Below are 144,179 nucleotides of genomic sequence, written 5' to 3'. Positions count from 1 at the left end.
AAGTGACCAAAAAAAAAAAAGAAAAGAAAATCAGGTGACCAAGAGAAGGGGGAATGAGGAAGCAACCACAATGGCCACTATACCCTGAACTTTGCTTTTCAGAGCTCCCTTGGCTCCACGTTCTGAAATCCATATTCAAGCCTCTCCCATACAACTTCAGAGTCTGACCCCAGATCGGAGGGGGGCTTTAGAATAAATAATATCTTGGAAATAAATTTATTTCATGACCTTATTTCTCCTTATTTCACTACATATATCTATAATGTACTATATTTATCATCACTGAGGTGAAATAACTTCAAATACTTAATTCAGTACTCAAATAATTTATCTTCTCTGTGTCTCATTTTCCTCATTTGTAAAATGGGAATAATAATTGTACTTATTTATGGAATTTCAGAAGAAAGTAAGCTTAAAGTATTAATACACATAAAACATTGAAACACGCCTGAATGTAGGAAACATTCAGTAAATGTTCACTACTTATTTGTTATTTTTATATTATTATTTTTTAGTAGCAGTAATACTGTTAGTATTGATATTTGAATATGTGACAATATACAGGTCCATTCATGATGTGACTCAATTAGAGACAATTATTCTTCCTATATTTATCCCTTAGGCATATCATCCTTTTATTATCTCAAAGCATATATATACATAATACTATCCCAAAGCAAATATAGCCATGCCAACTTTGTTTCCCTAGAAATTTATAAGTTAAAATAAATTATGTTGACATGGACAATACCTAAAAGGGCCTTTTTGGTTAAACAAAATTGTGAAAACATTTAACAAAGGTTTGATAATACAAATGACCTATAATAGTTACTGAAAGTTAATTTTAATGTTATATAAAATAAATAATAAAATATATAAGTGGCACATTCCAAACAAGCCATGATAATGGGAAATCCCCAACTCGTTTCTAGTATTTGAAAAGGTAAGGATTCCTAAGAAGGTGGGTTTCAAAAAACCTGAGACGATGTTAAGGAGGCAGCTTGTTAAATAAAGAGGCACTCAGATGAGCCAAATTTGGACAAAGATGGTAAGCCCAGGGGGGGAAAAAAAATTTAATTTTTTAAAAGGAAGGGGGAAAGGTAGAAAGGGAGAGAAGGGAAAAGGGAAGGAAGGCAATAGAAAACATCTAGGGGAAAAAAATCTGGATTTGTTTCCTGAATCTGCCACCTACTAGCTATGTACTCTTGGGCAAATAACTTAACCTTTCTGATTCAATTTATGCCCTCTTAAAATAAAAATAATAGTACCTACATAATATCGTGTTGTATCAGTTCTAACAACTTAACATCTCTGAAATGAGAAAATGCATGTCTTATAATCTATGGAATCTTAGATTCAATAAAATGTGGTAGTACTATGATGAGCATTGACTAAGATACTGTATGTAAAGCACTTAGCACAGTGTCAGGGCAATCTTCTTATTTAACTTCTCTGCCTACACTTGTAATTTCTTAAATTAGAAAACCAAAGTTATTTCTCTTAAATTAAGCAGCTTGCCCAGGGTACAAAACAAAATTTGGAAAGAAGAATATCAAAATGTCTACTAATCATTAATAAAATTAAATCAACAAGAATTAGGAAAGCAAGCCCTAAAACTGACTGCAAGGAGAAATAAGAATATAACTCCATTTGAAATAAATAATATGACCTCAAAAAAAAAAAAAAAAAGAAAAGAAAAGAAGAAAGAATGCAAGGAACTGGGACTATATGTCCTCAGCCTAAGAAAAATGTATTAAAAAAGAAAAAAAAATCTAAGTAACTTTAGAATCCAAGTACCTATGCTCACTGACCAAATCCAGATCACTGCCTGCTTTTTGCACATAAAGTTTTATTGGAACACATCCAAGGTTTTTTGTTACATATTGTCTATGGCTGATTTCTGTAATGGCAGAGTTGAGTAGTAGCAGCAGAGGTCATGTGGTCCACAATGCCTAAAATAATTATCTGGCCCTTTACAGAAAAAGTTTTCTGACCCCTGCTTTAGAACATAATTGTGATAGCTAATTTTGTATGTCAAGTTGACTGACCACAACATTGTCAACTTGAGGTACCCAGACATTATTTCTGGGTGTGTCTGAGAGTGTTTCAGAATGAGATTAGCATTTGAATCAATGGACTCAGTAAAGTAAACTACCCTCCTCTATGTGGTGGGCATCATCCAATCCCTTGAGGGCCTTAATAGAACAAAAGGCAGAGGAAGGAAGAATTAGTAGTCCCTTTTTTCTTGTTTCACTGTTTAGCTAGGGCATCTCATCTCATCTTCCCTGGCCCTTGCAGTGGAACAATTTGAGCAGAAAAAATAATAATGTAGTATTGAATTATAACCCAAAGAATAAAATAAATATGCATGAGTCAATACCAATATAAACAAATGACTTAATAAATAAATAAATGGGAACAAATTGAAGGGACAAATATACCTTAGAGACGATAAAATATTTCAAATAATATATGTAGATATTCCCTCCTTCAAGAAGTGGAGCTTAATTTAAATCCACTTGAGTGTGGGCTTCTTTCCAAAGAAAAGTGTCTAGCTTCCAAAGAATAGAGAAAGGAAAGGGGAAAATAGAAGACTTCAGTAGAGAAATCTAGCAAACACTGCCTTAAGCAAGTGATCAAAGTTAATGTCATCAGTGATGAATCAGGTTAATATCATGCACCACCTAAATATAAGGCAATGAAAAAAGCACCTTACCTCTGTGGTATCCTTCCCCCAAACCCATAACCCCAGTCTAATAATGAGAAAATATCGGACAAATCCAAAGTGAAGGACTATCTACAAAATACCAGACCAGTAATCTTCAAAACTGTCAAGGTCATGAAAACAAGGAAAGACTGAGAAACCACTACAGATCAGAGGAAACTAAGGAACTATATTGTCTAACTGAATTGTGGTATCCTGTATTGGATCCTAGAAAAACTTGTGAAAGGCAAATAAAGTCTCTAATTTAGTTAACAGCAATGTTCCAACATTAGTGTCTTAGTTCTGACAATTATATTAATGTAAGATGCTAACATTAGGGGAAACTGGGTGAGGAGTATACAGGAACTCTCTCTACTATCTTTGCAATTTTTCTGTATATCTAAATTATTCCAAAGTTAAAAGTTTATTTTAACAAAGACTGACAATAACAAAGAACTATAATACATTTAAGAAAACAGGAATGCAAGAGTACATACTGATAGTAAACATAAATGAATGAATGAATGAATGAATGAATAAGAAGGAAAAGCTCATTCTAACTGCAGAATGTCATAAATTATGCAGATAAATGTTAAAGGAATGATAGAGCTAGAAAATTCCATTTTACAACTATCACAGAAATAATTCAAGCAATAATCAGAAAAAGATGTTATAACTATTGGGTGTTACTTTAAGGAGAAAAGGATACTCACACAGTGTCAGAGAATCTTCCCACATATTACTAATTTCCAAGGGAAAATGGTTAATGTTGCCAATAATGGGACAATTGACATCACATACCCTCTAATATGATGCACTGAGAAGGACACAACATCACTTATATAATTTTCCTATCAAAAATTCCTAGCCTGGATTTACTCATAAGGAAACAGGCAAACCCAACTGAGAGACATTCTGTAAAACAACTGGCAGATATTTTCCAAAAGTATCTATGGCACGAAAGAAAAAAAAAAGATCAAGGAACTACTACAAGTTAAAGGAGACTACAGAAGCATAACTACTAAGTGCAATGCATAATCGTGGATTGAATACTGGTTTGGAAAGAAAAAATATTATATTACCATTGGTTCACGCTAATAAACCATTCAATCCACATCCATTTGTAACTGAATGAGTTCTGCCATACATGATGCAGAAAACAGAGCCAGACAATCATGTTCAAGAATTCTAGGAATTAACACTGAAGAAATAATTAAAGATAGTCCAAAGAGTTAACAGTGTGAGGATATTCATTGTAACTATTTATAATAGCCAAAATTTCAAAAGTAACCTAAATGCCTATATTTAGGGTTCTTTAGGTTGCAAGTGACCAAGAACTCAATTTATAAGGGTTTAAACAAAAAGAAAATGTGTTGGCTCTTGTAACTAAAAAAAAAAAAAAGGCAAAAAAACAAAACCAAGAGAGCCAGGCTTTAAGGCTGTATTCAGGTTCCAACAATGTCACCGGAATGAATCTTCTGAGTCTGCTTATTCTGAGGATCATCTTCATCTTCTAACTGGTCCACTTAATGGTCATCATTTGAACACCACCAAATCCAGAGCATGAAAATCTTCTTTTTCCCAGAAGTTCTGTCAAATGTGTTCTTGCATCATGCTAGCTCTAACTTGGTTATGTATCCACCCTGATCCTGATCATACAGGTTTGCTAAAGCAATCTCACCCAAAACATACGGCTAAAATTTGGGTAGTAGGAATTTACAAAAGAAATGTGGGATACAATAACCACTAACAGAATTGACACTACGCAAAAGACAGGGATTTACTATGATGTCTAGTGATAAGCCAATGCTTAAATATATTACAATACATCCATTAAAATGATGTTGAAGAAGAATATTTTTCCATGGAAACATTGCCACAATGTATTAAGACAGACAACAAGCACTAACTAAAAGAACGGAAAACATTTACAACAAAATATTAATAGTGGTTATCTCTGAGTAGTGGGAGTTCATAAATCATCTGAACTCAAATGCAAAATTTTGTGTGTAAAAGCCATTTAGTATGGATAGGCTTCATAGGATTCATCTGGTTCTCAAAGAGTTATATAGTTCCCCAAAAAAGGATAAGAATAAATGATTAGGGCACCCTTGCAATTTTGAAGATGAGAAAACTGGGGTTCAGAGAGATTAAATGCCCTCCTCAAGGTCACAACAGTCTGCTAAATGATGGACCAAGGTAAGAGTCCCAGTCTTCAAATCCCTGAACAGATGCTCTTTCCATTTTGCCATGATGCCTTAACTTAGCTCACTGGGCAATGTGGCCCAGGTTGCAACTCCTTGCAAATTAAAATTCTACCTAAAGTTGTGAACTAGATAAACTATTCTATTTTTAAATGTATTGCAAAAGTTAGGAAGTTCATAGTGCAAAAGAAAGAAACTAAAGAGAGCAAGCTTTCTCAAATTTGGATCCATGGATCTCTTATAGCTACTTTATTTATTTATTTTATTTATTTATTTATTTATTTTTTTGGCTGTGTTGGGTCTTCGGTTCGTGCGAGGGCTTTCTCCAGTTACGGCAAGTGGGGGCCACTCTTCATCGCGGTGCGGGGACCGCTCTTCATCGCGTTGCGCGGGCCTTTCACCATCGCGGCCCCTCCCGTTGCGGGGCACAGGCTCCAGACGCGCAGGCTCAGCAGTTGTGGCTCACGGGCCCAGCCGCTCCGCGGCATGTGGGATCTTCCCAGACCAGGGCTCGAACCCGTGTCCCCTGCATTAGCAGGCAGATTCTCAACCACTGCGCCACCAGGGAAGCCCCTCCATGGATCTCTTAGAATGTGCCATGGACTTATTCCCAAGGGTCAACAAATTCCTTATAGGAATATTTTTATTTCTATTTTCATTTTATAATAATCTAAAATTAATATTCTAAATCATCTGATGATTCCTAGTAGAATATAAGCTCTGTAAGGGCAGAGCCTTTTTCATTTTTAATCACTGCTGTATCCACAGTGCCTAGAACAGGGCCTGGGACATAGAAGTATCTGGTATATGAATTACTAATGAACAAATAAATAACTAATTTCTGCCACATAACTTCAGTGCTCATGTCTGTGTTACATTTACACTGGCACTAAATTGTACTGCTTTAATTATTAAAAGCTAAAAAGGAAAGGGAAAGATAGATTAAGTAAGTAAATGATATGGCTGCACTTAGTCGAGGCCAGATAACATCCCAGTTTACTGTGCAAATAAATAAAGGAAACTGGTTAAACAGTTGAGTCATGACATGGCACTATTAATTAAGTGTGCCAAAGTCAAAGAAACCCATTGCATAAGACAGGATCAAGTAATAGATGATTAGGTTTCAGTAAAACAACATCTTCCAGCTTATTAAGTTAAATTAAATTTTTAGGTCTTTTATGTTTAATTTATTGATGTCCTTCTATTTTGCAGAAACTACAAGCATAAGACATGTATGCTTAATTTTATGTTCTTAAATATTTACATAATTCACAATAAATAATTTGACCACATCAGGAGTCTAAAATATCTTTTCCTCTAAAAGTTGTCTTTGTATTATTCAAGCTTTTTTAAAAACATTTATTTATTTATTTATTTTGACTGCACCGGGTCTTAGTTGTGGCACACGGGATCTTCTCTGGGACATGCAGCATCTTAGCTGCAGCATGCAGACACTTAGTTGCAGCATGCATGCGGGATCTAGTTCCCCAGCCAGGGATTGAAGCCAGGCCCCCAGCATTGGGAGCATGGAGTCTTACTCACTGGACCACCAGGGAAGTCCCTGTATTATTCAAGTTTTAAAACCAATAAAGTAGTGTTAGCGTGAATCAAGAATTAGGAATTCAGGGCTTTCCTGGTGGCGCAGTGGTTGAGAATCTGCCTGCCAATGCAGGGGACACGGGTTCGAACCCTGGTCTGGGAAGATCCCACATGCCGCGGAGCAACTAGGCCCGTGAGCCACAACTACTGAAGCCCATGAGCCTAGAGCCCGTGCTCCGCAACAGGAGAAGCCACCGTAATGAGAGGCCTGCGCACCGCAACAAAGAGCCCCTGCTTGCTGCAACTAGAGAAAGCCCGTGTGCAGCAACGAAGACTCAATGCAGCCAAAAATAAAATAAATAAATAAATAAATTTATAAAAAGAATTAGGAATTCAAATCAGTTTTATAACACTTACTGTATAACCCAGAGTTTCAATACCACTGTGGTTCCATTTTTATTCATAAAAGTGGGATTAACTTGAAAAGTATTCAGCAGAGTAGTTTTATTAACCATAGTTAAGAATCTGAAATAACCTGGAAAAACATCAAATCCAACTTGTCATTTTACAAATGAGAAAGCTCAGAGGCATTAGGGTGACTTGCCCAAGGTCACCAAATAAGCCATGGTAGGAGTGGGCTGAGAACATAGATCTAATCATTGCATCCACTGAAAAATGCCAAGCATTGTAAAAATACCTCTTAATGATAATGATACTTTAACTCAACAGCCTATTGTTCTTAAATTGATTCCTGGGCACTGTTCTTGTTACATTCTTTAACTACAAAGAAAAGCAGCGTACTGTTCTGGATTTACACAATCAGATTTGAGGGCTGACATTATTGTAATTGCTTGGTCCTTGAGTCAACTGGCAATGCATCAACGATTAAAATCAAAAGCATGTAAGGAAGCAGGAAGATCTTGGCAATGCATAAATGCACTTAGGAAGAAAAGTCAAATTTGAACCTATCAACCTTGGCAGTTTTCCTTTAAGAGAACACAGAAAAGCCACGGTGGCCATGGAAATTAAAACCGTGTTCTAAATGAATGAGAGATGCTGCAAAAATGAGGAGCTGAGGAAAGAATAATAAGCAGCTGAAGCCTCTATATACCAATCAGGGTTTTTAAGATACATTTGGGATTCCATGTAATAGATGAAGCATTGGAGTGAATAATAAGACCAAACTATAAGAATAGTTCTCTTCTCCTTATCTTAGACCAATCAGTGTGATAGTGCACAATTTATATTTAAATGTAAATTTCAAAACTAATTATGATTTCCAAATAGCAGATGGTAATTCAGTTAGAAACACAGTCAAAAGAAAGATTCATTTAGTTTGCTTAAAATGTTTTAGCAAACAGGTTGAAAAACAAAGTTCATACTGGTCATGGGTTTCAAAAAGTACACTGGAAGCTGTGGGCTTCCCATGGATATTCTAATCAATTCAATTTAATTAAGGTCCCAATTGAACCAGAATCTTCTGGTTTCTTGCTGAAGTTACTCTGAAGACTTACAGAATACCCATGTCCACCCATTCCCATAGGAGTTCCTCTCCAGAAACAGTTCAGCCAGTAGACGATACAATGGCTTTCTTTGCCAAGCATCTTAGGCCTGTCTTTATAGGTACCGTACACTATATCGTATACCCTAGATGTGCTGGAATGGTCTCAATCTCAGTTTTTCTATCTCATTATCAGAATCATGAGTCCCAATATTTTGGCTAGGGAAACATGATCTCTACGACATGGCACAAAAGTGAACCAACAAGGCCCCCTTAGGGGGCTCCCAAATATTTGAAGCAAGCCTAGAATTTGGCATTAAAGATGAGTTTCTGGTTAACATCATGTAGAAGCCAGTTTCATAGAAAGAGGACCAATGGGCAGTGAGGTAGCATGTTACTACTAATTTAGCAACCAGCAACTGGTGAGTCATGAGTACACTCCCATTCTGAAGACATTGCACTTAGCTAGCTTTACCATAACTATATGTATCTGCTACCAATGTCTGCAATATTTGTGTTCAAAGAACATTCTCTAACTGAGGCACTATGTGCAACCAACAACACCATCTAAAATGAAATTATGATATTTATAGAACAATTTCATTTCTCCCTGTAAAATAACTATGGCATTCTGGATTTCTCATTGCTAACAGCACCTATATTTAGGGAGAGAGAAAATATATCTATAAACTTTTACTTTTGTTATCACTTCTTTGCCTTTAAAGGGAACTAACAATTAGTTGGAAATATTCAGCTGATTGCTTCCATATGACAAATTTTGTTTTCACTAACAGAAAAGCAAAACCAAGGAGAGCTCTGCTATACAACTGTCACTCAGCCAGCTAGGGATGGCCTTGACACTCATAATTCAGGTATTTTCTTTGGGAAGCTGATTTTGAATTTTTCTTTCTTTTTTATTTTTAAACTTTACATCCCTGCCTAGGAGGAATAAGCACAGCTCTCCTAGATCTCAGTTATGTCATGAGACTAAAAAGATGCTGTTCTGGGCTGAATTGTGTCCCCCCAAATTCATACGTTATAGTCCTAACCCCCAAATTGACTGCATTTGGAGACAGGGCCTTTAAAGAGGTAAGTAAGGATAAATGAGGTCATAAGGGTGGGGTCCTAATCCAATATGACTGGTGTCCTTATAAGAAGAGGAAGAAACACCAGGGGTCTGCTATGCATGAACAGAGAAAAGGCCATATGAGGATACAGCAAGAAGGTGTCCATTTGCAATCCAAGGAGCGAGGCCTCAGGAGAAGTCAAACATGCCAACATCCTGCTCTTGGACTTCCAGACTTCAGAACTATGAGAAATAAATTTCTGTTGTTTAAGCCACCCATTCTGTGGTATTTTGTTATGGTAGATCTAGAATATTTATATAGATGCCAAATACTGAATCCCACATGCCACGGAGGAACTAAGCCCGTTTGCCACAACTACTGAGTCTGCACTATAGAGCCCGCAAGCCACAACTAGTGAGCCCACGTGCCACATCTACTGAAGCCCGTGCTCCTAGAGCCTGTGCTCTGCAACAAGAGAAGCCACCGCAATGAGAAGCCCGTGCACCGCAAGGAAGAGTAGCCCCCGCTCACCACAACTAGAGAAAGCCTGTGCACAGCAACGAAGACCCAACGCAGCCAAAAATAAATAAATTAAATTAAATTAAAAAATATATATATATATAGTCCCTGGTGGAACAACTGCCTCCCAACAACTCCACATTATAGAAGGGAAAATACTCCTTTCTCGTAGACTCTGCCATTCCTTCATTCCCCACTTATGCCTAAACTCCCAAGGAAGAATGGAACTTATCGTCCATTCCAGGAACTGTATTATATTCTTCTCATACGTTATCTCACTTAATCTTTCCAAAAGCTCTGTGAATTATTATCCTGACTTATCAGAAAAAGAAGTTGAGACTCCAAGGTAGGAAATGAGTAGCCCAATGTGATGTAGTTGGTAAATGATAGAACATGAATTTAAATCTAGTAGTCTGATTCCAAAGCACATTCTCTGTCCACTGAACCAAGGGAGGATTCATATTACCAAGGATTTGCCTATTTCTTCAAAAGAATCTGAGTTTTAGCTGCACTGATGGTTTATATTATTGTATTGGACTAATCTTTAAAATATATTGAACAGTTTTTTCCTCTTGATTAGTGGGTGAGAGTCTAGGGAAGATATGTGAATTACTTATGGACAAAATAAGTTAAATGAGTTAATCTTTTGCTCTCTCCCTCCCTTTGTCCCTGTCTCTCTCTTTCATTTCTATGTGTCAGCTTTAGTCACTTCTACTAAAGAATGGCTTCCTCATATGATTCCATTTATATAAAATGTCTAGAATGGGCTAAATCATAGAGATAGAAAGAGTGGTATACAGGGGCTGGAGGAACTGGAAGGGACTGCTAATGAGTACAAGATTTCATTTTGGGGTGATAGAAATATTCTAGAATTAGTGGTAATGGATGTATAACTCTGAATATACTAAAAATCACTGAATTGTGGACTTTAAAATTGTGAAATTTATGATATGTGAATTATATCTCAATAAAGCTGTTATTAGAAAACAAGCAAAAAAAAGAATGAAATCTTGCAATTTGTGCCAACATGGATGGAGCTCAAGTGCATCATGCTAAATGAAACAGACAGAGAAAGGCAAATACTGTATGATCCCTCTTACACATGGAATCCATAAATTAATTAATTCAAGCTCATAGATACCGAGAACAGATTGGTGGTTACCAGAGGCGGGAGTTTGGGGGTGAGAGAAATGAGTGAAGGAGTCAAAAGGTAAAAAATATTTTTAAAACATAATGGAATCCAGAGTCTTGACAACATATTTTTCACAATGTCCAGGATATAATCCAAAGTTAGTTAACATATGAAGAAAGAGAAATCTGTTTTCTCAAGAGAAAAGACAGTAAATGAAGTGTGACCTCAGGATGACCCAGATGTTGGAATTAGTTGACAATGATTTTAAAGGAGTTATAAAACTATACTTAAGGATATAAAGGAAAATATGTTTGTAATAAATGCAAATATATATCACAGTACAGAAATAAAACCTACACAAAAGAAACAAATGGAAAACATTGAGCTGAAAACTAAAATATCTGGATAGATATTACATGTTCACAAATAGGAAAATTCAATATGAATAAGGTGTTAACTCTTCCAAATTTGATCTATAACTCCAATGTTATCACAATCAAACTACCTGCTACTATCACTACAAACTTCTGCTCTGTGAAAGACACTGTTAAGAGAGTGAAAAGACAAGCCCCAGACTCAGAGAAAATATTAGCAAAACACATATCTAAGACTTTTATCCAATGTATACAAAGAACTCTTAAAACTCAACAATAAGAAAACAAACATCTGATTAAAAATGGGCAAACTATCTGAACACTTTACCAAAGAAGATATACAGATGTCAACTAAGCATATGAAAAGATGGTTTACATAATAAGTCATCAGGGAAATGCAAATTAAAATAACAATGAGATACCACTACACACCTATTAGAATGGCTAAAATCCAGAATACTGACAAGACCAAATACTGGCTAGGATGTGGAGCAACAGGAACTCACTAATTGCTGATGGAAATGTAAGAGACACTTTGGAAGACAATTTGGAAGCCAGTTTGGCAGTTTCTTACAGAACTAAACATACTCTTATCAAATGATCAAAAAAGCATGCTTCTTGGTATTTACCCAGATGAATAAAAAACTTCTGTCCACACAAAAACCTGCACACAGATGTTCATAGCAACTTTTTTATAGCTGCCAAAACTTGGAAGCAACCAAGATGTCCTTCAGTGAGTGAATGGATTAGTAAACATCCAAACAATGGAATATTATTCAGTCCTTAAAAGAAACGGACTATCAAGACATGAAAAGACATTGAGGAACCTTAAATGCATATTACTAAGTGAAAGAATTCAATATGAAAAGGCTACACACTGTGCCATTCCAATATTTGACATTCTGGAGAAGGAAAACTATGGAGACAGTAAAAAGGGCAGTGGTTGCCAGAGGTCGGTGGGGTTGGCAGAATGGGATTAATACATGGAGCGCAGAGAATTTTTTAGAGCAGTAAAAAATACTCTGTATGATACCATAATGATGGACACATATCACTAAACATTTGACCAAACCCATACAATGTATAACACCAAGAGTGAGCCATTATATAAATTATGGACTTTGGGTGATTATGATGTGTCATTTGTAGGTTCAGCAATTGTAAAAAATGTACCACTCTGGTTGGGGATGTTAATAATAGGGGAGGCTATGCATGTGTGGGGACACAGGGTATATGGAAAATCTCTTGGCTATTGTAAATAATGCTATAATAAACATGGGCATTCAGATACCTATTCAAGATCTTGATTTCATTTCCTTTGGATGTATACCCAGAAGTGGAATTACTGGATCACATGATAGTTCAATTTTTAATTTTTTGAGGAACTTTCAAACTGTTTTTCATAATGCTTATTCCAATTTACATTCCCACCAACATGGTACAGGGGTTCCCTTTTCTCCACATTCTCACCAACATTTGTTATCTCTTTTCTTTTTAATAATAGACAACCTAACAGGTGTGAAGTGATATCTCATTGTGATTTTAATTTTCATTTCCCTGATGATTAGTGATGTTAAGCACTTTTTCATATACCTGTTAGACATCTGTATGTCTTCTTTGGAAAAATGTCTTTTCAGATCCTTTGCACTTTTTAAAAAAGTTTTATTTAATTAATTAATTTTTTTGGCCACACTGCATGACATGTGGGATATCAGTTCCCTGACTAGGGATCAAACCTGCACCCCCTGCATTGGAAGCTCAGAGTCTTAACCACCGGACCACCAGGGAAGTCCCCCTTTGCACACTTTAAACAGGATTATTTGTTCCTTGTTTTTGTTTTTGCTACTGAGTTGTATGAGTTCTTTATATATTTCAGGTATTAATCCCTTATCAGATATACAGATTAAAAATATCTTCTCCCACAGGTTGCCTTTTCATTTCTTGACTGTTTCCTTTGCTGTGCAGAAGCTTTTTATGGTCTCAGGTCTTATATTGAAGCTTTTAATCCATTTCAAGTTAATTTTGTAAGTGGTGTAAGATAGGGGTCCAATTTCATTCCAATTTTCCCAACACCATTTATTGAAGAGACTCCCCTCAATGTGTGTTCTTGGCACCTTTGTCAAAGATTAGTTGGCAGTATATATGCAGCTTTATTTCTGGGCTCTCTATTTTCTTCCAGTGATACATGTGCCTGTTTTTAATGTCAGTGCCATACTGTTTTGATTACTATAGCCTTGTAATACAGCTTGAAATCAGCTTGTTCTTCTTCCTCAAGATTGCCTTAGCTATCTGGGGTCTTTTGTGGTTCCATATGAATTTTAGGATTGTTTTTTCTGTTTCTGTGAAAAATAACATTGGAATTTTGATAAAGATTGTGCTGAATTGGTAGATTGCTTTGGATAATATGGACATTTTAACAATATTAATTCTTCTCATCCATGAACACAAGGTATCTTTTCATTTATTTGTGTCTTCTTCAATTTCTTTTATCAATATCTTACAGTTTTCAGTGTACAGATCTTTCACCTCTTTGGTTAAATTTTCTTTTCTTAAAGTGTCCTAGTCTGGCTTTGGTATGTTAACCTCATCATGAGTTTGGGAGTGTTCCCACCTCTTCAATTTTCTATAAGAGTTTCAGAAGAATTGGCATTAATTCTTCTTTAAATGTTCAGAAGAATTCATTAGTGAAGCCATCTGGTCCTGGGCATTTCTTTGCTGGGAGATTTGTGATTACTGATTCAATCTCCTTCCTAATTATACATCTATTCAGATATTTTATTTCTTCATGATTCAGTCTTGGTACACTGTATGTTTCTAGGAATTATCCATTTTTTCTAGGTTATCCAATTTGTTGGTATATAATTGTTTATAGTAATCTCCTATGATCTTTTGAATTTCCATGCTATCAGTTGTAATATCTCATCTTTCATTTCTGATTTTATTTGTCTTCTCTCTTTTTTCATAGCCTAGTTAAAGTTTTGTCAATTTTGTTTAGTTTTTCAAATAATAGTTCTAAATTTTATTGATTTTTCTATTGTTTTTCTAGTCTCTATTTCATTTCTCTCTGCTCTGATCTTTATTATTTCCTTCCTTCTACTAACTTTGGGCTTGTTTGTTCTTCTTTTTCTAGTTCCTTGAGGTGTAAAGCAAGATTTTTTTACTTGAGATCTTTCATTTTTCCTAATGTAAGTGTTTATTACCAAGAATTTCCCTCTTAGAACTGCTTTTGCTGTATCCCATAAGTTTTGGTATATTTCATTTTCATTTGTCTCAAGATTTTTTTTTTTTATGGCTGTGTTGGGTCTTCATTGCTGCACGCGGGCTTTCTCTAGTTGCGGCGAGTGGGGCTACTTTTCATTTCAGTGCGCGGGCTTCTCATTGTGGTGGCTTCTCTTGTTGCGGAGCCCGGGCTCTAGGCGCAGGCTTCAGTAGTTGTGGCACACGGGCTTAGTTGCTCCGCAGCATGTGGGATCTTCCCGGACCAGGGCTTGAACCCATGTCCCCTGCATTGGCAGGAGGATTCTTAACCACTGTGCCACCAGGGAAGTCCCGCTCAAGATACTTTAAAATTTCCTTTTTGATTTCTTCTTTGACTCATTAATTGTTCAGGAGGGTGTTGTTTAATTTTCACATATTTGTGAATTTTCCAGCTTTCCTCCTGTTATTGATTTCTAGTTGCATATCCTCATGGTTTGGAATGATACTTGATATGATTTCAATCTTCTTAAATTTCTTTAGACTTGTGACCAAAAATATACCAATCCTGGAGAATGTTATGTGTGCATTTGAGAAAAATGTATATTCTCACATTTTTCTACTGTTGGATGGATGTTCTGTATATGTCTGTTATGTCTATTGGGTCTAAAGTATAGTTCAAGTCCTATCTTCCCCTATTGATTTTCTATCTGGATGATCTATCCATTGTTGAAAGTGGGTTACTGAAGTCCCTTAGTATTATTGCATTGTTACCTATTTCTGCCTTCAGATCTGGTAATATTTGCTTAATATATTTAGGTGCTCTGATGTTGGGTGTATATATATTTACAATTGTTTTATCCTCTTGATTAATTGACTCTTTTATCATTATATAATGACCTTTTTGTCTCTTGTTACAGATTTTTACTAAATGTCTATTTTGTCTGTTATGCACATAGCTACCCTTGGTCTATTTTGGGTTCCATTTTCATGGACTATCTTTTTCCATCCCTTTACTTTCAACCTATGTATATGTCTTTAAAGCTGAAGTGAGGCTCTTGCAGGCAGCATATATACACACCTTGATTTTTGTCCATTCAGCTACTCTGTCTTTTCAATGGAGAATTTAATCCATGTACACTTAAAGTAATTATTAATAGGTATGGACTTACTATTAGCATTTTTTAAATTGTTTTCTGGCTGTTTTGTAGTTCCTTTGTTCCTGTCTTCCTCTTTTGCTGTCTTCTTCTGTGATTTGATGATTTTCCATATTGACAGTCTTTGATTCCTCTCTCTTTATGTTTTGCGTATCTACTATATGCTTTTGCTTTGTGGTTACCATGAGGCTTACAAAAAAAAAACTTATAACAGCCTATTTTAAGCTGATAACAACTTAACTTTAGTCACATACAAAAACTCTACCCTTTTACTCCCCCCCCTTTATGATTTTGATATCACATTTTACACTTTTTTAAATTATGTATCCATTAAAAAATTATTTTAGCTACATTTTTCATTTTTTGATCTTTGTACTAGAGTTAAGTGACTTACACACCATCAATATAATATTAAAGTATTGTGAATTTGACAATACACTTACCTTTACCAATGTGTTTTATACTTTAATATATTTTCATGTTACTAATTAGTGTCCTTTCATTTCAACTTGAAGAACTCCCTAAAGGAGTATTTCTTCTAAGTCAAAACAGTCTGCTGATTCAGGAAGTGTGAGGTGGGGCCCAGGAACCTGTATGTTTTCTCCCCAGGTGCTGATGATCAACCAGTTAAAGGAAATACAATGGTGTACAATGGTGAAACTCTCAGAGCCTTCTGAGCAATATAGAACTGTATTTCTTCTACATCTTAGGCTTGGACAGTTTGCACATCTGATTATGAGCCATAGTGAATCTACAACCATTTTTAAGAGATCCAGAGTAATTCCAAATTATTCACTAAAGAAGAACCCGTAAGTCACCAGCCTGTGCATACCATCAGAAATGACTTTGTTATTACTCAAGTTATTATGATATGATCCCCACTGGCCTACTACCTGGAAGTTAAAAGTGTTTCTCTTCGTCCTGTCACCCCCCCGAATAATTTCTGGGAGTTCCCTAGTGAGTTGCCACAAGCATGCTCCCGAATAATTTCCTCTGTATCTTCTGCTATGCCCTCTCATCTCATCACTATAGTACACGGCCTCTTCCAGGACTGCTCCTTTGGAGACTGCTGCTCTGCTGAGGATAATTTCACTAGAAAGCCTGTTGATGTCCCCGCCCTAACCTTGGAGAGGAAAAGATGCTTCCCCTAAATTCCACAGTAGAGTAACACTTTTAAAAGACTTTATGGAAGACCTGAAGATAGGAAGTTCAACACAGAATGTGGCTTATACTAGAATAGCTCTTAGAGGTCTTAAGGTACCATCTGACTTTGAATCCATGCTTGGCTCCTGCAAGAACAGCTTGTGAAGCAAAAGCCATTCAACTCACATCAGTGGAATCTCCATGTAACCCTGTACCTCTGACTTTGTGTTTAATACCCCTTTACTCCTAATAAAAGGAGAAAAGGAAAATAGGAAAAAAATTGTCCTTTCTCCCCTTCAAGTGGAAAAAGTCTATTTCCTTCAGGAAAATCCCATTTACTCCACCATATCATTTCCATAGGTCACGTACTTTTTTAGCTAGTGCCCAGGTCTCCTACTTCCATCCCAATACTCTTTCCACTGCTGTGTTGAATGTGTATCATTCAAACACTAGCCCAGAGAATTGTGATTTTTTTTCAAACACAATACACACAAACACACAGATTGGCCTAACTGACCAATTAGGAAGCTACCCTAATAATCCACCCAAGAGTTGATGAGAGTCTAAACTAAGGCAGTACCAGCAAAGAAGAAGAAAAGGGAAGAGAATTCAAACCTACAGTTAGCAAAATGTAGCGACCAATTCAATGTGAGAACTGAGGGCAAAGATAACAAGACAGAGAAGACCAGGAGCTGAGTAGCACTGAGACTCTGTTTAGACCAGAGAGACTAGGTATCAAAAAATTAACACCATAAAGTCAAAATAGGGATGAGGTAAAAGTACCATGTGTTCAAATGAGAATATGAAGTTCAAAACTCATGGTAGGTAGATAGGAGGGGGCACAGTTCTCATTAAACCACCTACTCATAGATGTGTTCTTCTGGCAGAGCTGACAATAGAAGCTCTTAGAAAAAAGAAGATGAACCTAGGATGCTTCTTTATTAACACATTAAATAAGAAGAGTTATTTCAAAATACTCTAATTTGAAGTACAGTAAATATAAATGATATCTTAAGATTTATTATAAATTGAATGTGCTATAAAAATATCTGATTTCTATTGATGACAAAGTTACAGGTACTACTAATATCATGATGTTTTGTTGCCTACATTCATAATTGAAGGAAATGATAAATTTCAATTAGAAGTTAGTGAACATTAAAATGGAAGTTTTGGGGCTTCCCTGGTGGCACAGTGGCTGCGGGTCTGCCTGCCAGTGCAGGGGACACGGGTTCGAGCCCTGGTCTGGGAAGATCCCACATGCCGCGGAGCAACTGGGCCCGTGGGCCACAATTACTGAGCCTGCGCGTCTGGAGCCTGTGCTCCTCAATGAAGGGCCGTGATAGTGAGAGGCCCGCGCACCGCGATGAAGAGTGGCCCCCGTTTGCTGCAACTAGAGAAAGCCCTCGCACAGAGACGGAGACCCAACACAGCCAAAAATATAATAAATTAATTAATTAATTTAAAAAAAAATGGAAGTTTTAATTCCCTTTTCTCCACATCCTCACCAACACTTGTTATTTCTTGTCCTTTAGATAATATCATTGACAGGTGTGAGGTGGTACCTCATTGTAGTTTTGATTTTCATTTCCATAATGATAAGTGATGTTGAACATCTTTTCATGTGCTTACTGGCCATCCATATGTCTTCTTTGGAAGAATGTCTATTCAGCTCCTCTGCTCATTTTTAAATCGCATTGTTTGGTTTCTTGGGTTGAGTTGTATGAGTTCTTTATATATTTTGGATATTAACCCCTTATCAGATGTATTATTTGCAAATTTCTTCTTCCATTTGGTAGGTTGTCTTTTCGTATTGTTTCGATGGTTTCCTTTACTGTGCAGAAGCTTTTTAATTTGATGTAGTCCCATTTGTTTATCTTTGCTTTTGTTTCCCTTGCCTGAGGAGACATATCTATAAAATATTGCTAAGAACAATATCAAAGAGCATGTTGCCTATGTTTTCTTCTAGGAGTCTTATGGTTTCAGGTCTTACATGCATGTCTTTAATCCATTTCAGTTGATTTTTGGGTTTGGTATCATATAGTGGTGATCCATTTCTTTTCTTTTCCTTTTTTCTTTTTTTGCTTGTGGCTCTCCAGTTTTCCCAATATCATTTATTGAAGAGACTATCCTTTCTCCACTGTATGTTCTTTACTCCTCTGTTGTTTATTAACTGTCCATATATGGGTGGGTTAATTTCTGGGCTCTCAATTCTATTTCATTGATCCATGTATCTGTTTTTCTGCCAATACCATGCTGTTTTTATTACTATGGCTCTGCAGAATTCTTTGAAATCAGGAAGTGTTATACCTCCAGCTTTGTTTTTTTTTTCTTAGATCTTGCTAGTTTTTTTTTTATTGCTATAAAGAAGAGAGAGACTTTGGATTTCAGTCATCATTGATTAAGTAATTCAGATCATCCTACCAACAAAGGATGGATAACATATATAAAACATTGACCTGAATGGGTTGGAGAGCTAACAAGTTTAAAGAATAACTTGTCTAAGATACTGGAGAAGTCAGAAATCCAGAAAGGTTAGCTGAACATTGGCCTCTTCTGCCCTAATGGCATTTGTCAATTTTGGGTGAAGTGACTGAGATACTAAAGAACACTTTTTTGACAGGCTTATGTAGCAAAAATAACAAAATTGAGTCCAGACCTCCTAATGATAAGGGCTCTAGTTAGTCCTCCATCTTTGCATTGGCACTCCCAAAGGGCTGTACCTTATGAGTTGGGAGATCCAGAATGAAATCTCAGCTTCAAGTCATCTGAACAGTCCAGAAAATATCAGTCTCTAAGTTGGATTAATGTGATGCCAAAGGTTAGTGCTTGCAGGCACTTGAAGGAAGAGAAAAAAATCCACTCTGGAAGAAGGTAATGTCTTGCAAGTTCCCAAATAATTTCTACAAATAGTTTTTCAAATAAAGTATCCACAGAAGATCAACTAGAAGACATAAGAGAAGGCAAGACAATATAAAGCAGAATAAGTATAAACAACAGGAGAAACAGAGCCATAAAAGCTCCAGATATTAAATTGATCAGATATGCACTTAAAATAGCTATGCTTCTTTTTTTCATTGAAAAGATTGAAATTTTCATCAGCTAGAAACTATATACAGTGACTGGAAAATTTATAAAGAGCCAAACAGAAATTCTAGAATTGAAAAAGATAAGAGCCAAAATTAAGAACTCAATCAATGTGTTTAATAACATTAAACTCAGCTTAAAAAGACAATCTGTAAAATGAAAGGAAGAAAAAAATATTTTAAGAATAAAGTACAAAAATAGAAAAGGATGGACAAAACAGAATTCAAAATGTGGTTGTTTTAAAATATATCCAAAAATTATCTAACATTTGTCTTCTCAAAAGGTAGAACCTAATTACTCTCCCGTTGCATGAGCTGGACTTACTAACTCACTTCGAGCAAACAGAATATGGCAGAAGTAACAGTGTATGACTAACAAGACTAGGTCACAGAAGGCAATGCAGTCTCTTCCTTGCATTCTCTCTCATTTCACTTAATCTTGGGAAAGCCAGATGTCATGTCATGAGACACTCAAGCAGCCTTTTTGAGCAATCCATGTGCTGAGGAAATAAGGCCTCCTTTCAACAGCCATGTGAGTGAACCGTCTTGAAAGAGTTCACTTCGGCCCCTTCAAACCTTTAGATGACTACAGCTCTGGCCAACATCTCGACTGCAACCTCATGAGAGAGCTTAAGGCAGAATGATGGTTGCTCCTTAATTCCTGATCTAGAGAAACTGTGAGATAACTAATGTTTGTTTTATGCCATAAATTTTGGGGTAATTTGTTACTCAGTCACAGTCAACTAATTCACAGAGTAAAATAAAGCAGATACAGTAAGAATTTTTCACATGCATCTAATAGAGGTTTCAGAAAGAGAGAAAAGAGAAAATGGGGTAAAAATAATACTGAGAATTTGTCAAAATGAAAAAAATCCATAGGTTTATGAAGAAAAACAGTCCCCAAGAAGTGTAAATTTTTAAAAATCCACATGTAGGTACCTTATATTAAAATTACTGAAAAATAAAGATAAAGATAAAAAAACTTAAAAGCACCCAAAGAAAAATGATAAAGGTGAAAAATTAGACTGAGATCTTACTTCTCACCAGAATACAGTGGGAGCCAGAGACAATGAAATGATCTATCTAATGTGGTGAAAGAAATTAGCTATTAATCTACAATTGTATATATAGTGAATATATCCTTTAAAAAACAAAATAAAATAAAGATATTTCCAAGCAAACAAAAACTGCAGGTCACTAACAGACTCACAATTAAGGAAATACTAAAAGTATTTCTTCAGGTGGAGGGAATATGATCACAGACAGAGGCATGGAAATGAAGAAAAGGAAAAAGAAGAATAAATAGCAATAGGAAGGTAAATATCTGAGTAAATCTCAATGAATATTGACTGCATAAAATAAAAATAAAGTTTCTGGTATTTAAAATGCATGTATAATTGAAATGCATAACAACAAAAACACAAAAGGCAGAAAAGGGAAAAGTCTTTTAGGAAATAGCAAAAGTATTAATTTATATTAGATTTTAATAAGTCAAAGGTTCATGCTGCACTATCAGAGTTGACACTAGAAGAATTGTAAAAGAGTGTGTAACCAACAAGTAATGGAGGAGCAGAAATGGAATTTTAAAAACAAAACACTGACTAATATAAAAGAAGACAAGAAAAGAGGATGATAATATAGAATAGGAGGGTCAAGTAGAAAACAAATGATATACCATTAATTATATTAAATATAAATAGGCTAAATAGACAAATTAAAAGACTAAAATTATCAGATTGGAATTTTTTAAATCTTCAATTATATGCTGCTTACAAGACTACATTAAAGAAATAGGGATGACAGAAATAGGCGAGGGAGATTAAGAGGTATAAACTTCCAGTTAATAAGTTACGAGTATGAAATGTACAGTGTGGGGAATTTAGTCAATAATAATGTAATATCTTTGTATGGTGACATGGTAAGTAGACCTATTGTGGTGATCATTTTGTAATGTACAGACATATCAAATCACTATGTTGTGCACCAGGAACTAACATAGTGTTGCATATCAATTATACTTCAAAAACAAACAAACAAACAAATTCATAGAAAAAGAGATCAGATTTGAGATTCCTGAGGTGGAGCTGGGGAGATGGGGAATTGGATGAAGGCAGTCAAAAGGTACAAACTTCCAGTTATAAGATAAATAAGTACTAGGGATATGTTATACAACATGATAAATATAATGAACACTGCTGTACGTTATATATGAAAGCTGTTAAGAGAGTAAATCCTAAGAGTTCTCATCACAATGAAAAAAAAAAATTTTGCCTTTCTTTTATTTTTTATCTATATGAGATGATGGATGCTCACTAAACTTATTGTGGTAATCATTTCATGATGTACATAAATCAAATCATTACACTGTATACCTTAAACTTATACAGTGCTGTATGTCAATTATATCTCAATAAAACTGGAAGAAAGAAAAAATAGGGTTGCAAGTGAAATTATATGAAAAGATACAGCATGCAAAGGGTAACCAAAAGAAAATTGGTATAGCCACACTAAAATTAGAAAATAAAACTTTAAAGCAAGAAATATTACTGGAGATAAAAAATATATTTCATAAGGATAAAAGGTCAATCCAACAGGAAGATATAATAATTCTGAATTTCTATGCATGCTAACATAGCCTCCAAACACATAAAGCAAAAATCAAAAAAACTAAAAGCTGAAATGGAAAAATCCCTAACTACAGTAGAATATTTTAATCTACCTCTTTCAGAATGTGCTAGAACAAACAGACAAATAATAAATAAGATATAGAAGATTTGAACATTATTAGCAAACAAATTAATGATATATATTGAACAATGGCAGAATATATATCTCTTTCAAATACACATGAAATATTTATTAAAAGTGACCATATCCTGGTCCATAAAGCAGGAAAGTCTCAGGAAATTTCAAACAAATCAACAATATAGAATATTTTCTGACCCACTGCAATTAAGCAAGAAGTAAAATTTTAAAGTAACTTAAAGAACCCATAAATTTGAAAATGAATAAATCCACTTCTATACAACCAATGGATCAAAGAAGACAAAATCTCAATAGAAATTAGGAAGATTTGGAATTGAATGATAATAAAAATACTACATATCAAAATTTGTGGGATATAGCTAAAGCACTGTTTAGAGGGGAATTTATAGTCTTAAATGCATGCATTAGAAAAGAGGAAAGGCTGAAAAGTAATAATTTAAGCAAACATCACAAGAAGTTAGAATATGAAGAGCAAAATAAACTCAAATAAAAGAAAGGAAATACCAAAAATATGAGCAGAAATTAATAAAATCAAAACCAAAAATATAATAGTGAAGATAAAGCCAAATTTGGGTTCTCTACAAAACTATTTAAATTGATAAATGTCTAACAAGACTGATCAAGAAATAAGAAAGACGGCATAGCTATCCCAAGAAGACATCATTATGGATAATTCAGATACTGTAAGAGAATATTTTAAATAACTTTATGCCATAAAATTTGGAAATTTAGATTAAAGGGGAAAATTCCTAAAAAATACATAACTTACCAAGGAGAAACAGAAAATGTCAACATTTCTATAACTATAAAAGGAATTAAATCTATAATTAAAACCTTCCCAAAAAGAAAACCTCAATTCAGAAGTATTTACTGGTGACTTCTACCAAACATTTTAGGAAGAAATTATATCAATTTTTCACATTCTTCTAGAGAATTTTAAAATATAATAAATAAAGAACCCTGCATATATTAGTTTCCTATGGCTGCTGTAACAGATTACCACAAACTGGCCTGAAACAACAGAAATTTATTCTCTCACAGTTCTGGAGGCCAGAATTTTAACATCAGTTTCACTGGATCAAGGTGTCAGCAGGGTCACACTCCCTCTGGAGCTTCTAGGAGAGAATTCCTTCTTTGGCTATTCCAGCTTCTGGAGGCTGTTGATATTCCTTGGCTTGTCCAATCTCTGTCTCCATCTTACACTGCCTTCTCCTCCTCGGTGTGTAATCTCCCTCTGCCTCTCTCTTGTGGGGATAATCTCTTCACAAGATCCTTAACTTTATCATATCTGCAAAGACTCTTTTTCCAAATAAGGTATTAATAGATTCCAGGGATTAGGTCATGAATGTCATTTGGGGGGTCATTTTTCTAGCCTACCACCCATCCCAATTCATTTTATGAGGCCAGCTGAACTTTGACATCAATACCTGAAATGACATTACAAGAAAGGCAAATTACAGGCCAATATCTTGAGTAAACGTATGTGCAAACCTTAAATAAAATATTAGCAAACCCAATCCAGCAATACATAAAAAGAATAAATATACCATGATCCAGCTGAGGAATGCAAAACTGTCTTAACTTTAAGAAATCAATTTAATTCTCCGCATGAACACTGACCAAAAAAAAGGGAGAAAAAATAGGGAGAAACACAGCTCTTTACATCCTCAACCAGAAAAAGGAGTTGTTATATGTCACTTTAATCTACAATGAACAAACTGAATGAAAGGAGCCATAATGCCTTCACCACTTCCACCAGCACCTCTCTCAAATAGGAGACCATTGGGTCTGTGGATGCTTGCAGGTATCCCCCCTACCAGCTACCTATAATTACCAAGAGAGCCATAACAACTTTCCTGGAAGCCCAGAACTGATTTGATGATTGAAGAATACCTTCTTGAGGTAGGGAGCAGGAGAAAGGCAGATTATATCTAGGTAATGTCTAGCACTTTGTTTTATCATGAAGATGGGGCATGTGAAAATTTTCTCACTGGTCTCTGACTTTGATAACTTAAAATTGCCAGCTCACTGAAATCAAATAAAGTCAATGTATGATCTAGTCCAGAGATGGGTAGCAGACCCAGTTTTAGCAGTCCCTAAAATATTATAGTGCAATAGTTTTCAACCCAAAGCATATCCCAGCCACCAGGGGACTTTGACAAACTACACAAGCCTTAGCTCCACCCTTGGAGATTTACAGGTATAGGGAGCCACTATTGTGATGGAAAGGTATCACATTCTTCAGGTGTATTGTTTGTGTATTATAGTGGGGAAAACAGAGTAGAACCACTGGAATAATGATGTAACAAACATAAAAATAGAAATGTATGAAACATAAATACACTCCTTTCCCTTTCCCCTGATATTTTTGGACTTTATCACACAAACCAAATTAATGTACATGTATTCATTTTCTATTGTTGTATAATAAATTACCACAAATGTATTGGCTTACAATAACATTTATTATCTCACTAGGTCAGAAGTCTAGGCACATTGTATCTAAATTCTCTGCTCAGGGTCTTACGAGGCTGAAATCAAGGCGCCAGCTGGGGCTGCCATTTCATCTGAGGGTTGGAGGTGTCTTCCAAGCTCACTGAAATTGTTGGCAGAATTCAGTTCTTGCAGTCATAGCTGTTACTGCTAACAGCTCGTAGAGGTTGATCTCAGCTCCTAGAGGCCACCTTCAGGTCCTGCCCATAAGACCTTTTAAAACATGATAGCTTACTTCCTCAAAGCAAGCAGGAGAATCTCACTCCAGTCTGCTACAATGGTCTCACATAAAGTGAAATTACAGAAGTGAACTATCACATCACCTTTGCCACTTTGATGTAATCAATCAAGGGGGCCATGTTCCCACCATATTCACAGGTCCAGCCCACACCCAAGGGTACAGGATCATACAGGGGGTGTACACCAGTGGCTGGGAATCCTGGCGGCTATCTTAGCTTCTGACCTTCCACAGTGTGCACTGCAGAAAGGGAAAGAATATAAAAGAATGGGAAAACCTTGGATGGGCAGAGAGTAACTGGAGAAGAGAATCAGATTGATTGAGGAGTGGTGGCAAGAGGAGAAAGAGCTGGGCAAACAGCCTTGGGGGAGAATCGGGAGAGTTAAGAGTTTTGTCTGGCAATGGACTTTACATGAGGCAGACAGAAAGGAGGACTTTAAGGAAATTCTTCTGACTACTAAGAACTTACTCCTTTTTTGATATTTTCTTTAGAGACTGCCATAAAATATCTTAATTTCTTTCAGCTAATTGTATGTGTAGTTGTTTATCTTTCTTATTTTTATTTTTTGCTTCACTGTCATTCATTTCAGTGCAAATCTGTGCTCAGAATGAAACTCAATGTGATCCAACAATATTTTGATTACATTGTAAAGATGAGGCTTAGGATTCAAACAGACCTTAAATCAAATCTCCACACCTTCATTTACTAAGTCCGTTATTTTTTTAAACCTCCACCAATTATTAAGCACAATATGCCTATTCTAAATGATGTTGCTTAATTTAGCTTGTGATCAAGATATAGCCTCCAGTTGATTGATTTATCTCCTGTTATCTGGTTAAGTGACAGCTGTGATCACCAGTTTATCCAGATTGACAACAAAGTAAATAAATGCAATGAATTGCTTCATTAAATTCCTTAAGTGGTGGTATATATTAAAAAGAATATCGGGCTTCCCTGGTGGCGCAGTGGTTGAGAGTCTGCCTGCTAATGCAGGGAACACGGGTTCGAGCCCTGGTCTGGGAAGATCCCACATGCCGCGGAGCAACTAGGCCCGTGAGCCACAACTACTGAGCCTGCGCGTCTGGAGCCTGTGCTCCGCAACGAGAGGCCGCGACAGTGAGAGGCCCGCGCACCGCGATGAAGAGTGGCCCCCGCTCGCCACAACTAGAGAAAGCCCTCGCACAGAAACGAAGACCCAACACAGCCAAAAATAAATTAATTAATTAATTTTTTTTAAAAAAGAAAACAAAACAAAAAAAGAATATCTATAACTATCTAAGGTGTGCAATAGATGTCAGCTTCTACTATTATAGTTTTATTATTTCCTGCACCCTGGCAAACCAACTGGCAAAATGTATTATTATTATGTAAATGACATGAAAAACTAGGAAAGTGAAATTGAGACATATCAGGAGGAGAGCTAATATTAAGCTCATGCTTCTCAGCCTAGACTGTAAAGCACCACAGCAGCTGAAGTTTCTGTCTATCCATTGATGTTTTCTCAGAGATTTGCATGTAATAAGTGTTGAATGAATACAACATTTAATAAATGAAAACAATATTCTGTGTCTAATTACCAGTTCCATTTATGGTGCTCATAGCCTTATTAAGGGGTCCAGGATCAGGATAGAGGTGGAAGACCTACCTATCAGAAAATTAAGGGCTTGGAAGAGTTGGGAAATAAATTATGTTCTTGCTGGAAGATATTATAAGTAATTTATGCATTCATTTAAAAATATCCTTTGAGCACCTTCTGTGTTCAGATACCATAATAGATGTTGTAGGGGTTAAATAAAGTATACAAGATTTAATTTCTACTCTCAAAGATCTTCAGTCCAATAGAGAAAATACTTGTATACCAATAATTTATATACAAGGCTAGATGTGATAAGCGGCACGTATAACACAAACAAAATTGTATAGGACTTCAGAGAAAGAAGAGATCACCTTAGACCATGGATTGGCTAACTATGGTCCATGAGCCAAATTCACTGTGGCCTGTTTTTGAATGGACCATGAGCTAAGGATAGTCTTTACATTTTGAGAAAACAAAGAAGAATATAGAGGCTGCATGTGGCAAAGCCTAAAATTTTACTGTTACTTTACATAAAAAGTTTGTGGACACCTGTTCCAGACAAATGAACAAAGAAGACTTCATAGAAGGCAAATTTGATCTAGGCCTTCAACTGATGGACGGAGCTGGGGTTGGGGAAGGGCACTTGGAATGAAGGGAATTACTTTTACTCAAGCCCAGGGGCAGTGGACTTCAGGACATATCTGAGAATAATGGTGACAAATCCCATTTGGCATGACTAGGAGTTTTATGAAGGGAGAAGTGGAGGAGTCTGAAAGGGTTGTCTGTGGTAGGTGGGCTAAGGAAATGGACTATGCAGTAACTGAGGACATCACAGTTGCCAGAAAGAATTTCATGCAGTTTTTGCAATGGCCTCTCTTCAAGGATTCTAATGATGAGAATGAAGATGATTTTTCATAGCGAAGGACTATAGTAATGTAATTTTATGACAATTAGCCAGAGATGAATCCCATGCTTCACTCCAGCCACCAAAACACTCATGACAGCAATGCATATTCTCTTAACTTCAGCCTAGGTCAGACTGAAACTCCCAACCAGCTGCTTAAAGACACCTTGCTTTATTATTTCCCATCTCCTCCACCAGCTAGCTCCCTGAAAATGTGACTGAAAATGGGATTTCAGACAGACTCTCTAGTGTAGCTTTGTTTCACATGACACTATGTTATTAATGCATGACACTATATTATTAATAATATTCACCAACAAGTCTCAGACCCACTATTTCACCCTCATTTAGTGGCAATCTCCAGCAATCAAATAATTGCACTTGTCTGTCTAGCCCAGCCACAAGACACACTTACACAGACTGTTCTGTTGGTCAGTTCCATTTGCTGACAGCTCAGCAGGGAAGGATTGATTTATTCAATGCATAAAGCTGCTGCATACAAGTGGAACTCGGGCTAGGGAAGGGGGGAAAAGACTGAGAAAGGCAATGGAAAAAGACATGCAATGCGGAATGAAATGGCGGGTTGGTTGGGAAATCTCCATTTGGGAAAAAACACATCTAGTCCACCCCAATTTCCAACTTTCCGCTGAAATCCTGAACGCCTCAGTTTTCCTCCCTCACAGGCTGAGAAGATAGCAGAGCCTTTATCCAGAAATACATGCCTTCTGGGTGCTGTCACTCTGGTCAGACACATTGCAATTCTCTGACTGGCCCTCCACTCACATGCTCTGGACTTTGATAAGGACAACAGTTCTTGTAATTAGAAAGGAAAGTAGGAAGTCAGACTAAAACAGACGCAGCAAGGAAAAAATAAAACAAGTTGAAGAAAAAGGAAAGAAAATCACAGGAGAAATGGTTATAAATTATTTTACAATAGCCACAAGGCAGGGTGGGATCGCCTGACTTGGATGCAGATAAGGCCGACAGGAGGAAAGGGTGGCTGAACCTCAGCCTTCCCTTCTGACTTTCCAACATCCCCTCCGCTTCTCCACTGCCCTAGGCCCTCACATTCCTACCCAGGCCTGTCCTCCATCCCACTTGCTCTAAATATCTCCTTTCTTCCTTCCATTCTGCACCAGAATTAGAGCATTCCTTTTACAAGCTATAATAGCGAAAGGATCTCTTAAAACACTTCTTGAAGGAGTCTGTTGATCATAGCTCAGTATGATAATTTACTAAGAATATTCACTTCCAAACAGGGAACAATAGGATGAATTCCCATTGGTAGATTGTCAGGTCATGGTAGGATCACTGAAGGTAAGGAGGAAAAGAAGAAGATTAAAAGGGGTGGAATGAAGGAGAAGGAAAGGGAACTAAATATGTACTGAGTGACATTTAGTTTTACATATAGCATTGTGAGCAGCTGCCTACAAGAGATTCTATGGGCTAAATGGCTGCTAGTCAGGAACTTAGACTCCATTGACCCAGATGTGAGCAAATTCCTTAAGGGTGGTAAGGAAATATAGAGAAAGGCAGTTCTATGACCCTCTCATGACCCAAACATTATATACATCTGGAAAGTGGACAATAAGGGTGAGCAATTACTGGACTCTGTCAGGGCTTTAGAAAAGTCAGCCAACCATTTTGAGGCTCAGTTTCCTCACTTACAAAACAAAGCTGTTGAGGTGGAAAGGGTCTCTACATTTCCTTCTCATTCTTAAATTATATAATTCAATGAATGTTGTCTAATTTTTCCCTCTGTAAGTTCATTCCTGTAGCAGATAAACATGCTTTTATTTCTTCTATCTTAAAAAAAAAAAACAAAAGCAAAAAACCTCTCCTTATACTGCTTCTCTGTCTGATTTCTCTAATTTATTTCTCTAATTCCCTTTTCAGCAAAATTCCTTGAAAGAGATGTCTTATAATCCATATCTCCACTCTTTCTCTTCCCATCCTCTCTTGAATCCACTCCAGTCAGACTTTTGTCCCCATTGTGTTGCAGAAACTTTTCTCATAAATATCACCAAAGATCTCTAGTAGCCAATTCTCAGTTGTTCTTTTATTTTGACTATTAGCAGTATTTTATACAATTCCTCCACTGAATACTTTCTTCATTTGGCTTCTAGGACACCACATTCACCTAGTTTCTGGTCACACATTTTCAGTCTAATTTCCTGGCTTTTCATCATTTCCCCAAATTCCAAATATGAACAATACAAAAACACAGCCCTTATTCCTCTTCTTCTCTCTCCACTCATACAATGGATGATTTCATCTGTTCCATGGCCTTAGAAGACTATCTATGGGCTGATGACTCTCAGACCTCTCTCCTGACACCAGACTTGAATATCCAAATGCCTATTTGAAACTCCTTAGATATCTAGTTGCTATTTCAAACTTAACACAACAAAAGCTCCCACCGCCAGCTTGCTCTTCCTGAAGTCTCTCCAGTCCCATTAAGTGGCAACTCCAGCCTTCCAGCTAATCAAGCCTACTGCTTGGGAGTCACTCTTGAATACTTTCTCTCTCTCACACATACTATATCTCATCCATCAACAAATTCTATCAGCTCTTCCTTCAAAATATAAGCAAGAGTCCAGCCACTTCTTTCCACTTCCACCGCTACCATCATCTCCTACTTGATTGCAGTAGCCTCTTATAACAGTCACCATCCACGTTGGAAACAGATGGCATCCCCCAATAGAGTAACTGAAGAAATTTTAATTAAGGACCCTTTATGAAGGTATGGACAGGATTAAGGGAAATTAGCAAATGATGGTCAAGTGCCCAGTGTCTAGCATGGCTTTGGACGCCAATGGAGTCATTACTATCCTTAGACATACATGAAAAAGAAAAGGAGTGAGAGTAATTACCTGAAGACACACAACAGGAACTGCATTCTGCAGTGGAAAAACTCAGCCAGCCTTTGGCAACCATCAGAGAGGAAAATGGAGAAATGAAGACCATGAACTCACTGTCCTCCTGCCTTCCGATCTTCTGATCACAGACATAACTGAAACCCAAGCCAGAAGACAAGGGAGCCCATTGATGCAGTCCATTAAGTTCAGCCTCCTAGCCTCCTGTGCTCCTCTGGGACACAGAGCAGAATGGAAAACAGTAGAGAAGGGATCTGGAGGGGAAAACAAATGTATTTGGCAAAATATCCTCATCTGCAAAACAGAAATAAATATTACTGTCATGGAGTGAAGTGAAATAATCAACATAAAGCATTTAGCACAATGCCTGGCACATAGTTTTTAGGGGAAAAAAAACAACTTTTATATGCCTGGCATCATATTTTCAAAGGTGGATTTTTATGGAGTGATGTTTTCCAAACTTCAGATCACGACCAATTAGTGGGCTGTGAACTTAATGGGTTTCCTGGCATTTTTTTTAAGAAATAGAAAAGACCAGCACGCATCTCATGAAGCAAGTACAAGTATTGTCTCAAAAACATTAATTTCCTTTAAATTCACATTAAATTCAATGCATGTGTGTGTGTGTGTGTGTGTGTGTGTGTGTGTGTATGTGCGCACACGCATTCAACTGTGTATTTGTTTCCTAGGGTTAGAAGGTAAAATATATTGGGTTGGCCAAAAAGTTCCTTCCGTTTTTAAGTAAAAATAAAAGACATATTTTTCATTTTCAACAAGAACTTTATTGAACTACGTATTCACCCTTTTGTTCTACTACCTTCTGCCATTTTTCAGGCAACTTCATAATTTCATCTTCCCAAAACTTTTTATCTTTTTGAGCAAAGGACTGTTCCAGGTGCCTTTTACAGTCTTCCAGGGAATTGAAATTTTTTCCATTAGGAGAATTTTGTAAAGACCGAAATAAACGGAAATCCGAAGCTGCAATGTCTGGTGAATACGGTGGATGAATAAGAACTTCCCAGCCAAGCTGTAACAGTTTTTGCCTAGTCATCAAAGAAACATGCGGTTTTGAGTTATCCTGATGGAAGATTATGCGTTTTCTGTTGACTAATTCTGGACGCTTTTCATCGAGTGTTGCTTTCCGTTGGTCTAATTGGAGCAGTACTTGTTGGAATTAATCATTTGGTTTTCCGGAAGGAGCTCATAATAGAGGACTCCCTTCCAATCCCACCATATACACAACATCACCTTCTTTGGTTGAAGACTGGCCTTTGGTGTGGTTGGTGGTGGTTCATTTCGCTTGCCCACAATCTCTTCTGTTCCATGTTATTGTACAGTATCCACTTTTCATCGCCCGTCACAATTTGTTTTAAAAACGGAACATTTTCGTTACATTTAAGTAGAGAATCACATGCGGAAATACAGTCAAGAAGGTCCCCCTCCCCCGCCCCCGGCTTAACTTATGTGGAACCCAAACATCAAAGCAATTAACATAACCAAGCTGGTGTAAATGATTTTCAACGCTTGATTTGGATATTTTGAGTATGTTGGCTATCTCCCCCATGGTATAACATTCATTACTCTCAATTAATGTTTCGATTTGATCGCTATCAACTTCAACTGGTCTACCCAAACGTGGAGCATCGTCCAGCGAGAAATCTCCTGCACAAAACGTCGCAAACCACTTTTGACACGTTCGATCAGTCACAGCACCTTCTCCATACACTACACAAATCCTTTTTTGTGTTTCAGTTGTGTTTTTACCTTTCTTGAAATAATAAAGCATAATATGCCAAAAATGTTGCTTTTTTTTTCCAACTTCAATATTAAAATGGCTACACAAAAATTCACCAATTTTGATAAGTTTTTTGTTTACAATGCATGCTGATATGACAGCTGTCACAATACAGTCTAAAAAAATTGTTTCAAATGAAGCTAAAGACAACTAAGCAGGGCCTCCTCAGTGGAGCAGTGGTTAAGAATCCGTCTGCCAAAGCAGGGCACACGGGTTTGAGCCCTGGTGCAGGAAGATCCCACGTGCCGCGGAGCAACTAAGCCTGTGCGCTACAACTACTGAGCCTGTGCTCTAGAGCCCACGAGCCACAACTGCTGAGCCTGCGTGCCACAACTACTGAGCCCATGTGCCTAGAGCCTGTGCTCCACAACAAAAGAAGCCACCGCAAGGAGAAGCCCACACACCGCAACGAGGGGTAGCCCCCACTCGCCACAACTAGAGAAAGCCCAAGCGCAACAACGAAGACCCAATGCAGCCAAAAATAAATAAATAAATAATTTTTTTTAAAAAAAAGAAAGACAACTAAGCACTACTAGAGCCATCTTACAGAAAAAAAACAAACGAACCTTTTGGCCAACCCAGTATTTCTTACTAAGAATTATGGTCAGAAAGTGTTTCAAAGCCATAATTCAAGAGTACTTCTAGCTACTCCCTCTCATCTCTCACTTATTCCTCCCTAAGTGATTTGCCTGGTTGACAAATGTGGAAGAAGAAATTGAGCATATGTGCTTGAGTCTTTTCTCATTCTCTTGTCCCTGCTAGTCCCCTCTTCTGTCTTCTCTTATTCTCTATGGTAGATGAAATAATAGCCCCCAAAGATACCAAGTCCTAAAACCTGGAACCCATGAATATTACCTTATATGACAAAGTCTTTGCAGCTATGATTAAGTTAAGGATCTTGAAATGGGGATATTATCCTGGATTATAGGGGTCTAAATGGAATTATATGTATCCTTTAAGAGGGAGGCAGTGGAGATTCTACACACAGAGGAGAAAGGCAACGCGAAAACAGAGTAGAAAGGGATTTCAAGACACTGGCCCTCCTTGAAGATTGAAGTTATGCTGTCACAAGTCAAGGTATGCTAGCAGACACCATAAGCTAGAAGAAACAAGGAGTGATTACTTATCCATTCATCAGCCAGTAGACATTTTTTTTTAAAGACTTTAATTTTTTACTTATTTTTGGCTGCATTGGGTCTTTTTTGCTGCACGCAGGCTTTTTCTAGTTGTGGCGAGCGGGGGCTACTCTTCGTTGCGGTGCACGGGCTTCTTCTTGCAGTGGCTTCTCTTGTTGTGGAGCACAGGCTCTAGGTGTGCGGGCTTCAGTAGTTGTGACGCACAGGCTTAGTTGCTCTGCAGCATGTCGGATCTTCCCGGACCGGGGATCAAACCCGTGTCCCCTGCATTGACAGGTGGATTCTTATCCACTGTGCCGCCAGGGAAGTCCCAGTCAATAGATATTTTTTAAAATTGCTTTTAAGGGTTCTTTCCATGCCCTTAGTGGGTAGGGAAGGGATTACCAGGCTGGCAACCATGAGTGAAGTGTCATGAGAATTGGGAAGGCCTTTGCACACCAATTTGCACTCTGACTTCCCTCATAATAATAACAGCTACACTGAGTGATACTTATGTATAGAACACACAATGTACATCTCTATCCTTACAAAAATTTAGCAAGGTAGCCATCATTACCCTTGTTTTACAAATGAGAAAACTCAGAGTCAGGAATAGTTATTCCTTTTGGACAAGTTTGTCCAAATTCACACAACTAGTAAGTGACAGAGACAGGTTGTGCATCTAGTTTGATTTGCTTCCCAAAACAGAGTCATCTCCACTTCAAATGTCTCCCTGTGTTGTCCACCACTGGTTTCCTGAGGCTAGGTTTGTGTTCCTCAAGCAAGCTGCATATCATAGTTTGTATATATCAAAACTATACATAACAGGAAATTTTGAACATAGCAGTCTAGTTTTTTCTGGCCATTTTGGTCCCAAGGTCTTATGTCCCACTTATTTCTTTTGTAGTTGTTGGGTTAAAAACTAGATAAAAGGGGGCAAAAGAGGAAGATGCACACTTAACACTAGGGTCTTAGTGTTGGATCGTTTGCTGACAATAAATTTCATTACAAAAATCTCATGGCTATCTTGGAGATCCAAATGCAGAATCTTTTTATAGATGAGGAAAAGAAAGCCAACAAATTCACATATTTGTCTAATAACCAATGACCTCATCAAAGCAGAATTTCATTGCAATGTAAACAGACTCCTAATACTTTGTAAGTTCGAAGTGCGAATTAACTCCAAATTTATTTTGATCATCCAAACATCACATTGTAAATTTTCCATTACTGTCTCCATTATTTTTCTCTTCTCCTTTTATGTAGGTATATATGAAACATACTCTGTAAGGGCAAACCCAAACCCTACTTTTTACTTTGAGAAGGGGAGAAATTTTAAATAGCATTTTTCAGTTGTGGTGATTTTGAGATCCCATGATCAGAATATTAACTGTCCTTGAAGTAGTAATTCCATTCCACAAAACCAAACCCCAAACATTCACACAAGTTCCTGTCAAGTCACATATTTAAACAAATTATTCTAAATAAATGAATGCTACAGAACCCCCGAAACAATGTGGTTTGCTCCTTTGATTTCCTGGAACATCTTTTTGCTATACTGTGCCGCTATATACTTATTTGCCTTCATGGTGGACTTGTTACGGCATGTTTAAGAATATTCATTACTCTTGGCAGTTATAAACAAAATAAATGCCAAATGGAGATGCTAATATGCAGGCAAAAAAAAAAAAGTTCAGAGTGCAGCTACACCGTAGCTACGCTCACGCCCTTGTATACCAATACCCTTCCCCGAAAGAATTTCTAAATACTCTAGGCCCAGGCGCAAAGGACAAAACAAGGAGAAGCCCCACCTTTGAGCCCAGTAAGGAGGTGATCCGCCCACCCACCAACCAATCCGAAGTCGTGTTCTCCACCTGCCCACGGCTTGAGCGACCATTTCCTTCCCTTCCGCTGTCCCCTTTTACGACAGTTTTCCGGCCTAGTTTACGGCCGCCCCTGCCGTATTTCCTAGGGCGCCCGTGTCTGGGCGGTTTGTACGTGCTGGTGGTGGCCGCCTCGCTTTGTGGTAGAGGCGTAGAGTTGGTGGGGTGGGATGAACCGCGCTCCCGGTGGAAGCAGAGGAGCCGAGCGGGAACCATGGTGAGTTCCGCCTTCCGGCCTCTTGGGCGATCTCAGGCCGAGGCCTTAACCTCTGCTCAAGGTCTGGGAGGAGAGGAGCCGCAGATGTCTCCCTAATGCGACTCAGAGCTGGGGGTGTAGCGCCCCGGAGAGTCACCCTCTAGGACACAGAGCTGTTGCCTCACCCCTCTCGGGCCTTTGTGCCTGCCGTCCGTGGGGCTCGGAGGTTAGTGGAAACGCATTTGATTATACCTGCTGTTCCCCTAACACATCCTCGCAGTCCTTTCTCTACATTGCTCTTTCCCCTTTTCTCTTGCTGACACACCTCTTCTCGATTCCTGAACGTATTTGGCCGAAGGTGCTATGAGAAGCTAGTCTCTTAGTTAAGCCTACGTTTAACGGTGAATCAGAATTTACAGGAAACCTCTGTAAACAGTTCTCCCTTCTCTGGCAGAAACTTTATTTCCGTTGCTCTTGACTGAATTTTAATGTGACTTCACTTGCCCGGAGGTGAAAGAGAAGTTTTCAAGGGGAGGGGAATTATCCTTTTCACTGTTGTATAAGTAAATAAGCAAATCGACTTGCCTTTTTTTTTTCCTGAGTGAAAAATCCCATACCTTTTCAATGCATTGGATATAAAATTTGCAGGATCATTGGGCAGAATATTTTCATCCTAAAAGTTATTTCTCCCGTTGAAATAAAACTTGTAATAAGTTGGAATGGGAGAATGGGCATGATAGGGAAGGGTGAGAATGAGAGAAATGAATATTTACTCTGCTTCCCTTTACCAGGCCAGTACAGTGGTAGCAGTTGGACTCACCATTGCTGCTGCAGGATTTGCAGGTTTGTTTATGGTTTGGGGGTGGAACTGAAGTAGAGGAGGTTGCGGACTTTTTAATTATTTTATTGCTTTTGTTTTTAGGCCGTTACGCTTTGCAAGCCATGAAGAATATGGAGCCTCAAGTAAAACAAGTTTTTCAAAGTCTACCAAAATCTGTAAGGCTTCTTATTCAACATGTTTGGCCAATTCTTTGCTGTCTGTGTATGAAGCCTAGAGCCAGACATCCATGAAGTTCTAAGTGATTGCTTTGGACCCCTTCTCTTGCTTCCCACAAAGAAGGTTTAGAAGTTCTGAGCTCTGTAATGGTGCTACCCTAAAGAATCAAATGTTACATGTGACAGATTTGGGGAAGAGGTGTTAAGAGTTTTAGTATCATGAAAGTTAATATCACTTTATTGCTCATACACCATTACCTTCAGCATCATCTGCTCTGCATCACAAACACAGAGGGATCTAGGGGTCTGAAGTGATCCATTTTTACTGTGTGGCTCTGGCACTCCCTAACAGAGATTACTTGGGTAACACTTCAGTTAATTGGGCTCTAGAGTATGACTGAATGTGATGATCATACCTTCTGTGGTCTAAATTCAGAATGAATATGATTTTGACAGCCTGTAGAGTATTGCTTTTTATTGTTATGATTGAATGTGACAGAGTAGGGTAATGGTAGGTTTTACCAATATAATTTCTGATATACCAAGGTCAGTGGATCTAATAGCCTGATTTTCTCAATATATATCTTAAAGTCTTGTTTTAGTAGTTGCCTTGAACCTCAAAATGTCCTTGAACCACTTGTCTCAAAAGATCTCTGAATCCTCTAAAGCACTTGTTCTAAAACATGTAGTCATATTCTGAGATCAAATTTTTATCTAGAACATGGCTAGCTTGGAATAATCTTCCCTTCACTCCCAGAAGAACTGGCTTTGAGGCACTGTTATTTTGTCTTGTATCTTCAAGACAGTTTAGATTGTCCGGGGGGGGAGAAATATGGATGTTTAATGATCATTAAAATATTTGTTGCTATTTATAAAGTTAAAATACCATAGGAACTGCACTTAGTTTTCTGAAGTGTCTTAGTTTTTCTGCTGGTTCTGTGAACATTTATAGACATTTTTTAGCAGCTTTCAGTTTATTTTGATAATCTTTTCTTACAAATGTATTTCCGCTTTCAGGCCTTCAGTGGTGGCTATTACAGAGGTGGGTTTGAACCCAAAATGACAAAACGGGAAGCAGCATTAATACTAGGTGTAAGGTAAAATAATTCCTCACATTTTTAATATTTTTCTTCCAAATTTAGAGCTATAAGCAAGTGTCAGAAAGACCTTCTCTCTTTTATTAGGAGAGAGTTATTCTATTATGTACATTTTTATTTAATTTTTATTATTTTTTTTTGGCTACACTGTGCGGCATGCGGGATCTTAGGTCCCTGACCAGGGATCTAATCCACACCCCCTGCAGTAGAAGCATGGAGTTTTAACCACTGGACTGCCAGGGAAGTTCCATCTATTACATTTTTAAGATCTAAAGATTCCCTACAAAAGTCCAATGAGAAGGTCTAATGATGCATGAGTACTTTTTAACTCATTGAAGGTAGATTTTTCAACAGATAATCACAGTGCTCAATATTGTTCTCTGTAACGGGGTAACAAATTTTTTTGTGATGAAATTCTGCCTTCATTTCCAAATACTTAAACATATTTAAACATACTTTTCAATAAAAGGATTGTTGTAATGAATAGTTCAAAGTTCAACTAAATTTTTAAGAATGCCTTATTTTTCTAAGGAGCTCTGTTTAGTTTTGTGATTCAGAATATTAATCTTCCTAGTGTGTTAGAGAAGAGGTTCCCAAATAGCTTTTCATACTGTTGTGTTGACTTACTTGTTTCACAATTTTTTTTCATTTTCACAATTTTTAATTGACCTTTATATAGTTTTTTAATGTGACTCAGAACTACTCTGAAGTATACAATACCTTTTCCTTTTTAAATTAGCCCTACTGCCAATAAGGGAAAAATAAGAGATGCTCATCGACGAATTATGCTTTTAAATCACCCAGACAAGGGTAAGTATCATTAAACTATTGTTAACACATTTTGTTGGAGTAACTAATTGTTATTAATAGGATAATTTTGTATCTAATTCTTGGCTATTATAAGGGAAATGCCTAGATCTGTTTGTGAGCAATGTCTCCCAGGCTGGATCCATTTGTTGTTTAGGTATCTTAAAAGAGTAAGTTCTGAGTGAAAAATTTATAGACTAATCAGCAGATCTAGTAACTACTATAATTTGGAAGTATTGATAAGCATTAACCGTGTTTTGAGATCTGCAGTTGTGATGTGACTTACAATAGTGAGTCTCAAATACTGCTACTACTACTGTTCGGGTTGGGGGGGTGTCTACATTCTTACCTAAGGAAAATGTTGAATTTCAGTTAATGAAACTAATAAAACTTTTAATTTTTTTCCTATCCATTTAGACCTTTTAACTAGTGGTTACCTACTTAGAAACCTATAGGATGTACTTATTAGTTTCTGATACACTTCTAAGCAGCCTAGGCTGTGTTGAAAGATCAAATGGAATACCAAAATGTAGACCACAAAATCCATGTTCCAGTGTTTAAGTCCTTTTACTTTACAGGAGAAGCCTCTCATTAAGAAAGAGGGTTTTGAGCTTAAACAGGGTTGTAATTGGTTGGTATCTGACTGCATAACCTTTTACAAAACTTAGCTTATACTAACTGGAAGGCTCTTGATTGTGTAGGTCTAGGGTGGAGCCCATAAATTTGCATCCTAACTAAGCTTTTTACTGATTGCTGGTGCTTGCTGGTCTGAGGCCCACACTTTTTTGAGAATCACTCAAATCACTGCTGCAGTTTAGTAGGAAAGCAGATGTAGGTGACATCGTGAAGGGACTGTTGATAACAGGAAAAGGATATAAAGCAAAGTGGGGTCTTCCCAACTAAGCTCAGCACCTCTGAAAATTTCATGGTTTTAAAATAACACAGTACAATAAATCGGTGTTTATGACTTGTGATCATCATGAAAAGTTAACTTACACTATTTCAAAGTCACATAAGTATGAGAATTTTTTTTAATCTTATTTCTATCAATTTAAGCTTTTTCAAAAGGTGCCATTTTTTGTGGAAATCTCCCTCCCATTGGTCAAATATATTAACCATGTTTTTGGTCATCCAGTTCCAGTGCCACAGTTATTTAAAAAAGTCAAAATTTCATTTCTGCTCATTTCACCTCTTAGATAAGCATAGGAATTCTTGAAGCAAGAGAATAGCTTTTCATGAAGCAGAAATTGGAGAGTCCATATTATAACTATTCCTTTTTTTTCTTCCTGTAGGAGGATCTCCTTATATAGCAGCCAAAATCAATGAAGCTAAAGATTTACTAGAAGGTCAAGCTAAAAAATGAAGTAAATGTATGATGAATTTTAAGTTCTTACTCATTTATGTATATGAGTACCAGCTTTTTATAATAAAATGCCTCAAAGCTACACATTTTAAAAATTAGCATAAGCTAAATGAAAGCCTTGGTATAAATTTGAGGATTTCAAATCGGATTATAGAATATTTGTAGGTTAATACTCAATAATTATGGATAAATGCATGCCATTTGAAGTGTTCATTACTCATTTGTCAAATAATTTGGTACCTATTTCAAGACAAGGTGAACAAGATAGTCTCTCCCTGAAGGAATCCCCAGTCTGATGGGAGACTGATAAACTGATAATTAAAATACAATGTGAAAATAATTAAAATACAGTGTAATAAATATGATGGAATTAGCACAGGTTGTTATAGTAGGGGCTCATATCATTAAGACAGGCGGCTGTTCAAGGTACAGAGGACTCCCCCAACCACTTAGAACCTTGAACTTAAAAGTGAATTTAGCCACAACTTAACCTAAGAAATTGATCTAGGTATGTATTTATCACTTTGTCAGTGATAAATCTGAATTGTTTCAGATTTCATACATTAAAATCTGTAACAGTATGATAAAGATTTGAGAATACAAGTCTCGTTTTTAATCGAGAAAGTATGTACATTTTATTTAGCTAACCCCTTAAAAGAGACTGACCATTTATAAACTAATTGGTTATTTTTTTACGTAATCAAGTTTCACATTTGTTAAAACACAATTAGTGAAACTGAAAAGCTCTCCGTTATCAAAATATAACTAAGGACTCGAGAATTCATACACTGATATATTTAAATGACATTTCAGGGTAAAGGGCTATTGGTCTAACAAAAAATATGTAAGGATCATAACCAGAGGACCTACCTAAAACACCTGAGGTTAAAATAGCTATTTTGTGGTCAGCCAGAATACTTAATTTTCAGTTCTAAGATGATAAGTACTACTACCTACAATCTAAACTTTCTTAAATCATCCTAAAGTTCTTATTAATGGGGAACACAAAGATTTTCAAGGTCAAAATAATGGAGGTGGTCATATTTAGCACTGGAATGTGTTTAGGGACATGTCAAAATGGAGGTATATCTGCTTTTATTTTCCATCCCATTTCCTCATTCAAAATCTGATCAAGTTCATTTGTCATATTTAGAGTATGACGAAGCACTTGGCTGTTTCCAGGGGCAAGGGGGTATGAAGGTACAGTTGATTCTTGTTGTTCAAAGTAGTTGTGTTCTATAAAGTCACTGAGAATACTAAATTAGTGAATCCTGAACCACGGTTCCTAGGGGTTTCCTGTGAGCCTCTGGTCACAACACTTTTGTCAACCAGTGAATATATAACCTTGTTTACAAGTGTTTCTGTTTAAAGACATCTTATTTAATATATGTTGATTCATTAACATTAAATTCACAGCCAATAACATTGTAACTCATGCCAATCCATCACAGCCTTCTTGCATTTAGGAACCCTAGGCAGCAGCACTTCACTATGCTTGGGGGCCATCTTAAACAGTGAAATCACCAATAAAAAGGACAAAAATGCAAAAAACTTGGCATTAAATGGACCACGAAAAGGATGCTTATTTACAGTAGGAAAACTGAAACAAGGCAGAGCATTACTTTGTAGGTACCGGGTGACTCATTTTCACACTTTGCATGTCCACAACCGACCAGGAAATCACCGTGATTGTTGACTTTGGAGGTACGAACTTGAAAATAAGGAATCCGCTAATAATGAGGATCAACTGTATTCTGGCATACTAGCCTTTTATTTCAGTCCTTTGGACTAGTCAAAAAAAATGTTTATGAACAAGAGCTTTAATTAAGGAGAAGAGATATTATCAACTAAAAAGCAAATTTTTCAAATAGAAAATATGCCCAAAGGCATTCAAGCATTAACTTTAAAAAGGAAAACTTCATGTTGAAGGTGTACTTTTGAGTGTTTAATGCAAAAAACAGCATACGTGTTTCTAAGATAAGTATTGAGACAATGGAAACCACTTTAAAATAATACTAAGGAGCACAGCAGACCACATTTTTCTTTCATAGTAATGTTTTATTTTCTCTAGGCTTACCTTTTTCAAGTAGAAGAATCCATATTTCATTGAAAGCTGTTAGGCAAACCTACCATTTTTCTTGGGTAAAAAAGTCATCTTTTTTATGAGGGCTATAGATCACGGTCATTGATGCAAGTATGATGATCTATAAGAGAGCCTTCATCTTTTAATGGTATTTTCTTACAAAATGCTTGTGTATTAACATTTATTGACTATTTACAATGTGCTAGCGTTGTGCTAAGCATTTCCCCCTTACCCAGTAGTAGTTACTATTACATTTTACAAGTAATGAAATTGAAGTTCAGTGAGGTCAAGATACTTGCCCAAAGCAACATGCTGGCTGAGAAAACGGATCTTTCTCAAACCCAAAGTTCTACGCTGTTAACCTCTACACTGTGGTACCTTTCACAAATCTGATAACCCAGGGATGTTTTCCTTGATGGTACTGAGATGTGTGTCTGGTACTTGTCATTACACTTCTACCTTGGGCCCTTTTTATCCACTGGTCCTTTCAGATATAGACTTCTTTAAAAGGGAGGAAGATAATGGTTGAATATAGGACTAGGGAATAGGAGGTACAGGTTTCAAGTGAAACTTCTGCTATAATAGCCAGGCAACTTTGAGCAAGGTATCTATGCACTTAGGGCTCTACTTCCTCATCTGTTAAGGGGGGGGGGGGGGGGGAAATAACAGCCAACTTAAATTGTGAAGATTTCTCCACATTTTATGGATAGGAAATTGAAAAACTAGAGCAAATGCTTTCTGAAGTTGCACAGCTACTGAAACTATAAGCCCTGAATATCTTCTCCAATTTACTAGGTTCATTTATAATTTGGTTCTCTATGTATTAGTCCTTAATACATGCCTATTCACAGCCTTAATGTTTAGAACTGGCATACCAGAGCTTTAGTTTCCTTACTTAGCCTCTTCCCTTTTGCCTTCACTGGGCCTCTAGGTTGACAATAGATGAGTCCTATGCTACTTAGTAAACTTTATAAACCTGCTTTGCTGGTGATGAAAGTAGGCTGTAATGGGTGGTCCTGAAGTTGAATCTTTTCCCACCCTTATTTTTAAGCAAATTCTCTTGCCTTCAGCTGTTTTACAAATGATGGGAATATCTATAGAAGCATTTAACAAGTCATACAGACCCAAACCATTCAAGAAATAATTGAGAACATGTATGAAAATAGATGGAACACAAGCCCATTTTCTGATTCTAGAAGCTTGGTTATATAGTTTTCTCTGCTATCCTTAATTTCCTGTGCTCTAAATCACAACAAACAGAAGCAAGAAGGGTAAAAGGCAGCTAGATGTAAAATGAGAAGTGGAAGAAACTGGATGACTAGTATCTTAACACAGGGTAAAAACCTAAACATGTTAGACCATGCCACACTAAAAAGCTATGTAGTATTCGGCACACTGAAAATTTATGTTCTACCTTAAAGAAAACCTTGTATCAGAAGTAATTTAAATTAACCCAGGCAGAATGCTTCATTTAAGAGTTAACCGAGCTTAAGTTTAAACACTTCAGGCTAAAATACTGAGTTCTACTGTTTCAGTGAGAAGTTATAAGGCATCTTTGTTGTTAACAACCTATAAAAGTTGTTTTGCATTTCAGAAGTGTGTGATGGGGTCATATTTTGTTCAGCATAAATGATCTCCCAAACATGTTAATTACAATGAAAATTTAGAAACTGGCTCCAAAACTTAAAAGGACAGAATATGGTAGAAAGAAATCTATAAATCTGAGGTAAAGTAAAAAGCACTTACTTAGAATGCTAGAATAGGTTTTTGGTTAAAGAACCCTGGACTGAGAGTAACCTTGAGTACCAGGAAACTTAAATGACTTAAGCTCTGCTTTTTGTTGCTGGCACTGTCGTTCAGTGTTGTGTATCTGCTTAGAGCCAACTGTTGCTTTAGCAATGGGATATAGAAAGAGCTTCTATCCAGTGTTAACCTATTATTCCTGACCCAATGACAAGGTTGTAGTCCAGTGTTAGGGTATAATCTGGAACAAGTTAACACTTGCTGTGACCTTAGTGCTGTTTCAGTTAATGGAATTTCAAGTGAAGTATTTACGTGACATTTTCCTTCACAACCTGAAAACAGCAAGGTGAAAAATGAAGTTCAAAGAGGTTGAGGTATGAGCTCCAGGGAACAATTAAGCACAGATTAGTTCATCTAGAAAAACTATGGGAAAATTTCTGTAATGCAAACAGTCTCTAACCTAGAAAATGAGTAGCTACATTTGACAATCCATCAAGTAAAAAGGGTACGAAACATTCAGAAAATATTCCTGTGGTTTCACCCTAATTTGAGAAACTGCTAACTAGTATACTTAATAGTGGGGCTTTGAAATTGAGAATGTTAGTGAAAAATAATTCTGCCCTTTTTTTATCTTTAGATTGCATACAATATAGCTGGAAATGTCTGGGACAGATATAAATAGAAAACACACACCATTTTAATTCAGCATACTCCTTGAGAGTACATAAGACTATGGTTAAGTATCACACAGTGTCTAACATATGATTACACTCAAGTTATATTATATTGAAAGGCCTTTATGGGATCACCTAATCTAGGCCTCTCTGGTTAGATGAAACGGAATATAGAAAAAGTTTGTACAACAAAGATAGTAACTCCCTTCTGTGCTTCAGTACCCTGAAATAGTAATATAGAAGATAGATGAATCTGAATCTAAAGTGACCCACTGATAAACCATTTTAAAAAACAAAATTAATATTTTCCTTATAGAGTATGCACCTCCCTCATCCAATAATTAGGGGTTTTCTGGATGATTAGACCCTTGCTTGGATTTCTGGAGTAAATGATTATACCTTAAAATGTATTATTAGGTTGAACCATAAGAAATTGTCTCTTCTGTGGGTCAAAACTGGTCAGCTCCCAGCAATTTCCTATGGTTCAACATAACTGACGTTTTCAACCAGCAGTTGAGTGCAGTTTCAAATTACCACCACTTGCCAAAAGTTTTACTATAGCAGACTGCAATTATTGCTTTATTGCAACAGTTCCCTGAAATAAAACCCAAATGCTGTCATAGGTTAATCATGGGTTATAAGTGAATATTATCCATTCAAGCATCCTAGTAAAAAACTAAAATTTTAAAATAAGCAATCAGCAAATTCACTATATCAGATATCCTTATAAAGGGTACAGGGGATCCAAATTGTATATAGCAAAGATAGGGAGACTGAGACTTTACAATGAACACCCTACTTGTTGCCTTTTGGAATTCTGCTAAACCCACAGATCCAGTTCAAACCCAAGTTCCTTGAAGCCTTAGAAAATCTAAGTATGAAAGTAATTTTCCTTTATTCATTTCCAATAACTGCCAATCATCTGCTTACGGCACAAGCTCACTGTAGGCACAGCCTATGAGAATATTAACTAGTTGGTTTCAATCTGAAAAAAGTCAATCTGTTTGCAGAGGACACAAATGGTAGGTACTATTTCCCAATCTACCAGCAATATTCAGCTAACATACCAACTCTGCAGAGACCCTTCTGAGGTTAAACACGACTCATAGCAAACAGTAGCTACAAAAATACTTCCAAAGGTGATGGATCCCAGCCACAAAAGAACGGCTGACATGAATGGAGATTCAGAACAAATAGTAAAACACCAGCTTAGTGTTTTCCTGTTCTTTGGTTATTTTGCTTGTCTGTATATACCTGGACTTGCTTTTTAAAGAATATTTACTTAAGCTACTACCTCCCTCAGCCTTGTCCTAAGCAACGTCTCAGTTTTCATGAACTCACTGGTTTGATATGCTGTTACCTCCACATTAAAATAGTTACTTAAAATTAAGACTTTTATGTATCCCTATTATAATTTTAACAGTGGTGACTGACCTGTCAACAGAAACCCATACCATTTTGCGGAAGTTTTAGGCCCGTGGAAGGCTTAAAAGAGTGATGCCAAACCCAAGAATCCTAGGCTTCCCAAGGCTTCAGGAAAAGACCATTTTTACCCCCATGTAATCTCAGCTCTTAATTCATGATTTAGTTCAGGTATCATACACGATTTCATATATGTATGCTGAAACAATATTTAAGCTGCACAAAACCTTTTGGGGGGGGTGGGTCTGGGGTACTGGCAAGCTTTCCCATAGCAACATTCCATGTAACTAGTAGCCAAAAAAGATGCTCCCCTCTCAAACTAAGTTTGGAAGGCTACCTCTATCAAAAATATTTACCTTTGGGGAGTGGGCTTTTCACTTCTGAATCTGAGCATGTGCTATTAAAAAAAAAAAAATAGATAAAAGGCCTATCATGATTCTGCAGTACATATTTTTAAAGGACATTGGGATTAGTCATTTGTAAATAATGAAATCTTAATACTTATTTCTTAGAATCTGGTTATTCTAAAAAAACTCACTGGGCTAAACCCACTTAAGATGATTTTGTGTTTCTTCCGTTCCCATTGAAACAGTCTTTACAGGAGGATTTTAGTGAATATTCTACCTGGAAGAACATAAAAAATCATATTTTCTTTATGCCATATTTACTGATTTGGGGATTAATGAAAATTCTTCTCATACCTTATAGTTAATTTGTAACTCTACTATTGAAGAGAAGAATAAAAAGGCCAACAATTTTACGTGTTTCTGACTTTGGTGGATTAAAAAAAAGACATTTGTGGGTAATTTTATTAGGATATGAAATTACTTGATATTATTATTCAATGTTCAAGGACTGCACTATTCACACTACACCTTAAAATTTTCAGTTATCAGGGTTTTAGGAAAAAGCATGTAATACCACATCTTTAACCTCAACAGTAATAAATTTCAGGACTAGGGTTTTATATACACTGACCTGGCAAATATTTTTAACTATAACCTGAATTGTCCTTCAGCCATAAATTAAAATCACTTAGCTTTTTTATGCACATAACAAATTAACACAAATTATGCACATAAAAAATACTTTTCAGATGCCAAGTGAAAGAGCTGTCTTTCTTCTTGCTCAGTAGTTTTTATATAATATTGTAGAGCAACTCCCATAAACCCACAATTACTTGATATCACCTTGCAACACACTTCGTGTAAGTTTGTATCTTCCTAATTAAGACATCTGGCTAAAATATTTACAAAAAATCCATTCATTAGTATGAGAACCTTTAAAATTATTTCCTTGAGAACCAAAAATCAAATTAGTGACATTCCTTATTTAAAAACTGCTCATTGTACTTCTTTAAAAAAATAACTTTAATAAAGAATCAAAGGCAAAAGTAAAATTCTGGATTTTACCCCAATGCCTTCCAAAAGTTGCCTATGATTAGAATTTTGTTACAAAGACTTTCCTAATATCAAATCTCTGATCAATACCCTAAACCATTCTATTCTAACACACTAAATTTTTTTAAGTACTAAGATTTCAGAGGATTCATTACAAAATGATAAACTGACCAGCTAATATTTTACTACTACTTATGAGCAAGTATAAATGCATCTTAAAAAGCAATCAGAATACTAGTCTAGGCCTTTAAGTAGGTCCAACTACTTTTCAACAGTTGGTATAAAAAGTAGAAAGTTAAAAATCAGCAAATGGAAGATCAAAGTTTATTTACTACCTGCATACAAAAACATATTGCACATCAAACAACCAAAATCCAAAAAAAAAAAAAAAGGGAAAAAAAGAAAGAAAAAAGGGGGAAAAAAGAAAAGGAAAAGATACTCTACTGAAGACTAACATGTAGTTTATACAGAATAAACCTTCTGGAAATTGATCTTTTCAGTAGTTCAGGTTATGTCTGAATGGACATGACTAATTCAGCTTAGTGTTTTAACTAAAGCTATGTTTGATTTTTTAAATACTGTACACTTTAATAAATAAACCAAACAAAGCCTCAATGTAGAACAGTCACTGCCAATATCACCCAGTATCCCTGCAGATGAGAATTTAACAAATGTATTCCAGTGGCCTGCAGATTTTCCTCTACATACAGCATTTTAAAAACACATTAAAACAGACCAGTTTCCAGACTAAACTAATGAAGAAATTACAATTCAGTGCAAAATATCGTAGACTGCATTTCACTCTAGTTTTCCTCAGGTGAAGAAGTGGTTGCATATTATTAAAAATGTAACAAAAGCAGCTAATGCTTTCATAAAGAATATTCCCTTAGGGATCCCACCCCCCACCCACCTCCCCCCATCTCTGCCATATTTTGAAAACAAAATAACATTTCCTATAGCCAGCAACTTTTTTTAATGTTACATATACTATTCTCAAGGCACATCTGATGATATATTTTATAACACAGTAGGTGTCAAAGTATGTTTAACATATGATTTCTTCAGGATCCCTCCCCTTTCTGAATTCCAAATGGAGGAACTGAAAGTGCGATGTAAAGACTGGCGATCCATGTTCTATCTTTGGCAAGCTTGTACAAGCACTATTGTAAAATGTAATGTAAAAGAACTGTAAACTAGGAACTTCTTCAGTTTATGAAACACCATTCAGGACTGCTGCTTCTTGAGTATTTTCTTCTTTTAAGGTATTAATCTTTTCTTCTCCTGGAGTACGCTGTAGCTTAGAAATTTCATCGCCAGAAGCACTAGTTGGGCCATTTATTGCCTTTTCTGAAGGACCATGCTCTTCAATCACATCTTTTGCCTGCCAAAGGGAGACAACTTTTTCAACTTCTTTATAAATGAAATCTATAGCTGAGGAGGAAAATAGCTACATAAACATTAATTAGCTAATAAATAATTTTAGTTTCACATACCACAATGGATCAAAGAATTAAAACATTCTTAAAATTCAAAACAAATACCAATGTACTCCACCTCTCTGGGGTTTTCAACTCTTTATCTCTAGTATCTAGCGGTGCATAAACCACAGGAAGAATCTGTACCTGTTTACTGAAAACTTGCACCTAATTTCATTTTAACCACTGGAAAGCTCACCATATAAAAGATATAAACATTAATACCCTAAGTAATGCAAATAACCACCTACTTACTCACCTTTTCTTTGGAACTCACATTTACATATCAAATCCCATAAAATATTTAAAAGAATTGAAACTTAAAGGTCTTTATCCACCACTGAGAAGAGGTATATTCAGCCTATTGCTCCCCAAATTAAGGCAACAGTCTCTATGCCCAGTACCTTTGGGCAGACTGAATTTTACAAATGCTATTTAGAGTTCTAAATGAAAAGTATCTCAGGCTCAAGCATGCATATTTTCAGTTACCTGGGGCCAAAAACAAAATCAAGAGTAGTATTTAACTAAAATATTACTGGTCTAACTGGGGAAACAAGTGATCATACAAGTAAGTTAAGAAGTGAAAATAAAACTAAACCATACCAAAAACAAAAATAAAAACACCAAAACCTACAGGTTAAATTCTCCTTACCATTTCTTTCTTGTTTTTAGCCAAAGTTTCCCTTGGGAGGTTTCTTTGTCTGCTCTGAGACTCAGCTCTAGAAATATAATCTGCAACTGTGACTGTTGAAGATGAGAAAAAAATTACAGGTGTTGAAAAAGTACTTCTAAAGTTTATTTATGGATAAAGAGTAATTTTACTTTTAAAATAAATTAATGGTGGGTTACCCAATTTCAAAATTTTCTTAAGCTGGGTACCACCTCCAACCAAAAACTAACCCTGAAAAATGTGCCTGTGGTTTAGTGCTGACTACAGAAGATTTCAAGCTGGAGAGCGAGGAAGCCTAGATTAAAGTCCTCTTCAACAAGAGTCCAGCCATTTGCTTCTGGTTAGTCTACAGTTGTGGGGTAAGTCTGACATAGAAATCCACAACCAAGAATAGGGAATGCAGCATTCTAAGCCCAGACAGTGTTTGCACTTATCAGTGGGGGAAAAAATGGGGCAAACTGGGTCAAATCGTGGTGTAGCATGCTTCAATTTGAAATTTTCATCAAAGATGTAAAAGATTTACTCAGAAATTAGTTGTTCTGGTTTTGTTTTTTTTTTAACATTTTTTTTTAAAGCACAGTAAGATATCCAAGTGTATTTTATGGTTCCTTTTTCACGTTTCACACTAGAAACCATTCTGAGTAATCTAAAAAAACTGCAAGCAAACTAAAGATGACAGAACACCAACCTAAAAATGTGGCCATTGATCATGGTGGGAAAAGGTCCACCATTAATTCAGTAACCACTCCCTTTCCCCATCTTGCCAATCTTTCAAGGGACTGACTGAAAAGGTATTTGTGTTTGCAATGGCAGTAGGGATACGGGGAAAAGACTAACCCAAAGGGGAAAAGACTAACCCAAACTAACACCCTACTGCCAACCCAATTGCAACAAACTACCTCTGGTCTGCTAGTACACTGGACTGGCCTCACTTTATACTGCAGAACTTTCTCTTCAAGGACTTACAACTTAGAATTCACTGATTTGAAGAAATATCAAAATAATCAGCCTCTTCCTTTCAAAGCATTTACTTTCCCTCAGAAACTGGTGAAGAAAAATCCCTGATTATGTGGAATATGGTGTACTTTAAATTATGGGAGCAAGTAAATTACGAAAAGAATTAAAACTCGGGTAAATTTAAAATTTAAAGTCACTACGTACGGGAAGAACTAGTCCATCAGGTTCAAATTATATGAAAATAAATCATTTTAATATAATAAAAAGCTGGACTGTATTTACAATTCATTTTTCTTAATCATGAATTAACATGCTGACACCTTTCTTTATAAGATCCAAGAACTTTCTAGAACTGTTAAAATGAATTTTTTTAAATCTCAAGGAAACAACTTAATTCAGAATACACATCTTTAGAAACACCGCTAACTAAAGATGTTTCATGTCTAAAACTGTCTCTTTTCCTCCAAATTATAAGAAACTCAGTGTGCTCATTTTGGAGCTTTATAAATGGTCATTTAAATTCACTGTAAATGAATTTATAAATACATTTAATAATAGTTTCCAAAATTGGGGAGAGGGATACTATCAAATCCACTTCATCATTATATCTACATACACAGAAGCAAAAGCATCCTAGGAAGTATTCTAGTTTGGAGAGCACCTTAATGAATTCATTCTGTTTCCATGGTCGAGCCCTCAGTGACACCTGGAAGAACTCAGCTACTTGGAAACCCTGATGCATAGACACACATACTACTAAATTTGAACACGTGACAATTCTTAGAACTCTTCATCCACTATGTACAGAGAATAGTATACTTTGATACAGTTTATCAATTAATTAATAGGCACTTAGCTGGAAAGGTAAAAATTTATCAGTGCCCCTCCCCTACCAAAGGGAGGTAAAACTAAAAATAACCTCAGTTAATTCAAAGAAAAACCTGTTTATAGCCAGTCTTTATAATACAAGACACTTAAAAGTTCAAAACAGATTAATAAGTATTTACAATATCTAGAAAAAAATTAAGGCAATTTGTGCAGCATAATTTGGACTCTAGAATTTAAGGGCTCCAAAGTTAATCCACTGGACACCAGTATACTGTCATACTTTTCTTAGTAAAGAATACTCACTGCTTAATTTATACCAAGGGCAACAAGAAATTCTGAGCAAATAAGAACAAATTAAATAATTGTTTATTTCAGAGAATGTTGACATTAACTTTGGATAGAAGCTGCCTTCGTAGAACTCCTTCCAGGGGCAAAGGAGAAAATGATGTGCTTTTTCCACCTATCCTATCTTGTGGGGGTGGGGGTGTGTGTGTGTGTGTGTGTGTTGGTTTGGGGGGCAGAGGGCACGCTGAGAAAGGCAATGAGTTCTAAAGAGGAAATCAGTACTTCCAAAGAACAGAGTAAAACAGGAATAAATGCAGTAAAGAACACAAATCATTGCGAAATTATTTAAAACTCTAAATTACTCAAGTTTCGATTAATACCATGCAGAAATCGCTTCCTCTTCTTTATCAAAGGCTTTTACGTTATTCCCTTTATGTCCTTTGACTTAGTAATGAACCACCATCCACCTAGTTAATAAATTATGTTGTAATTTATTCTATCTCAAGCCCATACTACTAATAGCTTAAATTTCCTTATTTATAAAGTACAGCCAAAAACGGTATGCACTGCTATGCCAGCTTCAAAAAACAAAATAAATACAATCTCTTCATCTAAAAGATATTTCTAACACTAAAGAGAGAGAAAAGAAGAGAAAACTAACATTTCCTGGAACCTTCTATTTTGACAATATTTAATTCCTTTTAAATTTACAACTATCTTTAGAACATGAACTTTCTTTTTCCCAAGAATGGAAATAATACCCTTAACCAGTTTTCCCAAATGTCTCTACAACCACTAAACTTAAAATTCTAAATAAAGATACTGGAATTTACATTCTTTATTTGGGGAAAACACAAGAATTTGCTTTGGAAAGAATGCAAAATTGATTAGTTTAAAAGGGGTTTATTTCTGGTGCACACAGTTTCTTCATTGTAAATATACATGTGATTCTCCGTACAAAGGAAATGGAATTATGTTCAAGATAGTATAGACACAGCAAACAAGTTTCTTTGAAGTTACTAAAAATTATATCTACTTAAATTAACATTCTAAAACTAAGTAAGTACTATTAATTTGAATAGTTAGTAGGTGTAAGGGAAAAGGCATCACACTACAATAAACAAAAACATAACATGCATTCCTCTTACTAGGAAAAAGACACTTTCAAGTATTTTTTTCATTTATACTTTTTTTTTAAACTGTGGGTATGAGAAACCCCACAAAAATGAGGTGCTGAACCCAGATATAGTAAGCAGGCACCATGCAAAAGCTGCCCAGTTTTGCCAATCAACCTCAATCACAATCTACAACATAGTTCCTGGGATGGCAGGCCCCAACTCAAGAATGCAGAATCTGCCAAGTGGACAAAATAGCGGTCTTCTCAACAGTATTTCCATGTAAAAAAATTGAGACACAACATTAGTTCAATTAGACGGGTTTACTACACATTTACGGTGTGAAGGAAGAATGCATTTTCTTAAGAGTAGTAGTCGTATTAGTTGAGTAAACAATTTATGCAATGCACATCTTGAATGTATATGCACAGGTGTACATGTAAGTATAATATATTTAGAAAGCAGACACATGACATTTTTTTTTCATGCTTGTAACCTGGTGTTGTCAACAGGTCCACGCAAGTTACCTGGCTGTCTATCTTCTGCCTGACCCCTGAAACGACGCCTGCGGCTACGATTGCGTCGCTGGGGTTTTTTTTCACTATCATCTGTAATTGCAAAGTTCACCATGAACTATTCTGACAAAAACAAAGCAAAAAACAAAGCAAAAAAAATAAAAAAACAAAAAACTTCTTTCCTTCAAAGATTTAAAGAAGGGGAAAGAACCTTTTAATTAAACAGGAAAGATAAAACAATACACATTACTCACAGGAAAAATACTTTTGTAGTTTGAAACATTCCTACTACATAAAAAATGGAATTATCATCCAGAAATTAAGAGGGTTTTAACTCTTGATTAAACTCTAAGACTTAATTTAAATTATCATCATTCAGGAATAAAGTTTTCCTTTTTTTACCAAAGTTAATGACATTTTAGCCCTCTGGAAATCAATGCCTACTCAGTATACACACCTTCATTAGTGTCATTTATAATAACATTTAAAGAGGCAAACTGAAAGCCCAAGTTTGGTTTAGAACAGTAAGAGTATTAAGTGCCTTGCAGTTTGAATATTTGTATTGTTTTAATGGCATCAAAGGGTACTTTAACAAACCCTCCCAGTTTCAAATTATTTGGCTATACAACTCTGAGAACTAGACATTTAAGACAGACACAAAGCCATCTACCTCGTCTGAAGTAAACACTAGGAAAAATTCAATTTGTGAATTGCATATGTTTGGGATTTTTTTTTTTTTAAAAAGCTTCATACATTAACAATATTATACAATAATATATACCTTTTCCCTAAGTGCTTACATACCTAGCCCATTTTCATTAACTGAAGCTGTATCAGATTCAGTCATCCCATCCATCAGAACAGCATCTTCATCAGTCCTTCGTCTACGAGACCGCCTACGACGGTTAGTACTGTGATGAGATTCGCTGGCATCAGTGTCTGCAGTCTGATCTGATTCTGTATTATCAAGTAAGCTGTATGGATTGCTGTCTGGATCTTTGAGCACTATATGCATGTCAGAGGCAAGAAATATTTGTTTAAGAGAGCTGCAGTTATTAGGAATATTCTGACCTATATTGAACTATATCAATTAATGATAAGAAACTTCAATTTCCCCCCGATAAAAATATACCCTCTCTGTCTTCAGATAAAATGTTTTCTGTATCACTATTTTACCTGAAAAACAACAAATATAAAAACCTTTAAATGGCAATGAAAAATTAAAACAGAAGATGGGCAGACAACTTGGCTTTCTACCATTTCTCTTTGACTTGTTTTGAAAACGTATTAGGAACTAGTATATTATTACATGCTACTTTTTACATTCACATTCCTAGCTAATCCTGCCCAGAGGCTAGAGAAATAAAAATGAAAACAAATATTCAGCTAATATGAATCAATTCCACAAAACAGCTTTTTGTCTCCATAACTGAGTTCAACGTGGTTGCTGCTTCTTTGTGCCAATGTTAATGAACTATTTCCAAATAATACTCAACACCTGCACTCCATGACATAATAGAACTCTCTTACTATGAACTGAAGCAAGCAAAACAAGTCTACACAAAAAAGCATACTAAAAAATTTGAAATTCTAACTGGTTATAGGAAAATGTGGAAATGAATGTTGACTAGTACTCCCATCTCCAGAAAGAAAGAGGGAAGGTGGAGTAAGGTGGGGTGAGGGTGGGAAAGGAAAGGTTTTAAGATATAATTTATAAGAAAAAAAAAATACCCATCTTACCTATGTGCATTTATTGCTTCCACCAATCAAATTATAGAAGAAATTCACCTAATCACGATTTTTCCTTTCTAAGTTTCCTTTGGTAACAGCTAGCAAGCTAGCATCTTTGCAAAAGACACTAAGTTTATCCATTAATCATAAACACTAGGTAAAGTACATTTACTTTGTAATTCAGCATACTATAATTTTACAAACCTTGGTAATAGTGAACAATGTACTAAAATATAAAAAACTATTTCCCTGGAAGTCTGTAAACTGAACTTAGGACTTGAAGAATATCACTAGAACTAGAGAGTACTTTAAAGTCCCGTAAAAAGTATGATTTGATCCAGCCTTTTTTTAAAATTTATTAAGAGTGGTTTTATTAAAAGTTGCCATACAATAATATGTTATGGTTGTATCCCTGATATAATCTAGTCCATGGATCCCTGACAATTCTCAATTCTCCCCCCAGCCCATTATACTAAGCAAGAACATTCTGAATATTCTAGCTAAACTTTCACTGAGAAACTCTATAGTGCTTTTCCTTATGTTGCTATGTGTATGTGTGTATATATATATATATATATTCTACTATTTTCCTCAGACAGTTAAAAGAGAAACTTCCAAAAATGAGTGGCTCTGGTAAATGAATTAACGTATATGAAATTATACTGTTTACCAAGAAAGGATTCTGACATAGTATATAAAAGACTACCAGAACTGATGGAAGATTTGCCACCACGTGGTCCACCACGACCTCGACCCCCTGAAACACTTCTGCCTCTTCCTCCTGGGCGTCTCCTGCTGTCACGCTGATGCCGGCTCTCTCGGTCATCTTCTCCCGCCAATGACCAATCACTCAGCTCGTCTTTACGCTCAGATTCAGTTTCAGATGGGTTAGACAGCTCAGAGTTTGTACCTTAGGAAAGAAGAAAACGTAAGCCAACTATATTTCTATTAAAGAAAAAAGTGAAATTTTTCAACATTTCCTGCTTATCATCGTTTAAATAACCCTACTGATTGGCTGCTCCAAAGAAAGAGAAATAAAAATGTTAATGAATTTGAAATTTATTAAGAAATAATTAAATGTTAATATTGTATACCAGTAATAAAGTATTTACCTAGTCAGATAGATTAAAAATTGAACTGTTTGGATGCGCAGAAACATAGCCAACAGAATTTTGCAGAAAACATACAAAACATTACACATATACAATATGAAAATGCACTTAATATAGGGAAATAATATTTTTTAAATTTTGCCCATTTTTAGGTTTTTAACAAATTGTTAGTATTGGGTTGGCCAAACAGTTCATTTGGTTTTAAGTAAAAATAAAAGACATTTTTCATTTTCACCAAGAATTTTATTGCACAGTGTATTCACTCACCAAGCGAACTGTTTGGCCAACCCAATATAATAAGAAATAACCACTATCCAATATTTAAAAGCAAATTTAATCATATTTAGAAGAATGAGTATTTTAACTGCATACTGTATTCTACCATTATTTCACTGATTCTAGGTGGCACCTTTTTTTCACATTTAACATCTCTGAAATAAGAATATTTCTTATAATTGATGGTCTCATGAACTGGGAGTGTATTTTTAGTAGCCCTACATAAAATTATGTTTTTCACACAATAATGTCTTAAGTTAGAAGAATACAGCGTTTGAAATCACTGAACAAATTTTAGGTTACTCTGAGAAAAGACAGCTTCAACCTGACAATCAATGGAGTTGAAGCCATTATCAGTGAGACAAAAACTTCAGCATGACTTTAAAAGTTTACAGACTTTTTCTAACATCCCAATGACCAAATTCAATAGTGACCTTTTAAAAATGCAAACACTGCAAAGATTCTATGAAAGCCTACAATATCATTATTATTATAACACAATTAATGGGTCAGATTTATATGACCCAATCACTATCATACTCATTCCCACTTCTATTCTTTGCTAGTTCTGGGATGGCATTTTTTCATCCTTTCCTCTTAGCACAGAGGTATCCTATGCTTTTCAAAAGTTCATTTTACACCTTTTTTTTTTTTTCCTGGCTGCATTAGGTCTTTGTTGCTGTGCGCGGGCTTTCTCTGGTTGCAGCGAGCGGGGACTACTCTTCATTGTAGTGCGCGGACTTCTCATTACAGTGGCTTCTCTTGTTGCGGAGCACAGGCTCTAGGCACGAGGGCTTCAGTAGTTGTGGCACGCGAGCTTCATTGCTCCACGGCACGTGGGATCTCTCCGGGCCAGGGCTCAAACCCATGTCCCCTGCATTGGCAGGCGGATTCTTAACCACTGCGCCACCAGGGAAGCCCATTTTACATCATTTTGCTTTTACAAAAGACCTACACAAATACCTGTTTTCGCTAGCCAAAAGAAATCAAAGAGGATTTCTGCTTTAGGGAAAAAAAAGGCACGAAGAGAAAATAGCCTTCAGCATTTGCTTTGCAGCAAGCCGTTACAGAGGCAGCAAGCACCCCAAACAGTGACAGCAGCACCCCCCAGCTCCTTCCTCAGGAACTAAACTCAGCATCAAGCCAACATAGTTTTGAACTGTGTCAGTGAGCATCTGTGCTTTATCTCACGTTATTTTGTGCATCTATTAGCAAGATGTGTCCTAAGGTAATTGCTTCTTCACTTTATGCCCTTTCAGCTTACAAAAGGTTTCACAGGAAAACTCTACTTTCTGATAGTGTGGGAAACCTATACATGCAAATCTATCTCCTTAAGAGCCCAGTTCAAGTAGCTTCCAACCAATTTAACTAAAAACTAAAAACAGACCTCTCCCCTTATTTCCTTAAAATTAATGTGTATCTATCATGAAGTATTGTCATGTATTGTTTTCTATTTTCTCCAATGTGGATATACTTCCCACTTGGTCTACAATATAATAAAGGGGAGAGCTCTGTCTTACACCTCTAAATGCCCCCAGAAGCCTAGCAACATGCATATCAATTTTCTCTTGAGATGTGAATTTGCTGCATGATTTTGAAGTTCTTATGCTGAACTCCCAAATAAGAAAGATAAACTAAAAATACACTATATTAACTCCATAGTCATTTAATGATAAAAGCAAAACACAAGAGCTCTTCAGATGCACAAAATGCTAAGTACTAAAGTACAGGGATTAAAACGTAAAGTTTAAAAACAAGCTTACCAACTTCCTTTCTCCTTTAAAAATAAGTCATCTATCCATCTTTTTTTCTCCATATGCCATTAAATATAGATGTAGCTAGTCATTATATAAGAATGGGTAAATCAGACATACATTTTAAGAAAAATATAGCAAGCTTCTAGTACTGACATTCGAATCTTTGTTAAGAAATGAGTCTCATAGTAGAGAATGAATCAAAACACTTATTTTTCCAAATGACAAAAAAGAACTTTGTTAACTGATGTCATGGTCTGGTGGAATAAGGGTAGTTTACCATTTCATGAGTAGCTAAAAAACAAAACAAAACAATCAAAAAAAACCTTGGAATGTATCAGAACTTTGGGATTTATTTACAAAGCTATATACCCTGCCTGAAAACATTACCAAGATTTGAAGTTAGATGAGTATCTCATTTTTTAACAGAAGTTCCTTTCGAATTATCTTTAGAAATACAGTGTAGTATTTAACTCAGTATCATAAGCAAAACAATTTTCTTAAGTTTAACCTAAATCTAATACTCAAGATAAGATACTCAAAGAGGGTGTCTAAATCATAGATAGATTTCAGTAGATAAAGACAGCTATTAAGGTCAAGAACAAAAAAAGCTAATGAACTGGCTAGTGTTCCACTTCCTTCATATTAAACATCTCTGAGATGGCATAAGAAACTCTGCAGATGTAATTAAGGTTAAGGATATTGAGGTGGGAGGATTATCCTAGATTATCCAGGTAAGGCCAAATTAATCACATGGATCTTTAAAAAGTAGAGAACCATTCTCAACTACAGAGAACCAGAGATGGCAGCATAAGGACTCTCTGTAATTACTGGCTTTATAAGACGGAGGAAGCGGGCAATAGGCCAAGGAACAGAGATTGTCTCTAGAAGCTGGAAGTGTCAAAGGAACAAATTTTTCCCTATAGCCTCCAAAAGGAAATACAGACATGCCAACACTTAGATTTTAGCCCAGTGACACTCATGTCAGATTTCTGACCTACAGAACTGTAAGATAATAGTATTGTAAAAGCCTCTGAAATTATGATTTGTTGCATAATCAACAGAAAACAAATACTCTGTTAAAATCATTGCAATCATTCCAATCTCAATATTGTAAAATATAAGTTCATGAATCCAAAAAGTCAGGGTGGGGGAAGGCTTTATAAATGATCCATGAAACCGATTCAATTTGTAATGGCTCCAACAAATAAAAAGACCTGTTTTTAACAGAATTTTAACTCAGATTTTCCCCTAAAACTTCTAAAATCACCTTATGAAGATGGTTCACATCCTTTTAAATGAACACGTATGCTGAACTTAATATTAACAAAGCCCCACATTTTATCAAATCCAACATTAGGTCATATTTTGTGTGCCATTTAAAGAAAATGCTGCCAATTAAAGTTGTAAGACACCATCCATTACAATGGATGTATATAACTTCAGAGACGTTAAATTCTTATACAGCTTATATATATATATATATTCACCACCTAAGAAACCTGCTATTAAGCGGACAAGAACATCTACAACCAAATTCAAATAATTTTTATTTCTCTGGAGCCCACTTTTAAGTTCAACAGCTATTTCAAGAAACACAATGTTACTAGTTTGCAAAGATTCAGAGGTAAGAGTGCCATCTACTGAACAATTTGCATAGCTTTCTTCAATCCAAATGATATTCCTCTACCATTCTCATTTAAATTTATTTCTACTGTCAACAAAAGCATTTTGCTGAAGAGTGACCTCTCGTTAATAAGTGGACTTCCCAGAGGCTTATAAAATTGTTCAATGAATTCGTCAACCAAAAAACCAAATCTGATTATTTGTACTAGTAATCTGTACCTCTAAAATCATTCAGTATGTACTTCATTTCTATTTAACTACTGATTGTCTTTTGTATTAAATGTGCTTTCAGGATTGTAATAGTTCTCAATTCTCAGTCCTTCACATACTGAACACAGTAACTGGAATTTTTCTTTTCAGGCTTCAATACAGGGTTAACTTTAAAGTAATGAAAAAAGGGAAGGAAAACTTGACCATCCAACTCTACAACAAATGAAAGACAGTACAAATCTAATATAACTCTGGCATCATTAGATGATCCTTTGGTCAAACATGAAATGTGGAAGTGGAATCTGCACACTGTAAAGCTTTCATGTATTTGTTTTCCCTAAATGCCTTCTACTCTGGAAAAGGCTTATGAAATTTTTTCCCAAAGCAGTTAGGATAAGCATAGTGGAGTAGAGAAGAGAGAAGAGAAGAGAGAAGGAAAGATAGAAGGGAAGAAAAAAATCAGGTCACTGCTAAGATCCAAGTCCAAATGCAGAAAAATGGAACAACTCCAAAGCTGAAGACAAACTGAGAAATTCAGGATTAGAGAATTGTTGACAATCACCATCCACTGGTCCCTTCCTACATAGGTTAAGCCCCATCCTCTCAGTGAAACACATTTTAGAAAAATGTTCATTTATAAAATGTTAACTAGGTTCTAACTTTTAAAGCCCTCATATTATTGAAATGCTGTATTTCACAAAATAATTCCAGATGTGAGATATTAATATTCAAAACTGCCAAATGAACCAATATAGTATATTTTAAAAACCAGTACAGATTTGCTATATGTAATCGTGGCACAGTGATTAGTGTATTTTTTCATTTTTACTTTTCCTAGAGGGTAGGCAAAAGATAAATCCTAGTAGTATCACCACCATCACTAGGTTTTTATTGGAAAATGTATACAATTGTACAAGGAAAATACCGGAGAAAACAAGTTGCATATATATTTATTCTAAATATTTAGAACAAACATGATCATGAGCTATAAACTTAACAAAAACATGTTTCATTTCATTACACACAAACCTTTTACTTGAACACTACAAACCTTTTACTGTCATTAATATAAAGCATGCTGTCACTATTAAAACATGTACCTCAGAACTATCTCCTGCCCTCAAAGCCAAGATAAAGTGATGAACTAAACAATAATTAGCAGGACTTCCCTGGTGGCACAGTGGTTAAGAATCCGCCTGCCAATGCAGGGACACGGGTACAAGCCCTGGTCCGGGAAGATCCCACATGCCGCGGAGCATCTAACCCCGCGCACCAAAACTACTGAGCCTGCGCTCTAGGGCCCGCGAGCCACAAGTAATGAGCCCATGTGCCACAACTACTGAAGCCCACACGCCTAGAGCCCATGCTCCGCAACAAGAAAAGCCACCGCAACGAGAAGCCCGCGCACCACAACAAAGAGCAGCCCCCGCTCGCTGCAACTAGAAAAAAGCCCACGCACAGCAATGAAGACCCAACACAGCCATTAATTAATTAATTAATTAATTTAATAAAAAATAAATCCTAAAAAAACCCAAAAACAATAATAAGCAAAATGTATTGGAGCACCAAAATTACTACCAAAAAAAAAAAAAAAATTTTTTTTTTACCATAACCGGAGGTGTAATTAGGGCCCCGACGACCTCTGCCTCTTCCACTATAAGACCTAGAACCTTGTACAGAAGAGACGGTACTTTCATCAGTGGCATATCCTTTCTCTTTTTCAGGCCCTCTGGTGGAAGAAGGTCTGAAACCCATACCAATCTGTCGTAGCTGTTCATCAATCTGCAGGCGTTCCATTCTTAGCTGTTCTACTTCCTATAACCAAAACAAAAAAGGATAAATCTTACATGTACTTTTTTGTCTTCTTAAAGGCCAAAGCTTGAGCTATACTCCAGTCCTACGAATGAAAAAAGCTGTGATCTTGGGCAGTTATTCAGCAAAGTATAACTGTATTCCTAATGAACACAATTTACAAGGTCATTTGCTAATTCAATTCACCAAGCATTTACTAAATGCCTTAGCATCATGTGCCAACCATGCTAAGTGCTACAGGTATTCAAAATAAAAAGACAATGACTCTTCTCCTTCAAGGGAATGTTTACACACAAGCATTAGAATAACCTAGGGGATGTTCAACAGACAAGTGCTGAAATAACCTATTTAAACAGCTAATAATTACACAAAATTACCAGATCTAGCCTTCAAGGAGTAAAAACTCTGCTAAATGAGGTAAGGTACCATTTATGACAGGTACTATTAATAACCTACTTTCCTATCAAAATAATGACACTTGAGTTCTGACCTAGATGAACTGGCAGACTTGGTCATTCAGAGAATGAGGCCATTACAGGATGTGAAGGTAAGGTGTCTAGAGAAAGCTGTTGGCTAAAAGGCAGTAGAGTATTGGAAAGATGAGTTTTAAAAAAAAGAATGACATTATCAGGGGTGCTTTCAAAATATTAAAACAGCAGCCAATGATATGAGTGACTAAAAGGAAAACATAACTAGAGACAGAGCAGTTGAGATACTATAAACAAGAAAAAAACAGCAGGAATAAGAAGAGTAGAAAATGACAATCCAACTTATAGGGAATTTCTTTTCTAAAACCTTTTCCCTTTATTCATCAACCCAGACAGACTATATTAAAAACAATGGTTAAGAATTATCAACTGATATCTATGGGGGTAGTACATGTGATTCAGAGAATATCAGTTACCAAGAAAGCCCACCTTCATTCCTGGTTCTGTGTCCTATCTGCATCAAACACAACAGTGACCATGTCTTAAACAGTATGGAAAGAAATGTAAAAGTACAGAGGGAAAGAGAAAAAATGTACATGAGGCCAATCATTTTACTACAGCAAAAAACTTTTAATATTCTCACGCAGAAAGAAAGGGCAAATATGAAGCTGAATTAACAAAAATATTTAAAGACTTAAAATTTACTACAAATATAAAATTAAAGTTTAATGTGTAGAGCAACATGATATGAACACTATACAAACCTTTAGATAAGCAATATGATACTCTAAAAGAACTTGCACATTTCCAATGCTTTCTTTAGTGCCAACAAATACAAATGGAACCATCCCCTGTAAGAAAACACAACATCCTCAGTATTTAATATTTATGTTTTCTAATTTCTAATTCAATCTAATCTTTTAAGTATATAAACCAACTTTTAAAGAAATTTTCCATCAAACTGGCATGAATTTTCAGACTAGATATATCACTTCAGTAGTGCTTTCCTTAAAAACATAATAAAACCCATTAGCCAGGTTATCCCTATAATATGTGCTCAGATAGCAAAACTTTCAACATGTGTGTAATGGAAGGAGTACTTCGTGACCATTAATAGAATTACCATCTACAGACTCTCAATATTCACGCAATGTAAAGAAATTACTGATATGGGCAAGTAGTCACCAGTTATTAAAGCAAATGAAAGGATTAACCCAGATCTGGTTTACTTAGCTGAATTTCAAAAGAGGAAGGTTTAAAAAAGTGAGGAGGAGGAGAATATGATGATGATTTTTTTTTCCTTTAAAGAAGTAAACTTACAGCTTCCTACTGGCTAAGGGCAATGAACAGATCCTAAGTAAACTCACCCAATCACAGTGTCTTTCCTCATTTTCTTGATTTTACAGAATAGTTCCTAACAGTTATCTAAACAAACTGGCTTAACTTTGGATTCTAAATATGGAATTAAGTGTGGCTTAACTTTTTATTCTACGTAAGAAACTACTATGTGACTTATTTTCAAAATAATTTTTTTAAAATTTAATTGAATTTTAGTATGGGAGATCAAAAAGAAGAAATGCACCAGGACAGTTGCTAAGGCTACAGTACAGAGCACAGCTATCATGGAGCTTAAAGCTATAGTGACTATAAGGAAGTAATTACAACTAGGAAGGCATGAAACAAGGGACTCTAACTTAAGCTTATTAGGAAGTGAGAAAGTCTTGACAGTGTCCTCAAAAATTCACATGCAGAAAACAGAGGATACAAAGTGAATAAAATACAGGGGAGGGGAAGAAAAGAGATCTAAAAAGTTTTAATCACATACTGTATTTCTGGGACTATATTATTTACGTTCATTATTTAATGTTCATTAAAAATTCACTTTAAGAAATATCCCAATTCTACAGCTGAGAAAACAATTTGCTCACCAGCCAATTTCATATCCAGTTACTTAATTCCAAATAACATCCACTTGTTAACTGCCAGAATCTATGCTAAGGAATAGGATAAAGTCCCTGTTCTAAAGGTAATCATAATCTCAGAAAAGATAATAAACCTTCCGATAATCATCTCATTGTACAGCATTAGTGACATGAATTTAAAAAGCACAGGAATATTAGGTAGAATGTGAATTATGCCATCCCAGATGTGGAAATTTAGGGGAATTCATAAGAATATTATTGTCATTTAAAGTCAATATTAAAAATAAATAAGACTTTTACAAAGTAGATAAAAAAGGTAAAGTCTTTCCAAACAGCTGATCTGCAAGGATTAAGAGAAACAGAATGCCTTGACCCCCAACTGGAGATAGTAACCAATAGTTACCTCCAAAGAAAAGGAGCAGTAAAAAGGCATCCTTAACTGCACGTATTTTACAGACTATTTTAATAGGTATTATAAACCATTAAAAAAAAAAAAAACTGGAGTAAAGAGTAAATGATTATTACTGAATATATGAGTTTACATCTAAGTTATTTCAGTGAAATTTCTAGATTTAAAAATATTTTTTAAACTGATTATTTACAGTTAATAGGTGACATTGAGACAAACTAGCACTCAGAAGAAAATAAAGCTGATCCTGCTCCTGATAACATTACACCCCAAAAAAAAAACAAAAAAAAAACTGGAGGGAAAAAACTAGAAATGCACTTCTGAACAATCTATGACCTGCCAAACATGACACAAAATTGCAGAAGTCAGGAGGCAAAAATATTTGCCACATACATAAAAAGACTACCTTACTCAAAATGTAAAAGCTTACACACTTCAGGAATAAAAAATGACAAAAAATATGCAAAGGACAATCTGTTTATAGAAAATGTCTTTCAAGCAAAGGGAAAGATAACATGTACATCTTCTGGAATGGCACTAATTAAACTGTGATAAAACTCAGTCTTGGCAAATATGTGGAAAACAGACATTTTCTATACTGGTGGAGGAATGTGTGGGAAAACTAACAAGAGCTAAAAATTTAAATGCCATATACCCTTTGATCTAACAAATGCACTTCCAGGAATTTACCATTCAGTCACAAGGGATCTTTGTTGCAACATTATTTTTAAGAGCAGAAGACACAAAAAGGCAACCTGACAAGTCTAAAATCTATGAGACATGATGGAAGAGAAAGACATGGACAGGACATAAATATAATTTATTTTTTACACCATACCTTTCTGTGCTATTCTAACCTTTACATAAACCGTGTTTCTTTTACAAGTAAAAACTCAAATCTAATCTTAAAAAACCTTAATTAACTGACTTCAAATATTTACCAGGTGCCTACTCTATACAGTTCATTATGCTAGGGAAGAAGGGAGAATATGAGAATTTGATTTCTTGACTTCAAGGAGCTCCGTAACCTGGTTTGGAGACATAAGATAAACCAGAAAACAAAATTTAAGACTTAAAGAAAATCATTAAATACACAATTATATAGACAATAAAAGCTACGGTATACAGGTGGAAAGGTCGTATCGGGCTAGAGATGAGTCACCAAAGACTTCAGAGTAAACAAGTTATAAACTGAGTCTCCAGGGGATTTAGACAGCTTTTTTTTTCCTTTCTTTTTGGCCATGACACACAGCTTGCGAGATCTTAGTTCCCCAACCAGGGATTGAACCCAGGCCCACAGCAGTGAAGGTGCAGAGTCCTAAACACTGGACCGCCAGGGAATGCCCCTAGACAGCTTAAATTGTGAAATGGTGGCCCCAAATAAGCCAATATCAACCTTCAGATTTGTTTCCACATGCAATGTTTTGAAAATTGAAAAATTTTGTGTACTGTTTAGGTTTCCAGCTTTTCTTTAAAATATGGGAAGAAACAGCAACACATAATACATGCATTCCTACACAGCAACCAGATTAAACGTGAGAAGCACATTTCTTTCCTCCCTTTCCTATCTTGTATATCCCAACTTGCTTCGTAATTTACATAATGTGCTTGGTATCTTTTAGCATTTAAATTTCTTAACTCTGGCACAGAAATGGAGGTAACAATGACCAAAACTACAAACAAAGGAAAGTACAATAACTTCTTAATTTATGAAGGAGGGCCTAGAAGAATTAGCTTGCAACAAGATGGTAAATACTGGAAAGCAACTGGGAATAAGTCAAGCTAAGGGAAGACTTAGATATTAATATCAAGCTAAGAAATTTATAATTGAGTCATTAATGACCTTGCCCAGTAAACACCTTGATCTTCAGATCAATTTTAGGCAGTGGTTGTATGCCAAATGGATCACCATTATTTTATATATTAAGTATAAATGGGGACAGTGCCAATTATTAACAGTGTGACACCCTCGATTTTAATCCTCATCTTAAATTCAAGAAAAAATGGGATTCCCCCCCCCCATTTGGGGCATGGTGCTTGCTTAAGAATAAGTTAAAATTACTTGAGGTTCACAGTAGTTTTTGAAGTAGTGTAGGATGAAATCAATCCACAAGTACTCATTTGTATAATAGTAAATCATTTCTTTTCTCTCATTTGTTTTTAAGTGTGTATTTACCTCCACATTCTAACTAATTAAAAGGAATAAAGGAAATGGTATCTTTCATAGGCATCTTTACAACATCGAATACCAGCTGTGAGGCTATTTATGAGCCAAAGTCTACAATTTTCTCTGTGTCTCTCTCTTTTTTTTTTTTTTGAAAAAAACTTACTCTGTCCGATAGGCAAACAAACTCTCTAGTTAGCTATCATGCAAAACTGAGGAAGCTGTGAATGTACTGCTTTCTGGGAGATAATTTGGGGGAAAATCCTTGCCTTATGTTCAGACATGCAACTTATACAGAGTTGACCACTGGAGCCACAAAGATGAGAGATGCTTACAGTGGTGGATGAGAAGGAAAAAAACAGCACTGTGGACAAGACATCAACATGTAAGAAAAAGACTGAAAAAGAAATTTCAGAAAGTTGGCATCAGAATTACTAGCAACATAAAGCTTAAAGACTTCAATTAAAAAATGGTTAGGGCTTACAAATTCTAAAAAAAAAAGGTCAAGAAGTGTTACTTATCAAGAATTCCTTCACAGCTGACTGTTTTGTTTAGAATATCAAATTCTTTACACTCTAAGTACAAAAAAAAGAACTGTTAGGATTATCAGTCTTTTTTTTTTTTTTTTTTTCCCCAAAAATTGGCTTTTTTACTGACATACTGAGAAACCAACCAAGAGCCCAAGGCCAACAACTGAAAGATGACTTGTTTTCTAAGTGTGTTAAGCAACATTATAAGGAACAGAACTTTTTAAAAAAGAAAAATCTGCTGCAAAGCATAAGCAGTTCACCGGATATAACTTTCCTAAAACAATTTTCAAAATATAAAAAATAGTACTGTAAGTCAACCAGAAAACGAATGGGGGGCGGGGGGGAGGGAGACACACAACACAGGCAAATTATGTTTTAAATACTTACATCTTCTCTAGGTAGTTTATTTTCATTGTCTCCTTCAATTCTCACCCGAACCACACCAGATTTGTCTACTATTTCTTGAATAACTTTGCCATTCTTCCCAATTACTTTTCCTTTAATAAGAGAAAACATATATAATGGTAAGTTAAAAACCAACACTGCTTATCATTTCAACACCAGCCCAAATAATTTGACTTACTATCAAATTATAAAAACCAAGCAAAACTTCATCTTCTTACTCTCAATTAACTCACCCTAAAGACCACTGAGGAACTTTATCCTTGGTATGAAACCTCCTTCTCTTCGGTACGCCTAAGGCAACTACTATTAACTGAGATTGACAGTGCCACTCACATGTAAGCCATTTTCAATGTCTAAATATTTTTTAATATGTTCTATATCATTTTTCTATTTTTAAAATATCAAGTCCAACCCATTTATTTCAAAAACTTAGATATATAAATGAAGGCAAAAAGAAAACTTTTATTTTGGCATTAAACACATCAATTTGTTTACATTTATGACATATTACATATATTATTATTCAAACAACTAACAAAGTCATCAATCTGGCTTTTATTTTCAAGTTCCTATTTGTTCAAAAGACACCTGTGACTTCAAGATTCTTTTAAAATGAATATTCTCTTCACCAAAATAAAATGTTGACATTTAACAAGTATTACATTTTACACCTGTAAGTTTTTAAAGTACTGCAGAACTGTACAACTACACACAACATGTATATAGTCTGCTGTCTTCCTAGATATGAAATACTGTAAAATGACATAAAATTCAAATTATTTACCTTCTCCACACTTAACTTGTAAGTCTGTCACATAGCAGTTATTGAGTATCCAATAATTAGAGGAGAAACTAAAAGGAGGACACGAAGATGCTCTTCCCCTTAGGAACTCACTTGTTATAAAGCTAACATACACCCATAAAGTAACAAAGCAATACTGGGTAGTGTTACCTGGTAACAGAAGTAAATGTTCAAGTAACTATCAGTAGATGGAATAGATGTATCCTAAGTTAACAGCAACATCTTATTTGTTAAGTCCAAATCCTCAATTAATTAAAATTTCATACTATATCAGCAATCTATTTCCACAATAAATTAATTTTGGTTGTAAGAGGTTAAAATGTAAGTTTCTCCTATTGCATGCTTGAGAGAACAGTTCCCAATAAAGAATAAATAAGGGGGGAAGGAGATAAATAAGGAAACAATGGCAACAATAAGCCGGTCAATACAGCAGACACTATTATAGGATTTTCAAACCTCCTTGCCCAATACCCCTAAGTTTAAAAGCAGCAGCAATTGAACAGGTAAAAAGAAAAAACAAAGGAGTAGGACAGGGAAGTCACATGATGTATGTCTTCTCTGAGCAGCCCTAGCAGCAGCATATAAAAGCAACCTTCATGTTAACACAGTGAAGCTCAAGCAGCAACTCCATCCTTGACCCTGCTAAAAATAAGCAAATATCTTTTCGAAAAAACAGATTGATACATCATACCCCCTCCCCCAAATCTTTACCCCTTCCTTCTTGTGAACTATACCAGTGCTGAGTGAATATCCATCACCCTTCTGGGGTCTGTGGCAAGGACCTACCTGCAAGTTTTATTTAGTCCCACCAGAGACCGTCAGTATTTTAACTGATCATTTCCACAGTTTAAATTCCAAAGCATATTGACAAACTGAAGCAGACCTGTAGCATAATGAGCACTGAGCATAAATGCTGAAGGGACAGAGTAGAGAAGTGATTAAGGAAGGCTTCCAAGAGGTGAAAAGTTTCAATTAATTTTCAAATCAATGTTCATGTAATACTTTTGATTTGGGAAGGATGGGAATGGTCAACAAGTCTAGAACCCTTGGAACCTGAACATGTGCGGGAATCCTCTCTGAAACTTACCTACCAAGTAGTCCTCATTCCCATTTACGTCTCAGTCCTCTTTTTTTTCTTTCACTTGGACTAAGAATGTACTATTTTTCAAAACACTGCTTCACCCAGAAAACATTTTGGAGGAAGATGTAGTACTACTATTATACACACCAACCAACTGAAGTCTTTACTTCTGAGTATTTCACCAATGCATAATAGTTGCTAATATTTATTTTCTAAACAGTAAACAAATAACCCAAATCACCAAAGCCAACCAAGCCAGGGTGGAGGAAAAAAAGAGACATGACAGGTACTCACATCACTGCACAGATAAACAAATAAAGAGAAAAATCTGAGAGCTACAAATACATCCAATTTCCTTATTTCTGAAATATCAGGAATTTTTACTTAAAATTAACACTACCACGAATTCTACAAGACCAAGGCTATCTTCTATAGAATTGTTGGGCTGGAAAGAACCCTGACTCCCTTGGACACACTCACCTCCAAATCATTTTTACAAGTGAAGAAATCTTAAGTTAAATTATGTTCTGTAAAAGCAGCAACCAAAATGTTAGTACTGATAGCTGTCAATAATAGAGTATTATATAAACAACAAAGGGGATCATTTTCAAAAGCAGCTTTCTTGTCAAAGGCAATTTCATTAGGCAACAATAAACATTTGGTAACTTTTTGTATCTTAACATTTATTAAAATTATGTACAATTCCTGAGACTTACATTTAATTTTAACCTCTCAACTCATAATCTCCAGCAATTCAGTGTACAGTGAACAGTGGTTTCTAAGAACAGATTAAGTGGAGCTTACTTAACGGGTAGTATATCATACCCATCCAAACGTTTGGGCAGAAGTGAAAAGATTTTTATACAGTTGAACACCATGAAACTGTCCAAATTCTTGTGTTGTACACTATTATCCCAAGTGCACTACTTGTTACTGGCCAAAACAAACATCTTTTTTAATAGTGGAAGTGTTTTTTTTTTTTAATTTTCATCTACTAATGTTTTACAGAATTTGACAAGTAAAACATGTATAGAATCTTCCTATAGGCGTAACGATATATAAATGGAGCCCAAGGGGCTCTAACTATTTCATTAAGGTCAAAAAACTAATGAGATTCAATAGATGACAAAAAAAAATCATAAAAAACCATTCCCCTAGTAAATTTTGCTACATCATGTTGATGCTTTATTTATGCTGAACTTTTAGGATAATCACTAAGTATTTAACATGTGACCAAAGCTTCTCCCATATGTCTCAAACAGCATTTTAAAGGACAGACAGCACAGATGTAGAGGATATTAATAACAAAGCTGTTAAACAACTAATCCCAAACTATAATGCTGATTTAACTGCACCTTCAAATTCAAAAATTGTCACTTAACTTATAACCCATGGGCGCAGCAGTTTTCACTGAGTGTCAAAAACTTAATAGTGAAACCTCCCCTCATATCATCATCACCATCCTTCTCTCCTGCCTATGACTTCTTAAACTTTAGTCTATGCCTTTGCAACAACTATTACTTAACTTGAGGCCTACTGTGTAGAAGTTTATTACCCTATTGTTAGTCCACTCTTACTTTTTCTTCTACATTAAACAAAAAAAAATTACCACAAATACCTTCTCAAAAAGTACTATGACAATTTTGATGGATATATGAATGATAAAGACATCAAGCAAATGAAAATATTAAGAGGCCAAAGGATGAAAAGGCTTAAGAAAAACTATGACAAACTGTTATAAAAAAAATACTCTACATAACTTTAAGATATCAGAAAATGCTAATTTTCAATTAAGTCACTGTATGTAATTCAATAACATTTAACTTATTTAACATTTAGTAGAAGTACTTACCAACAAGATTCCTAGGAACCTGAATAAAATCCTCCACAAATTCCAAAAAACCTCTAGCCTTTTTTACAGCATCAGCACTCTGGTTGGGAGAAAGGGGAAACAAACATGAAATTCAACCTTGAAGAAACCCACAATCTACAAAAAAAATAAAATAAGAAAAACTGAATTATTATGCTCTAGTACAAGATTCTGCTCAGACCACCAGAGTGACATTTCAAGTCAAGTAATGCATGAAGTACTTTTCCAAAAAAAGTCACAGTAATCATTAAACAGCTAGGAAAGAGTCTTTTACAACCAAAATGTTAGACATCTCTAAGGTCCCTTTTAAGCTCCTGAGAAAATTAACAAGAGAGTTTAACTTACTTACATTAGCCAAATTTTAACCCAATCCTAAATACATCTGGCCCACACTCCTATGCTGAATTCTCCAGGTGAGTGTTAAAAAAAAAAATTGTTCATGTTGTCTGTACTATCTGCATTGTTTTTTCATTCTCAACATAAGAAATGATTTAAAAGGCTGTTTCTGCAGATGCATTTAAAAAAAATTACCTACTGATAACATCATTAAAATTCCTAATCGCTAATGGTTATGATTTTAAAAGACTAGAAGATGGGGGGGGGGGGTGTCTTCTCCAAAAGGAATTCATAGTTCTAGTAACAGTTAACTTCCACTTCTAATGTTTGTCCTCTAATAACCATAGGTCAAGTATATTGTGTGCTCACTGTATTATACACAGCAAAAATTTTAAAACCGTATTTAATCCTCATAAACTGTAAGGTAAGCACTATTATTATTCTCATTTTACAATTCGGAAGATTATGCAGGGAAGCTGAGTAACTTTCTCCAAGCCCTCTCAAAGTGGTAGATACAGAATTCCAATTCAGGCAGTATGGCTCCAAAGCCTTTCATCTTAATTACTTTGTTATATGGCCCACTTCTAACAGTTTCGGAAGTAAAAATCAGGCCTCTAATAAGATTTACTATATGACTCAAATGAAAAGTCAAGACTTGAAATTATCACCCCCAAAAAACTCATTTACTCTAATGTGAAGGATGGTCTCAATGAAGAAAAGTCTGATTTATTTTTCAGATTATTTTCCTGTCCACACAGATGTCACAATTAACCAGTGACAAAATATTATTCAAATTCAAGTTCTACAAAAGCTATTCTAGGGCTTCCCTGGTGGCGCAGTGGTTGAGAATCTGCCTGCCAATGCAGGGGACACGGGTTCGAGCCCTGGTCTGGGAGGATCCCACATGCCGCAGAGCAGCTGGGCCCGTGAGCCACAACTACTGAGCCTGCACGTCTGGAGCCTGTGCTCCGCAACAAGAGAGGCCGCGGTAGTGAGAGGCCCGCGCACCGCGATGAAGAGTGGCCCCCGCTTGCCGCAACTAGAGAAAGCCCTCGCACAGAAACGAAGACCCAACACAGCCAAAAATAAAATAAATAAATAAATAAGTAAATTTACAAAAAAAAAAGAATAATCCTCATTTTAAAAAAAAAGCTATTCTATTATATGCTATTTATAACTGCCAGTGCCCGACAGTAAGCACTCAAAAAATATTTAAATAAATTATCTGTAATGCACATAAAACAGAGTAAAATTGAGAAGCAGTTGATTAAGGAACTCTTGAGAAGAGTACACATTAAACACAACCTTTAATCCCCCTATATACATGTAACGATTGCCAGGCTGATTACTTTAAAGCGTTACATCCTTCGGAAACTGAAATTCCAGACAATAGTTAACATGTTATAGGAAAGTTACCCAAGGTGGGGGACAAACAGCTTACCTCGCCGTAGATTCTAAATGTTCCAGTATCTTCATCTAGCTCAATAGCTGTAACTCCAGGAACCTTTCTAGCTTGCTGTATGTTACTACCATGTGTTCCTATTGCCAGGCCCATCAAATCTTCTCTCACAACAAATTCCTCATGAAAAGCTGCTGCAAGTTGTTTTGTGCACTAGTAAAAGAGGCAAATTAGAATTTATTATAAAAGATCAAAAAAAATTTTTGTACGCCTATGTTCATAGTATTATTCACAACAGTCAAGAGGAGAAAGCAACCCACATGTCCACTGAATGGAAAAACAAAATGTGATATGTGAGTACCACCAGAATTATTCAGCCTTAAAAAGGAAATTCTGATACATGCTATGACATGGACAAACATTGAGGACATTACGCTTAGTGAAATAAGCCACTCACAAAAAGACAAATACTACATGATTCCACTTACGAAAGGTATCTAGAGTACTCAAATTTATAGAAACAAAGTAGAATGGTGGTGACCTGGGGCTGGGAGGAAGGGGAAATGTGAAGTTGTTTAATGGACACAGAGTTTCACTTTTGCAAGATGAAAAGGTTCTGAAGGTTGATCAAATGTGAATACACTTCTCAACACTATCAACTGCACACTTAAAAATGGTTAGGATGGTAAATCTTATGTTTATTTCACTATAATTTTTTTTAAAAAAGAAAAAGAACTAAGAAAAAAAGGAATAAAGGAAATTCATTTGGGGTCATATAATGGAAGGGGAAAAAAGGTTGACCTGTCTATCTAATCATGGTCACAGAAAACAGTAATTCTAAAACAGTTTTCCAGAATTACTGATACAGGAAGCTCTCCAATTCAGATGATTCATGTTTCAAAACTCATTCACATATCCCTTGTTTGGAACTTTTAAATTAATAAGGGCATTAGTGTACTTATCCTAAAGATAAATGTACCCTAATTTCTCTAAGACAGTGTGTGTGTGCACAAGTGCGTGTGGGAGGGGGTGGGGGGAACACATCTCCTAATAGTGTGGCAGCGAAGAAGAGGAGAAAACAGGAATACCTTAGGATGGAGAGAAGCAATGATAGGCTCATTTTTAAAACTACAAGCCATGTAGCCTCTCTTCTTACCCAGGAGTCGTTACAGTGAACCAGTTACTAAGGAAGTGCATTGTGACTGATACAGGACAGTAAAAACCAGCAATAAAGTTCTACTGGAAATCCCTAGTGAGTTTTTAAGCTCTTTGGCACCTGTCATCCAAGTCCTAACAAATAACAGGCATTTAGCTGGCAAAAGGCTATGTTTGATAAAAGTAATAGAAAAAAGTAATTCTTCTAAGGACACAATGACTCCAGTTATTAGCCATAAAACAGGTCCCAAGTTGCCTTACCTAACAGTCAAGTAGTTTCAGCCGTGGAACTTGAACAACATACTCATGAAACTAAATGGAACACGCAAAAAACCTTTTACAAGTAAACCCACTTACTTCTAAATGCTTAGTGGCCTCTTCATTTCTGGACATAAGCATCAACTTCGTACGAATACTTCGCAAATGCATGTCACTCAAAATATTTACTCTCTTCACAGTTGCTTCACTGGCAGACTATAAACACACAAGTTAATCACTCAAAAACTTAAATCCTTTTTCAAGGTAATACAAACACAACCTTCCACATAAGGCCTTCCTTGATTTTCATCTACTATACTTCTCTCCTCACCTAACATGCACCACCCCCCGCCACAAGTTAATCTTACTTTGCTTTCTTAATTTCCATATTACTTAGATCTACTCTTCAAATTATGATTGGGGGGCGCGGGTAGAATCCAGGATCCCATACATTAAGGATTTTATGATGTAAAGAATATTATATTGATTTTTCCTCCTTACTCCAGGAGAAATTTACAAATTAACAATTTTATAACTGCAAAAAAATTTCTCCCACACTGTATTTTAATAAAGTCACTATAAAACAAGTTAGCTTTTATCTTTTGAAATATTTAATTATAAAATCTGTACAATATTCATTATCTACCTTAAAATATGGAGTTACCTTACCAGTATCATTAGCTGTGTGGTTTCTGGATGGTAAAAAATTCTGCATGCTCCTACTGCTTTCTTAAAATCTTTATGTGCATTTTCATTAGCACACCTAGGGAGAAAGTAATTCATGAGTAAGACCTAAATAATAGGTTAAATTTAGAGGGCAATTATAATGAAAACTCAGTATTTCATTTTGACACCACCCATTAAAACTTTTGTTTGTTAAAAAGATTTTCTATCAAAGTTTTTGACTGGGCGTCTGGGGAAAAAAGTTTTTTGTAGCACTGAAAAATCCTCTTGATTCACAAATCAATTCAACAGTAAACAAAATTACTCACGCCTCTCTCAAATCCTCAGGAACATCCACTGTGCATTTAAAGAAGGTATTTTTTTTGACAGTTTTATTTTGATTGACAGGCCGAAGTCGTTCAAATGTGACTATTTCATTGTAAGTGGCATCACAAGCAGCATATTCAATGACATAAAACTAAAAGACATCAAAATATTTTAAAAATCCCATCTGAACAAAAATAATGAGCTTTAAATGAAGTTCTAATTACCTTGCTCAGTTTAACCAGTAGACCCTCCCCCTTGTGGCACAAATACTAAGCACAGCTTAGTTACATCAATCTGATTTGCCTAAACCAGATTATACATTCTTACAAGCATGAACTATGGTGGTCCTCACATGCCTGCGTTATTTATACCTCTGGAGAGCAGTTTTGGTGTTTGCAAATCCAGAACACAAATATAAGTTACTGGTCTCATGACTTTTTGAAAGGCATGATTAACTATTTCTGAAGTAGGCTTTTAACAACTAAGAGTTGGAGTAACATTTACAGAACCAAGAGTGGAGGTGTTTCCTTGGAAATCAGTCACAAAGCAAGTTTCAACATCACTTACTTCTCCTTTCATCATTCGAACTTTAGCCAACCACCATCCACATGGTTCTTGATCATTTGCTCTTGAATACACCTGGCAAGAAAAAAAATGCCCTTATTCCTTCATCCAAAAAGATTTCAACACTATAGACAATGACTTATTATAAGCGCAAACTTCCATTAAATTCAAGAATCAAAAATTTTATTGTTAAGAGTAATACAAAGAACAGCCCCTGCTCACCGCAACTAGAGAAAGCCCGTGCACAGCAACAAAGACCCAACACAGCCAAAAATAAATTAAAAAAAAATACTGTGAACAAAATGAAATTGGTGTACTAAACATGATTTAATAAAAGTTATATACGCTTCAATTTTACTACTGAAAAATAAAACTGAACCCTCTTTGGGCAATTTGGCTCCTTGGAAATCGAATTCCAAATTCAAGAGGGTTTACTAAACATAAATATTTTTTTTTTTAAAGAGATTTATTTATTTATTTTCATTTTTATTTTTTTGGCTGCATTGGGTCTTCGTTGCCGCACAGGCTTTCTGCAGTTGTGGCGAGCAGGAGCTACTCTTCATTGCGGTACGCAGGTTTCTCACTGCAGTGGCTTCTCTTGCTGCGGAGCATGGCTCTAGGCGCGCAGGCTTGGTAGTTGTGACTCGCGGGCTCTAGAGCGCAGGCTCAGTAGTTGTGGCACACGGGCTTAGTTGCTCCGTAGCATGTGGGATCTTCCTGGACCAGGGCTCGAACTCGTGTCCCCTGCATTGGCAGGCAGATTCTTAACCACTGTGCCACCAGGGAAGTCCCAATAAGTATTACTTTAAAGAAATGCTTCTTACAAGACAGTTTTACATAGTGTAAAACATAGGTCTTTCAGTTTCTGTCAACACTGCTCATCTTCGAGCATGGCATTCTGATGATTCAAGTTATCAGAAGTAAGGATAAGCTAGAACCTTAATAAGATGTATTTTAAATCTGTTATCAGTATTTATAAAATGTTGAAATTAAGAACTGTTTTTAGGAAGTTTTTAAAATTTCTTCCTATTTTAAAATTCCTTCAAGGTATGACATTTAAATCCCTTGCTGAGGAACTTAAATGTACTAAAAGTCTTTGAACAAAAAAAATTATACACACATTTAGTACATCTAGCAGAGTACATACCTTACAAAACCTCCTATGCAAAAAAAACCCTGTATCTTATGTATTCTATAATTATCAGGTATTTTAAAATATAATACATTAGAAAAGTTTCCATTGAGAATTAGACTTATTTCTTATGACACAGCAGTTTGTTTGATATATTTTCAATACATGAGAAGGGGGGGGGAGGCTGGGAAGAGATGACTAAGAAACACTCACAAAAATCTTGATTAAACTAAGGTTGCCCCTACACAGGTGGGCAGAGAAATCTACCAATCAATACATGTTAACAGCCATTTGTGAAATAATGCAAACAACTACTGATAGGCAAACAGTTTTGGAAAGCCTGAAGCTTCTATCAAGATGATGATGAGAGTAATCTTCGAAGTGGTGGAATACTGGAACTAAAAATAAATAAGCCAAAACTTCATGATCAACTTTACTGCACACCATGATTAGAGAAAAGCTATGAGGGAAAAAAAAGCCTATATACCAATGAAGCTCCAGTGAACTCAATTTTAGCTTCTGCATTTCTTATATGAGTAAATCTAACTATTTCTTGACTCTATCCTTTCTTACAGATCTTCCAAAAAATAAGAAATTCTTACTTTTAGAGTAGAATAAAACTCATTGTCTTGCAACTGTTATTAAGCATCCAATGAACCCTTACATAAATCTAAGACAGAATCCAGGAACCTTATTTTTCCTACATCCTAAAATACTCTGCCATCTTCTTTGACTAGAAAGAAACAGACGACGAAGAAATGCACATTAGTCAATCCAATTGGTTAAATATGAGTGATGTAATTATAGGGCAAAGATGGTAATATTCTATTCGATAAAATTAGAAGCCGTCAAAAGTTCCAAAATACAATCGACCCTTGAACAACAAAGGGATTAGGGGAGTCAACCCTCCATGCAGTTGAAAGCTGAGTGTTACACAGACGGCCTTCTGTATATGCAGTTCCACATCTGTGAACTCAACCAACCACTGATCATGCAGTACTGTAGTATTTTCTATCGAAAATAATCTGAGTGGGAATTCCCTGGCGGTCCAGTGATCAAGACTCTACACTGTCACTGCCGAGGGCCCAGGTTCAATCTCTGGTCAGCGAACTAAGACTTCCACAAGCCGCATGGGGGGGCATCCGAGTATACATGGACCCATGCAGTTCAAACCCATGTTGGTCAAGGGTCAACTGTATTCTTAAACCACTGCATTCTGATAATTCAAGTGTGTAAGATGAAAGAGAAGAAATGATAAACTAGAGCTTATCAGAGATGGACTTTAAATCTGATATCAGTATTTACAAGATGGCTATGTTCTGGACTTATGCATGATAGCTGATGAGCAATAGGTTAATATTCAGAAAACTTTGCTCATTTTAGGTATATGTATTGTCAAAAACCAGGAAAACATGAAATAAAAACTTGGATTTCTTTGTTTAAATGCTTATTAAAATATCTAATAATGTTTATCTTCACCATCCTTTTATTCTTACTTCTGTAAATTTATATGTAAAATGACTTAAAAATATAAAAAACAATAAAAATGGCCCATTAGACTCAAATGGTAAATGTTGACTATTTTCCCTAGTATACTGAGAATTAAAAACCAAAAAGAAAATCCTGAGAACAAGGAAAGTGCCCTTTCCAAGCACTATCTTAGAAAGGCAGTTCAGCTAAACAGACTGGTATATCTCTTGTTGACCTACAGTGGATGGGTGCCTCAAGCTTGAATGCTGAAAAATGGGTCTTAAAATAAACTACCTGTTCTATTTCACCAAAGAATAATCGTCTAGGAATCTGGTTTTCTATGTAAGTTTACCTACAAAAAAGAATAAAACATTGTGGACTGTCTTGCAGCTTTAGTTCTCATTGAACACTAAAATGCTGGATTCCATTTTATACTTACATCCATCTCTGTAAACTTCATTAATAACGGATCCCTGAAAGACAAAGCCTCTCTCATAAAGCCAAATTAATCTAAGTTCCTGGCTCAAATCAAAATGCTATGAATTTGCCTCCACTTTTGTGTTGTGGGTCAAATAACATCCTTTACAAAATGAACAGTGTACTCAACACAATAAAAAGTCATTTTAATAACCCAGTGTTAAAACCACGCCCTAGTGTACTATGTCCGAGATGTAGATTACTGAATTTATTTATGACTACGTCATTGGAGTAAAAAGCACCTCACAGAAATTCCCTTCAGATTTCAATTCACTTAAATCCCCAAACTATTCCAAGAAAGCAATTCACACTCTAAGGCAATGGCCCTCATTTCTCTAACATTCTAAGTTTCTTCAAATCCAAGAAAGAGCTTAAAAAAAGACTAAGGAGTGCCCATGAGAGACCTAAAAACACAACAGTACCCAGATTGAAGAAGGCTACAGTTTCATGGAAGAATCAAATTCCAAAAGCCTATTTCAGTATTCTTTCTACCAAATGAACCCAAGTCAAACCTTACTGGCCTCCAAATTCTAGCACACAACCAAATTATGACTTAAATGGAATTCCAGTCTGGATCCTAATGTTATCAGCTTTTCATTCAAGTTAATAATGTTCAACGATGCCTTTCAAAGTTATAACCAAATAGAAATAATGTGAACACCAGCAGACAATTTCTACCAGTTTTTACCTAATTCTAAATAATGTTAAGCATTAAACTGAATGCTTAATCATAATAACCTGTCTTACAACTACATGAAAGACGTTTATTGAGTACTATTCATATCTATTTCATCTCATTACAATCTATGAAGAAATAGAAAATGTACATTAGGAAAGCAAGCTTAACATCTAGAAAACACTAATGTGATTTATCTACTTACACAACAGTATTATCTCATTAGTATCTGTGGCTGATACTTTAACAAATGGGTTTCATAAGTCTTGGAAACTGGCCAATGCCCAAAAGAAAAAGATACAAGTAATAAAGAATATGTTCACCTATTCTTTAATGTATGAGCATTCCCAAGCACTAAGACTAACAATGCTAACTTCATATTATGAGAAAGACTGACTAACTACAGACAGCTAGAATTTTCAGACTGGTTGCAAGAATCAAACTGAAACATTTTAAAAGGTAAGATGTAAATTATACATGTATATTGTATTTGTCATATAAGTAAAATACTAAATTAAAAAAATTGTAAGGTAAGAGGGCTTCCCTGGCAGTCCAGTGGTTTAAGACCCTGCACTTCCACTGCAGGGGGGCTCGAGTTTGATCCCTGGTCAGGGAACTAAGATCCCGCATGCCATGCGGCATGGCCAAATTTAAAAAAAAAAAAAAAAATTGTAAGGTAAGGGAGTGTTCTACATCAAATTATTCTTAATCCCTTTATCAAATTTCTCTCAAGGGACCTATCCCAGGATTATAACTAAATTATAAAGATGCAGAACCATAATGTCTGACTATCTGCCATAAAAGATGGAAGAAAAGGCATACATCACAAGAACAAAAACTTGCCAATCTGTATTTCAACCAGAAAACTTCACAATTCAAAAAAAAAGTTTTTATATATCAAATATGTTAAACCCAAGAGGAAAAACTTAAGAAGTCTTATAAAATTATCTATTAGCTTGAGATGTCAGGTTTCCTATGTAACACGTTTGTGTGCGTTATTAACTTGCTGAATAAGGTAGGCATCTTATAATAAAAAATAAGGCCCCTCACATGTGAAATCACTGGGGAAAAACTCTTTCTACTGCCCTTCCAATATCCCAGAACATTATACTATATATCCAGCTTAAGAGAATCTAAAGAACTCTTCATTTTCCCATCATCTCCAACTTTACAAGCTGAGCATTATTTTCTTAGCAATCTTTTTTTTTGGCCATGCCACGCGGCTTGTGGGATCTTATTTCCCTGACCAGAGATCGAACCCAGGCTCTCAGCAGTGAAAGCAGAGTCTTAACCACTGGACCACCAGGAAATTACCAATTTTCTTAGCAATCTTTTGTTAACAAAATCAACTACTAAGCAGACACTTGTCAAAAAAAATTAATTATATTAAATACTTTAAAGATTTAAAAATATATGCCACTTTTTAAGATATCAAACACAAAGCCACCAATTAGGTTTAAAAATAAACCTTTGAATCTTAGACTTTTCAAAACCAACTTTCTATTATAAGCCATATAGTGTCCTCTTGAGGCCACTACCAGACACTAATTTATGTTTTATAATTTCATCTAAGTCTCATAAATTGGCTGGAAAGGGCAAGCCTGAAGTAGCCAAACATGTTTGTAAAGTAATAAAATTTTAGAGTAAGCCATGTGAAATCGCCAATATTTAACCATACCTGACCTACAAGAATGGAAAGTTCATATGGCTGAATTTTTTAATTATTATTTTTTAATAGAAGCATAGTTGATTTACAATATTGGGTTAGTTTCAGGTGTACAGCAAAGTGATTCAGTTTTGTATATATATATGTGTATATCTATGTATATATATATATATACGTGTATATATATTCTTTTTCAGATTCTTTTCCATTATAGGCTATTACAAAACATTGACTATAGTTCTCTGTGCTATACAGTAAGTCTTTGTTGTTTATTTTATATACAGTAGTGTGTATCTGTTAATCCCAAATTCCTAATTTATCCCCCACCCCTTCCCCTTTGGTAACCCAACTTTGCTTTGTATGTCTGTGAGTCTGTTTAGTAAATAAGTTCACTTATGTCATATGTTAGATTCCACATATAAGTGAGATCATACGGGGACTTCCTGGCAGTCCAGTGGTTAAGACTCCGCACTTCCAATTCAGAGGGCATGGGTTCAATACCTGGTCGGGGAACTAAGATCCCACATGCTGCGTGGCACAGCCAAAATATTTAAAAAATTAAAATTTAAAAAAAATAAGTCATCATAAAGTATTTGTCTTTGGCTTACTTCACTCAGTATGATAATCTCTAGCTCCATCCATGTTGCTGCAAATAGCATTCTTTCATTCTTTTTTATGGCTGAGCAGTATCCCATTGTGTGTGTATATATACGTACGTACGTGCGTGCGTGTGTGTGTGTGTGTGTGTGTGTGTGTCTGTGTGTGTATACACACCATATCTTCTTTATCCACTCATCTGCCAATGGACATTTAGGTTGCTTCCACATCTTGGCTATTGTAAATAGTGCTGCTGTGAACACTGGGGTACCTATATCTTTTCAAATCAGTTTTCTCCAGATATATGCCCAGGAGTGGGATTGTTGGATCATATGGTAATTCTACTTTTAGTTTTTAAAGGAGTCTCTATACTGTTTTCCATAGTGGCTGCACCAATTTACATTCCCACCAATAGTGCAGGAGGGTTCCTTTTCTCCACATCCTCTCTAGCATTTATTATTTGTAGACTTTTTGATGATGGCCATTCTGACTGGTGTGAGGTGATATCTCATTGTAGTCTTGATTTGCATTTCTCTAATAATTAGCCATGTTGAACATCTGTATGTTGGCAATCTGTATGTCTTCTGGAAAAATGTCTATTTAGGTCTTCTGTTGTATGGCTGAACTTTAGATAAATGCCTGGACAGCTTAATGAAAAGCTCCCTTCTGGATCATTTCTGTTCTAAATCAATTACTAATGGCCAAATCATAGTCACCTTTCCATTCTTCAAAGAGGAAGGGTTCCTAGAGCTGCAAAAGAACAAGAGTTGGGAATGTGGCACAAAATTGACAACACCCTGTAATACAGCATGACATATTAGAAAGAATTAACATTCAGGACAAAAACTTACACTGGTTATTCAACTTTCTAACCTTCAGGCTACATTAACCTTGGAAAGGCTAATTAAAGTATTCATAGAGTTTAGAAGAGGCCCTCAAGAGACTATTATGTCAAACTGATAGAATGTGTTTAAAAAGCCAGTTAGTTATATATATATTATATGGGTTAGTGTCAGCTGTTATCACTGCTATTATAGTATTTACGACTAGCAGCACAAAGAGAACAGTAGCCAATGACTTAATTAAAAAAAAAAAAAATCAATATACTATGCAATAAATTACCCTAAAAAGAATCAAGTTATATTAAAAACCTAAATACTCTTTAAAAAAAAAAACGGGGGGGGGTGCATCTCTGTAGAAGTACTAAAATGGGTTATCTTGGAGGCCACACTGGGAAAACTGATAGATCTGAATCTGGGAAAATTGGCAGATCTGAATAAGTAAAAATATAAACTCTTAATGGCAAAAGCACTAAAGTACAGCTTTTTAAAGAATGCCTGGGAGAAAACACAATATATAACAGAAACTTACCCATAAAATGTACACATTTCCAACATCGAAAACTACATGGGCAAAAAATAAAATAGATAATAAACAGAACAAGGGGCTAACAGCCAATAAACTAATTTAAAAGACATTCCATATCACTAGTAATCAAGGTTCAGAAGATAAAGACAAAAGCTTCCTTCTATCACGTTTATGAAAACTTACAGATGAGATTAATAATAATCCAGCCAGTCCATCTATGAGGAAACAAACACCTTAATGTATTAGCAAAATTATGAAGTGGTCATTCAAAAAGCATTTTTGGAGGACAAAATGGTATAGTTTGGTATTATCAAAATTTTCAATATACATGCCTTTGATTCAGCAATTGAACCACCAAGATTTATACTAACAGAAAATGATTTACATAAGGACATTAACTCTTGCTTTTTATTGGAGGGGATAAAAGCAAAAAACAACTGTCAATAATTTCAACGACTTCTAATTATGATACACCTATACTAAGGAATATCATGGGGTGGTGAGAAAAAATGAGGTTAAATCTGTATGTGCAGACTTGAAAATGTCTACAGAATCTTAATTAACTGACTATAAAAATCACAAATAGAATGTATTCCCAATTTTTGTAACTTAAAATAGCACACATATTCTTTATAAATTCAAAGAAAAAAAATCTAAAGAGACATCTCTTAAGTAAGATTTAAGCTGGGGTGGGCAGATAAGCACACCTACATACCTACACTAAGAGGAAAGGTTCACTTTTTACTTTATGTAACTCTGTATCATTTCACTTTTTATATTAAGTTTTGTTACTTTGAATTTAGGGGGGGGGGCTTACATAAAGTTATTTGACACAAAATATAAAGTACTAACAACCATAATTCCTAAGCATTCATTCTATGTCATAAGAATAAATTCCTAACGCTGGCAAAAAAACAAAACAAAAAAGAACAATAAATCCACAGGTGGCAAGATTAATAATTTTAAACTTCTTCCCTATATGAATTTTTCAAAAATTTCAAAAGCACAAAAAATTTACAAAGTAACAGTAATATCTTAATTCCAGACCATGATTCTCATTAATTTTAAGGAACAAATTTCACCAAGACTGAACCATAAAACAGAAAGTGAAATAAAACACTCTGTAATCATCAATTTCCAAATCATTCAATAAAGTTTTGTATACAACTGGGGAGGCAAGCCATAAAGATGGTCCAGGAACTGGACAGGATCTTCCCAGATTGAGACTGAGGAAAGCACACTGTAACAACACCCTCAGCACACCACCAAGTTTTTCCTTTAAACTGAGCCTTTACATTAACAATAACTGTCTGAACAACAATTTTTTTTTTTTTTAACAATTTTTAAAATATGAAAAGCACTACTCACAGAAATGACTGCCACACATGTGGCATCCTGACACAATTAAGTTATAACATGCTTTGATTTAGCAAAAGCAGAAGGATGCTTGCTCTAATTACCTAGAGCAAGAATTAAAATCTAGGCAGAATTTTAGAATGTGAGTTCAAGCTGTTAGGGGTTAAAGCCCTACAATTTGACTTTCTAGCCTAACATCTACAATTAACTCAAAAGAAAATTTACCATTAAAAAAATTATGAAGAATAAAAGTGGCAAGTAACTGAGTTCATCTGCAAAGCACTCAGAACAGTGTATGGCATGAAGTACGTACTGTTAAGTGTTTATAAAAACATTTATTTAGATAGCTGTTTCATCACTAAAGATCGACCCGTGTTCCCAGTTCTCCTACCCCAGCCTACATAAATTAGGTACAAATGAGATTTGAAAATCTTTCAACACTATCAAGGCAACTCCTTGTGAGAAATACATTTAGCATATTTGAGCTCCTTGGAGGTATCAATTTCTTAAAAATCGAAAATCAAATTTTCTATCTCCAACAAACTCATTATGCTTCTATTTGACAATTATTTCCAAGTTTCTTTTTACATAACAGCAGGCATGTTAATCAAAAATAAATATAAAGACAGACATTCAAGATCTACTAAGTGACATTCAAGATCTACTAAGTGTGAAAAAAAACAAGATACAAAGAAGCAGCACAATTTTTATTTTTTAAAAGAGAAAAAAGGAAGAGCCTGGGAATATGCAAACCATGAAATGTGGTTTTTATCTCTGGGCAGTGATTTTGTTTTCTTCCTTGTAAATTTTTCTGAATATTTCTAGAACATTCAAAAAGGCAGTATGCTAATTATATTTCATATTGTTACATAGGAACTATATTAATGATCACTACAATAAAGGACAGCTACTAATACTGTACAAAGATACTGAGGAAAAAGCACAAGACAAAATGGCAAAAAAAAAAGGAAATAATGACCAACGTTCTCTCCGCCAGATTCTGTGCAAAACAACTCAAATGCACTATCATCGTTAATTCTCAAATTATTTTCACTTTAGTCATTAAAAACAAAAAAACTTGACCAAGGCTACAAACCTAAAAATGGTAGCATTGAGACATTAATCCCAGTTCTGGCTCCAAAACTCAAGCACTGCTACATTACACAGCCATTACCAATAGAAAGAATGGAGAAAAGGAATTAGATTTATTCTCTATCAGCTAAACAGATTTTCCAACAAGAATATTTATTTAAAACAAAAAAATAAACACAAGAAAATAAACTTATAAATACATACCTCTACTTCATCTCCTTCACTAATTTCTTTTTTTATATCAGGTGGTGGTGGTAATCTAACTTCATTAAATGGAACCTGGCGTTCCGGTTGCCAACTGAAGGATTAGAAAAGGAATTAACAACTTTAAAATATATTATTCTAATAGCCCCTAATACAGAAGCTACGTAGTCTATGCTTAGTGCTGTATACTTTTCAAATCAATCATTTAGCGTTCCCCAAAGAAAAACAACCTCTGTATTAAATCTTTTTCCAAGTAGTCTGTTGAGGTAGAACAGACTTTGCATGGCTCTTGATGAAGTTTATAAATAGTTAACATCATTGACAATTATATATTGCTTCCAAATTACTCATCCTAAGGTAACAGTACATACATTATTCTGCAAATGAAATAGGGTAAGTTCAGAGTAACAAACTGCTATAGTGGGATCAACTTATTACAAACACTTTTACCACTAAATGACTTATTAAGGAACACAATTTTAGAGATTATAAAATATAAGCTGCATAATTTCTTAGTGTACATGTTCACAGAAATATAGAAAACTACTCAATTATTCTGAATAGCTAAATTATGAAAAATTTTCTTACACAGATAGAATTTCTTTTCTACAATGAACACATACATTCTAATTAAAACCTAGAAAAAACTTACTTTTAATCTTTGTAGCAAATACGAATGTATTAAAACTACTACTTGAGCTGTTGCTTAATTTTTTGTGGGCTGTATTTTATAACTAAGTTGATAAAGCTAAAATGCTTTCCTACTTTAAGTTCTAATAGGTCATCCACATGCCTGGGAGGTACACCAGCACGTAAAATGCTCCTATGGCTCCCCTGTGCCAACGCTGGGCAAAAAAAGAGACAAGTAAAAGACATCTGAGTGCTTTCTTTCATCTTTACTGTCTAAATGGAAGCTGCTCAAAGACAGAAATCATCTCAACACTTGTTTCTACAAGAAACAGCTGTTGGGCCGATATCTATTCAGGCAGTTACAGAAGCAGCTTAAAAGTGAAAGTTGACCACTTTCTTTTCTGACCTTCAATTATACAGTGTTCCTTTATAACCCTTCCTAACCAAGCCCAGAACACCGTCTTTAACGTTTTTAGCACAACTTACCTAACCTTTACAATATCTATACAACTTTTTATTATTCCTTATGAATAATCAAGCAATTAAAGACAGCCTAATACTTATCTACAACATGATTTCAAAATTCTGCGTTTTTAAGAAGCAAGCATATTATAATCCCATTCGTGCCGTCTATTTTTGCAAAAACTACTTACTGATTCACATCCACATGTGATTTGACAAAGAAAGGGGTCATGGAAAAAGTGCCAAGTGAATTGTGTGCAGAAAACCAGGTGAAGTCAACAAAAACTAAAATTATTTGAACTCAAAAAGATAATCAAACCAATGACCCCCACCCAAAAGCACTCATTTTCCACTGGCAATAGAAACAGCCAAAAGCAAACAGTTTGGCACTACCAATCTTCAAAATTAGGATCTCTATCAATAAAAAAATAACTTACTTGTTCTCAAAAACAACTGTGAGGGAGTCTTCATGAACATCTTTGATAAATCCCTATAAAGAAATTAAAAGGAAATAAATATTCAATTAAATGTTAAATTAACTCTAAACCACTATATTAGAGCTACAAAAACAACATGGAGTACTGATAATAACCCAGAGCTTGGAATAGGCTAATCTGGGTTTGATTTCCATCTCCATCATTCATGAGCTGTTTGACCTTGGCAGTTACTTAACCTCTCTTTCATGATTACAAATAACATTAAATGACACTGTACTACTGTCAATCAGAAAAGCAACGTTCTCAACCTTAGCCAAATGCTTACACACTCTGAACCACTTGGTGCTCAGCAAAAACTTTTCAGAAACGTCTTTATCATACTACACTCCATAATGTACACTATAAACTAATTAAATACACACACGTGCAGTACTTGGTTAAAACATGGCAAAAACGAATACATCTGTTTACCTCATCTACCTCCCAAAATATCTAAACACTATGTGTCAGATATTATTTTAAGCAAATTAGCAAACCAAAGACTAAGAAACTGACGGTGGAAAAACCAAAAAGCAAACAGATCAGCACTACCACCCCAGAAAATCTTTGGAACTCAATACAGAAAGTCTTACAGAAGAGAAGATAACCGATGAGGCTGAAAATAAAAACATTTTATTTTCTTTAATAATGTAGGATCACCCATCACAGAATGTATATGTCATGTATCTAGTCTCTCAGCACCCTCCTCCCACATTTGCTACTGAATTTTATGATTCTGTAATTTGGCCTTGATCTCTCTCCAGCTAGAAATGCCTGTGATCGACTTAATTGTGTGTTATGGGAAATTTCAATGCATATACCTTCATGTGAGGTCTAAAACTCAAGATACTTTCCTTTCAAGAGTGCTATAGTTGGAGCTTCCCTGGTGGCGCAGCGGTTAAGAATCCACCTGCCAATGCAGGGGACGTGGGTTCGATCCCTGGTCTGGCAAGATCCCACATGACAGAGCAGCTAAGCCTGTGCACCACAACTACTGAGCCCGTGTGCCTAGAGTCTGTGCTCCACAACAAGAGAAGCCACTGCAATGAGAAGCCCGTGCACCACAAGGAAGAGCAGCCCCCGCCTGCTGCAACCAGAGAAAGCCCGCGTGCAGCAACGAAGACCCAATGCAGCCGAAAATAAATAAACTTATAAAAGAAATATAGTGGCTGCCAGAAAATTAAAAAAAGAGTGCTATAGTAGCTCTTGCCTTGCAATTCTGAAGACATTTTTTGTTCTTCTTTGTCCTCCCAAAACTAAAAACTAAGAGCTGCCATCTAGTTCAAGCTGTGATTATCTGATCACGCTACAACAATGACTTCCTGGCCAGTTTCTCTATTTCTACTAGTTCATCCATACATCTACTTTCAAGCAATCATTTTGGTCAGCACTTTCATAGCTACGTTCCCAGCAAATCCATCTCTGTTATACCCTTGCCATTTTTAAGGACTATTTTCATAAACTGAGAATTACCAAATTCATGAATATTAGAGTAAAACATCTTTCCATCAGAGATTAGTCATATTTATACTTTCACTGACATTTTCTAGTCCTTCACAAACAATTTTCAGTTTGAAACGTTTCATTAATCTTTATCATTTCTGTATAATTTATACAGCGGATAAGTGCAAATTAGAGCTCCAAATCACTGGGAAATTCTACTCCTCATTATAATAAAAAGGTTTTTTTCTATCTAAAAATCAGTGCTTATACTGCTCCCCACCCCCACTTTACATCCACCACAAACATCAGCATCAGCTTTGTCTGGGTGCACACACTGTTCACACAGTTTAAGAAAAAATACAGCTCTGGAACCTACTCTTATTGCTAATATCTTTCAGGCAGCAGATTAAATAAGCTAAAAACTTGATACCCAAATAAAGTGTATTTGGACTGCAGTGAACAGAAAACATGTTCTAATCCCCAAACCCTAGATTCTAGGGATAAGGGGTTTCTAATGGCCAGATTTCTATAAAAATTGATGCACTTGATACAGGACACAGTCAACATTTTTCAATTCACCAGAATAATGGTAGGTCCCTATATACTCAAGAGATGGAAAATGGCAGGGTTAGGTCTTTGCCAAAATGTTTGAGAGTCAGGAGACACCAAATAACAATGGCAACATTTTCCTGCACATGGCATGGGTGGAGGGCGGGAGGGGGGCGGCATTATGACTAAGTCTCCATAACTTCTGTCTTTCTTGTTAGTCCAACCTTTGGGGATTTGGTCTCTTTTCCTATTCATACTCATCTGGCCCAGAACCTGTATTTCTTAGAATACTCTGACATTTCTTTTTCTTCTCCCCATACATATACAAACATGGAAGCCCAAGCCATCATAAAATGGTCCCTTAATTTGTTCATTCACAAAGCCTGGTATATATTTACACTTGAAACTCTTAACTATAATTTAAAATAATCATCGATAAGTAACAAGGCACTTTAAAATATTTAAAGTGTAATCAAAATATCTTAGAATGCTATCCCTGACAAAACAACAAACAGAGCATCATATAATAAAAACCCAGGAATGCCAAAAATTATATGTAAATTAGGAGTAAGGCAGGAACAGAGGGAATAGCAGGAATCTGAGCCCTGGAAGCACTAATTGAAGAATTTTTTTTTCAAATCCAATCTAGCCTAAAATAAAAATTTAAAAAGAAAACTCAAAGATTCAGTAAGGTGGCAAGTTAACCAAATTAGCTTTTCTAGCTAAAAATAAGCACTGGAAAATAAAACAAACAAAAAATATTCTACTAACAGCAAGGTCCTAGAAATGCCCTCAACAACAAAAAACTGTACACGACCTATGTGCAGACATCTGTGAAACTTGACTAATGAATAGAAATAGACCATTTAGGGAAACGTAAAGCACTCTTGATATTTTAAAATTTTCAACATGCCCCTAAATGGGATCCTACTAAAACACAAAGGAATGTGTAATTCTGTTGAGGGAATAGGGAGTTAACCTTAATAAAATTACATCAAAGCCTATCTTAAAAACAAACAAGAATGCATTCAGTAAGGCAACTTTTAAATGGGGGTAGAGAATAATGAGAAAACACTATCCGTACCAAATACTGAAAATTATTTTAAAGCTACAATAATCAAGACAAAAAAGACAAGGTGCTTGGCAATTTTGAGGTGGGAGCTTCAATGTCCTGTGGAAAGAACAAGGTGCATTCCAGATATCTGCCTAACTTAAACACACATTTTCGAAGTTACAGAACACTACAGCTGAAAAAAACGTTTTTCAACTCGATGAGGGTAGTCATAGGGAGAAAAAATCCTATTGATAAGCAATAATACACACAGTATGAATGAATTTCAAGAATTGACAGAATGAGATTATAAATACAATCAAAAGTCAGAACAGATGGCTGTGGGAAAGCCAGTCCAAAGAGAAACACAATTTCTTTTACAGACCTTCCAGATCCCTCATTTTAGAGAAAGAGAAGCTGAAACTATATACATCTATATAGCCCCAAAGTTTTACTCCCTAGGAGGTTGTAAATGCTGAATTTAAAACCTCATCTTCTGGGACTTTCCTGGTAGTCCAGTGGTTAAGAATCGGTCATGCAATGCAGGGGACGACAGTTCAATCCCTGGTCTGGGAACTAAAATCCCACATGCCTTGGGGCAACTAAGCCCGCACCAGGCAACTACTGAGCCCACGCACCACAACTAGAGAGAAGCCCAGGGACCACAACGAAGACCCAACACAGCCAAAAAATAAATAAACATAGGTTTTAAAAAAATAAATTAAATAAATAAAACCTCATCTTCTGTCTTGAACTCTCTTCAATTAAATCATTATCAATTAAATAACAAAATGCTTTTGCTAATTCCCAGTTTTAAACTCTAAAAGGTTACCTCTAGCAGCAACACTATTATGAAGAAATAAGGCACCATTCCTAAAAAGCCTATTTAAGGCAAAGTCCCAGAACAAAATATCAAAATCTAATTTACAACTGGAAAGGCAGCTACCTTGTTTAATATACTAATCAATTTATCAGAAGCTTTGCTTAAGTGATGATGGCCTAGCAATCTGCAGAGATCCATGAATCCCTTTGAGAACATTCCCACTAAACTCATTAGGAACTATCATCCTAGTCTAAAAAAATTCCTTTGAAAAGTATCATTTCAAATTCACCTGCTACTTCAGATTTTTCAAAAATCCACTAATGACCTCCCATTATTGTAATTCATTACAACACTAAATTCACATATCTTACAAAGGGAGAAGTAGAAACTTAAAAAATTTTATACTGGGACTTCCCTGGTGGAGCAGTGGTTAAGAATCCGCCTGCCAATGCAGGGGACACGGGTTTGAGCCCTGGTCCAGGAAGATCCCACATGCTGCGGAGCAACTAAGCCCGTGCGCCGCAACTATTGAGCCTGCACGCCGCAACTACTGAAGTCCACGTGCCTAGAGCCTGTGCTCCGCAACAAGAGAAGCCACCGCAATGAGAAGCCCGCACACCTCAACGAAGAGTAGCCCCTGCTCGCCGCAACTAGAGAAAGCCCATGCGCAGCAAACGAAGAACGAACGCAGCCAAAAATAAATAAATTTATATGAAAAAAAAAACCTTAATACTCAGCAAACTATTACCAGAAGTCAGACAGTCTGAATCCTCAAAATGAGGTTTAAAGTGGAAGCCCATACCCAAAAACCCAACACTTACGCCCTAAAGCTGTAACTCTTAAACCTCAAAATTCTTGTTAGAAGAGTTTACTGATTGCCAATAGACTGAGCGAAAGAGGCCAGCAAGACACAGAACAAGCTTCCTAAATGGAGGCTATGTTTTCAATGACTCTTACCTGAAGTGGTAAAGCAAGGATTCATCATCAGGAATCAAACCTCTAGTTCACATTTATTCTCCTAAGCAAGCAAAAAGTTCTCACAGTCACATTACTGCCTCCTTCAAACCTGATCAAGTATTCTTATATAATGTAAGATCTTCTCTTTAAAGTCTTTCTCAGGATCACTGGTATGACATTTAAAAATTTTATATTTATTTGGCACAACAGTCAAATAACTATATTTTAGTTGCCTTTTCCAATGTATTAAGACATTACAGTTGATGGCTCAATTATTGAAGCAAATTTGTGATAAAATGCTGTATTTCTAAAAATAAACTGATTGACATAGAGAACAGACTTGTGGTTGCCAAGGGGGAGGTGGGGTGGGGGAGGGATGGATTGGGAGTTTGACATTAGCAGATGCAAACTATTATATACAGAATGGATAAACAACAAGGTCCTACTGTACAGCACAGGGAACTATATCCAATATCCAATATCCTGTGATAAACCATAATGGAAAAGAATATGAAAAATATATATATATACGCATAACCGAATCACTTTGCTGTACAGCAGAAACGCATTGTAAATCAACTATACTTCAATAAAATAAATTTTTAAAAAATAAATAAAAATAAACTGTTTAAAATAAATTCTCAGTACATTAAGAGGCACTGGAATCAGTTTGTTAGATCCTGTAGGGCCTTTCCTCTGACTGGGTAAACTCTCCATTTTCCCAAACTCCACAGTTAAAATTTGCTGCTGTGGATAAATGTAATTACAAAAATATAACCCATGAGAAAAGAAAAGTTAATAGCATAATTTATGCAAAATTCACCTCAGGTTTTTGTTTTTCAAGAACTGACAAAATGGATGATGACTTGTTATTCTTTGATCAATTATCAGTTTGTTTAGTGATTCATTCTCTGGCCCCAGTCTACTTTCCCAGCCCAACAATTCTAACAATTGTGCATTCCTGCAATCAGGATGCTTCCTACAATTGATGGCATCTTAGAATAGCCAATAGCTGAATGGCTGCCAGGATATAAACGTCACTGTTAAGCATGCTCAAACTTGGTTTGCTTGCAATTTTCTGTGGCACTTGATTGCAACCCCTCAATAGTTCATTCAGCAAACCAATGAAGTACCATTTTAGGAAGGATTTAGGTTTCTTACCAGAAGGTTGTTCTGTTGACACCTTCTGATAAAATCAAGAAAGCACCAGCATCAAAACTTGCAGAGTGGGTGAAAATTCTTGTAAGAAAATCCTGGAGATAATAGAGAGCTCTTTTAAAGTATGCTTGCAACATCAATGCTCTCCATGACACTGAGGAAGATATTGTGAGAAGAAACACAATCATCTGAACCTGAAAATGTTTTAGCCAATTTATTTTGCTTCTATTTTCCTTATGTATGCAAATGTTTAAAGATAATCTTTCAGGTGATATAGAAAAGAATTTTAAAAGATAAAACTACCACTCATAGATCAACTGGCAACATTTCTTCTTTTTTAGTGCCTCTTACAACTGATGCCATTTTTAATACAATGAAATTGTATGGCTCTTCCACTGATTTCCCAAATCTACATATGGAAAAATAACCTGTTCCCCGGACTCTAAAACCCAACTTCCAATTATATACACATCTCCACCCATGGCTTACTTTTATACCTAAAATCAATCAACATGTCAACAGTCAGAATCATCTGCTGTGCTGCTTTTGCACTCCACACATGTATGATCCATTTTACAGGATTAAAAAAAAAGAGAAAAGTGAATACAGCAAACTATTTCTTAATCAGAGTTCTACGAGAATACAGCCCAATCACCAAGTCATTCATTGTGTGTAATGAACTTCTCTCCCATGTATCTAGAATAGTACTAGCCATGCACAATCCTTGGAAGAATCGAGAAAACGGTGTTCCTCTGCTTTATAATTCAGATGAGAAACTATTAGGTTGAGAAAACTGACTTAGGGACTCCCAGACCTAAGCAATTTTACACATGAGTCTCAGTCTGCGAACTGAAGGAGTTGAAGCTTCTTAAACTAAGGTAATTCCTAGGCACTCAAAGGTGTGCCTAGAGTACTTAAAGCTACTCCTTCTCCCCCTAAAAATACTACGGTTAATCTTCCTGGAACTTTTATGTCAAGTAATTTAAAGAATTTAATAAACAAACTTTATGTTTCTGGACTGTGTATACAGTTAACAGATACAGAAAGAACTCCTTATTAGGGAAGGGGAAAAAAACACTGAGCAATATACTGGTTTTACTGTTAAGACTGGTCTCAGATCCACTACTTACTATGTAGTAGGTAAAAGAAGAGAGGGCCCAGAGCAGTAAGGTAAGGAAAATAAAGACTCTTTTAACTGGCTTTACTTGCCCAAAAGCAAGTCACAATATCCTCCTTCAGGAACTCTTTATGGTCTTCCCAGAGCACCCTAGAAACTTTTTGGAGCAATTCTCAGAAGGTTCTATCAACCCTGAATGGGACCCAGCTCTCCTAGATGGTGGAGTTCCTCCCATCCCAATCCTAGAAGTGAGGAAGATCTGGCTGATGAGAACAGTATCTAATTCCCCCATGTGCAAACAAAAACAAAAACTTTAAAACAGAGAATTATTGTTTAATACATGGTGCTACCACAACTGCCTATGATATTCAAAATAAGACTTGATGTAGTAAATATGAAATAAACAAATAAAACACTTTAAGAAAACCTAAGGAACTGTATGTATAATCTGGACACAGGCTGTCTTAACCAGGCTGGAAACCCTGAACCCTTAACAGGGGAAAAAATACTTCAGTATGTAAAAAACAGAACTTCTCTATGGCCAGGGATACCAGAGAGTTAACAAATTATAGATGGGGAGGGGGTATTCATATAATGAGTCCTAAGAAATCTCAAAAAGCAAAAAAGGACATCCCAGAAGGAAAATGGGGAAAAACAAGTGATTTATGGAAAAGCAAATCCAAATGGCCAACAAACATTAAAATTCACATGTGGGGATTTGCAAATCAAAGTTGCAATCTTTACATCCAAGAGATTCACAAAAATCAAAGATTATAATGCCTATTTCTGGCAAGGATGTAAAAAAAAAAAAAAAGCTGACATTCATCAATTGAGAAAATACAAAGTGTTAAGCCTTTCGGAATGTAATCTGTTAACATTTATTAGAGTTAACAGGTAAAAGTTCCCTTCCACCAAGCTATCTCGCTCTTTGAAACCTATCCAATGGAAACACACATGGAGCAGCAAAAAACTGAAAACAAAGTGTCTATTAACTGGGGAATGGCTGGATTTCACAGTAATTCTTATGATGAAATATGTAACCATTAAAAAATAAATTACACTCCAACAAAAAATGGCCAAGATGTAGATTATCTTATTTTTACAGAGCAGTATTGAAAAACACCTACGCTTGTATCTGAATGTGTATCTATGTACATTCTATGAGTATGAAGAAAAATCTGGCACGATGTATACTTGGCTACAAACAGGCTACCGAAATGGATTGTGAATGAGAGATCACGTGGAGAAGGGAAACCAAGGGAAAAAGAAAAAAAAGAAAAAAATTTACAATAAAGCAAATATGTATATGCTTATACATATGTATAAAATTATACACTTGCATATACATGTATAGATATTTTTAAAGAGTTGAGATTATCTTTAATACTCCATCAATCAGCACTACTTCCATACAGCACATATATAAACACATTACCACTCCCCATATCTTTTTAATTTTTCCATCTCTAGTGATCTCAAATCCACATTCTAAGTAATAAACTCGTTTGTTTGATGTTTACATACAACACCTAAAAGATCTGGGTTGTTATTTGATTCCCGTAACGAGCACATTCAAGACTGCTGCAATCAAAAATTTTCTTAACTTCAAACAATACACACTTTTTTTTTTAAAGGACCTACATCTATGTCTGGAAATTATTTCAAATCAATGGACACATGTTCTACAAATAAAATCCACAAATTTACTAATTATGTATTACAGAAATTATTGCATCATTATGGAATAAGTCCTTTTAAGGAAAAAAGTTACCCAAGGCAAGCCTTTAGCATCCATTAGTACCGAACATTTAACTGTTCTGAATAAAAAATGACAATGAAAATGCGAGGATTTCATAAGAATACATAAATATCTACTAATGCTTACATACTAGTAATGTTCTTGGTTTATTAATTTCACAAGTTTATAATATCCAACAGTTCCTGAAATAGAAAGACTCAGAGGTTTCAAATGGCCACACAAAACTATAATGACTTTCCTGTTGCCAAGAGTTGAGTTTAAGTTCTCTATAATTCTACATATGCATAAAGTTCTGGGACATATCTGAGCTTGACCAGGATCAATGTGTAAGCCCTCAAAAAAAAAAAAATGTAAGTTCAGTTTGAATCAAAATCAGAAATAATTTAGTTTTGTATATATGCATCTATACAGATATTAACAAGTCAAAAGAGTGTCCAGACACCAAGAATGACTGATCCATTTGTTCATTCAACAAATATGTACTGAAGGTCTACTAATGAACTAACTACACATATCAAGTCACTGGAAAACTTCAGACTTGAAAATAACCTGGAAAACTATTAAAGCAAAAAGCTATGAAACAAGAAAAGTTCTACTTTTTTTTTTTTTTGGCCACGCTGTGCAGCATCAGGATCTTAGTTCCCCGACCACGGACTGAACCCCTGCCCCCTGAATTGGGAGTGCAGAGTCTTAACCACTGGACTGCCAAGGAAGTCCCAAGGAAGTCCCAAGAAGTTTTACTATTATTAATTAGCCAGAATAAGAAAGGCACGGGGCTTCCCTGGTGGCGCAGTGGTTGAGAGTCTGCCTGCCAATGCAGGGGACACGGGTTCGAGCCCTGGTCTGGGAAGATCCCATATGCCGCGGAGCAGCTGGGCCCGTGAGCCACAACTACTGAGCCTGCGCGTCTGGAGCCTGTGCTCCGCAACAAGAGAGGCCGCGACAGTGAGAGGCCCGCGCACCGCGATGAAGAGTGGCCCCCGCTTGCCGCAACTAGAGAAAGCCCTCGCACAGAAACTAAGACCCAACACAGCCATAAATAAATAAATAAATAAATAAAATTTAAAAAAAAATATTACTGACAATCACTCCTCTCAGAAAATAAACTATTAAAAAAAAAAAAAAAAAAAAAAAAAAAAAGAAAGGCACGGAGATAGGAACCCAAAAGATGAGATTCCTGATTCTTAAGAAATACTGACAGGGAAATGCCATGTTGCTTTGCCAACAACTATAAATCTCATAGTTATTACTGGGGAGACCTCTACTCATGCTCCCAAAAAAGCTAAGCAAAATATGCTGAGGCTAGAGTATGGAAGACAAGTTATAACAACTAACATTTAACTTAGATTTAACTTTGGTTCAATTTTGCCATGGCTATCAGCCTCTTAAATGTAAGGAAAAATAAACTGAAGAGATTGTTGTACGTGTAAATATATATTACACGTACAGATTAACAAAAGTAATGCTTTGCATTGCTTAATTTTGTTTTGCTCAAGCTATTCTTTATTTGGTCCTAGAAAATTTAGATTTGGTCCTAGAAAATTTAGATTTGGTCCTAGAAAATTTTACACCAGCATCACAACAGAATTTACTACTATTAGCTAAACATCTGCCAAAGAATTTTCTCAAGCCTTCTGATAACTACTGTGTCACATCTTAAAATCTGAACAGGACGTTTCATACATATATAAAAAAGCATTTCAAACATTTCCCAAAATACCTTACACATAACGAACACTATAAAGCTAACAATTAAGGATGGTATAAATCACAACTATCCAGCACAAATTATAATTTGAGCCATATATCTAGTTTTAAAATTTCTAAGTATATTAAAATAAGTAAAAAGCAGGTGAAGTTAATTTTAATAATTTTAACCCTATATTTCCAAAATATTATTTCAACACGTAACCAAAATTTTAAAACTCTGCAGTCTTACATTCCTTTTTTCATACTAAGTCTTTGAAATCTAGTATGACTTTTACAATTAAAGGACATCTCAATTCAGACTAGTACATTTCAGCTCCATGGCGAGTGGCTACCATTGGAAAGGGCAGATTTCTGTAATGTGAAGCAAAGCTCAAATCATTTCTCCAGGAATCCTCCCAATTCAGTCCTCTTGACTCCCATTGTATTCATCAGAATAATTTATAATTAATAATTTGATAAGCCATATATTCGTACTTGGAAAAAAAAAATCACATAATGGTTAGAGATCAGGCCCTCTGGGAGTCCAAAACATCATTATGAATCTTGAATCAGCCTATTAATTTTACGGATAGATTCGCTTAGCCTCAGTTTCCTCAAATGGGGTAACATTATCTCTTTCACTCTGACTGAGAGGACTAAATAAGATAAATTCATGTAAAGTACCTACACAGTCTGATAGTCTGAGTGCTCAACAGATAATAGCTGTTATTGTTGTTAGAGCTAGATAGGACCTTAGTGAACTAACAATCTAGCAGATTCCACCACTTGATAAATTGTCAAAAGAAATCCAAGTGCCTCATACTGCGGATGAAAAACCTAAGCCCTCACAAACTAGCTAGTATGAGAATTAAGGGTCAATCACAGAATGCATACTGCTCTTCAACTACAAAAAAGCAAGTTTGCTACATCCTTAACACTGTGGTAGAGAATTCAGTTCTTGAGTTGTTATTATCCAGTCAAGTGTCTGCCTTGTCTTCCTAGCTAAAACACAAGCTTACTGCCATGAGATTTCCTTTGGCGAACCTCTCATGCTATGCTGAACTAGGCAACTGGAAGTGAGAAGCCCTGGTGTTAAATCTCATTTCAGCTACAGTGTAATTGGGACGTTATTTAATCATTATTGGCAGTTTCCTAATATGTAAAATGAGGATAAAAACACATACCTCATGCAGTCCCTGAGAGAAATCAGGAAATACATGTACAAGCCTCAAAGAATACACAGTAAATAACAGATAATAGTAATAAACAAATAATAGTAAACTATTATTTTACTCACAGAATACACACAAATATCTGATGATATAAAAAATATAAACATGTATAGAAAGAAAAATATGGAAAAAAGTATGTTTTCTGTAAGTAAAGCCAAGGCCTTGACAACAAATTCTCTAGATAGGTAAGATTACGGATTTTGGGGGTTTTTTTTAATAAACTTATTTATTTATTTTTGGTTGTGTTGGGTCTTCGTTGCTGCACGCGGGCTTTCTCTAGTTGCGGCGCGCAAGCTTCTCATTGCAGTGGCTTCTCTTGTTGCAGAGCACAGGCTCTAGGTGCGTGGGCTTCAACAGTTGTGGCACATGGGCTCAGCAGTTATGGCTCGCAGGCTCTAGAGCTCAGGCTCAGTAGTTGTGGCACGCATGTGGGATCTTCCCGGACCAGGGCTCAAACTCGTGTCCCCTGCATCGGCAAGTGGATTCTTAACCACTGCGCCACCAGGGAAGTCCCGAGATTACAGTTTTCTTTCTTTGCTTTTGTGTTTTCAGATGTTTCATTAATTACACATTGTTCTTGTAATACAAAAACAAAACTCCACAGGAAAAGTATTTAAGTATTTAAATTTAATTTTTAAAAATTAAGTGGCCTTTTCACTTAGTTAAATCCTAGCTCTTCTACATATTTAAAAAACTGCATTTTAAAACATGTACAACAATAGCTTCAAAATATCTGGAACTGTATGTTCTTAATTTAATAGTGTCCCCAGTAAGAGAGCAACCATCTTTTCCTCTATTACTAATCTCCACAAAGAAATCAACAATATTCTACACTAACTTTGAAGTCAGTACATTTTCAAAACACAACTCCTTTACTGTAACTCTACAGACCATCATCATTAGCAATAATAAACCTATTGCATGATTTATTACTCTCAAATTTCATTTAAATATTAAACTAAAGCAAAAAGGAAATTTTGCAAATATCATAGCACTTTAAAATGTTCTGTAGTTGATCAATTACACAGTCAAAACCAGAAATCACGGAGCTCTAAAAGTAATTCTATCTTCTACAGAGAAGGCCTGAAAATTCATTCAGCCATCTTAGAGATCACAGAGATTCCTTGGAACACCATGGAAACTTTCCTCTCCAAGAGCCAGAAACTGAGTGACTTACTTTCAACTTCTATTTAAAATTATATTCTGCTCACGGCTATGCAAGCTAAAATGCTATTACAAAGCTTAAGATCATATACATCAGTTAAAAAGCATTTTAATGACCCCAAATGGGCACAAGGCTTTTTTGGGGTTAACGAAAATGTTCTAAAATAAGATTGTGGTAATGGTTACACAACTCTGTAAATACACTATCAGAAAATGTAAATTCCATCTGAAAGCTTTAAAAAGGAAACAAAAAGAAAAAAGGCATCTTACATGACCAGTAGTATAAACCCTATGCTGCCACACTCCAGATAAAAAAGGCTACAAAAGCGAATTTTTATATAAAATTACATCCCCCATCAAGTGCTTAATTACCATATTTCCCATTCTTCCCAACCCCTATAGAGTTATCTGGCTTCAAACAAGAGTATACCAAGTTTTTATGTCTGTAACTACCACAGATCCACTGTTAAGTAAAAAGCGCAGGATGCAGAACAAAGTATTTAGTATGCAATCATTTGTGTAAATATTTGGGGGGAAAAAAGAGACTACTCTATTTTGGGGTTGAATCTTCTTCACCGGTTCCAAATATTTTGTGCAATGAAGTTTCAGTTCCACTAAAAATCTTTAATCAATGTCTACAGCGCACTGCCTCAAGCATGATGATACTGGCTACTAATCCCATGACTTTGAAGTTCTTCAATGGCAATTCGCATTTACAGCCAAGTGTGTTGGGGGAGGGCAGGGCAGAGAAAAGGGGAGAAAATGAGGAGGAAAATCAGAGTCACCTGTACATTGAAAACCACCACTGAAAGAAAAAACTACACCAAAATGTTACCTGTTGTTATCTCAAGGCAACTTCTGTTTTTTTCTGATAGTTTCTAAAATCCCTCACTGACCATGTATTATTTTTTAAATTAAAAAAAATTACTTAAAATAAAATTACTTCCACACTAAACAAAAGCCAAACTGAAAACTCTACACAGTTTTCTGTATGATTCTGTTTAGGACATTCTGGAAAAGGCAAAACTATGGGGACAGAAACCACCCCAGGTTCTGGGGGTGTGGAGAGAGGATGACTGCAAAGGGGCAGGATAGAAATTAAGGGGATGGTGGAACTATTCTATCCCTTCATGCTAGTGGTAGTGGCTACACAACTGTTAGCATTTATCAAAGCTCACATAATTGTATGTCAAAAAAGATGCACTTTACCATATGCAAATTAATCTCAAAAAATTCATGTAATTAAAATTAATAAAACTGTTTCTGCGGTAAGCCAATTTTTTTCCAAGCGGACAGTTTCATGGGATAAAAAATACTGCAGACTACTGAACTACTTCAAAAGCCTCATTTTATACAAAAGATTATAGCCCAGGGATATTTGGTCAAGGGTGCATTGCTAGACAATGTTAAGTAAGCTGAAGTATGTACAGACCTAGAATTCCTATGTGTTTAACTTCAAATGCAGGGCTCCTTCCACTTCATCATGCTCACTCTTCCAGAGTTCGAAGACCGTAGTTTCCACAAAGTGCATGTACAAATGGATTATGGCAGGACATAAAATTCCAAACGTTCAAGTGCTATCTCAGTAGAGACAACGTGACTAGAGTCCTTCCCAACCTCTGCCAAAAAACCACCTAACTTTACATTGTTAGGCAAAAATGGGTAATGGAATGAAAGTCTAAGAATCAAGCAGATTTTGTATAGTATGGATAGGTATCAACAACAAATACTTTGGAGTTCCAAAATGGGGGCATCTGATTCGTGAATTGACAAAAGCAAAATAAAACAACCAAAAAACTTTGGGAAACCAAAGTAAGATGGTAAACAATCTTTACTAAAACATTCAAACTGACGATCTTATTATTCAACCTTATAAATTAAAAATAAAGTATATGTATAGCAGGTGAACAACATAAAATATACTTGGATAAAAAGAAATGGTGTTGTATCTACCATCAACATGCTAAAAATAATTTGTTAAGGCAAAATAATCTTTTCTGTATTTCGATATGCCAGGAAAAAATGCATACCTCCATTACACAAGAATTGAATAGCCAAATGGTAAAAATGATACAAATATGATGAACCTTATCTACCCTTAACAGGAAAAAGTATAAGCCCATTCTTTGTGCACTGTGCCACAACTGTATCTGCAGTCGTTCAGAGAAGGCAACCATTAGGTTTAAGAACAGAAGGGGACTTCCGTGGAAGTGCAGTGGTTAAGACTTCGCCTTCCATGCAGGGAGTATGGGCTGGATCCCTGGTAGGGGAACTAAGATCCCACATGCCTCTCAGCCAAAAAACCAAAACATAAAACAGAAGCAACAGTTGTAACAAATTCAATAAAGACTTTTAAAAAATGGTCCACACCAAAAAACATCTTAAACAAATAAAGAACAGAAGTTAATTAAGCATCTACTCAAATTTTACTCAGGTCTTTCGTCTGACACCTAGTTGTAAACATAGGCTGATAATGTAACCAGTCACACATTAAAGGACTCCTTTCCACCAAGCAGTCCCTGTTTCTACTTTATGCTAACCACCTAAGAAGATTCAAACTTGTAAATACTTACAGAGATCCTTCAGACGCCAACTGTGATTCCCCACCATGCTATAACCACGTGATAGCTAAACCAATTCCACATAGATAATTAGTAAACTAGGAGAGGAAAAGCAACGCTGAAAATAGGAATTACGACCACCTAGTAAAATAAAATTCTGTGCGGGATAAAAGGCACGCTGAAACGAAACCCAGTGAGAATACATTCTGCGTACTCACAATACTACTCCTGTATTAGGAGAAGGCCCTTCATAAAAATAGCCAGGACTCTCAAACATTTGAGATGCTGGCTTAGTGAGATTGACTGACAGACAACAGCTGGGGAGATTTTGTATTGATCTCGTAACCTCGTGGCATACTTTGGGAGAAAGGGAGAATCGGGAGAAAGGACCGTTATAATGGCAAAACTAAACTGTAAGGATTTCATTTTCATTTATGTCACCCCTACACTGGAAGCCCCTACTAAATTCCTCTACTCTCGAATTCCTCTTCCGTTTTCCAGACCCGATCCTATAGTAATGCACCTCCTTCCACCCGATGGAAACAAAAAACCTCGGGGGGGGGGGGGGGGGGGCGGGTCAACACCTTCCCAAAACACTGGGTAACCGATAAAGAAACTAGTCACCTCCCCACCTGTGTCTCCTTAATCCATTTCACATTTTAAATCTTAAAGCCTAGAACTCTCGCCTTTTCTTCCGTAATAGAGGAGCTCAGGCGCCGCCCAATTTCCCAGGCCGCAAAAAATATTTCTACCCGCCACATTTCAAGATTTTCTAGTTTTCTCTTCGATCCTAACCCTCAATCCGGCACCCGCTCACCCTTCAGACACTGAAGTTTATTAGCCCGAAACCCTAGTACAAAGGTGAATTCCTAAGATTCCGCGACGCGCCCCCCCAAGGGGGTGGGGAGGGGTCGGAGCAGCGGGCCGAGGCGCTCCCGCTCGGCCCAGTCCGAGGGGCGGGGGAGCGGCTGTGACCACACAATCCCACCACCTCCTTTCACGACTGCCCCCAACCTCCCGGAGCTCGGGCCTGCTCCCAGGGAGCTCCCTGCCGCCATTCGGCTTCTCCTCACCGGCCCGCCAAGGGCCACACTAGCATCCAAGAAGAAGATTCATAAATAGGAATACGGAAAAGATATCCGACGTGTTGTTTCAAAACATAACGGAGCCCGGGCCCCCGAGACCGTTAAACCGCGGGTGGAGGGGGGAGAAGCGATGAACCTAGCGGCCTCAGGCTTTGGCCTAGCCGCCCTTTTCGACCCCAAACCTCACTCTCCAGGACCACCAACCCTCCCTCAAACCTGCCCCATCCCCCAGAAGACCCGACAAAGCGGCAAAAGGGTCGGTACCTTGTAGAAAGCCCCGTTGGAGCCGCGAACCTCCACCGTCAGCTCCGCCATGTTGGAACCGCAAAGGCCGCTGGGAAGAGATTCTAGAAACTTTCCAACCAGAGAGGAGGAGGGGGAGGGGCGTGAAGGAGGCAGAGGGAGGGACGGGGAAAACAGGGCGGGGACTGCGATTCCCCCGCCCCACACCCCTGGGGTCTCACCGCGCAGTCCTGATTCTCCCAGCGGGATCCCCCCCGCTCCTTACATCACTATCCCCCGGCTCCGCCCGCCGCCGCAACGTTCTGTTCGCCTCCCGACACAATCGCCCGACCTTGTTGACCCGCCCCTACGTCTCCGCCCCCCGGTGCGCGCAGCTTACCCGCCCCAGCCTGTCCGGGCCTCCAGCCGGCGGGGACTGAACTGGCCGGACGGGCGCCGCCTGCCTCACGCCTCTGCGTTCTGCCGGTTTCGGGCATCGTGCCCTGAAACTTCCTTGAGGTGCTGGTAGCCCTGAAGTAGCTTCCCCACCTAGAGAAGCCCCCACTCTGGGGGCTTCAGACGCCCACTGGCACAAACTTTGGGGGAAAGAGGGAGCCTATAAATGGACATACAATGGGCTCTAAACTCTCCCGCCTCGGTCTTGAAAAAAAATCGGTGGCCTCCTCCCGACTCCACACAGTTCGGCCCAGCTCTCTCCCCACCTGTTACCACTTTAGCTGTTTAAAAAGGCAAACTAAGTACGTCCAGTTCAACTTAGCTGTGTTCACAAGCCGCAGCAAAATGTAGGGGGTAATATCATTGTTAGAAGGTAATCAGGGAAACGAGAGAGAGGGAGAGCAAGTTTTCCCCTGCTGCAGTGCACGCGAACTTCCACAAACAGGATCAAAGCAGACCAATTTGGCTTTTCTACCAGAACCTACAGCAATACCATAAGCGTTATGATGGAGATACTTTGAATATTTGTTTTAACAATAAAAGTTTTTCCCAAACCAAGACCTTTGGAAATAATACTGGAAGTATTCTTTTCTGTGTGTTGTATTACCGTTTTGACAGGAAAACTCTGGAAAAGGATGCTTTGCTGGCACTCTACCGCCTCAAGGAAATGCCCACTGGCCTAGCTCTAGCCTTTATCGGGAAAGGGGGCGGGGGGGGGGGGGGGGTCCTTTAAAAATGTACATAACGGGGCTTCCCTGGTGGCGCAGTGGTTGAGAATCTGCCTGCCAATGCAGGGGACACGGGTTCGAGCCCTGGTCTGGGAAGATCCCGCATGCCGCGGAGCAACTAGGCCCGTGAGCCACAACTACTGAGCCTGCGCGTCTGGAGCCTGTGCTCCGCAACAAGAGAGGCCGCGATAGTGAGAGGCCCGCGCACCACGATGAAGAGTGGCCCCCACTTGCCACAACTAGAGAAAGCCCTCGCACAGAAACGAAGGCCCAACACAGACATACATATATACATACATATATAAATAAATAAACAAACAAACCCAAAAGTTAAAAAAAAAAAATGTACATAACGTTCCAGCAGCACTTCTACAACTCCAAAGGTTGGGAAAGGAAATGGAGGCTTCAAAAGTGCACCATATTGCTATGTACAGAATATTCTTTTTTTTTTTTTTTTTTTTTATTTAAGTATTGGGGAAAGGTTTTTTTTTTTTTATTTTTTTTTTTTATTTATGGCTGTGTTGGGTCTTTGTTTCTGTGTCAGGGCTTTCTCCAGTTGCGGCAAGTGGGGGCCATTCTTCATCGCGGTGCGCGGGCCTCTCACTATCGCGGCCTCTCTTGTTGCGGAGCACAGGCTCCAGACGCGCAGGCTCAGTAATTGTGGCTCACGGGCCCAGTCGCTCCGCGGCATGTGGGATCTTCCCAGACCAGGGCTCGAACCCGTGTCCCCTGCATTGGCAGGCAGATTCTCAACCACTGCGCCATCAGGGAAGCCCCAGAATATTCTTTTGAAAATGTTCATCATTGTGAGGAAAACGCAAACACACTAACCCATCAATGAGTAATAGCCACCATTTGCTAAGGGCGTCACGTGTCCAACACTTATGATTTCCATTAAGCAATTGAGATTTGCAGCAACTGTTACCGACCAGGGTTCTTGGCCTCCTTAATCAACAGAAATTGATAAGAGGCCAGCAAAGAAACCCAGGCAAGGCTTTATTGGGGCCCGTGCTGCAGCAAGGGGGATTGAGAACAAACAACACGTTCCCTTGTTTGCTCATTCCCTGAGGGGAGGGGGAGGCAAGCTTGTTCTTTATATGGGGTGAGGGGAGGGGTGTGTCCAGGGCTCAGGCCAAAAGGCTGCCTTAGGTGGTTTGCCCACCCCTTAGGTGGTGCAGGGGGCATGCTCAGTACCCTGCTTTTGCTCCAAGCTCTTCAAAAGCGTTAGTTGGCGTTTTGGTCTCTGTATCTTTTGTCCAGGATTTGCCCTATACTGTGCATGCATGCAGTTATTTTTAGTCCCATAGAGTTTCTTTGTATTTTGTTGCTGGAGGAGCAGTGTGTCCAGGTGCAAGCACTGCAGCAAAGGGGCCCAGTTCCCAGCAAAGGGTCCCAGGTCCCAGCCTGTCTCACAACCAGTCATTTACCTAAGACCTCATAAGTTTTAAGTTAGCAGAACTAGATTTAAGTCCCCCACATTTCCATTTTCAAACCCTACCTCCCGACCCTGTTTGCTGCCCCCATGTTATATTCGTAATGGAATATTACACAAATTTTAAAATTTTGTTATAGATCTATATTCATCATCTTGAAAAGACATTCATTATTAAAAGGAAAAGAATGTCAATTATATCTCAATAAAACTGGGAAATAAATAAAATTTTAAAAATTTTTAAAGAAAGGAAAAGTCACAAAACAGCAAACATAATCACCTTTAAAATAATGTGTGTGCAGGACTTCCCTGGCGGTCCAGTGGTTAGGACTCTGTGCTTCCACTGCGGGAGGGCACAGGTTCAATACATATATATATGGCTTGGAAGTTCATATTAATAGTTGTATATTTCTAGAAGGTGGACTTACGGTTGACATAAATTTTATAATTTTTATATTTTTTTGCACTGTCTGAATTTTTTGGAATGAGCATATCACTTGATTCTCAGGAAAAAAAAGTATTTTCATTTTTTAAAAACTATACCATGGATATTCCACAGCTGTTAAAGTTTTAGAGGAATATTATTTATATGAGTAAATGTCTATAATGTAACTATAAAAGGAAGACTGTCAAATACTGTATATGGAATCAATTTTGTACAGAAAATATATACATATATTGCAATAAAATACAAAGATGTTTACCAAAATGTTAACAGTGGTTATCTTCAGGCAGTTGCATTATGAATGATTATTTTTCTTCATGTTTTCTATGTTTTACAAATTTTCTACATTGAAAAGTATTTCTAATTTTTATAAATTAAATAGGAAAATGTTCCTTAAAAATATAATTAAATACACACATAATGAAACTTTGTATACACAACTACTGGAACACTAAGAACTTAAGATTTTGATCAATTTTGTGGCACTATGTTTAGTTTGAGTTGTCTTCATGAAATGTGATATGGAAACATGCTATCATCATTTTACATCTTCTCGAAGTAGTTCACTTGAAAGTAATTTTAGCTTGACTAAATAGAGACTATAGGAGTTTTTCTTCCTCAAGAAACAGAGATTTAGAAAGTCTAAAATAACTTTTAATATTTTAACCAACAGTTTCCAAAACAAATTGTGCCCTGTTTTAAAAATAGCTGATAAAAGACTCAGGAGTCATAATTTAAAAGATTTCAACTTTTGTTCTATAGGTATCTTTTTTTTTTAAGTTTTCTTTTTTTTATATAAACTTATTTATTTATTTATTCATATTTATTTTTGGCTATGTTGGGTCTTCATTTCTGCGCGAGGGCTTTCTCCAATTGCGGCGAACGGGGGCCACTCTTCATCGCGGTGCGCGGGCCTCTCACCGTGGCGGCCTCTCCCGTTGCGGAGCACAGGCTCCAGACGCGCAGGCTTCGTAGTTGTGGCTCACGGGCTTAGTCGCTCCGCAGCATGTGGAATCTTCCCAGACCAGGGCTCGAACCCGTGTCCCCTGCATTGGCAGGCAGATTCTTAACCACTGCGCCACCAGGGAAGCACTGTAGGTATCTTTGATTTTTTAAATCACAATATATTATCAGACTTTGAGTATAAGAATTAATATAAAAGAAAATTACATTAAACCAAACTGTTGAGTTTAGTTGTCTTGATATTGTAAAGACTCCCTATGAGATAGGCAACCCAGGATGAAGGAAGAAAGAAACCATACCGGGGACTTCTCCGGTGGCGCTAGTGGTGAAGACTCCGTGCTTCCAATGCAGGGGGCCCGGGTTCAATCCCTGGTTAGGGAACTAGATCCCACATGCATGCTGCAACTAAAAGTTCCCATGCCACAACTAAAGAGCCAGCGAGCCACAACTAAGGAACCCACCTGCCACAACAAAGACCCGGCACAACCAAATAAATAAACAAATAAATATTTTTAAAAAGAAAGAAAGAAAGGAAGGGACCATTCTCGTTTTATTTTGCTCAGAAACTGAACCTCGTTCCACCCTAGACCCTAACCTAATGTGAAGTTGAACTTAAAGCAAAAAAAACTAGATTACATACCCACTTGAAGAATAATTAATAAGAGATAAGAGCATGGATTGCCCATTTGAAGTCCAGATGAAGTCTGTCATTTTCTGGTTTGGACTCTGCGTGAGCAAGAAAGAAATTTTTATTAATGTTATGCCACAAAGATTTTAGGGTTGTTTAATATAGCAGTTAGCATTAATTAATCTGACACATGCATTTCCCTACTTTACTACTTACATCAAAATAAATTCCAGTTGAAACAAAGATTTAAGTGCAAAATAGTCATGAAAATAGTACAAGTAAATATAGATAAATTTTAAACTATTGTTTAATTGTTTCTGCCATTACAAAATTCCCAGAAGCCAATGGGGAAAGACTGTAAATTTTAGTACATAAACACTTAAAACTTCTCAAAGGAAAAAAAAGTTACTGTAAACAGAGTCAAAGTTAGCCAGAAGTAAAAATGACTAAGTTCTTTACTAAAGACTTTTTTTTTCTTTTTTGGCCACGCCGCTTGCGGGATCTTAGTTCCCCCACCAGGGATTGAACCCAGGCCCTCGGTGGTGAAAGCGTGGAGTCCTAACCACTGGACTGCCAGCGAATTCCCAAGATCTCTTGTAAGTCATAAGGAAACATAATCCCACAGAAAAATGGACAAAGAACATGAACAGTTGACATAAAACTAAATATAAATAAAAACATAGTAAAAATGCTCACAACTAAAACTCCCAACAGAGAAATACATATTGAAACATCATTTGGGAGTTCCCTGGTGGTCCAGTGGTTAGGACTCTGCTTTCACTGCTGAGGGCCCAGGTTCAATCCCTGGTTTGGGAACTAAGATCCCACAAGCCTGCAGCGTGGCCAAGGGAAAAAAAAGTCATTTATATACCACTTTTTCCCTCTTTGAATGATAAAGGTTTAAAAGTTTCATGAAACAAGTGTTAGAAAAAAATTGGAAAATGCCATGTTGATACACAAATATGTAAATTGGTTAATCCTCTTCAGAGACATATTTTTAATGGTATTACTATTTAAATTAATCATAACATTTAAGCCAGCAATTCAATTTATAGGAATTTATTCTACAGATATACTCAATAAGGTTGCAGGATTGTTCATAAAGGAGTTTTCATAGATGGAAGGAACTCACAAAAACAATTAAGAAAAAAATTAATGAAAGAGGAAAAGAAATAAAAGCCAGCAAAACCTTAGTTAACCCTTAATAGAGCAGTAATTAAAACAACTTAATCCGTAAAATTGATTAATATGCACCCATTAAAAGGAATGGGATAGAGCCAGAGTTCCCAAATTGAGCAACAAAAGGCACCAGGACATGGCAGTGAATTCACAGGAGTGCCTGAAGATATTTTGCATTTTTTAGGTAAACACAGTAATGCTTGACACCTATTGGACATTGTGCACACTGCTATTTCAAGGTAGTTTAGTTTCAACATTAAGTCATGCTACATTCCATTTGTTGATTTCGCATCTTTGCAAGCATGGACTTTCAGCAATTAATGTAACAATAAAGCAAAAATCAATATGGAACAGAAAATGAGGGTGGTAATGTTCTCTGTGATTCCAAGAGAGGTGTGTAGTGACCAATGGATAGGCACATCCCATTAGCAAGAAATTGGATTATTTAAGAATGAGATTAAAGTATTCTTTCTACTAGTTTATACTTATTTATTTTTCACATATATGTTGAATTGTTATGACATAAATGCTTCTTAAGTTTTTAGATCTAACTACTTAATAAACAGAATCATTAGGTATTTATTTGGGCAGTGTAGTGACTACTGAGATACTGAGAATGCTATGAACCAAGAATGTTTGGGAACCTTTGAAGTAAGTAGTACATCTATATGTGCAAAGATGGGAAGCTCTTCCACATATATCATTAAGAGAAATAAGCTGCAGAACTGTTTATTTGTGAGAGGGGGGAGAATTGGTTTCTCTTATATATATATTTTTTCAAGTGTCTGTATTACCTTTTATAATTTTTTAAAAACTGTAATTTTTGAAATGAAATGACATGCCCCTCCAAAAAAAAAACCCCAATAATCAAAATATCAATCACCCGGAACCTTACTTGGGCATGGTAAGTTATTTAAAATTTGTATTATTTTTCTGTTGCTTCATAAAAAACAAATTACCACAGATTTAGAGGCTTAAAACAGCATAACTTCTCCTTTCAGAATATGTATTATACCACACCCTCCCTCCTGTGGGTGGATCTCCTCCAATCAGTTGAGGCCTTAAAAGACTGAGGTTTCCCCAAAAGGAAGGAGTTCTGTCTCCAGACTGCCCTCAGACTCAAGACTGCCACATCAACTACTGCCAGGACTTCCAGCCTGAGTGGTTTGAATGTCTTTGGTTACTCATTAAGGAGACTTGACACCAGAGTATATGCTAATGAGTTGACTTAGGGTGGGGCTCCTAGATAGCCTCAGGTTGGGGCTGGTTGCCAGAAAGACCAAGGGATCTGAACAGAAGGTTGGAATTTTCAACCCCACCCCTGACCTCTGGGAAGGAGAAAGGAGGAACAGGGAGGCTGGAAATTAAAACTAAAAATTCTTGAACAAAGACATTTGATGGTTATCCTGGTTGGTGAACACATCCACCTGCTGGTGAGGCAGGAGATAGATGGGCTCCAGGTTAGGCATTTACACCTGGCCTCCTGTTTACATTTCATAGGGCAGGAAAAAGGGGGCTTCAGGCCAGACACTTAACAACTAGTCTCCTGTTTACATTTCCTGAGACAGGAGTTAAATGGGCTCCAGGTTAAGACATTTAAAATCAGCCTCCTGTTTACTCTGCGAAATGGAAGCTACGACAGGGACAGGGTAAACAGCCAAACTTCATCTATTGTGGATGCCTTAAGGTAACAGTCATGGCAAGAACAAAGAGGGGAAAAACCTTGTTTGAGTAAAGGATCAAGGGATCTCCGCTTCTCCCCTCCTTGGGGCAAGGGAAACACTACACATGCACAGAAAGGCTCCTTGGGGCTCAAAAGTCAGGGGACAACACCAGGCCATGAGTCTTGATTCCCCCAGACTCCTTTGCATCGAGATCCATCTTGGCGGAGAGGTGTGTGTGCACCTAAGGGGAGGGTCCTGAGACAAATTAGCCAGGGGGGACAAAGCAAGATGATTGGCCAGAAGAAAGACAAAAGACCTGGAAAACTGCCCCGTTATAAAGGATTGAAACTTTCCAAAGGCGAGACTCTCTCTCTGAGTTCGCCTGTACCTCTTTCTGCATGCCCTCTGCTTTTCCAATAAACTTTTTACTTTTCTCTTTACCTTCTGCCTCCTCGCCTGAATTCTTTCCCGACAAGGCAGGCAAGAACTGAGGGTTTAGGCCCTAGCTGCTGACCTCTGTGGTCTAGCAGTTAGGATTCCCAGACTGGGAACTATGATCTTGCTTCCAGCTACTGCTCACGGCTGCTTGCTGCAAGCTGCCACTTACTGTTGCGTGTGTCCGAAATCACTGGGAGTGTGAAGCATCCTAGTTCCCTAAGGACAGAAGCTCCTGCAATTGGGACCTTTCCAGACCTTACGCTTTGTACCTCTTCACGTGACTATTCATCTGTACCCTTTTTAATATCCTTTATAATAAACTAGGAAACATAAGTAAATGTTTCTGTGAGCTGCTCTAGTGAATTAGTCAAACTTGAGGAGGGGGTTGTGGGACTCTCCAATTTATAGGTTGGTCAGAAGCACAGGTGAAAACCTGGACTTCAAGATTGGCATCTGAAGAGAGGGCGGACTTGTGGGACTGAGCCTTTAGCCTATGGGATCCGATGCTATCTCCAGGCAGTGTCAGAACTGAGTTAAATTCGTAGGACACCCTGTCACCGTCCATTGAGAACTGGAGAATTGTTCGTGTTGGAAAAAACACATCTGAGAGAGTAATCTGCTTTACTCAAAATCTACTAACATTTAAACGTTAGTCACATCTTTAAAATACGTTCATAGCCACATCTAGACTGGTGTTTGACTAAACGACTGGGCACCATAGCTTAGCCAAGTTGACACATAAAATTAACCCTCATAGTCTCAGACTCTCTTTTAAAGGGCTCACCTGATCAGGTTAGGCCCACCCAGGATAATATCTCGATTAATTTGAAGTCAGTTTATTCAAAACCTTAATTGCATCTGCAGAACTATACCTTTGCCATATTCTATTGGTTAGCAGCAAGTTACAGGTTGAAGCTACACAAAAACATGGATAACCAGGGAGCAAGAATCATGAAGGCCATCTTGGAATTCTGCCTACTACAATGCAAAGAGAGCAGAACCTAGCGGTGACTCTGAGAATCTGTGAAGCACAGCTTTAACCAGACAACCTCTCTCCAGACTGTTTCTCTCATTTATTCATTCATTCATCATTCCATTTATCCATGTTAAAAGAAAACCAGGCACGCAGTAAACAGTATTGACTGCTGTCATTTTTTTTTTTATGGTTTAAACAATTATTGATAGTATATACCCAGTGCTAGATGTAATAAAAAGGAATACAAAGAAAAATAAGACTGATCTCTGTTTAGAGTCTGGGGTTGAGGTGGGGGACAGCCCCATAAATAAACAATGAGAATTCAACAGACTATCTAGTATTACTCTGTACCATGTAAGATGGACGAAGGAGGAATGCCAATTCTGTGCTGAGAATCCAGTATGTTCCCATAGGGCAGAGACAATTTAGTGGCATCTTTTTTTTTTTTTTTTTGGCCACACCTCACAGCATGAGGAACTTCCCCCACCAGGGATAGAACCCGTGCCCCCTGCATTGGAAGCACAGAGTCCCAACCACTGGACCACCAGGGAAGTCCAATTTAGTGGCATCTTGAAGAAACTTAGTTTGTCATATAGTCAAGGAAAGACTCATTCCAAACCCCAAAACCAAGAATAATGACCAAAGTATGAAGAAGGAAAATTCAGCCCAGTTGAAGTTTTTCACTCTGTTCACATAGAATTAAGAATATTTCTATTTCACTAAGTTATACTGCTTAATTGCAAAATTTGCACTTTAATATTTTTCTCATATTATTTTTCACCAACCCATAAGCTCTTTGAAGGAAGTTTCTTTTTTTAATATCCAATTACATTTGGTACTTAATAAATATTAATGAATGGATGGATGGGTTTTGGATCCAACTGGGAAGAATAATGTAAGCCACATTAAGAGGTTTGGAATTATTGTATTTCTGAAAGGCAGCTGTAATGTAATATTAAGAGCAATGACTCCAGATTCAAACTGCTGGCTTTGCCACTTACTAGCTATAAACTTGGGAAAATTATTTAAATTCTCTGTGCCCTGGTTTTCTCATTCATAAAACTGGGATGAAAATAGTGGCCACTCCAAAAAGGCTGATGTGAGGATTAAATGAGATAATATATATAAAGTACTTAGAAGAAGGCCTAGGATATAGCAGGTACTCAACAAATGATGGTGATGGTGTCAGATAATGAACAAACCATTGCAAGTTTAGAAGTAGGGAGATCACTTGACCACATTTGGGTTTTAGAAAGGGAATTTTTATCAGTAAAGAGGAAGAAAGATTTAAAAACCACGATAGAGAAGGCAGGAACCATTTAAAAGTCTATTGTAAGCATAGAGGAGAGATAAGTAGAACATGAACTAAAGTGATGAGCATGGAGAAAAAGAGAAAAAATTGAGATGTTTAAAATGTTGAATAAATGGGAACTAGTAGCTAGATATATGATGAGAAATGAGGAGAGACTCAAGGATAAATTTAAGTTTTTACTTGGACGATTGGGTACATAATGATGCCATTAATTTAGAACATAATGGAAGATTTGTGGAGGGAGATAAGGAGTTCTGTTGGAGAAATAATTGCATTTGAGGTGTCTTCAAAACATTCGGTGAAGATTTTAGTAGAAGTATAGAGTAGAGATTAAGTTTGGGGAGATTCCGGTGAATATTTAGCATTTAAGGTCAGGAAAGCAGATGAGATTTCCTAGGAAAGTTTATGAGGAGAAATTAGAGTAACAGTCAGTGCAATTTATCAATGGGACTATTTGGGAAAAGAAGCTACTTAGCCTAATTCACAGAGCACAGGAGAATATATTATCTTATTAATATAGACTAATAATAATAATATTAATAAAAGATAGAAAGCAAAATGTCTGACTAATGTAAACTAGACATAAACTCCCCTAGAGCAATGATTTACTTCTGCTTCTGCACATTAGCATGCCTAGTACTCAAAATATTGTGGGCTCTAATGATGAATGAATACAGGAGATAAGAGTAATAAAAATAAATACCTAATCTATGAAACGTCATGGAAAATGCTTAAAATATGTGAATAAAAACTAAAGCAGAATATAAAAGTTGATCTGCACAATTATGACAACTATGTAAAACGTACATGCACAAATAGATAAGAATAAAGACGAGCTTAAACAAATAAAAAACGTTTAATTTGTTAGGGTGATTGGAATGTTGCTTTTTTTTCCTGCATTTATTTGTAGTTAAATTCATAATGTAATTTAATACAAAAGAAAACTGTGAAAGCATATTGGACCAGAAGGCAAGAGAACTCTCTATGGCAGGCCCAATTCTATTGTGGTTACCCTATTATAGTCAATTCACCTCTCTGAGGGAGCACCACTGTGCTGAAACCTGAAAAAGTTGATTCCAGATTTAACTAGGTAGAAGGGGGACAGTAGTAAAGGGGACAGTATACTAGCCAGAGAAAAAAAGATTGTGTGAAGGCTTCTAAAGGGGAGAACGACTGGAGCACAGAGTGCAGGGGAGATGTGGCAAAAGATGAACTTGGCTAGAGATCCCTGGCAAACAACCAAGGGATTTAAATTTTATACTAAGGACAATGGGAACCCATTAAAGGTAGAATAAACAAAAGTGTGGCTCTCTGTAAGACCAGAAGCTCAGGCTGGAGAGCACATAGTTTTATCAAAATATATTACTATAAGATGTTTCACGCTCATTTTATATTTTCTGTAACCCAGCCTAAGAATAATATTTTTCCAATTTTTTTTTTGATTCATAATTTGTCCCAGATTTAGCCAATGGGAACCTCTTCAGACTGGCTTGGGGGTTCTTTTAATGTGGCTCATCAATATTTGAGCAATCTGTATTTTCTTGCACAATTTTTTCTAGGTTCATCTTATACTTTCCATTCCCCCAGATGGTTGTGGAACCAGCTATTTCTCCAAGGAAACCTGGTTCCTTTTACTAGGGAATTGTATTTAAAAACCAAGGTCTGGGTGATAAAAATATATCTGATTCTTTCATTTATTTTTTTTTTAATTTTTAATTTTTAACCAAACTGCAGGGCTTGTGGGATCTTAGTTCCCCGACCAAGGGTCAAACCCAGGTCCCAGGCAGTAGAAGCGCGGAGTCCTAACCACTGGACCGCTAGGGAATTCCCTGATTCTTTTAAAATATAAAAATTTTGTCAAAGACATTTTTATAAACTAAACTTGTTTTTAATACTTCAGAATTTTATTCTTAGGTATAAAAGATGAGCTAGGATGCAATGGACTCCAAAAAGTTCCTTTTTGGACTTTGGTAGTCCTGAAAAGTAGGAGTTAACCTATTGTAAACATGGACTTGACCCTAGGCTTTCGTTATAATTTATTATTGTAGCAAAGAATTTGAGAAACACATACAATTATTTATATCATCTTTAATCTATTTTTCCATAACTGTTCTTTTACTTAAAAGGAGAGAAACACTACGAAACTTCAAATAGCATGCTTCCCTCCCATCAACATTTAGACCAATATTTCTCAAACATTTAAATAAATCCTTCTTAGTACAAAGTACCTTGGTCTATTCCTTATTACTCTGTTTTATAGTTTTTAAAATGTTAATAATGATCCATTGAATTGATTCCATGATCCAACAATGAATCATGATGAGTAGTTTAAAAAAGCACAAAATGCCCATAATGATTTCAAATAATTGTCTCATACTTAAATTAAAATATTGATTCTAACAGTAATACTATTCTAGAGTTTATTGATAATAACTGAGCACTCATTACATGCCAGTGTACTCAGCATCTTTACATATGTTGCTTCATTTAATCCTCTCATTAGTCCTTAGAGGTGGCCATTATTATTCTTCATTTCACAAAAGAGAAAACTAGAGCTCAGAGATGTTAACTAACTCACCAAAGACCATATAACAAATAAAGGATCAAGTTAGAATTTAAAGTCAGTCTTTCTGATTCTAAAGTTTATGCCCTTAACTGCTATATTACATCTTAATACCATTAGCAACCTAATTAAGGTGGAATGGGCATAAGAGTTAGATGATAAGAGTTGCCTAGAGAAGATGGTGAAGGAAGTCAGCTTAAAAGTGAAAAAATGATTTGATAACTTGAGGTTAAAATAGGAATCTAAACTTGAGAACGATATATTGTATATTGACCTCCTAAACATCCTTCCACTTCTCTCAGTCACCACTGGTGCTACCAGACCTCAGACTTTCAGTCCTGGATTCTCTGTAGAGCACACAGGATACACACTCTTTCTTTTTAAAAATTATATATCTCCTCTTGAGCTTTTCTTTTTGCCAAAATTATACTTAATTTAAAGAATCAATTAGTTCTCAAGGAATTTTAGAAACTGTTGTGCCCCACTCGCATCTATAATTATTTCCCCTTTCCCAGAGACAACCACTTTTAATTTTTTAGCTTATTATTTTGCTATCTTTTATATTTCTAAATCATATGTGGGCATTATCTATTGGCTTCTTGCTATGGAAGAGGAGACCTTAGGTCTCTTCTTTCTCCTGCCTCCCCTACAACATGTACACTTTCTATTGTTTTCCTCCAATTTAGTCTTATAGAAATTTAGGTTATATCAATTATATATATATATATATTCATATATTCAGAGCTGAGCCATAAGATGAATGAGGATTACTTTTCAGGGACGACTTTATATTTTCCTAGAGTTTAAATTTTTTTTTAACTTAATGTTCTAACTACTTATCAACAATTCAATTCCAAAGTCTCTCCCAGAGATGTTTTTACCTTCTCTAAATTGGACTGGTTATACTCTTCACCAGATATACAGATATCATCTTGAGATCTCCCTTCACCAACATCCTGGGGATTCATTTCACCTCTCTTCTGTATTAGTGGCCCTTGTTTACTTCAGTTGCTTCCTCAGAAAGAATGTGGGGAAGAAAATTTTTGCATTTTTCTGTGTCTTAAAGTATTTTTATTCTACTTCATAGCCAATGATAGTTTGGCTGGTTATGAAATTCTAAATTGGAAATCATATTCCTTCAGACATTTGAAGTGCATTGTTCAAGTGTCTTTTTGTTTCCAATGTTGCTACTGAAAAGTCTGAAGAAACCCTAATCCCCTATCTTTTTGTATGATCATTCTTTTATTTATGGAAGTTTATAATATCTTATTTTTGTCTCAAGTATTCTGGAATTTCATGATAATGTGCCTTGGTGTGAGTGTATTTATATATATATGTGTGTTGGACACAAGATACCTCATGTCTTTTCTTTTTCTTTCTTTTTAGGTCATGTTCCTGAATTATTTCATTTACGCTTTCTCTTTCTCCTTTTTCTCTGCTTTTGCTTTCTAGAATGCCTACTATTTGGATGCAGTATCTCCTAAACTGATATTCTAATTTTTTAATCTTTTCTCTCCTAGGGTTCATTTCTTAATATTTTTGATCTATTTTCCGGAAGATTTCCCTAACTTCTCTATCGAGTTTTTCATTTTTGCTATCATATTTTTAAATTCCAGAGGCTCTTTCTAATTTTCTAAAACAAATAAATATATATTTGTCTTAGTCCATTTGAGCTGCTATAACAAAATACCACAGGCTGTGTGGCTTATAAGCAACAGAAATTTATTTCTCACTGTTCTGGAGGCTAGGATGTCCAAAATCATGGTGCTGGTAAATTCGGTGTCTGGTGAGAGCCCACCTCCTCATAGATAACTGTTTTTCACTATAGCCTCACGTGGTGGGAGGGGCATGGAATCTCTCTGGGGCCTCTGTTATAAGGGCACTAGTCCCATTCATAAAGGCTTAATTCTCAGAACCTAATCACTTCCCATTGCATGTATGCAATGATGCAATATAGTGTATATATATTTTTATATAGTTCAGAGAAATATACATATATATATATATTTAAACATATAAATATTCCTGTTATGTTTTGGCTATATTGATGATATTATTAAGTAATGATCTTTTGTAAGTTTGTCCGCCTTGCATTGTCTGTATCTTCCAAGTTGACCTACATTACTGTCCTGACAGATGTTTTGCCTATTCACTTATGGCCTTGGTCACTGACTTCTTAAAAAAGAGCTCATTTACACTCTCAGGGAAGCTGAAGCAAGATTATAACATACAAACGCAGTTCAGTTTCTATTTTCCTTGGAAGGTATATGTAACAGTGGCAATATAGCCCTTTTTGTATATATCTAGGTTCAGGCTTGTTACTCAGGTTTTCAAAACTAAACAAGAAGCGTGAAATTGCTCAGGGATGGGTGATACAAACTATAAAGAAAAGTTAGAGAATATTTAGCCCAGAGGTCAGGATAGCAGTTACCTCTTGGGATGGGTGAAAGAAAGATTTTCAATCTGGGAGGGACATGAAAAGAGCTTCTAAAATACTAGCAATGTTTTATATTTTAGGCTAATGGCTTTATCAACATTCATTCTATTGTTATTTTTATTCTCTGGACTGATTTTACATGCTTTTATGAATGTATGATACACCTAAAATTTTTAAAGATGATTTGCAAACTTAAAACACGATAGGCTTTTTCAGTTTTGCTCTAAAATTCCTTGTATTTTGAACTTAATCACTTTTGCTAATTTTGACTATAACTTTTCTAATGAGGCATTTTGAAAGATAACCGCAGATGATATACATGATTTGCATTACTTTAAAAAGATTTTGGATAAGTAAAACTACTTTCAAACACATGTGAAATTTAATAATATTTTCTCCAATTTCCAATATGAAGGAAATTTCAAAGCCCAAAAGATGGAAATACATATCTTTTAAAAATTTTACTGTCCAGTCTCTCAAGAGTTAATAAGACAGGAGAGGGAATTGGTTTTATAAAACATATTTTTAAATAGGCCATATTATTTCATAATGATATGAAATGTGCATCAGAGAAAATTATTCTAAAATTCTATAAAGCACGGCAGTACCACAGTTCTGGTCGATTATGATAAGAGGAATTGGCTGGAGCCCATATAATCTGCACGTGAATTTGATTAAAATTGTTTTGCTTTAAATCTATCCTTGGTGATGTTAAGAGGAAGATACTCCTAAATAAACATTAAATCAGGTAGATGCAGTGGGCAAAAACGGGAAAGAAGACATCTGCTTTAGTTGAGGATAGGTAGAAAAATTTTTGGTTTTCTTAGGTTTGATGAATCTTTTAACCTGGTTTAACTGTTTCGTTTTTTTTTTTCTTCTGTGAGTTTTTCATTGTGTTCCCTGTGAATAAGTTAATGATTTTTGAAAAGGAGTTGCAGTAATACTAATGACACACTGCTATTAAGAAGTCTTAAGAACAGGGAATGGGGCTTCCCTGGTGGCGCAGTGGTTAAGAATCCATCTGCCAATGCAGGGGACACAGGTTCGAGCCCTGGTCTGGGAAGATCCCACATGCCGCGGAGCAACTAGGCCCGTGTGCCACAACTGCTGAGCGTGTGCTCTAGAGCCTGCGAGCCACAACTACTGAGCCCGTGAGCCACAACTACTGAGCCCATGCGCCACAGCTACTGAAGCCCACGTGCCTAGAGCCCATGCTCTGCAACAGGAGAGGCCACCGCAATGAGAAGCCCGTGCACCACAAGGAAGAGTGGCCCCTGCTCGTCACAACTAGAGAAAGCCCATGCACAGCAACGAAGACCCAAAGCAGCCAAAAATAAAATAAATAAATTAAAAAAAAAAGAACAGGGGATGTAGAGGGTGTATTGGATTCAGTCCACTGAATAAAGCTAGCCTTTATCCATAAATAAGGTTTTTTTTTCCTCTGCCGGGCATTATTAGATATACTGGTTAACATAATCAATGTAACCAAATATACATTTGTATGGAGTCTAAGATAGGATTTTTGAAAATTCTAGTGTACTATTAAGAATAACTGATTCTTATAAAAACAATTTTTCATTCATTTATCAATTAAACATTTCTGGAATATATACAACATGACAAGCATTTACTAAGTGCTAAGTATGTAAAGAGCAAGAAAAGACATGGTCAGTTTCTTTGAATCTCATATTCTTTTGATGGGTATATGTTGAGTAAAATTTTAAAAATTATGTGGATTCCCCATCCCCTCCCCAAGGAGTAAAGAGTGGGAGAAAAGTGAAGAAAAAGGATATAATTCTTGGATCTTCAATTTCTTTCGAATTCTCCAATTTACTAATCACATTGTGTATAAGCTTAAATATGAAGATAGTAACCATAATACTCTTATTCATAGGTCATAATTTGCTAAGAGTGGCTCGGCATCTATTATGAGAAAGACCAACTAATATATAACTTCACTTAGGAAATGGCTTGAGAATTTAACAAAATTATTAATGCACCCAGTCTTGATATTTTATTACAATTTTGTTTTCTGAAAGTCACTTATAGATTTATTATATTTCTTTTTCTGATCTTGCTTTGCAAATTCTTTTTCTACCATGGCATGAAAATAGAAACATTTTTTTCTTCTCTACTAAGAATTATCTTCTTGGGGAAAAAGATGTCCTTGGTAAGATGACATTTTGGAGAATAATATGTAATTAATTCACAGCAACTCAACAAGTTTGATAACTCTGAATTTCATCTTCTTGATGATCCCTCATTCAAAGACATCAGTTTTCCAGGCAAATATACTGTGAAGGCATTTTAATGATATTGTTTTGTTATTATTAATATTATTATTATTGCATTTTCCATTCAAAAATTTATTAATGGGTTAGAGGAAGAGTAAAGTGACCAGAACCTTAGGGGATTGCATTACTAATGAAATTATTTTTAAAGTAATAATTTTCAATACTGAAAATAAAATTTTATGAAATGGAGAAAAAGCTCCAACTTTGACTTTTTATTCACTCTACAAGTATTTACTAGAGTTTTGCCATGTTGTATACACACATGTGATATCATTGTGCAAAAGATGGATAGTGTCCTTGTTCCCTAAGAGCTTTCAGTTTATCAGGCAAGAAAGGTGACTGAAGAAGCAATTACAATAAAATGAGACAAGTTCCATATGGGGAAAGTGTTCTGTTAGAGCCCAGAGTAGAGTATCATAACATAATCATGGGGGGAGGCAATGCACTATTTCCTGGAGGAAGTGAGGTTTAAGCTGAGATCTTCAGAAATTACACTTACGCATCTATAGTAGGAATATAAGAAATTATAATGATAATACCTAAAGACACATTCATAAATCTTTATAAGCTTGACATTTAACAAGTAATTTTATAAAGTAGTTTACAAACAGATGCTCATTAGGTGGGCACCTTTATCTCCATCTTAAAGAAGAGGAAACATGTTCAGGATGTTAAGGTATAATTGGGATTCTAATTCCTTGAATCAATGTATATGAAGCTTAGGCCTATTTCATAAAATGTGTAAGCATATAAAAGTTGACATGAAAAGTTTAAGTTTTCCTTGCATGTCAATTAAAATCAAGAAAACCAAGAATGTAAAATGTTCAGTTACTCAGGAAATCTCAAAGCATACTGAATAAGACAGTGAAAAAGTACAGATGCATTTCGCCATCACTAATCAAATATATTATTATTCTGAGACAAAAGGCAAGGGATTTTTGGCATTGTCAAGGAATCATGTATTTCAAAATATTTTGATTTCAACATTATTTTAAGAATATTTATAAACCCACTTGTAAATCAATTTTAAAAATAATAGGTTGGAGCTACACAATCTTGGCCAAGTTGTCTAAAATCTCTGCTGGAACCTACCACACAGGATGATTGTGAGAAAATGAAATGTAACAATATGCCTTGTAAATTCCTTCAGGCTGTCTAAGTTTACTTTCATCCAACTTTCTCTTGCTCCCTGAGGGCTGGGACCAGTGCCCAGTAAATAATGAATTAATCAAGGAATAGCTGTTATATGACTTGTTTCTAAGCATACAACAATTGGACACTGTTGGCTAGGGAAGGGGGTTGCTCTGCGTCACCACTCTTCTCTCCATAATCAGCTCTACTTTTATCTTGTCTGCATTTTAGACTTCACTGTAAGCCTGCCACAGGGGAAACTGTTAGTTTTATAAAATTATGGAAAACTATTGCAGTAAACCATAATTACTTGATGCTAATGTACTCAGCCATTTTGGCCCAAATTTACATATTTAAAGTCAATGAGGGGGACTTCCCTTGTGGCGCAGTGGTTAAGACTCTGCGCTCCCAATGCAGGAGACCTGGGTTCGATCCCTGGTCGGGAAATAGATCCCACATGCATGCCGCAACTAAGGAACCCACCTGTCACAACAAAGACCCAGTGCAATCAAATAAATAAATAAATATTTTTTAAAAATAAAAATAAAGTCAATGAGGGCTGGGGGTGCTGGTGAGGCATACAAGCAGTGTTTCTTGGGGCTATTCCAGTTTTGTGTTATGATATAGGAGCCATGATTTATTCGAAAAGCTTTTTGTAACCAGACCTAACTTGAACTGATGTTCTATTTGACGTCCATAGTGGTTTTCATAAACTCCATTCCTCTGGCAATCGATTTTGTCCAACCTTATGGGCTTCCTTGAATTCAGTGGTTAATTTCTGTCCTAAATTTGTATATGTTGATCTTCCTTCTAGAACATGGACATCTAGTAGGTGCTCAAAAGATAATTATTGATTAGTTGATAAATGCAAATGTTACAGTCCTATGCCTCTCCACGTTCTGGGATTTGGCAAAGTAAGCCACGTAAAAATCTTAGGCCTAATATAGTAGATATAGAAGAAAGATCACGAGCTTTGAATTCAGAGAGATTAAAATCCCAGTAAAACCTTACATCTCTAAACATGTCTCCTCTTCTTTAAAAGTGGGAATAATGATGCCCACTTCAGTAGAATGTCGTGAGACAAAAACACTTAATACTCAATACTTATAATTCAATCCTGTCTCATCAAAACACATATCCTTTGTACATCATGAACTCTTTGGGAGCAGACACTGTATATTAATCACATGTCTAATTTAAACACCTAGCAAAATGCCTGGTCTGGCATATAGTATATAGCAAATTCTTTCATTTAATTGAATGGTGCTAACAAATGGTAATGGATCTCACAAATAGCAAGACAAATTGGAGGCCTATTGTAATAGAATATTTCATTTACACACTTATTTTCAGCTATCGTTGCCTTCATTTTTCTTTAGTTGCATAGATGTCAAGATGGTCAATATATATTGGATACTTAGTGAATAGTATGTTTTGAGGCTTTCAATACTGTTGGTTCAATTGAATTGTGGAGCTGTTATACAAAAGGTAAAGAAGAATGTGTACCTTCCCTCAAGAAATTACAATCTAACTGAAAATGTATAAATGTCTTTATAAAAAGGACTAAGAGCATTTTAAAAACAACAAACAAGTAAATGTGATATATCAGAAGCCTTCCAAACTTTTTATATCTTGATCCAGAATAAGAAATACATTTTACATGGTGACCAAGCATATATACATATAAATAACTAAAACAAAAGCTTCATAAAACAATGAATACTTTTACAGTTGCATTCTGATTTTTTTTATTTTACGTATTTCATTGTACTTTGTTTAATTTAAAAAATTCTGGAATCTGCTGACTAAACTTAAACTTAGCTTATGACCCATAATAGGTCATGGCTTACAATTTGGAAAACATTGACCTTCTTAGATTACTACTAAATAATTTTTCATTTATCTATGGTACATGCCTTCTATGCTTTCAGTTTTTTGATCCACAAAATTTATGGATAATATATAAAATGACTACACAAAGGCAATCATTTTGTATGAGGCAGAAATTGTTTGACAGGAATAAAGTTGATAAAGCTACAGGTTTCTAGAGAGAATAATCCAGGGCCCTAAGTGCAAACTAGGCAAAGTTAATTAGAGAACTGTAGGAATAAAAATGGTGAAAGAAGCATTGGAACAGGGAAAATAAAATGGCGTTAAATGAAATAAGAGCAGAGCTAGAGACAGAGAGAGAGAAAGTGACTGATTTAAGACATTTGAGACATGGGATCAGCTAAGAGAAGCCAGGGGGAATACAACTTGACCTAAGCTTGTGGTCACTTGGAATGACCCAAAAATACTTGGTAAAATATTTTACAATGAGGGAAATATAATAGTCAACCTAAACATTAAGCATATTAGATGTGAGACCCCACACTACAAAGTTGGTTTCTGGGATTATGTTGTTTGCCTGCAAATTAGTCATTTAGATGTATTTTCTGCCCTGATGGTTCTTTATGTGGTCTCAAAGTCATTTTGAGTTTCTTTTCTTTTCTTTTTTTAAATATTTATTTATTTATTTTTGGGTGCGTTGGGTCTTAGCTGCGGCACGCGGGATCTTTTTGTTGCAATGCAGGGGCTCTTTGTTGCGTCGCGCGGGCTCAGTCGTTGCGGCACATGGGCTTAGTTGCTCCGCGGCATGTGGGATCTTATCTCCCTGACCAGGAATTGAACCCACGTCCCCTGCATTGGAAGGCAGATTCTTAACCACTGGACGACCAGGGAAGTCCCTGAGTTGCTTTCTTAATTGTGATTTATATTAAACCATCTTTACTTTTACCGTCTTCCTGTAATCAGCCAATTTGTGTCACAACAAAAACATTAATTTTTGAGATTACAAAACTTAACATTTATTCAGTGCTTACTATATGTCAGACATTGCTGCAATCACTTTGCACATGTTCATTCTTCTAAACCGTGGAACCACCTTTTGAGATGGATGGTATCATTACTCCCTAGTTTACAAATAGGTAACACAAGCAGAAATAATTTGCCCAATCTCATACAGCTAGCCAGTAGCGGAGTCTGGCTTCAGTGCCCTTATTCTTAAGCTTTGTGTGATACAGGCTGCCTGAGGCTAGTATGGTCTGGGGGCCATAGCTACTCTCAACATTGTGTTTTGTAGTACCAGGGCCTAGCCATCTGACCTAAGAGGCCCCAGGCTGCCCATTTCTGATTCAGTAGTAGCATACATAACATATACACACTGCAAAAACTTAGAAATAATGATACGCATGAAAGAAATGATAAATTAATCAGGAACACATTAAAATATTTAATGTCATTGCAATTTGTACAAAGAAATTACATGAATACTGATGGGATTAATCAGGGAAAGCTATTTCTGATATTAGCAAAAACGAAAGCTTTTGGAAAACAAGGAAATACCCCTTAGCTCAAGTAGCTGCACTCTTTCTTCTCATCACAATTTGGACCTTGTGCTGGATGCCTTCTGTTTGCCTCTCTAGGCTCTCTCTCCAGTCTTCTTCAGCCAGCTCTACCCCTTAGGAGGGTGACCTGCACTGACTGCATCACAGGCTTTTTTTCCTTTCAGCTTTGGGTGGAGGCTGCCAAGAGAGCCCTAGTAGGAGATGGTAAGAAGGTAGAGAGCTATGGGAACTAGTTCCACCATCCTGCATCTATTTGCATCCGTTGACTGAAGATCAGAGTACCTGTCAGACGGCCCTCTTCACAGAGCTTTCTGAGTCCCTAGGTTCAGGAAGCCACAAACCCAGCCTCACCCCCTCAGCCTTCCACCCCTTGCAGGCCTAGCACTGGCAAGGGAACCCAACTCTTACTGCACTATCTCATGTAGTTTCCCTATATCCTGATGATACTTCTAAAATAGTCTCTTTTGAAAAAAATCTCCTTAAATTATCCAATTTGAGTATGCCATCTATTTCCTGCAAGTACCTAAATGATAAAACCTTTTAGGATTGCTGTTTTAGGATTCCTCCCTTACCGTAAGGAATTTGAAAATAAATAAGGCAAAATATTTAGGATATCCTTGATGTATTTTTCCCAACGCAATGAAGGAATATTTGTTGTTTACTTGCCTTTCTCCATTCGTATTGGAAAAGGAAAGAAAGAAGGGAAATGGGGGAAAAGTAAAAGAAGCATGAAAATAGGAAATTAACAGTAATCAAGGAGACAAAAGGAAATTAAGACCAATCGGATGGGCAGCAGAGTACAGTCATTAAGAACTGAGTTCTGAAGTCACCAATCCTGGCTGAACCACACAGCCACTTACTAATTGTGCGACATTGAGAAAGTTACTTTCCCTCATCCCTAAATGGTTAAATAACATTTCCTATGTCATAATACTGCTGTGAGGATTAAGGAAAAACATTTGTATCAATTCTTGGAAAATTTAGGTCTTCAGTAATTGTTACTTATTTCTCTTTTCCTTTCCCTTAGCCTTTATTGAAGGCTATTAAACAACAGGCAACTATTTTGTGTGTCTTTTCATTGACATGGAATTAATTTAGTATTGAAAGAGAATCAACACCTACTCTTTCTGATTCCTAACACCTCAGCAAAATTAATCATTCCAACTTGTCCAATTAATTTGAGTTTCATAAATTCAGAGTTTTAGGAATGAGTTCAGGATTTTCAATATCAATTTAGTGCATATTCCATAAAATAGAGCTTCTGCTTTGAGGAGGTAAAAACAAAAATATAACTTAACAATAAAAGATCATAGAGAATTTTTTTTAAAAAGTCTACCAATTCTTGGATGACTATTTGACTTCACCAAGAAACTTTTAGAAGAATCATGTATAAAAGAATCAAGAGTATTTTGATTCATTTTATAATACATAATTCACCTCATTCCCAGGAAAATGTGATTTGAAAAATGTGGAAAGCTTAACTGGTAAGTATTAATGTTTGAAAAAGAACAATATTAAATATACTAAGCATATTATTAAGAAATCATTCTCCATTGGTGTTATTTTGGTTGTTTCTTATTCACTAGTTAAATAAATGAAGAAAAAGCATATACATACAATATACAAAGAACATATGTGATATCTAGTATATGTAATATATTATATATGAATATAATATATACATGTATATATTTCAGAATCTAAGATTAACAGAATGTAAGTTGAATGACTATATGATACAGAATTTACCTTCATAAGTACAGTAGCTCTTTATAGCATAATTTATTGTATTCAATAGGAATATAGCTATGATTGTTTTGGGTGAGTACTTGGAAACTAGTGTTCTTTTCAGTATGACTGAAAAAGTACAATGTATACATAGCATTTTGAAAACTTTGTTGCAGCATCCAGAATCAAATTCAGAAAAAATGTATCATGTAGCAAAGAAAATCTTCAAATATAAACTTACAAACATCTAAAAATTAAACCTGATTGAAACCACACCATGCATAGTGTAGTGTTCATGTATATGTCTGGAAACATTTGAAACATTTACATGTATTCATTAGTAAAAAAGTCAGAAATATGAGTCACCCTTGTAAGAAGGAAATCAATTTTTAATTAAAGGGAGATTTTGAAGCAATCACTTGGCCACTTGGTTTATTCAGTTGCAGTGCAGTAAATGCCCCTGCTCTGGAATATTTACAATACTTTGTTCAACATTAGCTGAACCGTTTGGCCTAAGATTCAAAGCCCCAATTCAGATTGTATTTTGTTATACTCTCATTTCCTTCATAGGTTTCTTCCTCCTTCTGTCATCTGACACTCAAGTTATAAAAATAAAAAGTCTCTCAAATGTGCTACAGAAACCATGTTCTAGTACAAATATAAACACTAACCCCTATTCTTGCTTTACTTTAAGTTTTGTGATTCATGCTTTAGATATTTTCTTGAAATCATAAAACATGGCTGATATTGGAGATAAATATAGTTTACATATTGCAATATTATCTATCTCCAAAGTCTGTTTTTATTTTTTTGTTTTGTTCCTTTTTCCACCTTCACATGGGTCTTTTGTTCTCATAGTCATTAAAAACAAACAAATCCAGCTCAATGTAACTTATGCTGCTTGAGAAAGCAGTTCCCTCTATTTTTTCCTGCTGCAGTTATTTGAATTAAATTTAAATGAAAGATGCCTCAGCTGTTTTTTGAACTACAGTGTAACAGAAGATGAATATAAACTTCATGGAGACAGGAATTTTTATTTTGTTCACTGATATATTCCAAATACAGTGCTATAGAAGTTCAACAAATATTTGTTGACTATCATATATTTTGGTTGTAACAAATATAAACAATACAAAAGTGTTTAAATTAAAAAATAAAAGTCTTTCCTTCCACAATCCTGATTCCCAAAGGTAACTACTATTAAGTGGTGTGTGCTCTGGCAGACTTTTTTCTATGTATATCTACTTGTTTTTAGTTCTTAGTAATGGTGCCTATTTTTATACGTTAATTGGCTATTTATATTTCTTATTCTGTTTATATACGTTGTTCTTTTTTTTCCCTCTTAGGAAAAATGATAAAAATAACAAGCTTCTACACTACTGCTCTATGGCATCAGCTACAATGCATTCCTATTTTCAGTCACTGCATTGGTATTTTAAGATCATTTGGTAGGTTAAGTCACATCTTGAAATTTCCAGAAAGCTAATTCTGATTTGTTACTAAAATGCTATGTGAGCTTGGGAAAGTTATTCAACATCTCTATGCCTTTTACTTTTTGTCTATAAAATGGCAGCGGCCAAAGGGTTCGTGGTGAAATTAGGCAAACCTTGGTCATGGAAAATGAATAATGAATGAAACTTCCACTTCTCACAGTCCAATCCCATGCCACCACTGACCAAGAACCAAATAAACTGGATATGCTGCAAAATTAAGAGCCAATGGTAGTCACTTATTTTTGTCCTATGTGATTAATAAAACCATGTTAAATTCATACTTCAAAAATTTGAATAATATTGGAACACTGTCATCATACAATCAAAATTTGAGAAAGCATTTATGATTTATAAATCACAAATGATATGAAATACTTGTGACAATTACCTAAGATTATTGAGAGTAGAATCAGAACTAGAATGAAAATCTCTTCTGGTTTTTTTCTAATCAACTTTGCAGATACAAATGCAAACTTGATTCTAACTCATTACATTTCAAAACAATCTTTGGTCAGAGTTCGAAGAGAGTGCTCTGGATGTTAGCACAAAAGTGCTGAGAGAGTATAATTAAGATTTTTAAAAAGACTTAACTGAGAGACTTAAGCCAGATTTATAGCCTTTTAAGAAATCTATTTACAAAGTCTCTGAACTTCTTCTTTCTCTAGTATGGTTAAATTTAATCCAACCTGACTGGAAGTTTTGTTTAACAAAATTTCCTTACATGTACAAGGAATGTTACCTACATCTGCACTAGACTGATATCTAACCTGGCCTTTGTGCTAATTGGAATAACTTGTTCATTCCTTTATGGGCTCTTGTACTGCCAAATCACAGAAGCCTTTTACAACCTGCTGCCTGGGAAGACCTAGGACACAACAGTAAACAAGTTGAAGAACTGCTGAAAACAATACTGGGATTAAAATGAAAATGTATCCTTTGCTACTGTTTAAGACCCCAAGGAATTTTTCATTATGCATTTTGCCTTAAGGGCTTTATGAAGTTGGGAAAACTAGCTATTGAATTTTAATACATGAAATCCACACCTAAAAAGAGCAGATCATGACCCCACAGAAGTCTAAAAATACCCTCTGATGCCTTCGGACCTTGATTCTGTTACAATATTCTTCTTAGGTTTCCAAACTAAGAATTACTGCTAATGCAGACTGTAATATGTGAGGTGTCATCGTTCAGTTTGTTGACCCATGAACCACAGGAATATCTGATACGTTATGTAAAACGTATCAAATTTCTGCTTCCTTTCTGCTGAATGAGAAAATCTATTTATAGACTACATGGTAACATGAAAAGCATGGCCGAGGTTTCTTTCAGACAATAAAAATATAATGCAAGTCTTCCCTTATAATGAAAAACAAACAGCTTTACAAGTGTTAATTCTGTAACTGCTTAAAAGAGGACCACTTTTCAAAAGCTGATCTTTTAGTCTTCTAACTGATTGTGAACATTAGAAACACCTCTTAGTAGCTGTCCATATGTCATAATTATTACACAAATGAACCTCAGTGGGTAATGGAAGTACCAAGACTTGAAAGGTGTATTCCAACATATTTAATAAATTGTTGGTGATATCTGCAAGTGTGAGAAGAAGGAAGGGAGGGAAGGAAAGAAGGAGAAAAAGGAAATTTGGTCTAATAGGCCATGCCTAAAGTCAGCTTGCATTCCCAATTAGATTAGTCAGCTCATGAATTTGTCTGTTGCAGTTCCATTTTGAGACATGAGACATTTTTTAGGTATACTATTTTAGGTAATGTCCATGCAGGCAGTAATCTATTTGTTCCAATGATATATTATTATAACCTGTTTTAGATAATTCTCTACATGTAGTTGAAGCAAGAACTTTAAGCAAGCATCTGGGAGTGATTTAAAGGATATTTTATTGTTCCAGGTATATATTGTCTCAATTTTTTTAAATGCTACAGAAAAATATGAATAAAGAAATGTCTGTGGTTCATTGCAACATTGTAATAACTGAAAATTGGAAGGAACCTAAATATCAGTTACTAGATGTGGTTAAATAAATTATATGCACTCCATTATTGAATATTATGTTGTTGTTAAAATGAGCTCTGTATACTGACTTGGAAAATTTTTTGAAATAAATTATTAAGTAAAAATGCAAACCACAGAACAGTATATTTATGATGACTACATTTATATAAAATATTTAAAGTTATATGTGTGTATGTATGCAAATACTTATAAAAAGGAAAGGAACTTGGAGATTGAATCTTTCGTAATAGAATATATTCATGTGTTACTTATGAAATTAAACAAACATCTGAAAATAGCAGTTATATTTGGGTTCAAATTGGTTCATTGTGTGTTTAGCATGCAGCTGGGTACAAAATTAGTGCTCTTTGTTCTAGTTCTTTTGGTTTCTTGTCAGTTTTTAAGGCAAATATACTACAGTTACTGCTTAAAACACATGGGCATTGCATCTAATTTTCAAAATACAGTGAAAATAAAATCTGTCAATCTCAGAAAAAACTCACTTAGGGAGGTTTAAGAAGAAAAATCTGGGAACCCTGCCCTTAGTTTATTTGGGGATAAGATTCTAAAGACTTTTAAAAATAATTCGTTATTATAATTTTTATTCATAACCATAATCAATTTATTAGTTTTCTCAATACTCTCTGAGGCTTTGAAGGCCATAAGTTTCGAGCTTCCAAAACAGGACCACTGAAATTTCCTAAAGAGAAATCAAACACACAATCAGCAACTCCCTTCCCATAAAATAAACAATACCAGGAAGAGAAAAATAAAAGTTAATGTATCACTATTATCAGTAAAAGTGCCTTTGGTTGCCCATAACCTAAAACTATGACTCAATTAACTTAAACAATAAGGAAAATTTATAACTTCACAAAGCAAGAAATTAATCCGAGAAGATTGCCTGGGAAGGTGATTGGTCTTCAACAGAGAATCTGATAAATGGGCTGTTGTTTCTAGTAGCAGCTAAGGGTGGATCAGTAGCTGTAAGTACAGAAAGAAAGACCCATGTCATGGGCGTTGCAGTTGGAAGGGTCTATCAGGTTAGTCTCCAAAGGATCCATAAAGCCATCTTGAAGAATAACTCAGCTCTAGGGAGTTCCCTGGTGGCCTAGTGGTTGGGATTCAGTGCTGTCACTGCCATGGTCTGGGTTCGATCCCTGGTCGGGGAACTGAGATCCTGCAAGCCTCACATTAAAAAAAAAAAAGAGAGAGAGAGAGGACTCAGCTTTAAATATCTGCCAAACCAGAGAATGCAGACTTTTTTTTTTCTGACCGGGGATCTTAGTTCCCTGACCAGGGATTGAACCCGCACCCTCAGTAGTGAAAGCGGGGAGTCAGAACCACTGGAACGCCAGGGAAGTCTTGACATCTTAAAATAGTACCAATCCTGGAAGAAATTTTCTGCCTCCCTTTCCTCTCCCTCCCCCTAGTACACCCACTTAGAGGGGTCAGCAATAGCAGCCGAGAATGTGGGAGGAGGTGAACAAACAAGAAAAAGAAGCCTACCACGTTCCCTTTTGCCAAGGCCACCTGCGGCCTGCCTGCAATATTGCCCTTCCTGGGTAAAAGGGTGAGTGGAGAGAATCCTATCATTAATGAAGATTGAAGTGCTGATTAATATAATCCTGGGTACTGGAATTTCAGGTTCCAATGACTCTATAGACTGTACAGTGTGATTTAAAGTGGTGATTCAACGTTGTATTACTTTAGCAAGAAGAAGAAAGTTAATTTCCCCAGATCAAAATATGTTTGAAATGTTCATATACATATGTATGTAAATGTGGTAAAGGCACACACAATATTTGTATAAAGAATCTCTCTGTAATACCTGTAAAATATAGAATCAATCTATGAGAAAAAAAAAAGAAAGTTAAGGAAGAGCCTGGGTCATCTTCCAAGGATTAAGGAAGAAATTTCTTTATTGAATATACTTTCTAAGGGAGAGTTGGGAATAATTAATCTTTAGATTCATTGATTAGCTTCCATTTCTTTTGTATCTTTAAATGCTCACTATTTGTTACTATGCACAAGCACTTAAATGTACTTGTCACTTCTGTTCTAATAAAGTTCCTCATCTCCACATTCCACTTTAGCTATACTGACCTCTACTTCCTTTCAAGTTCAAACTGTCAGAAAAAAAAATTTGTGTTTGATATAGTTGACATCTGTTATTTGTATCTGCCTAGCATTGGGGGGTGTTTGTATGGGAATTGCTCTTCACCTACTCTATGTCAGAGGTGTCAGTCCCAGGGCCCTTGAAATCCTGACCTCAACAGTGGGCACTTGATTCTGACCCCCAAAATCATAGTGGTCCATCGGTATGAAAACAGTGATTTATCTAAGAATAGACTATTGTTTCATTCATTGAATGATCTTGGCCACCTAGTAAAAAATCAACTAACTGTACATATAATGGCTTATTTCTGTACTCTCAGTTATAGTCCATTAATCTATATGTCTATCCTTGTTCCAGTACCACACTATTTTTATTACTGTAGCTTTGTAGTAAATTTCAAAATCAGAAAGAGTGAGTCCTTCAACTTTGTTCTTTTTTTCCAAGATCGTTTTGGTTATACTGGGTCACTTGAATTTCCACATTAATTTTAAGATCAGCTTGTCAATTTCTATAAAAACTCCAGTTGGTATTTTGATATGGATTGTGTTGAATCTATAGATCAATTTGGGGAATAGTGCCATCTTAATTATATTAAGTTTTCTAATCCATGAACACGGGATGTGTCTCCATTTATTTATATCTCTTTAATCTCTTTCAATAATGTTTTGCAATTTTCACCATACAAATCTTTGACTTTTTGGGGGGTTAAATTTATTATTCATATTTATTATTATTTTAATTTTTAATTTTGTTTTTGGGCTGCACCATGGCATGCGGAATCTTAGTTCCCCAGCCAGGGATTGAACCTGTGCCCCCCTGCAGTGGAAGCATAGAGTCCTAACCACTGGACTGCCAGGGAATTCCCAGTATTTTATTATTTTTGATGCTACTATAAATGGAATTGTTTTATTAATTTTGCTTTGGATCGTTCATTGCTGGTGCATGTAATTGAGTTTTGTATATTGATCCTGAATCTTGCAAACTTGCAGAACTTGTTTATTAGTTCTTGTAGTTTTTTGGTGTATTTCTTAAAATTTTTTACATACAAGAGTATATCATTTTCAAATAGAGAGAGTTTTGCTCTTCCTTTCTAATCTGGACATATTTTATTCCTTCTTCTTGCCTAATTGCTATGCTTAGAACTCCAGTACATATAATGTTGAATAGAAGTGTGAGAGCAGATATATTGCTTATTCCTGATCTTAGGAAGAAACATCCAGTCTTTCACCATCAAGTTGATATTAGCTGCAGGTGTTTTTGTAGATGTCCTTTATCTGGTTGAGGAAGTTCCCTTCTGTTTCTAGTTTGTTGAGTATTTTTGACACGAAAGTGTGTTTGATTTTGTCAAATGCTTTTTCTGCATCATTGAGGTACATCCTTTCTTCATCATATGTGCATTTTAAACTTTGATAGATAATGCTAAACTGCTCTTCTCAAGCTATAGCAATTTATATTCCCAAAAGAAATTATGAAACTTCCCATTTCTTCATTGTCAGCAATGATTATTTTTGTGGTCTTCTATTTTTTGTCAATCTAGTGGGTGAAAAATGCTTTGCATTCATGCTTTGCATTTACTTTGCATGTTTCTGATAACTAGTAAAGTTGAACATGCTTTAATATATTTTTTAACATCTTTATTGGAGTGTACTTGCTTTACAATTGTGTGTTAGTTTCTGCTTTATAACAAAGTGAATCAGCTATACATATACACATATCTCCATATCTCCTCCCTCTTGCGTCTCCCTCCCACCCTCCCTAATATTTTTAAATTTATGGGTGTTTGTAATTTTTTCTTGTGAATTGTCACAGTATCAATATCCTTTGATCATTCTTATATAGCCTCATTTATTTTTCTTGTTAATTTGTGGAAGCCCCTTATATGTTATAGATACTCAATTCATGTCATTTATGAATATTATAGATATTTTATCCAAGTTCATAAAAAGATAATTCTGGTGAATACAAGAATCATTAATTTTGCCTTAATCACTGCATTAACATTACTTTTTACATAAGATCTTATATTAAAAGTATGCAAAACAGTGACTCCTTTTTTTTAGGCCTTAAAAAAGACAAATGCTTTCCATTATATCTTTGACACATTTAAAATTATATTCTCAGATTCTACTGATGCCTTTTTGCTAAAGAACTTATCATAAAGGAACTAAAAATTTCTGGGTGTTAAAAACTATCATTATAACAATGCCCTGTGATTTTCCATGCTTGCTTCTGTTCTCTTTCAATTATATACTAACCTGCTTTTGCTTAACTGAGCAGAGTTGGAATTTCCAAAGGAAATTGGTAGTTTGTGTCTTTCAAGGAGTTTAATATTTCATCTAAATTCTTGAATTTAATGGCATAAAGTTGTTCATAATACTTCATTATTATACTTTTAGTATCTTCTTTTAGTGGAATCTGAAGTTAATTCACCTCTCTCATTCTTGATCTTTCATTTGTGTCTTTCTCATTTTTCCTGATCAGTCTTACTATAGGTTTGTCAATTTTATTGATTTTTCTCACATAACCAGCTTTTTTTTATTGCTTGTTCTCTAATGCTTTTCTGTTTCCTATTTTATTGATTTCTGCTATGGTCTTATTATTTCCTTTATTCTGCTTACTTTGGATTTCATTTGATCTTGTTTTCCTAGTTCTTAATGATTGAAGCTAAGATCATTTATTTGAAACCTCTCTTCTACAGTAGGTGTTTAATGCTATAAATTCCCCTCTAAATACTGCTTAAGGTGTATTTCATAAATTTCACAATACTGTACTCATATTATGTCAGTTGCAAAGACTTTATAGTTTCCCTATTGATTTCCTTGACCCATTAGTTACTTAGAAGTGTGTTTTTTAGTTTCCAAATTTTACACTGTTTTCCAGATATCTTTCAGTTATTATCTGAATATTCAGGTAACATACTTTAAATGATTTTAATTAATTCAACATTTTAAGTTTTGTTTTATGACCCAGGATATATGGTCTAGCTTTGTTAATGTTCCAGATTCATTAAAGAGAATGTGTATTCTGCTGTTGTTGTGTGGTTTGATCTATAAATGTCAAACAGGTCAAGTTGGTTAATAGTGTTGTTCAACTCTTCTATACCCTTACTGATTTCTCATCTATGTGTCAATTTTTGAGAGAGGGAAATTGAAATCTCTGACTCTAATCATAAGTTTTTTCACCTTGAAGTTCATCAATTTTTGCTTCGTGTATTTTAAAGCTCTGGTACTAGGTACATAAATATTTAGAATTACTATGTCTTCTTGATGAATTGATCCTTTTATCATTACAAAATGACCCTCTTTATCCCTGGAAACATTCTTTGCTCTGAAATTTGCTTTGTCTGATATTAATATTTTATTTTATTTTCATTAGTGTTAACATGGTGTATCTTTCCTGTTCTTTAATATTGAACCTATTTAACATTCTTTTTAAGTAGGTTTAGAATATTGGTGAGTCTTGTTATTTTATCCAATCTGCCAATCTCTGTCTTTTAGTTGGAGTGTTTAAACCATCTACATTAAATGTGAGTATTGAAATGTTTGTGTTTAAATCTGTCATCTTGCTATTTGTTTTCTATTAGCGCTGACTGTTCTTTGTTTACTTTTTTTCTGCCTTATTTTAGATTAATTGAACATTGTTATATTTCCATTTTATTTCTTTTGTTGGTTTATTAGCTGTAACTCTTTGATGGTTATATAGTGTTTGCTTTAGAGTTTACAGGTTTACAGTATACATCTTTAAGTCATCGTAATCTGTCTTCAAGTGATATTAAATCACTGCTTATATAGTATAACAACTTTATAATAGTATACTTCCATTTGTTTCCTCCCAGTGTTTGTACTATGATTGTAATACATTTTACTTCTGCATAGTTTATAAGCCCCAAAACATATTATTATTTTGCTTTAAACAGTCAATTATCTTTCAAAGAGATTTAAATAATAAGAGAAAATATCTTTATAATTACCTACATAGTCACCATTTCTGGTGTCCTTCGTTCCTTTGTGTAGTTCTAGATTTCGATCTGTTATCATTTTCCTTTTGATTGAAGGACTTCATTTCACATTTTTTATAGTGCAGTTCTGCTTGCTGGTGATGAATTCTTTCAGCTTTTGTATATCTGAAATAGTTTTTATTTTACCTTCATTTTTGGCAGATGTTTTTGCTGAGTATAGAAATCTAGGTAAACAGTTTATTCCTTTCAGTATTTTAAAAATGTTATTGTCTTCCAGTTTCCATTGTTTCCAGTGAGAAATCTGTAGTCTTTGTTCCCCGGTACATAATGTGTCTTTTTTCCTCTGGCTGCTTTTAAGATTTTCTCTTTACCAATAATTTTAAGCAATTTGTTTATGATGTGCCTCACTCTAGTTTTCTTCGTGTGTCTTGTTCTTGTGGTTTCCTGAGAATCTTGGATTCATAGGTTTACAGTATTTATCAAATTTGGGAAATTTTTAGCCATATTTCTTCTAATTTTTTTCTGTCCTCCCATCTAGCCTTTCCTTTGGGGACCTCAGTTACACTTTTATTAGGCCGCTTGAAATTCTTCTGCAGCTTATAGATGTTCTTCTACTTTTTTTAGTCTCCCCCCTTCCCCTTGGCATTTTTCATTTGGATAGTTTCTATTTCCACATTATTTCATTCACTAACTTTTTTTTCTGCAATGTATTCCTCTAGTTAATTCCATCCAGTGTATTTTTCATCTCAGATATTGTAGTTTTCATCTTTAGAAATTCAAGTTGTCTTTCAAAAAATATCTTTCATATCTCTACATGTTCAACCTTTCCTCTAATTTGTTGAACATATGGAACGTTGAACATTACAATGTGTGTAATACATATTTTAATGTCCTTATCTACTAATTCTATCATCTGTGCCATTTCTAGATCAGTTTCTATTAATTGTTTTTTCTCTCCAGCCTTGTATGAGGTCTGAGGATTACACCTTTAATCTTTTGAATGTTTTTCCCTGGTCTCCAGTAGTTTCCTTAATGTATGTACTGATCAGTACTCAGCTAAATACTCTAGGTGGAATCTGTGCAGACCTCTGAAATTCTCTCTCAATGCAGATTTCTCCTCTCTGGGACTCTACTTTGTGAATTCTAGCTCTTTGGGTCCCTCAAAAGCCCAGTTTTAATTCTTCAAGTCAGGAAGGACCACTTGGGTATTTCTCCCTGTGTCACAGCCTGGAAACTTTCTCAAGGCAGTAAGCTGCACAATTGTAAAACTCATTTTATTGTTTTCTGACTCAGAGGTCACTATCCTTTCCTGCCTAATGCTCAATGTCTTTAAAACTATCATTTGATATATTTTGTCAGGCTTTTAGTTATTTCAGGAGGGTATATCTGGTCCTAGTTACTCCACCTTGGCCAGAAGCAGACATCCTTCACACTGTTTAACTGTCCATTTGCCCAACCAAGTTAAAGCCTCAGCTATCCTCTCCTTTGTAATTCAGACTACTCAAAATAGTCTCAGTTCTAGGAATTCCTATTCTAGTTTTAGGAATCTTCCTTCCCACCACATTAAACCTTCATTGTGCTTTATATTAGTTAACCCATTAATGGACCAGCGCTAATGAACTAATGTAGCTCCTATTCTAAGCAATTTAATTTTTCAAAAATTAAAAAAATGACTCCTTTTCTGCTTATAATAATAAAAATGCTCAGTCTAAGGAGAATGTGTCAAGAATTACTTGAAGGGACTTCCCTGGCAGTCCAGTAGTAAGACTCCGCTTCCACTGCAGGGGGCATGGGTTTGATCCCTGGTCAGGGAACTACGATCCCGCGTGCCATACGGCACAAAAAAAAAAAAAAAAAAAAAAAATCACCTGTGATTGCTCTTCAGAGAGAAATGCTGTGAATATTTTGTTGTCATTTATCCCAGGATTTTTTCAATATATTTTTTAATGGAATCATAAAAATATGCAATTCTGCATCTTGCTTTTTCCACTCAACATTTTAGTAAGCGTTTTGCTCTATTATCAAAGCTTCTCTGAGAAGCAGTTTACATGATGTAGAGTGTTCCATTAAACTATAATCAGATGTTTAGATAGTTTACAATGTTCACTATTATATATAACACTATACAAATATTTTTCTGTATCTTTGATTATTTCTAGAGTAAGGTCTCAAAATGGAATTACTAAACCAAAAGATATAAGCCTCTTTAAGAATCTTACTATTTTTTCCTCCAGAAATATTACACCATTTATACTTCCACCAGTGGTGTGTGAAATTATCTCTCTCATCATCTTCTGATTTTCATTGCATATCAAAATAGCAGGGGCTTCCTAGAGAGAGGAAAAAACTTATTCACAAGGAATTATTTAAATGATAGAACTTTCATGTGCTGTAGTTGATAGTACCTCCCAAATCCTCTAAGTACAGCTGTGCAGTTTGTACACTGTACAGAAGCACCTGGCTGGGGTGGCCAGGGGAGGCTAAAATCCATTTCATGCTCTGCTTTCCAAATTGAGTCCCCACAGGGCTTTTTCTAATTCAAAAGACCTGTAAAGTCTGTTGGTGGCCCTGATAGCTACCATTTATCCCTGTAATTACTATGTGTCTGACACTGTGCTAAGGGTTTTTAATTTATTATCACATTTAGTCCTCATAACAACTCTGTATTGAAAGTATTGTCATTTTCATTTTAGAAATGAAAAAACTGAGGATTAGAGAATTTATATATGTGATCTAAGTTGCGGAATTTATATGTATTGTAGTCTGAATTCAAATTAGATTTGTCTGGTTCCAAACCTACTATGTTATATTGTCAATGATTGATTTTTAGTTAAGTGGACCATCAAACATTCCTCAAAGGCTTCTGATAGGTCTTTTAGGCAGGTAAATTTATCACAGTTTACCAGTAACTAACAAAAATAATACAACAATAACATGATTGTTTGAAAACCTTTGTACTCTGGGGATGAAAATTCTCTACTTTGATTACCCAATATGCATACAGATAAAGTGTTGGGGTAATAATAGGTGATATACATTTATGAGAGTAGATAATCTAGGAAAAGCTTATTCCTATTACAGATTTCTATCTACTGTTGTGTTTTATGCTGAGACCACTTATAGAATAGTGCTTGTTCACACCTCTCACAGAATATTATGGCCACAGCAATTTTAGTAGAGGGCTGTGAGAGAAAGCTTTATGAACAATATAATGACTCGGTAGGAAAATGATTCATTTAATGTCCTGCTAACCTTTTTTTTTTTTTAAATTTATTTATTTATTTATTTATTTTTGGCTGTGTTGGGTCTTCATTTCTGTGCGAGGGCTTTCTCCAGTTGCGGCGAGCGGGGGCCACTCTTCATCGCAGTGCGCAGGCCTCTCACTGTCGCGGCCTCTCTTGTTGCGGAGCACAGGCTCCAGACGCGCAGGCTCAGTAGTAGTGGCTCACGGGCTTAGTTGCTCCGCGGCATGTGGGATCCTCCCAGACCAGGGCTCGAACCCGCGTCCCCCGCATTGGCAGGCAGACTCCCAACCACTGCGCCACCAGGGAAGCCCCTGCTAATCTTTTTTTCAGTGATAGCCACATTGGATTATTACTGTAATCATTAGTGAAACCAGTGACATCCAGAGTTATTCATTATAAGGAGAGAATTTGGCAGAGTCTAATATGCCTATCTTGTAATCTCCTTTAAATCTTGTTCTGGCTCTCACTCAATGCAAGACATTACCCAGGGGTAAGCAAGGCCCAGAGTAGAGTATCATACTCTTTCATATGTCATTTATCTTTTATCAGTTCCATTCTATCCAATGGAGTGTGACTCAAGAGGTCATGTTGCTGCTACCTAAATACTATATTCATTGCTATTTGACACTTGGCAAAGAGGTAGGTTTTCCATAGGTACTCTTCTCTAATGAGCTCTGGTTGTAAATATCTCCTTGGCAATAATAATGCCCACTTGTTGGGGGCTCCAACTGATTTTGAAGTAATCATCTTGTGAAAGGTAGAAATCATCGAAATTTTACCTGTTTGTAGAAAGGTAAATGTAAAGAAGATACTAGTTATGGTTATGGAATAAAAAAGGCACAGTTATTCTGTTTGCTTTAATTAGTTTAAGAAAAGATTCTTGCAAATGAGTTGATTTCTGTGCTTGGACTTCTCGTGAATGTTATGCTTTAGATAAATATGTTAATCAAAAATCCAGTCAACATTATGTGTTGATCCCTGGGGGAGACAAGAACTTGGATGTATTATAAACTCAGCATCTTTTTAGTATGTGTTATATAGCTTGATAAAAAGATTGATGTTCATAAGAATTTGGGGCTTCCAGTTTCGAGTAAATGAAAGTTGGCTTGAATTACAATACTTTTAAAGGACATTCACCCTCTGGTCATCATCTAGCTAGGGCTTATGTTTCCACTGATTTGTATTCTAGACCATTTATTTATAAAATTGGGCAAACTTTGGGAAGCTGAGTAAGGGATTATTCTTATCAGGTAGCTATATCTTAATGATAATTCTGACATTTCAAGATTACCCATTGATAGTATTATATCTTGTGGTGTTTTCTTTTAATACTTAGTTTAAAGGGTAAGATAAAGAGCCTGTAATAAAGCTCAGGAATGGCTTCTACCTAAAAGACAAATACAGTGATTGCTCTTTACATACAACCTGCAATCAGGAACGATATGAGCATCTAAGGCTACAAAAATTTAAATCATAAGTGCAGAGGGTTGCATCCTGGTGTACCCGAAACATGTTCCATACTACCTTGGTTTTAAATCTCTCTAATTTTTCTATTAGATTAGAGGTTATTCATTTTGGAAGCAATAAAGAAATTCCAACTTGAACTGCCTTGTATCTTTTAATTGGAATTTTCTCAAAGCACAAAAGTAAAAATGTAAAAGTTGCTGGGTTTCATTGGTTTTATTCTTTTGAATGTTGCTACGCTGAAAGCTCTGTGTGAAATTATTAGAAGACAAGTTTTCAAATGGTTGTAAAAGAAGATGCATATATGGTGACTCACTCAAAGGATATTATTAAAAAAAGAAAATTTTCAGCCACCTAGATCTCAGGGTATCTATGCCCATTCAAGGATAGAGAATCCACCATCTGTATGATTATTTTTACATCTGAACTTTTTTTATACACCAGAGAAACTCAAAACTTTCAGGGTCATTTGCCCAGCATGTAGTGGAATGTCCTGTGCAATAGATTCCAATTAATATGACCGTGTTCAATGGCCCTGTACCACCAATGATGCTTAACTGCTTTCCACTTGGCTTTATATGGCACTTCTTTGTTGCAGCTGCAACCAGGTCTATCGCCCCTTTGATAAGAATTTCAGTTACCCCAGGGAGAAGCTTTCAACTTTATTAAGCATTGAAGTCTGCACATTTATTCTTCTATGGAAGAACAGATCAAAAGCACACTTTCTAAGGAAGTAATCTGAAAAATTAGGATAGCGCTTGTGGACTTTGGCAATAATGTTTTCCTGTAATTGAAACCTAAGAACCTGTGACAAATGACTAGACTATTATGAACTTTTTAGCATTTAACAAATCTTTTTTTTTTTAAAGTAAATAGCATTCCTTGATTCTACTTAACTAATTCTTTAGCACGCTGTGTCCCTTTTGTTGTGGTTAGGAAACCCTCAGTCTAGGTTTAGAGATAGGGAACTGACAATCAAGGAAAAAAAGCAATTAGATGATTAAGTTGTGGTATAGAAAAAAGTCTGTGATTTTCAGTCCTGTCTCTGGCCTTAAGTCACTGTAAAAACTTGAGCAAGACACTTAGATTTTCTGGGCCACAGTTTCCTCATCTTTCAAAACTGAGGATTGGCAAGATGATGTGTAAGATTTCTGCCGAATCTGAAATTCTCTGAATCTAAATGTTGGGCAGGATGTGACCAGACACTGACAACTCATATTTGCTCACAGCCATTTTTATTTTGCACCTCTGTCTGTTTTGATTTCAGGTTTGGTTAGGCAATGCAATAATGCAGTATGTTTTTATCTTTCAAGTTGAAATGAGATGTATCTGGAACACAGGTTAAAGCCAGAGTAATACTGTCTTCACAAAGGAGATTAGATTGAGTCCCATTTCTCCCACCAATCCCAAGCAGCTAGAACTTTGGAGAGGCATCACACAGACTCCTCTTGGGAAAACAGAGACTCCTTCTACAAACACATACAGGAGGGACAGCAGCTAGACCGCTGGGTGGTGCGAGGTTGCAGCAGGTGCACAGTGAGGGGCGGGAGAGGGCTGTCCAGCAGCCTGTGCCCGACCGTGGGGAACCCTGTGCCTCCCCGGGGACGGGCCGAAGGCTGCACTATGGACGAGGAGAAATACTTGCCTGAGCTGATGGCAGAGAAAGATAGCCTGCACCCATCTTTTGTGCATGCGTCATGCCTTTTGGTCAAAGTTTTGAGACAGATGGGAGACAAGATGGCAGAGTAGGAGGACCTTCAGCTCACCTCCTCTCACGAAAATGCCAAAATCACAACTAACTGCTGAACAGCCATCCATAAAAAAGACTGGAACCTACCAAAAAAGATATTCTACGTCCAAAGACATAAAGAAGAAGCCCAAAGAGATGGTAGGAGGGGCGCACTCGCGATATAATCGAATCCCATACCTGCTGGCTGGGCGACCCACAAACAAAAATACTTATATCACAGAGGTCCTTCCACAGGAGTG

The 144,179-nt window shown here is 36.1% G+C and overlaps 2 protein-coding genes across 7 annotated transcripts; one reads left to right on the top strand and one right to left on the bottom strand.

Annotated features, from left to right (window-relative positions):
• The first annotated feature begins 35,554 nt into the window (after positions 1–35,554).
• DNAJC19 (DnaJ heat shock protein family (Hsp40) member C19) lies at positions 35,555–41,278 on the top strand. The gene is made up of 6 exons (XM_059920586.1): positions 35,555–35,690; positions 36,256–36,307; positions 36,387–36,460; positions 37,478–37,557; positions 38,297–38,367; positions 39,657–41,278. The coding sequence occupies exons 3-6, from the start codon at positions 36,407–36,409 to the stop codon at positions 39,725–39,727; spliced, it is 276 nt and encodes a 91-aa protein (XP_059776569.1). The 5' UTR covers positions 35,555–35,690; positions 36,256–36,307; positions 36,387–36,406; the 3' UTR covers positions 39,728–41,278.
• Positions 41,279–47,998: 6,720 nt separating this feature from the next.
• On the bottom strand, positions 47,999–104,446 carry FXR1 (FMR1 autosomal homolog 1). 6 transcript variants are annotated; one of them, XM_059920581.1, is made up of 18 exons: positions 104,431–104,446; positions 104,187–104,276; positions 87,296–87,348; positions 85,767–85,860; positions 75,732–75,803; positions 75,167–75,315; positions 74,844–74,937; positions 74,274–74,390; positions 72,804–72,974; positions 71,009–71,087; positions 67,256–67,365; positions 62,608–62,694; positions 61,211–61,418; positions 55,332–55,535; positions 53,699–53,899; positions 52,907–52,987; positions 49,177–49,268; positions 47,999–48,430 (listed from the first exon to the last, which is right to left on the bottom strand). In XM_059920581.1, the coding sequence occupies exons 2-18, from the start codon at positions 104,235–104,237 to the stop codon at positions 48,260–48,262; spliced, it is 2,034 nt and encodes a 677-aa protein (XP_059776564.1). In that variant the 5' UTR covers positions 104,238–104,276; positions 104,431–104,446; the 3' UTR covers positions 47,999–48,259. The 6 variants fall into 6 exon arrangements, with proteins under 6 accessions (XP_059776564.1, XP_059776566.1, XP_059776562.1 ...); XM_059920583.1 differs by lacking the exon at positions 104,431–104,446 and having other exon boundaries at positions 61,211–61,273; positions 61,361–61,418; positions 104,187–104,418; XM_059920579.1 differs by lacking the exon at positions 104,431–104,446 and having other exon boundaries at positions 104,187–104,420.
• Positions 104,447–144,179: the final 39,733 nt, after the last annotated feature.

The sequence above is a fragment of the Balaenoptera ricei genome, chromosome 4 (assembly GCF_028023285.1).
Source record: "Balaenoptera ricei isolate mBalRic1 chromosome 4, mBalRic1.hap2, whole genome shotgun sequence".
NCBI classification, from domain to species: Eukaryota; Metazoa; Chordata; class Mammalia; order Artiodactyla; family Balaenopteridae; genus Balaenoptera; species Balaenoptera ricei.
This window is presented reverse-complemented; position numbering and strand designations above follow the sequence as displayed.

Bases quoted from the DNA above. Each gene is read 5' to 3' on its own strand.
- DNAJC19 (XM_059920586.1), top strand. From the start codon at position 36,407: ATGAAGAATATGGAGCCTCAAGTAAAACAAGTTTTTCAAAGTCTACCA. The intron at 37,558-38,296 runs GTAAAATAATTC...TTTTTAAATTAG, and splicing joins GCATTAATACTAGGTGTAAG to CCCTACTGCCAATAAGGGAA. The intron at 38,368-39,656 runs GTAAGTATCATT...TTCTTCCTGTAG, and splicing joins TTTAAATCACCCAGACAAGG to GAGGATCTCCTTATATAGCA.
- FXR1 (XM_059920581.1), bottom strand. From the start codon at position 104,237: ATGGCGGAGCTGACGGTGGAGGTTCGCGGCTCCAACGGGGCTTTCTAC. The intron at 74,391-74,843 runs GTAAGGTAACTC...GTGTGTTTATAG, and splicing joins CCACACAGCTAATGATACTG to TCTGCCAGTGAAGCAACTGT. The intron at 55,536-61,210 runs GTAAAAAAAAAA...TTCTTTCCTAAG, and splicing joins TAATTACACCTCCGGTTATG to GTACAAACTCTGAGCTGTCT.